General features: G+C 43.0%; 11 protein-coding genes across 11 annotated transcripts; 4 read left to right on the top strand and 7 right to left on the bottom strand.

The window, feature by feature from the left end:
* Positions 1-4,403: 4,403 nt before the first annotated feature.
* lmbr1l (limb development membrane protein 1-like) lies at positions 4,404-14,917 on the bottom strand. The gene is made up of 17 exons (XM_068745720.1): positions 14,855-14,917; positions 11,176-11,260; positions 9,870-9,903; positions 9,377-9,516; positions 8,754-8,857; positions 8,507-8,630; positions 7,547-7,615; positions 7,398-7,462; positions 7,215-7,287; positions 7,030-7,116; positions 6,836-6,912; positions 6,640-6,717; positions 6,484-6,557; positions 6,245-6,335; positions 6,083-6,149; positions 5,033-5,194; positions 4,404-4,507 (listed from the first exon to the last, which is right to left on the bottom strand). Exons 1-17 carry the CDS (start codon positions 14,915-14,917, stop codon positions 4,422-4,424), a joined length of 1,479 nt encoding a protein of 492 aa, XP_068601821.1. The 3' UTR covers positions 4,404-4,421.
* Positions 14,918-16,756: 1,839 nt separating this feature from the next.
* On the top strand, positions 16,757-17,964 carry dnajc22 (DnaJ (Hsp40) homolog, subfamily C, member 22). Its single transcript, XM_068753540.1, has 3 exons — positions 16,757-17,306; positions 17,400-17,692; positions 17,788-17,964. Exons 1-3 carry the CDS (start codon positions 16,757-16,759, stop codon positions 17,962-17,964), a joined length of 1,020 nt encoding a protein of 339 aa, XP_068609641.1.
* A 2,765-nt stretch (positions 17,965-20,729) lies between these two features.
* Positions 20,730-24,468, top strand: ikzf4 (IKAROS family zinc finger 4). The gene is made up of 7 exons (XM_068752528.1): positions 20,730-20,769; positions 20,845-20,952; positions 21,733-22,035; positions 22,117-22,284; positions 22,963-23,115; positions 23,230-23,361; positions 23,636-24,468. Exons 1-7 carry the CDS (start codon positions 20,730-20,732, stop codon positions 24,466-24,468), a joined length of 1,737 nt encoding a protein of 578 aa, XP_068608629.1.
* A 3,632-nt stretch (positions 24,469-28,100) lies between these two features.
* tardbpa (TAR DNA binding protein a) lies at positions 28,101-30,482 on the top strand. Its single transcript, XM_068745480.1, has 6 exons — positions 28,101-28,374; positions 28,601-28,845; positions 29,202-29,365; positions 29,464-29,604; positions 29,753-29,923; positions 30,009-30,482. The coding sequence occupies exons 2-6, from the start codon at positions 28,605-28,607 to the stop codon at positions 30,480-30,482; spliced, it is 1,191 nt and encodes a 396-aa protein (XP_068601581.1). The 5' UTR covers positions 28,101-28,374; positions 28,601-28,604.
* A 2,345-nt stretch (positions 30,483-32,827) lies between these two features.
* On the bottom strand, positions 32,828-38,210 carry pgd (phosphogluconate dehydrogenase). The gene is made up of 13 exons (XM_068753996.1): positions 38,143-38,210; positions 37,687-37,762; positions 37,401-37,580; positions 37,245-37,310; positions 37,036-37,154; positions 36,784-36,853; positions 36,097-36,231; positions 35,806-35,995; positions 34,446-34,576; positions 34,134-34,267; positions 33,525-33,624; positions 33,162-33,284; positions 32,828-32,963 (listed from the first exon to the last, which is right to left on the bottom strand). Exons 1-13 carry the CDS (start codon positions 38,148-38,150, stop codon positions 32,844-32,846), a joined length of 1,452 nt encoding a protein of 483 aa, XP_068610097.1. The 5' UTR covers positions 38,151-38,210; the 3' UTR covers positions 32,828-32,843.
* Positions 38,211-41,749: 3,539 nt separating this feature from the next.
* kif1b (kinesin family member 1B) lies at positions 41,750-82,715 on the bottom strand. The gene is made up of 46 exons (XM_068746481.1): positions 82,610-82,715; positions 72,443-72,519; positions 72,123-72,302; positions 71,540-71,608; positions 70,828-71,006; positions 70,291-70,402; positions 69,720-69,797; positions 69,563-69,628; positions 69,064-69,139; positions 68,556-68,634; positions 68,296-68,438; positions 66,347-66,480; positions 65,544-65,623; positions 65,050-65,125; positions 63,915-63,994; positions 63,420-63,526; positions 63,192-63,275; positions 62,728-62,908; positions 62,564-62,636; positions 55,648-55,753; positions 54,813-54,961; positions 53,782-53,960; positions 53,495-53,632; positions 52,218-52,469; positions 50,452-50,570; positions 50,050-50,135; positions 49,648-49,777; positions 48,867-49,020; positions 48,651-48,741; positions 48,448-48,566; positions 48,310-48,365; positions 47,067-47,175; positions 46,843-46,909; positions 46,661-46,745; positions 46,179-46,284; positions 44,543-44,657; positions 44,288-44,421; positions 44,112-44,173; positions 43,874-44,019; positions 43,513-43,776; positions 43,312-43,383; positions 43,065-43,186; positions 42,836-42,988; positions 42,090-42,282; positions 41,872-41,990; positions 41,750-41,792 (listed from the first exon to the last, which is right to left on the bottom strand). The coding sequence occupies exons 1-46, from the start codon at positions 82,713-82,715 to the stop codon at positions 41,750-41,752; spliced, it is 5,349 nt and encodes a 1,782-aa protein (XP_068602582.1).
* Positions 82,716-84,611: 1,896 nt separating this feature from the next.
* Positions 84,612-99,847, bottom strand: ube4b (ubiquitination factor E4B, UFD2 homolog (S. cerevisiae)). The gene is made up of 27 exons (XM_068743858.1): positions 99,612-99,847; positions 98,307-98,526; positions 97,661-97,796; positions 97,184-97,271; positions 96,548-96,692; positions 96,195-96,420; positions 93,724-93,865; positions 93,255-93,355; positions 92,987-93,101; positions 92,599-92,682; positions 92,424-92,480; positions 92,152-92,268; positions 91,879-91,977; positions 91,678-91,791; positions 90,917-91,115; positions 90,587-90,725; positions 90,414-90,513; positions 90,113-90,240; positions 89,930-90,028; positions 89,455-89,690; positions 89,164-89,290; positions 88,920-89,064; positions 88,658-88,792; positions 88,212-88,403; positions 87,440-87,614; positions 85,884-86,030; positions 84,612-85,710 (listed from the first exon to the last, which is right to left on the bottom strand). The coding sequence occupies exons 1-27, from the start codon at positions 99,633-99,635 to the stop codon at positions 85,646-85,648; spliced, it is 3,555 nt and encodes a 1,184-aa protein (XP_068599959.1). The 5' UTR covers positions 99,636-99,847; the 3' UTR covers positions 84,612-85,645.
* Positions 99,848-102,035: 2,188 nt separating this feature from the next.
* On the bottom strand, positions 102,036-103,563 carry rbp7a (retinol binding protein 7a, cellular). The gene is made up of 4 exons (XM_068744348.1): positions 103,491-103,563; positions 103,116-103,303; positions 102,583-102,684; positions 102,036-102,092 (listed from the first exon to the last, which is right to left on the bottom strand). The coding sequence occupies exons 1-4, from the start codon at positions 103,561-103,563 to the stop codon at positions 102,036-102,038; spliced, it is 420 nt and encodes a 139-aa protein (XP_068600449.1).
* Positions 103,564-104,460: 897 nt separating this feature from the next.
* Positions 104,461-107,976, bottom strand: nmnat1 (nicotinamide nucleotide adenylyltransferase 1). The gene is made up of 5 exons (XM_068744338.1): positions 107,906-107,976; positions 107,393-107,531; positions 106,544-106,727; positions 105,760-105,881; positions 104,461-104,955 (listed from the first exon to the last, which is right to left on the bottom strand). The coding sequence occupies exons 2-5, from the start codon at positions 107,505-107,507 to the stop codon at positions 104,561-104,563; spliced, it is 816 nt and encodes a 271-aa protein (XP_068600439.1). The 5' UTR covers positions 107,508-107,531; positions 107,906-107,976; the 3' UTR covers positions 104,461-104,560.
* Positions 107,977-108,074: 98 nt separating this feature from the next.
* Positions 108,075-110,892, top strand: lzic (leucine zipper and CTNNBIP1 domain containing). The gene is made up of 7 exons (XM_068743396.1): positions 108,075-108,238; positions 108,594-108,721; positions 108,868-109,003; positions 109,108-109,206; positions 109,329-109,424; positions 109,704-109,785; positions 109,874-110,892. Exons 2-7 carry the CDS (start codon positions 108,621-108,623, stop codon positions 109,927-109,929), a joined length of 570 nt encoding a protein of 189 aa, XP_068599497.1. The 5' UTR covers positions 108,075-108,238; positions 108,594-108,620; the 3' UTR covers positions 109,930-110,892.
* Positions 110,893-114,242: 3,350 nt separating this feature from the next.
* clstn1 (calsyntenin 1) lies at positions 114,243-137,215 on the bottom strand. The gene is made up of 17 exons (XM_068743385.1): positions 137,134-137,215; positions 127,704-127,826; positions 124,127-124,322; positions 122,926-123,134; positions 122,326-122,475; positions 121,910-122,095; positions 121,569-121,817; positions 120,826-120,947; positions 120,573-120,735; positions 118,928-119,085; positions 118,298-118,446; positions 117,635-117,879; positions 116,707-116,877; positions 116,364-116,509; positions 116,077-116,212; positions 115,117-115,301; positions 114,243-114,459 (listed from the first exon to the last, which is right to left on the bottom strand). The coding sequence occupies exons 1-17, from the start codon at positions 137,213-137,215 to the stop codon at positions 114,265-114,267; spliced, it is 2,865 nt and encodes a 954-aa protein (XP_068599486.1). The 3' UTR covers positions 114,243-114,264.
* Positions 137,216-137,995: the final 780 nt, after the last annotated feature.

The raw sequence follows: 137,995 nt of genomic DNA, 5'->3' as shown, positions 1-137,995 counted from the left end.
TTGTTGCTTCAATTCCACTCATAACAGAGCTGCTCAGTAACTTTAGGATGTTCCTGTACATAGTTATGTCTTTCTTTTTTTTGTTAAAAGAGGACACTACTAATGCTCTCAGTCTCTTAACATCAAAGTGGAAAATGTCAATTTTTAATGCTGTGCCTTGAACAGAGCACAAACTCCATCATTTCCTTTTGCACAGTCATGAGAAATTTGTCACTGAGCTCCACACTGACCATGGAAAGGCATCCTTGTTTGGGAAGTTTCTCGAAGATCCCAGGATGTTGTGGGGAGGGGTGGCAAGGCGCAGCCGCATCTTCCTGCTCTTATGATAAACATGGACAAAGGCTCATACGTCTGGCCCGAGCGACACAGATGAGAGATATCAGCCTTCATGACAAATGCAAAGGAATGACTCAATCAAAAAAAAGCAACAAACACTTTCATATCTACGACGACCCGCGCCAGTGTTTCTCTTCAAAGTCTCACACGAGTAGCGATTTACATCCGACATCAAAGGGAAAGGAAGGAAGCAAACATCTAGCGGGATGGAGATGGAAATAAGGTCATTATTATTAGTACGTTTTTTTTATTTTGGTGCCCCCATCCTCTTGCCTCCCCCACTTCAGGATGGGAGTACATTACTGGGTGAATGGTTGGGTTTCCTGCAAAGCCACAGCACCAAAAAATGAGATCTTTCCTGCTTGGACTCATCTACCATTCTTTGATCTTTCCAAATGGACTCGTGTTGGCGCCTGGTGCCACAGTCAAACACAAGAGCATGCACTTCTATGTGGTTTTTACTTCCATTGTGGAATCACCATCATTGAGCATATTGTGGCTCTTACATCTCAAGTGCTTCTTGTTTCTTGGACACTCTGCAGGATCCACTTCCTCAGATGGAGGCCACTAGAGAGGGTCAAGGAACTGACACCTAACAACCCCCCCCCCCCCTCTCCCTCCCTCTCCTGAAATCACACTCAGACTTCTCTCTGGACGCCACCGTCTCACTCCTTGTTATCAGTGCAGGAAGAGGCAGGGCTGTGTATTCTGATGCAACCACACACACACACACACACACACACACAGGAGGATTCTTGGCTTATGTATTAAAAGGTGCACAACTCACAATTGTCTTTTAAGAATTCACCTCCGCATGTTTGACGGGATGACTTCAGGTGAGTTCACCCCCCCCTGCCCAAATAGAACATGATCACCAGGGGGCTGAGGTTTAGGCGATGCTGCTCTAATGTGGACAATAGCCCAAGGAGGGTGGGATTTCCTGGAACCTGGAACCATTCAAGCAGGTCAAAGGTCACATGTGATGCATGTTCTTGTTACATGAACCAGACCCAGATTTGCACATTTATGTTTACACGCTGTATTCCTAAAGCATTAGAATTTAATTAAGTCGGAATATTACAGGCCTCTCCCTAAGAATCCTGGCCGCTCCAATCACCCAATAAAAGAAAGGCCTGCACCAGTCGACTGGGCGAGGCAAGTGTGCCGTGAGCGTGCATGCAGGACGGCGGGCGGCTACGGCAAGCGGACGGTGTGTGACCCATTATCAGTTGATTAGCAAGTCAGTCTCGCCTTTTCCTGAGCGGTCCTGTATTTGAAAGGCTACAAAACGAAGGAATAACACGGCTAATGCTCTTTGGCATGAACTTCAAACAGGCGACGTCAGGAAAGCTAATCTGTCGCCGCCCCCCCCCCCCCCCTTCATTCTTGTGTTTTGACAATAAAGATAGCCTATCTCATCCCATTACAAGTCGGCCGTCTCCCGCCTCGTCCCCGATGTGCCCGACAGCTAATAGTGTGTTACTCAACGAGGCTGCTGGGACACACCGACTGCACTATCAACCTTTACTTTTACTGCAAGGAGAGGTGATACCGTGTTTCTCCAACTAAACTGAAGGTTAAATGACACAGAGCTGATTTATGCTCCCTCTGTATGAAACTTGATAAGTAAAATAAAGAAATCCAGTTTACAGTAGTAAAAAGTCAAAACACACCGTGTAATAGTCCAGTGTTCAGACAGACTTCAATTTAAGTTTTGGCATTTCTTTAAACTACCGGTCAAACTGTGAAAGTCATGTGATGAGGAATACATTTAAATAATAACAAACAAACAAACAGCCTATTTTCAAACATTAATCACACTGAATATCGGCTCCATTCTTTTAAAAGACAACCTCTCCCTCACGGACCTTCTATGTGGCGCTTATGTCACTTCCTCAGAGGGTAACCGGTTTCCAGATGTGCAAATAATATTACAGAAACATTTCCTTTTAGCAAAAGGAACCGTAGTGCAAAACAAAGCCTACATCAAATAAGCTTAACTAAAACATCCAACAAAACAAAACAAGAAATGCAATCAAAAATCAAGGAGAAATTAATCAGGGCTGGGGGGGGGGGTTTCTTAAACCGAGAAACTGATGGAAAAGGGATGGAAGAGGTGGGTGGGTAGTGGGGACGCCAAGGAGCGAATGCAAGTGAACGTTGCCTGTTGATTTGCAGGGTTTTTATCTGGCAGTTGCATCAAAGCGGGGAAAGCGTGGGCTCGGGCTGTAATGGCGTCGTGGCTGGGCACTGCTGACAGACGGGACAAACTTTGGCTTTCTTCTGCTGCTGATTAAAGAAGTGCAACGGGAGTGTGGGGGGAAACAGAGGACAGACGCCTCCGCCACTCGCACACGTCCGCCACAGGCGAGATCTGAACAGTCACAAGTGGTTGCATTTCATCAAATGTAACAAGCATCAAATAAGTTTAGAATAAAAGTTGCATTGAAATGTACCAAAAGGAGACAGTTAAAAAAAAAACAGGATGATTTTTATTGCTTTCTTCTCATGAAACAATGGTTAAAAATTCAGTTCAGAATATCTGAACATAAAGAGATTTCAAAGGTAAACCATAACCACAAGTTTTTCCAACCTTTGAGAATGACTCTAAAGATTATTTTTCCTCAATAGGTTCACATTCAACATTTTTAACAACTTAAAATCCTAAGAATGACATGTGAAGCATAGACACTAATGTGTCCTTAAATAAAACTAAAAATGCGACATCATACAAAAAAAGGTGGTCCCCAAAAAAACTAAATAAAAGTGGAAGAAGTAAACCTCAGAGTGCACAGATTTATAGGGAAATATAATAACTAACTGTCCCAGCTTGAAAGGAAGAACAGCCTCAAGACAGAGGGTGTTAGCTCGACGCTGCCCCCTGCTGGTCACCCCAACAGAGAATTAGAACCCGCTGACAGCAGCAAAGTCAAACGGTGCAATAGGATCACCAACATGTTGATGAGATAGTGGATTACATTTGAGTGGATTTTAAGTACAAAAAAATAGGAATGCATGGATTGATGGTCACATTTGGTTTCTGAAAACATTCAAGCTATATTCAGCATCCACTCAATGTCTAACAGAGTAATGAGAAGAAGAAAAAGACTTCACAGAAAGAATACAGTTAATTTGGAAAGTACTTTTGGCATCGTTTAAAGTGTCTCTTTGCTTTGCTTGTATTGCACTTCCCCTCAAAAACTCCTAATAATTCAATGTGATTTCTCAAAAAGCAGAAATTCCTCAGAGTGATTGTCATGCTGCGATTAAAGTCTAAAGTTTCATTTTTACACCTGATAGTCACTTTCGGATTCAATAAGGTTACCGTCAGATACTATATGAAGTATAAACCCTGCTCAGTGACACATCGCCACGGAAAATGATCTTGATTCTAGTAGACCGATTTGGTAAAGGAACTCACAGTCTTGTACTCGACTCAGATATTCCCTGTGTATTCTGCGGATCTACAGATTGCATCTTGTGTCCTTGTTGTGCACAAGACAGTCTTCCTCTAGTGCGTCAACACTGGTATGGACTGAACCGTCAAACATAAGATTCTCAGCTTTAAAATGATGATAAAACCTTGGAGAGTAAAATGTGAGGAATAAATAGTGAGCATTCAATCGGCCTGCAGCAGGAAGAGGAAGTTATGTCACAGTTGCAATGTGATATTTGTAAATAACTGCTGAATGTCACATGTGACGAAACAGTAATGGTTCCACTTGATCCTCTCTAATTTGGCTCCGTCACCATCCACGATGGCAGCACAGCCCGTCTGGTTTTAATTCTCTTTTTTCCTTGATCCCGTTGAAACCATGACTCGGCTATCCACCTGCGGCAGTGCTTGTCCCTGCAGTCGAATAACGTAATAAAACTGGACCCTGTCTCAAAGTTCACTCAATAGTTTTACGCAGAGTTCTCCGGGACGTCAGACAGATTGTCACCTTTTCCCTTCATTGTGCATGCTGCAACCCAACCCATGTACCGACTGGCAAATGGAATACATTGCAGATGCCTTCAATTCAAGGCGCTCCACTTGAAGTGGCTAAGATACTAAAATAGGTAAGGCAGTGCCAAGGGGAAAGTCACTGGATTTTAGACAGTCCACTGGCCAGCAGGAGTCTGAATGGGACCGTGGAGCGTGACACAGTTAAAGGCAGCCTGTGGAGACCTGCAAAAAAAGAAGGAAAGAAAGCGAAAGGATCATCACATCATGCATAATCACAAGGTGGAGCACGAAACTTGCAAAGCTAAGTAAAATAATGATTTACATCAAATCCATGTCTATTTATAACAGAACAAAAGTGAATTGGGAGGCAATGGGAAAGTGCAGGAGAGCTGCCATGGTGCAGAGATGCTATCTGTACTGCAAGGAAGGGAACTGTGTGTGTGTGTGTGTGCGTGTGTGTCCAGGCTCTTGTTTGTGTTGGGTGGAGGGCTGAGTGCTGTGAGGGGTCCAGGGCGGTGTGCATGAAGATCCCCAAGGGGACTGAATCTCCTCTTGTCCCAATACACTTTCCTGAAAGAATTGTGTTCTTTCTATCTGAGGAAGAGAGACCAGCCCAGAAGGGAAACGGGGCCAAATGTGGGAAACGGCAAGACACAGCCGACCAGAATGTAATACATTTCAGTACTACCGTACGCTGCGTGCGTACAGTAAGCTTCACAATAAAACACAAATGAAGGACTGACTGACCAAAGGCACGAATGAGCTCTCTCTGCACTGCCCAGGTGACTGTCTGGATCAGGGAGGCAGAGGTGAGGCCAGCAAACAGCATGTTGTACAGGAAGACGATGTAAAAATTCCCAAGCCAGTTATGCCGTCCGAAGTCTCCCAGCAGATCAAAGCGGGTGATCCCTGGAAGAGAAGAGTTCCTTTAACTCTCCACGCATGCCTCATCGGTTAATGACATACAATCGCCCCCTTGTGGAGTTTACTCAAACCGCATGTAAAATGTTTATCATAAATTAGACAGAGATTTGCTAGCTATTGATTAAGAGTTCCAATTTAATTGTAATGGGGCACATTATAAATTCAAATGTCAAAATATACTCTTTTTGACATTACTATATAATGAGATCTATCTGGCTTCAGAGAGAAAAGCAAGTCTGTCGTTTCAGAGATTTAGCGCATTACAGGATAGCAGAGTGAATAATCTCAAAAGGTTAAAAGATCATCACCTGGATCCATAAATCTTTTCAAGGAATTCTTTACCATTGTTATGGAACGACAAGAATTTTGCTTCTGACATTACGCCTACGATGCCTGGATAATAATTAAAAAAAGTAACAATGGAACCACATTTCCAAGTGTGATCCACATCCAGCTAGGATTCTGTGGATCCAGAATATTTAGATTTATATGGCTCATTGAAAATTAATAATCAATAACAACAAATATTAGCCGAAACCAACCTGACAGACGTCAAATTTGAAAGATCAAAAAAGTTAAACTATATCCCGAAGAAAACCAACATCAGTGACGTTTCTGTTTCTGTCATAACAATCAAATTATTCCAAAAGTGATTCCACATCCTAAAAGGTACGTTTCCCCTGCCATAAAGCAGGGTTGTCCTTTTTGAAGCGGAGTCAGACGCAATCGACAAGATGGAACTTAAACAGGACAAGCTGCGTGGAATTACAACAGATGGGCTTCCGGCTATTACAGGAGAACGCATGAGAATGGATTCAATGATGAGCACCAAACTGGGATCAGGAAATGGCGCTAGTATTGTCACGTCCTTACCAAGCGTGCGTGAAAACACAGGCAGTGCTGAGCTCAGGATAAGCAGTGACATGCAGTTCGCAATGATCTGTAAAATAACAAAATAAAAGAAGGGTTACTACGAGGATGAGCACAGAACACTAATAAAGGGCGTAATAAATGTAAAGGTTAGCCGCCAGATACCTGTGTGACGTTGGTGTCCTTTGCACGAGGAAGGAGACCAGTGAAAAGGGGAGAACTGTAAAAACCCACTAACGAGGACACCATCAGGTAGCTAAACGTCACATTAAGGACAACACAGAAATCAGTCAACAACAACATCACACCCACACAACAAGCAGCCAGTAAGTGGCTGCGTTAGGCTTGAGAGATGACAACCTGCAGGTGAACACACCTACAGGTAAATGGGATCAAAAGGATACAGGATGAGGACTACTTGAACAGCAGCCCCCAGTGAACCAAACATGGAGAAGGAGGCCATCCCCAGGTGGGGGTCCTCAAGTGAAAGAAAAATAGGCATCATCAGTAGAGACAAATGATTGATGGGGGGGGGGGGGCAGCAGGCATGCAATGCTCACCTCCATTCCTCTGGGCAAAGCCGTCTCATCCAGGAGCAGCTCCAACACATTGAAGCAGACCATCAGTACACACATCACCTGCAAAGGTAATCAAAATTATTACACAACAATGCTAGTCAACGAGGGATTTTATTTTATTTTTAATATGCACAGACACACACACACACACACACACACTGCAGAACACAGCGAGTACCGTCAACGCAAGGAGCACAAGCATGGCCAGCGGATAGCCCAAGTTTCTCTGCCATGGAGAGGCTTTCCGACGCGATTCTGGAAGGAAATCCCGGGGGGAAAAAAATCGAAAGTAGCAGCTACAATAAATAAATAAAAAGGAACATGGCAACACAAAGAAGGCCAGCATTAAACCGCGTGTTTCGTCAGTCTTACCCAGAGCGATGCGCTTGCTCTGAACCGTTTGGTAATCTTTTTTCATTGCATCCACATTCAGCTTGACCCAGCACGATGTCCTGCCAGCTGCAACCAGATGACGCAGGATAGAGATAAAAGGTCATTCACTTCAAAGCGAATCATCAGAAAATGGTAACGGAGGGCGTTTACGGGGGCACGCTCACAGTTCAGTTTCCTGCAGAGCGAGTCTTCCTCAAATGAGGTGCAGCTTAAAATATCTTCCACATCTTCCAACAGCTGGGGGGTGGGGGGGCACAAATCAGTTTGCAAACCGCATTTTGCAGCCAGACCTATTCATGTAGAGTCTGGTCTGTGTGTTATTCCAGCCCCCTGGGTCCGCTACTCACCCGTGGTTTGACCAATAAGCTGCCGGTTACACTGAACATTCGGGACAACCCGAAGGGAGTGCACACTGGGAGAAACACACGAATGTGATGTGCAAGTCATACGCCACACTTCAGAGCCGCTCAAGTGAATGTGGTTGCTTTAAACTTACATAAAAGCAGCACAGTTCCAAACAGAGAGATGCCAGAGTACAAGTACGGAAGGTAATACTCCCACAAGTCTGAAATCCAGAAGAGGGGAGTGTAAGCAACAATGTGAAGACGACATTTCAACCAGCCCAAACACAAAAAATATACAACAAATGCATCAGTTATGACACATCCTCCCTTCCTTGGGGGGTCCAGACTGCTGTATATTGCTTCAGATGTTACATCTAAAGACCACCCTTTAGAGAACCCTTAAAAACACTCATATTCTAACATTTGCACAAAAATCAAAATATTTAATGGAGGAATTACTTGTGTTTGATTTACGAGTCGGGAAAGCAAATACAATTTGCTCCAGACAAAATACAACCCTCAGAGAAGGACTGCCTGATCATTATTGTCACAATCATTTAATCTTTTATCTGAATAACGATCAATGAATTATTTATATTTACACTGCCTGCATAAATATGTACTGCAAACATAACAAAGTGGTGACAGCTGAGATTTAAACACCTATACAATACTTCCTTACTTTTTGATGTCATGTGTTGCACATGTTGGGCACCACAGGCTATAGTTAAAGGGAATTTTCTTTTGTCATCTATTTTAATTAGCTGTTTGTACCTGATGTGTACTACTATTAAAAAAAAAAATAAAAAAAAAACTGCAACGAGCTAGAGTACAGTTAGGCCTGGGGATTATTTTCAAATATTTTAATCTATATACTTCAGTCAGCTAAAATGACATATTTTGAAATAACTAAAAATTAAATTAGTGTAATTCCACAAAACTCAGAAGGCCCAACTACGCATGATGATTAATATATCTGTGAAGTTTGGTGCAGTTAGTGTGTATAGTTTGTGAAACGCTCCGGACAAAGCACCATTATGGATAAACAGACTTCTGATGACTAAAAATTAAAACCAGGCATCACCGAGGGCGCTATAATTCAAGTGGCTCACCGTAGAGGCTCTTCCTGGCTATATTGTCATGGAGGATAGCCGACGCCACCCACACAATGCCCAGAACAAGCAGCGCCAGCAGTAACAGGAGTACTACCGCTTCATATACTCGTGCCATAACCCCCTTCAGGAAACAAAACAGCTCTCATTCACCCACTGATATTATGAATTTGTATGCATGTTTTTATTAAGCGAGCATCTCGAGCCACCATTCGTGAGGGGATGAGAAGAAAAAAAACCCTGCTACCTTTTTTGACCCTGCAAATCCCTCCGACTCAGTGAAGAAGTAGGCGAACGGCATCAGGAAGACCAGGGACAGATTGGAGAAAAGGAAAACGAGATTCCACAAGCCTAATGAGAGAGAGAGAGCGAAAGAGACGTGTCAAAAGCAAGTTGTCAATGAAAAGACGCACACAATACACAAGACATGCAGAGAGGGATTTGGGCAGTACCACTGTACGCCACTAGGAGGCACAGTTATGCCAAGCTATGTAGAATAAAGTGACGCCCAACAAATCACACAGACAACACTAATAAACACAAGCGTGCAGCAACTAGAGTGGATTCAAACATTTGGTTTACTTTGGGGGTTCAAAACTATTGACTTTACCTTTTACCAAGTTTTTAATTAAATACCAAGAAGCAACAGCTAGAAAACAGAAGAACATCTAGGAACCCCCCAGAAACACACAAAAAACCTATGAATACACACAGCAGCACTGTCCACAATAATGATCACTTTGGACACAGGCCTGCACCATATTGATTAGGAGGTTATTATCAGTGACCCAAAAGCACATTTAGATTGTTGTTCGACAGGTTTTCCACAGTTGTTAGCGGTTTATTGTTGAGAGCTAATTAAAGATGTACCATGGATAAGAGATCCATTGAGCCACTGCATGTAGTAGCTCTGTGGGAAGGTGAGCAACACCTCATTGGACAAAATAGAGATGGGGAGAAGGAGCACAGCGCACACTGCAACAGACAGAGTGAACGTACACAGCCACAGCCTGGAGGAAGAGAGAGAGAAGCAGTCAGTGATGTCCTTTTCGTTTGTTTCTAATCAAACAACACATCTGGGTGAAAGGCTAGGATAAGGTAATGCAGTGCCAGCACGTGGGGGGGGGGGGGGCAAAGGGCACAGTGACACCGACGTGCCTCCATCCTGGCCAACCGCTACATAACAACATACTTGCACAAAAAAAAGAGCCATAAAACTACAGCTTCTGGCGTTCTGACGCTACAAGGCACGTTGAATTTAAGGTACATGCTCAACTAGTCACAAGAGTACTAATCAGATACCGGGAGAGAGGAAGAACGCTGTGGGTCAGTCGATCATTGAATTTTAAATTCGATCACTCACGCTATTTTATTGACTGTGGCATCTTCAACGTCATCTGAAAAAGAGAAGAGAAAAATGCAGGATTATAAATTATGTTGTGGTGAGCAAGGACGGTTCTGTTAGGAGGACAGTTTAATAATAAATTTAAAAAAAGAGCAAAGTCTGTCAGTCATTATAATAAGGTGAACCGTGACGAGTACAAACCAGTTCTGGACTTCAACGACAAAAGTAGCTCCTGTGAACGTCATTGCACAATTATCTTTGTGCTAAAGGGCACAAGCGTTCCTTTGCTGTTGCTACAGACAGTTTATGACAGTATACTAATGCTTAGTGTCATGCCAAAAAACCATGCATGTGGTTTCAATAGTGACCGGTTATTGGATGGATTATGTAACTGCCGGACCAGCCCACTGCTGCAGAGGGATCTGCAGCACAAACGTAATTCCATAGTTCAGTTTTGTTGTTGTTCTGTCTGCATGGGGATATTAATCTGAAAAGATAATAGTCATGAGCAAAGGAGGCCGGTTTCCTCACAGTTCTCACAAGAATTACGTTTATCCAGCGTATGTGGCAATCGTAAAATAATAAAATAAGAGTTATCACGTAAATGGTCTTTGTGATCGCGTTGATCATGCATATTTTATTTACATCGTTCCTAGTTTCGAAAACAAAAGCCATTAAACGCAGTAAGAGTTCACCCCAAATGAAGCCACTTTCATCACACTGGCTGTATTTGAGCGTGGAAAAATCTGATCAGATCAAAATGAAATGTTTATTGAGCAAGCTGCAACTCAAAAGCACAAGTCTGTTTTTACAGCAGCAACATTCCACAAGTCTCCTCCACCCCGATCCACATGGACACTGCAGGAAGAGGTGGGTAACGTCACGTAACACATTACCCATCCATGGATTGGTTCGCCTTAACGTTGCACCATAGGGTGAACATATGCATGTACGTAACCTTAGTTAATATATGCATTTACTAATGGTATATACATATATATGCAAAAAAAAAAAAAAAATGAATGGGACGTTGGGAAAAGTATGTGATAACATTTCCTATTAAGACCTGATTGTCCCCATTGGGGATCCATCTACCACTTTCTGACTCCAAATCAAATGATAATTTTAAAATAAACCGTGTTAGAAATGTGTCTGACGTAACGTGTGGGAAGAAGAGCAAATTCTGATGTGATCACTGCCTGTTGGCAGTTAAAAATTCCCCTCTCCGCATTTCTCCATGAACCTTTAATAGGAAACTTTCTCTCAGAGCAGTCTTTGTTTTTGTGCTTATTAAAATCTAGGAAGGGGATATTATGAAACTCACCTGTGACAAACTCTGCTGCTTTCTTGAAATGGGTAAGTATGAGGTAGGACACGATGTAAAGGCATGTAAACAGGAGCACGCAAATCTGCAGGGGACACAGAACAGTTATTTGGCTATTTTTTTTAACTTGCATCACTTAAGCATGTATCCAGAATAGACATGTCATCTCTTTAACGTTTTTAGCAGCTAATCAGAAATAGATAATACCACCTTGTAAGCAAGACGTTCTGTCCACTCTAACCAATAAGCAATCCATTGATCCTTATGGAACATTGCAATTTTTCAAGCAGATAATTTTGGAGAGAAGTCAAATTTGGCACATAAATGAATAAGCAGATTTTCAACTAAAATATGATCAGAACAGCAAATCAATAGTATTGTTTTTAATTATCACAAAGTAGTTAAGTTTTAAAACCCCTATAAATTTAAACAGTCTGGATTCCTTGGATCCAGATAAAGCTATAATGTCTGCTAGCTGTAAAGGCAATATCAATTAGTTTTTATTCACACATATAATCTAAGAAGTTATCCCAATATGAATACAATGAAATAAACAAGTATCTGGATGATGATGTCAAATCCAATGGATTCATCTGTGGGCCATGTCTTATTTTTTTTAAAATACATTTTAAAGTAATCCTATGAAAAGAGGAAGACAGATGGCCAAACAAACCAATGAATGTTAGCATAATGATTGAGTACTTGATTCAAACACACAACAAACACAATGGGTTTTTGTTTTTTTTGCTACAACGCGATGATGCAAAACCATTCACAATTTTTCCAGGAGTAAGAGCGACAGATTGATCTTGAAGATGATTTCTTATTCAAACAAAAGAGTGAACTCGGGGACAGTGATGACCTTGGACGGATTAGGGTCGCGCGAAAGAAAGAAGGGTTAATACCAGCGACCGACACCCCCCATACGGCTTGTAAAGATTACCGTCAGACACTAACCCAAATCTAGCAACAGAATTAAGGTCAACGTATTCATCAAGAAATACATAGTCCTCGAAGCTTTAGACATTTCACCCAAAGTAAATACATGCAAGATGATTCTATACAACAGGAGAGAACAGTCACTTGCATGAGATTAAAAAAAAAAACACATCTTAATGTAATGAAAATGTATGGACCCCCGTCCAGAATGAACAGCCTGCAAAAAGCTCATCACTTATTAGAAACGCACCGGAATGTCTCATCTTAAGAAGGAAACTGGTGGACACATCGGTTTACAATGACAATTTTAAGTTTGAAGAATGAAAAAAGTTTGAAAGAAGGGAAAGTATGAATGAACGTCTGCAAGTCACATTGGGAGTTACGAATAGGAGCTTTCCTCCACCAAGTGGAAATGAAGACACTAAAATTATTTGGACAGAGAACTGGACATAAATAAAAAGCCTTCACAGCAGAAAACACACCTTTCTGGAATCAGCCAACAACTGTGTGTGTTGGTGCATTCGGTTGTGGCTGCTTGAAAGGCATATCAATCGATGGGCGTTACGAAACCAGCATCTAGTGACAACAGAACAATGCCGCTGGAAATTTAAAAAGAATCTCTTTGGCAACAGAGGAGTGTAATGCCTGAGTGAGAGATGAAAGGAAAGTCAACAGGAGCGCAACTCTGTTGGAAATATTTGCATGGCAGCTCAGAGATACGTGGACGAGGAAGGTAGCTATGATGCAGGTAGAAGTTACGCCCCGAGCTAACAACAACTGCAATAGTGACAACATACTAGAGCGATACAATGCCAAACAAATAAGAACTGTTAAAATAACAAACTTGGTGTTTCTAGCTTTGTTATCCGTTTGATAGTAATTGTTGCTCGGCCAAGAAATCGGAAAGAAACTGGACACATTCCAGCATAACTTGCAGTAATGATTTGCTTAGACCTTCCTAACAGAGCGACATTATGGCTATCGATATACAGAATAAAATAATATTGCAGTTAATATTTGAGAAACAAGGATTTACTGTCAAAGTGTGAATGATCATTAATAAGAACACCATCGCAAACGAGAATGGACTATACAGACAAACCAATCAGCGCAGCCTGCATATAATCAATAATGCTGAGCGATTTAGTAACACTATGAAAAGCAGGCGGCAAAGGTGGGTGTGGGTTGAGACAATGCTGCATGAGAAGAATACAAACGCAGTCACGGCATGAGGGGCTGCATTTGTATGACTGAACACAGGCGAGGGTTTAAAATAATTTAGAATCCAGGGGATATTTGTCTGCTCAATTTCTGGAGCATCATCAAACAATGCATGTCTGCCATCATTTAGATGCAAGAGAACAGGCTGGACGCAACCCATTCAAGATTTAATCCACAGCTGGAATTAACTTCAAACGCCATCTTTATCTAAAGAAAAGTGGACAGCTTTGTATTTTAGGTCAAGAGGCATCATTCAATATTTGATCATTTAGTGAGACAACTAGCAACAGCTGCAAATCCAGTTTGTTGGTTGAGTCATGAGGACAAAACAATGAATGAAAAATGGATGATTAAAAAAAAATACAAATCAAGTGAGAAGAATTTGTGTTTCGCTGTCGCTCTGTAACAAGTCCAGCCGGCAGAGCACACAATATTAAACAAGGCAAATTAACAGTAACACAACAAGCTGACATTTTGTGATGCTCGATACAAATGGGAAAACTGCCCAGTCCTCATTTTCCAAGGCTGATTTTCAATGAAGGTTTATTAATCATCAATACTTGTTGATCTTCCACCACACTGAATACACACTTTTAAGAGCTCTACAAATTGAATGCAAAAACCTAACAAAAATATGTTTTAATTGTGACCTGCATGTTAGCCTGGTATAATTTCTGCCAAATTATCGCTATTATCTATTCCTAAATTTTAAATAAAAACACTTGCGTGGATCTGACACCAGCTAATACTGCAGTTTCTTGTAATATGATGGATGCGCTTACACGTGCCAAAAATAGTTCCTTTGTTTGACGAGGATGTCAGGTAGATCGGTATCTCGATATGTTGACTTGGCAAGAGATCTTTCCAACCTACACAAACTTTGTTTGTGTAGCAGTTTGACCTCGATAAAGTGAATGCTCCATTTATTTATTTTTCCAGACATTATGTCCTTTCTAAATCACTCCAAAACAGAATCCCACACAACAAGTTGTGGGAATTTATTCAATCTTGGGAAATGAGCTTCCCATGTGACATTTGATTGTAACTTTTTAGGGTTAAAGGTCAGTATAATGTGACTTGCTGTACCTAATCTGCACTTTATGGCAAGTCTGAAGTTCAACAGATTGTTGGAGTTGGATAAAAGAGTAAATTAACGCGTCATTAAAAGTATAACGTTAGTCGCAGTGAAACTGTCCTCATAAAATGTCCAAATCATTGCAGAGAGAAAATAAAGCTCGCTCTGACATCCAGGTCAAAGGTCATCACAACCGGCCCAAGGCATTGACTGCGAAATAAAGTCAATGTAATAAAGTATAGTTTTATTTAAACACATACTGGCGGTCCAACCCTGGTGACTTTACGCACGAGTGTTAAACTATCCCCAAGTCACGCAAGAAACCAAAAAAACCCAAACTTTACTCGCTAAACTAGCACATGCAAATTAGGTGCCGTAACGAAAGGACGCATTTGTTAAATCGATCTGCATATTTGCGCATTGTGGCGGCCCGGCGTTACTCACGATGGTCTCCCGGACACGGTTGTGGAAAAGTTGCTCTCTAACCGACACGTCGTCCGTTTCCATCCTCCGAAAGCATAGCAGTATCCTCAGGCGTAAACGCGCGGAGGGGCGGGGGGGGGGGGAATTAAATGGTTTAAACACGTTTCATCCTCTTGTGGCTCCGGTCGCTCCCCCGCTGCTAACCGGAGTACCGGACCGGACTGCGCTCAGACAGCCGAGCTAACGTTTAGCTTCACCCAGCGCTGATAAACCAATAGGGGCGTGGTCCGGCAGGGGGCGGGGCCAGCCGCTCAGGGAGGGGCGCGAGGTATACAGATAAACAATAAAAATAATACATCGAGTACTCATCAGCAACGTTCCCTCTAAGGTGCGCTTGTGCGTAATTACGCACAGCTGATACGGTCTTCGCGCAGCTTAAATCCTACGTTGCGCCTTTGTAATCGTAGTTCCAGGACTCTCGCGGTCCCACAGTACTTGTTGTTGATTTTATCTGTTTTATTTGTTGATTTTATCGCTTGTTTTTATGTTATTTATTTTTATACTATTGTGCACTTTGAGATTTGCTTTCAAATGTAAAGTTCGTTTAAAATAAAATGTATTATTATGATGTTGCTCAAAGTTGTCCAAGGGACTGTTCAGGGAGTTTGTGTGTTTGCTCAGATGCATGAACAATTAGAGGGAACATTGTTCATCAGCCCAATCGACCACGAACAGCTTCCATATCTCAGTGCAACAGATGTGTTTTTACCAATAATAAGATTGGTAATAATAATAATAATAATAATGCCAATAACAATAATAATTTTATTTGAATGGCAACTTTACAAAATGAAGCTTTACAAGTGCTTTAAATTAAGAAATCTGCACAAAGTGATAAAAAAAAAAGTTAGAAAACATAAAAACGGAAAAAGCACAATAATTCTTGGATCTTCAGAATAAAATAGTCAAAAAAAATATGCAGAACAAATGAAGGCACTTTTTGAAGCATTTGTGTCAATTCAAAGCAGATCATTTCCTCACTGTCTCGGTTGATCAGGGGGACTGAAGGTTGCTCTGCAGCCACAGCGAGAGTTCACTGAAATGATCCAAAGTCCAACTGTTGCAATGATATGCAGCAACTTCGTGAACGGAAAGGACAGGATTGAAATTGTGTAAGTAAGTTATTATTTGACAAAATCAAGTAGACCAAGGTTTAAAATGAAGTTAAAAAAGTAAACCGGTTGAAGTGTCAGTCTCATACAGACTTTATATTACGTATGGATTTGCCTATTTTATAAAGAAAGGTTAGTGATTACCATTTCAATGTTTGACGTTCCGTAACATGACATGTTTTCACACAAGAACATGGAGACGCAGCTCACTGTAATCCCCGTAATGATTTAAGTGACAATGTCCATTATGAGCTAAGAATAATTTCATTGTATATAATTTATTTTAAAAGTCACGGATTGGGTGACAGAGATTAAATATCCCTTTGACTGTGCTGAACAAGAAACCAGCTGCACATGGATCATAGTGTCAGCTAGTGGAATGACACAGGTCTGCAATCAAATAGAAAAACTGATATAAGTGGACAGGAGCATGATGCAAAGTTAGTAAAATAGCTGTAATAAATCAATATGGCATTGTACAAAGTCGATTTGAAGATATATTAGCTTAATTCATTACAAACAGCAAAAATAGGTATGACAACGAGTATATCCTGAAATGTTAACAGAATAAACTCTTTGAAAAGTAATAAATTAAGGTAATGTATTTAAGAAAAACCTTTGCCAAGAACTCATAACGTCTCATAATGTTGACTTGGATTTAATTCTAGAGTTTTCTGTTTCTTCCGTTGCAGGCACTCATCACAATAGAGAAATACTCACCTGTCCCAGGAATGATCTACTGACACCGAAAATGGTTAAAAGCAAAAGGGTAGCCTATGCCCTTTGGGCACTAGGCGGGCCTTTGGGCCTTCACCATTTGTATTTAGGGAGAGACAGTCATGCTCTGTTATGGATGTTCACCTTGGGAGGATTTGGGTTTGGCTGGGTCAGAGAGGCCTTTCGTATTCCTACGTATGTTCATGAGGCAAATCAAGATACAGAGAAAAAGAGAAGACGACCCCCCTCAGTGGTCCCACCACCTGTAAGCCCTGTCAGATTTGCTGGGCAGGTGTGTGTTGGAATCTACTTTGGCACCATTGCTCTGATTGGACTGAACTCCCTTCAGTTCTTCTACTTGATTGTTCTGCCTTTATCTGTGGGTGCAGGGGTACATCTGGTATCTATTGCTGGCCACCAGACCTCAAATCTCCAAAAAACATTGACTACTTGTCTCTTAATTTCTGCATTATTTTACGGCAGTACCTTGTCCCCTCTGCCTATAAGCCTGGGTGCTAGCGTCACTGCTGCGCAGTACCGTGGTTTTAAACCTCCAGAAACATCTGGACACACACAGGAACTAGGTGAGATTAGCTACACAAATATGACATTAACCTTCCCAGATAGCACGATTTCAAGGTTAATTTCAGTGACATTTATTTCTGTCTTTTGTCCAGGTCCACGGCTTTACAGGCTCGGTCTAGCCTGGCTGGCTTTCTCTGCTCCAGTGGGTTATTGTGTTTTCCACAACACAACAGCCACACTCTACTACCTGTCTGACTGTGTAGCCGCACTGCTGGATGTTTTGTGGTTCCTGCCTTGGCTCAGAAATGTGTTGGAGTACATTCTTCTGATGCCATATCGGCTGTTCTGTTTCATTACTGGAGGGGGCTATTACGAAGAGACTTGGAGGAGGGTGCTTCAAATATTGCTCCACGAGTACACTGAGAGAGAAATTGAGGCACTGCAGGTAAGCAGACATTAATTAAAGACCTCATTAAAGGCCATATTAATATGGCTCATATATGTATGTAGTCATAATTTATCATATGGATTGTCTTGCAGTTATTGTCATTGGAAGCAGAGGCCTCTCCTGAAGATATAACGCGCAGCTACAGGGAGCTGGCTAAGACATGGCATCCAGACCACAACCCCAGCAAGGATGCTGAGGCAATGTTCATGAAGATCCACGAGGCGTATGAGGTCCTTCTCCAACGGCACAGGCCACGTAGATTCAAATAGTTGCCCTTCGCATCACAACATTGCTTTATAGTCAGTATTTTCTATTGTTGTTGGCACATAAAACAAGACCATGCCCTGTACTTGCATTGTGTAGTTATTATCATTGGTGTGTTAGCTCCTCGTCTCAAATAGCAGAGTGCCGCCACCTTGTGGTGTTTCAGGTGTAATAGGCTATTACCATACCATAAAATTAACATCTATTTTTACATGCTTGGTCGTCATTCAACCCTATAATAATAAAAGAAATGTTTAGAAAGTAGACGTGGGCTCAGTTTACGCATTAATGTACAAGCACCAATCCCGCCATAATATGACCCATACCAAAGAAAACCTACCCAAACGATTTGAAATCACAAATAACTATCATTAATCATTTGAAAATGAATAAAGTAAAAGGCACTTTATTCATCTAACTCACACTGTATGTGCAGCCTAGACGATAAACAGATATATTGTACAAAGAAAATACATTAAAATAATAATTATAATCGGAAGATATCTTGGCTATTAACACTTCCTGAATTAAAACACTGTAATAAAAACAACCTGACTCATCCTCTTGTCACCAGCATCTCTCATAAAAGCTATTTTGGCCATCTGAAGTCTTCCTTTTGGGCCAGGTGTGCTCCTTTGAAGTCGGATCTGTCACATGAATGCCACCTGTCCCTCGGAGCGAGGGCATCGATGCATTCGACAATCACCGAATCAGGAGCTCTGTAGTACAATTATTGGGTCTGTATCCCAGCATGGGCCCGGAAGTTGTTTGGGAATCCCAGGTAAAAAAAAAAAAAAGCAAAGCAAAAAAAAAAAAATTCCCGGAGATGCTGTCGTCGCTCGGGAAAACAAACAGCTAATAGGGAGGGGAACGTCAACCGGCCGCTGGGCAGGGGGGGAGAGGCGCGTCACCGCGGCGTTCGGTAAGACCTTCGATCGATTGAGATTCTGGAAGTACGGCATGTTTTTGAATAGTTGGTGGGGTTGAATGCCATTTGTCGTGTGGTCGGGTGCCATAGCAACGGCGCATGAGAGACAATTGTATGGCTCGGGCACGATGTTCGGTGACAGCCGCGTTACGCGGACACTTTGGACTCCGCCGTGTTGTCTCGCCGCTGCCGCGACCGTCTTACGAGCTCCTTGGAGCCGGAATGAGACCAAAATCCACCGCGCAGCTAAAACAAATAGACACACGCACGGATGGAGGCGCGTGACAGTCATTTGTAAATGTGTTTTCGACCATATCGGACAAGAAAGCAGAGCCAGACAAGGAATCTGCGCCTTTGCGCGTCCCTTTTTTTAGTGTCATCGCCCTGGTGCGTCTGGCGCGTCTGGCGCGTCTCGCCGCTACATCACAGCCTGTTGCTCCCAACGCGCGTCCAATCCTCGATTCATTTTGCCCTGCTATGCGTTTCTCCGCCCCCTCGCTTACGTCACAGTCTCGCGATTGAAGAACATCCATTTGAACAAAAGGTGCGACATCTGGATGGAATCATTCATTTCTCTCGCATCTTTTTCCACAGCGTGAAATTCAATATAAGCGATACCTGAACTGTGGCCATTTAATTTAAAATCGATACGTTGCATGGAACTGATCAGCACCAGCGTTGGAGTCCACATGGCTACTATCTATTCTATAGCCTAGTATGCATGAATAGTGAATGTGCAACAATAATATGATGGAAAAGAATGTCAAGAAAACACACATCTAATAAAAATCAAATAAAAATAAAAAATTCAACATAATTTGTTGTTGTTTGATGTTTTGAAGAAAAAAACAACAAACGATTGGTGATGCTATTGTGCCGATATTCAGTTCAGTAATATTCAGACTATGGCTTGTATAGTAGAGTGCATACATCCACCAAGAATCCCCTTTATTTCATCCAAACCTCATCAAAAAATAATCATTATCTTAATTTTAATCTGGTGAATCCAGATTAGACAGGATCAGAGATACTGAGTCCCTAGATTTTAAAAAAATTCCATGCATTATATTTGTTAATATTATTAAGAAACACTCCTTATTTCACAATATTATATTATTATTATTTTTACAACATTAAAGACTGATTGATAAGAATTGTTGAGAGAACTTTTCGAGCCTCGATGTAGGAGCATTGCTTTTTCAGCATTGCTGAAAAAGTTTGCAAACCGCTGATTTGATAACATATGAAATGGAGATGTAGAATTATTATTATTTTTACTCACTTAATATTATTTCCATCTCTACCTCTCTTCATCTTCTCCAGACTTTGCATTTTCCTCCTGATTAGTTTTTATCTTGATGTTGAATTTTGTTGATATTATGTCAGATATTCCAATCAAGGGCAGCGTGTGGGAGTGTAGCACTCGATTGCAGCATAGTGCAAAGTCTTCGAGCTATTTTGTCCACCCACGGTAATTTCAACTCCTCCTCCACACCCCATTAGCGTTCTATAAATGTGGAGCTGTTCGTATTCATTTTCTGGCAACAGTACAGAAGAATCCTTGTGATACAGAAATAGCAGAACGAAAATTTACCAGATAAGTTCATGACACCGAACTTATCAGAAAGAACTTGGAAGTGAAACCATAAAACTATTGATTACCTCACATTATTATTGTACCAACGAACCGCTGGTAAGTATGTTTTGTATAATTAGTGTCAGAGGGTTATATTTAAACTTTCTGGGTGCCTAATTTGTTACATTCGGTCTGATTGGATTAATATGAGTGGGAGTGGAAAACAATAATATTTGCAATTTCTTTTTTAAGGAATCTGTGAGAGAATGAATTCTCATGACTGCAATGGTTCCTTGTGTGCGCAAGGTAAGCTTGAAGGAAGAACTAGTATACAAGTCTGTACAGTGTGTTTACTGAACAAGGAGGGGGTATTTGTTTCAGGCAATGGCGGAGAGTTATCAACAGAACAGGAGTTTTATGGTGGGATGCAGGGCCCTTCAGTGCGATCACCAAACAGTCAGCCATCTTCACCACATCGCTCCCTTAGCGGTCAGTTTTCATGCTGCAATTTGTAGTTCATTGTGGCCATATGGCCTATATTGAAGTATTCATTACAGTTATGCTATACAGTAATTATAATAATATAGAATTATTATCATTATCTTTAGCTTGTATCGGCAGGGTGTTCCACAGTCTTGGAATGTGTATAAGTTTGTGTATTAAAGCAGGAGCTGAATAAGATTTTTTGATTTGACTGCTTTTGGAGATTGGTTCAATTTGACTTGAAAGCAGAAAGATATTCATCATCTTAATGGAATAGGATTGGCCTATTTTGGAATTATTTTTTTTGGTAATACAAATCTGCTTTTATTCACCTGCTTGATTTGTGGATTGAAGTCAAATTCAGAGTCTACTGTAACTTCTTTTTTTAGTCCAGTTTTTTTAATTTCTGCCTTGCATGTTGTCAGCATAGGTATGAAACTGGAGTTTTTTTTCTTTCACATTTCCAACTTGAACAGAAGTCGCAACAAATTTTCTTCCCACTAGCAACCATTCTAAATCAGTCTCGGAGAGCCTGACCCTATTTTCAAGGCAACCTAGGCAGGAACGTTATGGTTCAGCTGCGTCAAATGCAGACCTTGCATCCAAAGTAATCAGAGCAGAGCCCCTCTTAGATTCTGTGTTAACGCCGAGATCACTCAGACTTTACAAGGGCCATTTCTGTGCAAAGGTCCTGAAAGGTAATTGAAACATTTCCAAAATGTAGTTTTCATTAATTAGGTTAAAATAGTTTGTATATGAACGTTTCCACTCATTCTCTCTATACAGCAAACTCCATTAAGGTTGAGCTTTGCAGCGACGATGAGTCACCAGTTCCTCCGCAGACAGACAACAGAGCGGCTGTCACGGACAAAAGCAGGAAGGATGACGGAGGGGAACCCATGGAAGAAATCAGCACAGAGTATGCCGCCGCTGGAACAGACGGAACGAGCGTTTACAATGAGGTGGCGAGTTCGAAATCTGCTTCACCGGGACCTATCCGACTGCCCAATGGGAAGCTCCAGTGTGAAGTGTGTGGGATGATCTGCATTGGACCCAACGTGCTGATGGTGCACAAGCGTAGCCACACGGGTAAAAAAATAAATAAAAGTTACAAAATGTATTCAAATACTAATATATAGAGGTAATATAATACTGTCCGTGTATTCACAGGTGAAAGGCCATTCCAGTGTAACCAGTGTGGGGCTTCCTTTACCCAGAAGGGGAACTTATTGCGCCATATCAAGCTGCACTCAGGAGAGAAGCCTTTCAAATGTCCCGTTTGTAATTACGCCTGTCGCCGGAGAGATGCCCTCGCTGGACATCTACGGACACATGCAGGTACATTCGTAAGCTTATGTGCATTTCAGCAGTGTCTCACACATCGGACACATGCCATGAGGACATTTTTGTTGTTAAATGTATTTCCCCCAAACAATATCAATCCGTACTGTGATGAGAAATAATGCATAAAACTATAGCAATCGTTAAGAAGTGGTGCTTCATTAGAACCGTCCCCTTTTGAGGAGCTTAGTGGAAATATAGGCCTGAAAACAAAATATGACATTTAACAGTTTTTGAAAACAGGAAATCCTGTCAGTGCTTTCAATTCAACTGTTTCACATGCATGCTTTTTACAGTAAGCATGGTCGATCTCAATGGGTCTCGTAGGCTCTTTTTTTTTGCGAAGAAACAATTCTTGCAAAATGGATTTCAGCATTTTGACGTCAGTGTTTCCGATGAACTCCTCAAATGAAATGTTGCGGTGAAGGGTTTAGGCGTTCTGTCGAGATCTGCAAGCTACATAGAGTAATTACCGATAAATGGGGGGATCCACGCTTTTAAACCTGCCTAACAAGCAATAAATATTTTATTTAAAAAAATCCCCTCGCATAAACAAAACCACATTATGTGCCAATTTTTGGTTCATTCAACAATATCTATTGTCTTGGGTGAAATGTTTCAATTTTGTCTGCGTCTGAATAAAGCAAACAGTTGTTTCTCTTAATTTATTTACAGTTTCTTCCCCAACCGTTGGAAAACCTTTCAAGTGCAGCTACTGCAGTCGCAGCTTCAAACAACAGAACACACTGGAAGAACATCTGGATCGCTGCCATAGTTGTCTGAAGAGTCTGGACCGCCAGGCCGCAGTCAGCACACAGACAGCAAAAAGTAATACGCCACACAAACTTCCTGTTGAACACAGTTGGAAATACAGATTGCATGAATGAAATTGAACATCTTTAAAAAGGCAATGACTTAGCCACTCTCTATCTCTCTTTGCAGATGAAGAATCAGTAAATATGGAGGTGATTATTAAACCTGTGCTCCAGTCATCCAGTAAAAAAATCCAGTTTGTGGATAGACTGACAAACAGCATCACCAAACGCAAGAGGTCTACACCACAGAAGTTTTTGGGTGAGTTCTCATTAATCTAGAAGACAATCCCTATTAAACTATTTTCTAGTTTATTTTATATAATATTTATGATTCATCTTTAACTCGATAAGTGACTGATAAAGAATAAAGCAACACGATCTTCATCTGGCATCATAAAGACAAGCCAGATTTCTGTTGTCAATCTGGGGACAACTGGTCCGTGTTTCTTTAAGAAAATGGACCAGATGGAGCAAATTAAATCAGAAACCTGACATTCTAATTGTTATTTATTACTGCTATGTCCATTACATAGGTGAAAAGCACATGCATTTTGACCTGCCTGAAGCACCTTATGAATTGTCCTCTGGCTCTGAGAAGGAGGGGGACCTCATGATGTCTCAGCCTGCCGGGGACGCCGTTGGCCTGCTGGGATCAAATCTCCAAAGTGACCAAGGAAAAACCGAGAACCACAAGCGACCTGCATTGTCTCAGCTTCATCCTGCCTTCCTGTCGGAGCTACGCATAGTTATGGGCTCCATCAACAGCCGCCTGACTCCTCAGGGTGCCCAAGCCCGTGGTGGAGGTTGGCCAAAAGCAAAGCCGCTCGGCTTGGCAGGACGGGAGGCAGGTGAAAGCCACGGCAACCAGCCTTCTGCTCATAGCCACACCACCTCGCCCAACGGCTGCCCTGACTCTACAGACACAGAAAGCACAGCAGAAGAGCAGAGCACAAGGGTTACAGCCCTGACAAGTACCTCCAACAACCACCACCTCCACTTCCAAACCCTAGCACTGCCCCGCAGCCACCCCACCTCCAGCCCCAGCCCCAGCCCCAGCCAGGCCAAAGACTCGGACTCAGAGTGGGGTAGAGCATTTCCTGCGCCCCCTGTCATAGTGAAGAGGAGCCACGGCTCACTCCTCTCCGCCAGGGAGCCTATGCAGGTGTTAGACAGGGAAGGTCGGCCTGTGGATTCCTTCCACTGCCGGCACTGTCGCATTCTCTTCCTGGACCATGTTATGTTCACCATCCATATGGGTTGTCACGGCTTCCACCAACCCTTTGAGTGCAACATCTGCGGCCACCACAGCCACGACCGTTACGAGTTCCTGTCTCACCTCAGCCGTGGAGAGCATCAGGTGGGCTGAAGATATAGCGGACAGTGGATCGATAAGGAAAGGGGTCTGCTGCTTTCTTCATTTGTGGGCTCATGTTTGTTCTGCACCAGACGAGTTACTTTAAATCCCAAGCGTCCGTAAAAAGATTTGTGGTTTTATTGTGAGATTATTTATTATTTAAGTGTAGTGGAGGCAAATTACATTCTATGATTGACTTCACTCCCATATCAGTTCATCTGGCAAAACGAATGGTTTTGCTTCAAAAGTGCCTTCTGTGGGGATTTCCTCTTAACTTAAAAAAAATAAAAAATAGAAGGGAACTGGTGCTCAAAATCTTGACTAGCCATCTTTTGCTAAGTGATTTAGCTAGCACTTTGGAGATGTTGTATACACAGGCTGCTTAGAAAAGCACGAGCATTTCAAATAATGTATCGTATGATTAGTGCGTGCTGAGAGCTTTGTTTCTGTGGTTGCAGAGGATGTTTTAAGTAGTGTGTCAGGTCAGTTTAATATGCATTGAGAGCTTTGTGCCTCTGAGTTTGGGAGGTTTCATCACAGACGAAGCACAGAAAAGGATTGCCTTAACTCAGGGGTGGGCAAACTTTTTGACTCGCGGGCCACAATGGGTTTTAAAATTTGACAGAGGGGCCGGGCCAGGAACAGATGGATGGAGTGTTTGTGTGAACTAATCTAAATGAGATATAAAAGCCATTACATGAATGGATTTGGCATTTTACAGGTAACAAAGTATGAATATACACGGCTCATTGTACAAATTATAGGGAAAAGGTAAAATGAATGAGGTTTAATTATATTAAATTAAATTTAATGATATAATTTGGACAAGTTCGGCGGGCCGGATTAAAAAGCCCAACGGGCCGTAGTTTGCCTATGCCTGCCTTAACTCCTGCAGTAGTGCTCTGCTGTAGGAATACATTGTTTACAGCACGGTTCAACAGTGTGTGAGGTCGCCTCAGAAGAGAGACTGTTTGCAGCTACACGGCGAGACTATCAGGGCAAAGCAAAATCATGAAGGAAGTGAACCTGAGGTTTCAAATTATCGTATGGATTTTAAAGTGAACCTTAGAGTAAGCCTGGTGCAGATCAGACCATGAGCCGTGTGTGTACAGCAAGAACCTGACTGACTCGGCCCGGCGTGCTACGCCTATACAGGAGTGCACTTTTGGGTTTCCTGCTTATATATTAACATCTTTGCCTAAGTAACCAATGGCTGTACACATTTATTTCTGCAATTGTATGACTGCACTGATAAATTGCATCATGTTAACAGTAACTGATCACCTCAGTTGCGACGCCGACACATTTTGAACAGAGCTGGCCTTCTATCGAATTCCACAGCTTTGCACTGGTTCTATGGTCCACACGCAAGTGTGCTGCAATTCTTTTGTGGTTTTACATTCAGCAGTTGAGATTTTACACAATTTGCATAATGTAAGTAAAATTAAAAAAAGATTTATTTAAAAATATATTGACAAATCAGATTGGATCTGCACAGTTATTGATTGTGATTATCTATTTAGTGTTGTTTGTTTCAGCCTTGGTGTATTTAATCAGCTATATCCCAAATCTTATCCAGCATACTCCTCAAGTCTATGAAATGTTACCTCCTGCTTATTTATAGCACCCAAAAACCTTATTGCTACAGTATGGTGTTATCTGATAATGTCAATGTTGGGAACACGAATGAGACCAAACTCAGTATTCTATTTTTGTTCTTGTGGGTTTGCTGCTTTGTAGTTTAATTGAATTTTCTGTTCAAAAATATACTTGAAACTGCTGGAAAAATGTACATCTAAAAATGCACTTGGTTTGATAAGTAGAAAGATATGTGTGTGAATGGAATATAGCATGTATGCTTGTCATTTTCTGCTTTTCCCTGAATTGTGAATTATTTTGGAAATGTGAAGTAATTTCAAGAAGTGAAAACGAGCCTTGGGTTTTGTCTCCTGTGTGGACTTTTCAATGTTATACGATATTTTGTGATTGACATAACATGACAAACACTTTACCTCAAAGTTCAAGATGTACAACTGCCTCATCACCGTATATAAAAAAAAGTCACATCGCTTTCCGAGCTGTTCTTGCATTTACAAATGCCTGCCCCTCAATATTCTCAAAATTTGTACCGTCAATAAAGTTACGTTTATCGTAAAAATTATTTTCGCTAGTTTGAATATAATGGCATCTGCATTCTTGTGCTTATTTTTATGTACTATACTTTTACATTGTATAGACACATTAATACGTTCTCATTGAGTGTCTCACTCTAAAAGATATGCCCAACAGATATTCTGCATTTAGCCACAGTCTTTGGACATTATTGTTCAAAATGAAGGATTCTTTATAAAAAAAAAAAGATAAATCTCATAATATAACATGTATTTGGATTGTAAAATAAGAATGTGTTGATTAAATAATGGGAACATAGACCTCAGGTCCTGTTCACATTTTACAACAGATTACAAATTACACCACCACAGCGTGGCGCAGTGGAGCTGGGCGGGGTGGAGTGGACCGGACGGTTACCGTCTGTAACATGTCTGTTCCATCGTGCATTTAACCTGTCCGGTAGCTGGAGTAACAGTTTTTGATTTTCTTCGCATCAAGTATTTGTAATCCTTTAACATGTGGCATTATCTCTGACTTTAAAATGAAAAAGCATTTCCGCAGTGCATTTTAATTTTCTAATTTGACACTACAAATGTAATTTTGGTACCTATTTGCTTGGGCATCTTTTGAAAATTAAATCTTAAATGTCCTTTTATCTATCATTTTAATTAAGTTACAGAATGAGCAGTGTTGAAGAAGAAAATGAAAATGCAATGTATGATGATGATGAATATATTTAGAATGTTAGAGTACAAGTACAGTCAAACAGTGGCATGTATTACAGTACAAATACAGTCGAACATCCTGTCTAAGAGGAGAATTTCAAAAAAGCCCTTGCGGTCTTGGTACATAAATCATCGACATTTAACAATACCAATAAAACTAATATTAAATTACTGGCATTGGCATGTAAAATATAGCAAATTTGTATGTAATAAGATTCAGAGTTAAAATGTTTATATGCGATTTTGTTAACCGAAGTGTTCAATCATATGAAATAACACTAAAAATGGATTCATTCACACATTTCCGAGAACGATCCATGAACGGGAGCAAAGCGGAACTCCAGTAGGGACAGCAAACAACGTGATCTCCATCAACGAACCCGCAACAAGTCGATACATTTTGTTTCCTTTTTGGCGCGGAACATCCGAACGACACAAACCCTGTATCCGGTCACGTGGGTTTTTGTTAAAGCGATACGCGCACCAATACGGGGTTTCACGCTTGCGCACTCGACACGGTGCCGACGCGCCAGCGTTGTTCGTCCCATCCCGAGGTGAATCCAGAATTCTCGACTTTGTTTGTTTCAGGTCGTAAAAAATTACATGATTAATTAATCTCACTACATAACGTTGTACAGGGACGTTGACAAGTTAAACGATAGTCTGTCACCTTCAGTGAAACTACTGACAAAATAATTTTAATTAAAATGTTCGACATCCCTACAAAAATGAACATTGTGCCCGCCCAACTAGATGATGTCATCTCGTCAAGCCGCGCAGCCATTTTGTTAGCTAGCATGAGGTTGGAGAGGTTAGCAGTGTAGCTTTGCAAATATTCACTTTTGTCCGACTATTTCGTCCTGTAAATTTACCGGGAAAGATTACGTATCGGTTTTGTCTTTTAAGTGGAGTTATTTTTGACACGTGATCGGATACAAGAGGACGACCAGCATATCGGTTGTCACTAAAAACAAAACTAGGTAGTTATTTTTTTTCCAGCTGTCTTGAGTTTGCTAGCCTCTTAGCTAGGTAGCTAACTTGTTTACGCGTGCTGTCTGCAGAGAAGAACGCCTAATCTAAGGTATTTATGCCTGGAAGCTATTAACCGTGGGAAAGTGGCTGATTCTGTCTGAGCCGTTAATTTGTCTGCCTTTGACTGCCATTGCATTGAAGTTGCGTCGCTCGGCTAACGAAAATAAACTTGTAGAAGGAGCAACGCTTACAGACTCGTGTTCATCACAAGAGTGTCCATTAGGAACGTGAGCTCTTTCAGCTGATTCTCATTCGATCATCGTTGGACCTTTCAGAGCCATGTCAGAATTGTACATTCGTGTGGCTGAGGATGAAAGCGAGGAGCCCATGGAGATCCCCTCGGAAGACGACGGCACGGTGTTGTTGTCGTCGGTGGCGGCACAGTTTCCAGGGGCGTGCGGGCTGCGGTACAGGAACCCCGAGTCCCAGTGCATGAGGGGGGTCCGGCTGCTGGAGGGTATCCTGCATGCACCGGAGAACGACTGGGGCAATTTGGTGTATGTCGTCAATTACCCCAAAGGTATGGAAGGTGTGGATTCACAGTTACTGATGTAAACTATATTCGCTGTGATTGAAAGCATCCTTGTTCAACATACAGGCATTGTTTTTCTTGTCTATATGTTCATTAGGATCTGCTGTCCTTAACTTTGAGATCTGATCTCATTATTCTAAATGTACAGCGAAATTATTGCGAACGCAACTGCATCACAAACAGACGCAGGAAACAAAACGTACAAACAAAGTGAGGAAAGGCTGAATCTGGCCTCTTGTTTCCATTCCAGAGAGATGTTGGGTCACCATCACCAATAAGTAGCAGCAGTACAGGATTTGTGTTTACATATGATTGAGTCCTTGTCATCTCTTTATTCTTCACAGATAACAAGAGAAAGATGGAAGAAATAGATGCCTCCTCGGCTGTGAAGGTAAAAAGGGGATTTCAGAAGACGTCGGATCTCATTGTCCTCGGACTGCCTTGGAAAACGACAGAACAAGATCTGAAAGACTATTTCGCTACATTTGGAGAAGTCATCATGGTGCAGGTAGTGACTAATCTAGCTGCAGATTTGATCACATTTTAGGATTACTTGTTTACTTTAAAATGGTAGCTGAAGTTAGATTCTGTCTGCGTTCCCTCCAGGTGAAGAGAGACGCAAAGACTGGCAACTCCAAGGGGTTCGGTTTCGTCCGGTTCACTGAGTACGAGACGCAGGCCAAAGTGGTGACTCAGAGACACATGATCGACGGTCGCTGGTGCGACTGCAAACTACCAAACTCAAAGGTACGCGGGCGTCGATGCTTGTGGAGAGTAACCAAAGACCTTTGCTGTGTCCGTTCAGCTCATCTCTCTCTTTCAAGGATGAGTCTGTAAGATGGATTCCCCTACAGTAGAAACGTAACTTTAAAAACTTTGTGCTTCGTCCCGTCAGGCGTTTCCCGATGAGCCCATGCGGAGCCGTAAAATCTTTGTTGGCCGCTGTACAGAGGACATGACGACCGATGAGCTGAGGCAGTACTTCATGCAGTACGGTGAAGTCACCGATGTCTTCATCCCCAAACCCTTCCGGGCATTTGCATTTGTCACATTTGCCGACGACCAGGTGGAGATTCTTTCATAAATTAGTTTAAGATTTGATGACGTTTAAAATCGCTGCAGTGATTCCATCCCCCCCCCCCCCCCCCCAGGTTGCCCAAGCGCTGTGTGGAGAGGACTTGATCATCAAGGGTGTCAGTGTGCACATCTCCAATGCCGAGCCCAAACACAATATTAGTAGGCAGATGATGGATCGGGGGCGCTTTGGGGCAGGGGGGTTCAGTCAGGGCTACGGCAGTAACCGCGGTGGGCTAGGCAGTGGTAGCGGGGGGGTTAATTTTGGAGCTCTCGGCCTTAACCCGGCAATGGTAGCTGCTGCTCAGGCGGCGCTGCAGAGCAGTTGGGGAATGATGGGCATGCTGGCGAACCAGCAGGGTCTGACCACCACAGCAGGCACGACGACCACGACCCGGGACCAGACCTTTAGCTCGGCTGGCACCAGCTACAGCAGCCCCAGCTCCGCTAGCCTCGGCTGGGCCGCAGGCACGAACGCCGCCTCCAGCAGCGGCTTCAGCTCCGGCTTTGGCAACGCTATGGAGTCCAAGTCTTCTAGTTGGGGAATGTAGACAGCTTCTAGGGGACCGTTTCCGTCGCTGTTAGGTTAATCTGGTAAGTATACCTACAGGGGGAACTCCTTATTTTATTATTTAAAGATAATCTGCCTTTTATTTTGTTAAGAAACTTTATACTCGCGTGTGACTGGTAGTCATGCTTTGAATGGGTGGAGAGTTCGTTAGTGGGGACTGCCACGCTCCCTCCTTTGTTTTTGAGAAGATTGTGCATGCTAGATAAATATTTATGAACGTGCACAAATATCCTGGCGCCACTCGTAAAATGGCCTTTATATTATTAAGTGTGTCTGCAGTAAATTGAATCTACCTTTTTTCCCTTCGACATCTTTTGGAAACGCCTTCATGAAAATCTCTTCTACAGTTCACCAAGTCTTTCCCAATTTCCCGGGAGGAAGCGCCTCACTGGCAGCAATGTTCGCCAGATCTTGGTATCAATTCCCCTCGTCCCATGTGTAAATGCTTTGCCATCAAAGAACACGGCTTCACTCTGCATTTACTGTGTTAGACGGTGGGTGTTGTTTTTTTGTTTTTTCTCCTTCCTCTCCCCTCTTTTTACGGATTAAGAAATCCTGTCTGCTCGTGTCGGTTTCCAAGCTCAGTGAGTGGGATAGATGTTGGACCGAGTGAGAGTGAGCGAACGGGAGTGCTAGGAAGCACGAGTGAGAAGGACTGTCTGGGAATCTCATTTGAAGGGACACATGCCTGCAAGAGTTGAAGAACTTGTGGCTCTGTGAGTGTGAGAGGAAGAAGGAAGTACGAGTGTGTCCCTAACGGCCATCACGAGGACACTGTTGCATCCTTAGATCCCTGTGGTCTCTGCTTTCTCTCATCGTACCTATCGAGTTTAATTCTTCAAAAACACAGAAATGTCGAGTGTTCCGAGTATTTGTATTCCTTCGTAGCTTCTTCCTGCCATCTGTTTTGATGTGGATGCTGTGTCTAGTTCTGTGCTTTTATTTTCTCCCTGTTACCACCCTCCGTGTGAAAATGTGACTTTGTGCTGCAGTCTGTGTGGGGAGGGGTCGGGGGGGGGGGGGCACTGAAAGTGTGAGGTTTGCAAGTGAGCCCAGAGATTGATGTGGTGAAAGTTTGTGTTTGAAGTGGTTATGAATGTCTTTTTTATGTTTTGTGAATTAAAGGGAAGCCTGAAATAAAACTGAATTGAGTCGGTACGGTTCAGTCTTGACGGTGATTTCTTTTTGTCTTTTACATTCATTGAACTGCCAACACTTTGATTCACACGTTTAGGGACCTTGGACACGGACAGCCCAGGTTTTCATCTGAATCCAGGTTGGGAGACACCGAAGACAGATTTGGGCGCCGGCAATAACCAACAATGGGATTGATTGCTGTGTGAATGCCCCTAGTCCTGAAACAGGTTCTCTGCATCTCTTAAAGCTCCGACCGTCCTGCGAGGAAGTTCTCAGCGGATCCCGTTCTGGCGGTTTGTGGTTCTGTTCGTATTCACGGATGGGATCATGTCTGAAGCTCTGAGCATGATTCTCTGCTGGTGTTTTCTTTATTCCGTGTAACTCAACGATCACTGATAACTGGCCTCAAAATAATTTAACCCTTTGTTTTGACCGTCGTGGCATTCAGTGGAACTTCATGTGGACGGGCCAGCAGTTCACTTTATGTATGGGCGTACTTTAGTACTGCATTTTTAAATAAAATATCTGAACTTTTAATCACCTGTTGTCTCAATGTAAATAAAATGCATTGTGATTAGCGCCTCCTGCTGGACAATCATTGAAACAATGGGCGTATGGGAAAACCTCAGTTTTAATAGAAATGGACAAATGTGGCAATTTCCCACTTTTTTCTGAATGCCCTCGACTTCGATGCTTTGGTAATGTTTTAACCGTGTATTTATCTGCGCATTAGAAACATTCACGCACACCGATTAGCTCCGTGCTTTCTAGCATGCAGGCCTTTTGATCTGATACATCTATACAAGCTGCTCTCGTCCCATGCTGCCAACTTTAGCGCTACACACAAACGCAGGGGAACCTTGTCTTCAACACTCGGAGACTAAGACACACACAAGCTAATTATAGAGGGATTGCCATCTTTATTTGTCCTAGTACAGTGCAGTGCAACAGGTCACCCTAATCCAGCGTTCGTACGGTGAACCCTGGGTGCAACGTGACACGAGACTGTTAGCCAGGAAAATGTTAAGATCCAGATGGAATCGACACTTCATTTCTCTTGCACAGAAAATCTTTGAGGGGTAAAAGCTATGTTTTTATTTTAGGAGTGGCCGTGTTATACCGGTATATTCTCTGAAATTCTATAAACATGGAATGTGTAACATGTCTTCTGTGTGTTTTTGAGTGAAGAAGAAGAAGAAGGTATTTAAGCGTTGTAGGATGAGGAGGAAACGTTTCCACCGTGGCCTGTCCAGTTGGTGTGGATGAAATGACCCGGGTTTGACAGCAGCTCATACGTGTGGGCACCAAAGTAGTCCCTCTGGGCCTAGTATAAAAGCGAATAGAAAAACAATCAGCAACCTCCGACTCCCACACGGAGAAACATTTCACTTCTGCTGGAACGCAACTAAAGAATAACCGAACGTTCACCCACATAAAACTGAGTCACATCTCATATTTAAATACTATACGCCGTGGGAGTCGTGATCCCACGGAAGATTTTCATCTTCGACCATTATCTGACCTGGAGGAGGTTGGCTGGAAGCTTTTCGTGCCTGTAGCCATCATAGAAGGACAGCGCTGTGGTGAAACAGGGCATCGGGATGCCATGCTGGACGCCAGTGCTGACTGTTCTGCGCCATGACGCCTGAACAAAGACGACTAGATTAACAAACGTACGTGTACTGTAGCAAGAACAAAAACCAGCGCTCATAGCCTGGGAAGGCATTCAGAGCGATGGAGAACTCTGCTGTCCTTTCTAAGGCAAGAGGAAGTGAGCAGACTTCAGTTTGAACACTACCTGCCGTCTTTCGTAAAAGAGGAAGCAATCTTTGTCAATGCTGGCATTGCAGACAGGTTTTTTTGGAAACTTCCTCCTTCCTCATACCTGACAGTCTTGCACAGCTTTACTGAAGAAAGAGTCCAGCAACAAGTTCTGCAGCTCAGAGTCCCTGCCGAAAGCTTCTTTAATTTTACCCAGGAAGACACTGGCGAGGAAGAAGAGAGCAGCATTAGCGAATAAGATGATGCATTTAGTCAAAGGGCATCATTGCATTAATGTGAAATAAAGAATCACCACAAATGCCTTTGCTCAGGTTGTACTCAGGTTTAACGGTGGCTACACACAGTGCCGTATTTAATTTAGGATCGTGCAACATCAGATTACACAAAGACAATATGTCACAAGCATGTTTCCTCATTTCTTCTTTCTCACTGGCAGTAGAAATAGAGCAAAGCAAAGCTGGAACCTCTTCATGGCACTGCATCAAGACTTCTGGATGATTCATCCTCAATGAATCCTTAACGTTGTACAATTTTACAAAGTAAAATATGCAAGAACTACTCATTTTGTGTTTTATGTGGAGGTTTCCGCAATGCTTAAACAGTTTTCACCAATGGTGTAAAAAACTAATAAAAATGGGTGCATTTTTCGACTTGCACAACAAGACAAGGCAATCTTGCGGTACACGGACGCCTGCGGGGGTTAAATGTATACCTTCGGATGATGCAGCCTCCTCGCCACATCAGAGCAATGGCGCCGTAGTTGAGGGACCAGTCAAACTCTATGGCCGCCTGACGCAGCAGCATGAAGCCCTGCGCGTAGGAAATAATCTTGGAGGCGTAGAGCGCCTGCACAGAGAGGAATAAAAACACTAGTTGTTTTTTTCTATCCAATTATTTTAAAATAAATCTGAGTCACTGAAAACAGCATTTATTCATTAAACAATTTTATATTTACAAAGCAGCTAAAACCTTGCTATTCAGTGTTTTAAATTGTTAAGCAAGTCGTGCAGAATGTGCTCTCTACCTTTCTGATGTCCTCCAGGAAGGCACTTTTGTCACCGCTGAATTTGGCACCCTGTGGCCCTGAAAGGCTCTCGCTGGCCTTCACTCTCTCAGCCTTCAGGGCAGAGAGACATCTGGCAAAGACAGCCTCCCCTGAAACAGAGAGACGTTACTGATGCACCTTATTGTACGTGCACTGAAACCACGCATAAAAACTACCAATGGTGGCGCTCGTCAATATCATGCCCCAGAAACTACACGCCGTCACGGCCCGAGCATGACTCAGCAGTTATAGCCACTCTCACATCATAATTAATGCTTCAACAAAATGCATTTACTTTGCCGCTGTATCAAGATAGTGTTTGTGGAGCAATGCGGAGTAACTATGAAAAACAGAACAGCTAGGGGGCGAGATAGAGAGGAATTAAATGAAATGCGTCCATTGAGGAAACCATCATGACGAGGAATGTTATCTCTGTTGGGCGCAGTAATCCGAGCGTTCACGCTGCATGGGCACCGTCCGCTTCATCGCTCACAATGAGGCCTTTTGTACCGCCTCCATTTCTTCCCATCACAACATCTATTGCGCTGACGGCGACTGAGCAATCACACACAAAGAAATCTAACCTGAAAAAGGCCGCCGGCGTTAGGCAACAATTTACATCGAGTCAAATTAGTAATTATGAATCTCAGAAAAGAAAAATAGTAGCGGTCAATTCTGCACCCATCACTGTTCCGTATCTGCACGCCACTGCAGCCGGCTACCCAATTATTAATGTGGAAAGAATTATTTCACAAGTAATTTAATGCAAGTATTGATGCAGAAGATGTGTTCACGCATCCATTTTCAAGAGACTAAATCACCGTGATGGAGTCTTAACGGGTTAATCAGCACTGCTGGCACAAACACTGATAAAGAAGAGCACACAGCACTTTGAATGTCTGAATAGCGCTATTTAAATAACCTTAAAGTTGTCACAATTTATGTGGGAACACATTTTACGTAGTTGTTAATAAAGCAGAGCGTCATAAAGGCGGAATACAGTCCAAAGTCTCAGAATATAACAAATCCCCTTAGAGGTGATCAGACGACGTGGAAATCCTCCAATCGTTTTAGAGGCAGCCACATTTCAACCAGAGTCCCCAAAAAGAAGCTCGCAGGGCACGCTGCTTTTCAACATTCGCATCCCACAGCTCGAATCTGCTCTTAAATTCCTTTAAGCCATGTTGAAACCTTAACATATGTGATGCAATGCTGTTTTTTTTTTTGCCACGTCATCCTGATAAACACTGTTTACTCAAATGTGCAAGAACTGGGAAGAAGGAAAAAAAAAAAAACAGAAAGCGGATACTTCCTTGTGTGAATCCTTTCTTTCTCTTACCAATGAGAGTAACAGGCGTGCCGTACTCCAGGGCTGAAATGGCCGTCCACTTCCCTGTGCCTTTCTGCCCGGCACTGTCCTGGATCTTTGGTAGCAGGTGGGCACCGTCGGTGTCCCGGAACTTAAGGATGTTGGCCGTGATCTCAATCAGGAAGGAATCCAACTCGGTTTTATTCCAGTTTTCAAAAGCCTGTGTTCCAGTGGGATGAAACATAAATCAGATTACTTTTTGTTCTGTCCTCTTTTAAAAAAAAGACTAGATCACACAAAAATGTAATCATACAAGCTCACCTGTGCCATCTCATCATGCTCCATACCCAGAACGTCCTTCATCAAGTGGTAGGCCTCACAAATGAGCTGCATGTCCCCATACTCAATGCCATTATGGACCATTTTCACAAAATGCCCCGCACCCTCATCGCCAACCTGCAACAAGCAGGCCGGTCAGATTACTGTGCGGCGACATGACGAGTCATCATTGCGACTACAAAGAACTCAGAGTGCATCCTTCCACCAATGCCGTTAACACTAAAATCATATAACACACACATTTGATTTTGAACTCGGCCTGCCTCATGCTGAACTCAGATCTACGACTTCCTCGACCCCAATAATCTACTCCGGGTTTTTGGAATCCGGCGTTTGACTTCTTTTGTCGAGTCATAAACAAAAGAAAGGTTTCCCCCACGGGGCCAATCTTTGTCTAGATACGACTGCTCACATCAACACGCGGCTGTGCATTAACACAGCCACATGTTAGGTGCATTTCTCTACCCCTTCTAGTTAACATACTGCAGACAAATATCGCCCACCTCCAGATATTCAGTATATATACACAATCTCACAGATCTGGAAAATGATCTAGAGCCAAATGCAGTTAATTTGCATAATGGAAAAAAACACCACCACAACACACACATCCTCCAACTTCCTCTGGCAGAAGTTTTATATACACAAAACAAATGATATAATGCTCACCCAATCACAGCAAGGTTCTCCTGTTCCAACCTTGGCAGCAATACCCTGGAAGATGTCTTTAATGTGTGGCCTTAAAACAAACCAGGTGTTGAAATATTAAACAATCCTCTAAAACTGAGACTTCTGAAACCCAACATGTGAAAATTCCCAATTGTCCATCTTTATTAGTACTGTACCAGCAAATACTACCAGCATCTGGTATGCAGCTGGATGCGTGAGGAGATACAAGCATTATTATGTCTGAAGACTCACCAGGCATCTTTATGTCCTCCTGGCATGAGTGAGGGTCCGTAACGGGCCCCTTCCTCTCCGCCACTGACTCCACTGCCAACAAACAGCAAGCCCTTTGCTTTCAGACTCTTACACCGACGCTGAAGAAAGAAAGAAACCCCCCCAGCCCCGTGAGAGTACTCTCAATTGTAAAATACAGATTTTTCTGCCATTTTGATTTGACGTCTCACTGTCGTGTCTCGGTATTCAGAGTTTCCACCATCAACGATGATATCCCCGGCCTCGAGGAGGGGAACCTGGAAGAGCAAACGCAGCACACAAAGACATTCGATTTAACTAGTTAGGGCTCCGGTTGATTTTCTTTTGGTTCAGCATCGACTACAGACCAGTTTATCGATGAAGTCATCCACAGCTTGTCCAGCCTTAACAAGAAGAATGATCCTCCTGGGCTTCTTCAGCTTGGACACCATGTCCTGCAGGGACTCGGCCCCGATCACCTCGGAGCCCTTCGCTTCGTTCTGAAGAAAGTCGTGCACCTTCGACACGGTTCGGTTGTAGGCACAGACCTGTTGGAAGAGTTCGGGGATTACTGTACTTGGAAAGTAAACCGCTTTATTTCTCTAAACAAAAAGACCTGAGTCATCATCATCATCATCATCATCATCATCTTACCACAAAGCCGTGGTCGTTCATGTTCATTATGAGGTTCTGGCCCATAACAGCCAGACCAATCAGTGCAATGTCTGCTCTGTGAGGAGAAAGTCATGCTCGTTTACATATGGGTTCTGATCAAAGGCTGGATACACACAGAGGAAACTGATTTTACAGCATAACCATCTTTTTTAAAGCTAGATTTCAAGATAAATCAGTTAAGCAGACATAACTCCACTTGTGATTTCAAATCCATCCGCAAACCTCCAGCGCCCAAAAACAACAACAACTTTATGTCATTGTGAAATTTACCTCTACCTCACAGTACAATACATATAGTTAGCCATCAAAGCTAACAGTGGCGTTTACTGAACGATCAACAAAACAAGCAACATTTTTTTAGTCTATAATTAATTGATCACACGAAGCAGCCGGAAGCGACTACTTCAATAAGAAGAAACCCATTTCGGATCTTACTCGGCCATGATCCGCAGCGTGTAATGGCTCCGTGAAGTAGCAGCGCTCAAATGACACTTGGGTTAATACGCCGGACCTGCTTCCTGCTCGTTTGTGCTCCACTTCCTTATTCCCTAAATAAGCGTGGCCTGGGGTTGGGCAAGGTCACGCACGCGCGGAGTACCTAACCAATCAGAATGTGCCTCGCAACTCGAATGTGTTCTACACGACTTCTCATTGGCTCAGATAGCTGGGGGAGAGGGATCCGTTCTCTTATTGGTTTAACAGATCGACACGCACTGCGCATGCCCACGAATGGTAATAATTATCAAAGTAGCGAAAGTATTTTTCGATTACCTACTGTATTTAAGTACATCTTGAGGAGTATCTTCATGTGCTGCTCATCTGTACAACGTGTGAAAGGCTACCATCACATGAACACTTTAATATAAAGTAGGAGCAAATGGGACTTGTGGAGAATTGTTTTATTGTTATGAACTAATTACTTTTAATTGTAATGACGAAGGGACAGAATGCTTCTTCGATTTCATAAAAATTAATTCCTGGAAATCTGTGGCAGATCACACAAATATGACAATGGCAGGGGATCTGATTCAAGTCGTTTCTAAAAATACAGCCACGAGGATAAACCTAGTTAGGAATATAATTTACAATCTGGTCCTTTTTTATTTAAGTATTGACTTACTATGGGCGTGAACATGCTTCGGTTACAAACACGTATTAGGAAGTGGTAAGAAAAAAGTGTAAGGAACAAATGGCAAAAACCAAACAGGTATGACTTGTTCTGCTGCTAATGCACAGTTTGCACTTTTATTGTAGCCTCATTCACTAAACAGTTCAACGGTGCAAGATTACCATACACAGAATTAGGATACCTGCAGGACACATCTATGCTATACAGCGAATGGATTATAATTATTACAAATACAGTGAACATATTTACATTTTAATGCAAGCCCCATACAACACAGATATTTACAAAATAACTATGCAAATGAAACCAGTCTGACAAAGAATATACAGCGTTAATTTCATGGTTTATCTTTCTTTCCTTGAACAAATCCAAAGGGAACACAGTTAACTGATATTGTCAGAGGGGAAGAAGAAAAATTTAGCAATGGCTAGTTTTGCTCGTTTGTTTTTTTTTTGAAAGGCATCAACGGAAAAATGAAAGTGTTGAGATGAGGAGAAACACCAGCACAGCATACTGTCATTTCCAATACCACAAGCCACTCTTTGTTATATTCCCTGATATTAGAAACTAAAAAATGAGTTCAAACCACCCTTAATTTGTTAGAATTCAAGTAGCTGACTATCTTAAACGGTGAATAAATATTTTTCACATCAAGAACAGACCTTTACTCGCACCGCTTTCTTCTAAATGCGACTCATCTCGTCCAACAAGATGAAGCCGGCTGCATTTCTCTTTTTAATCCTCTATAAACGATGGAAAACACATATCTTCATAAGGCATTCAAAGCTCACCTCTCATGCCATCATTTGGTTGATTCTGGGTACAAAAACTAAACAGCACAGACTCTATTTGATCAGTTATTTGAACCCTTTATTGATATGTGCAAAGAGCAAACTAATATGTACATTGCAAACAATAAATACACAATTCAAAATATACCTCTGCAAATGAGTCACTGGAGTGAAAGCGTTTGCTCCGACAGGTATTCTTACCGATACGCTGAGGTTAATGTGAGGTATGCAGCACTGTGAGCCTTGATCAGTGCATACATCTGTTTTTAACTAGTATTATTGATCTATTGACAGACAAAATATTTTCTCAGAAAGGTTTAACCAGGTTTCTGTTTTTCTGTCACCGTCAGATTGGCTGACCTGAGGATAGTGATGGTCTGTGACTTACATCCGAGATGTCGCCAATAAAGTCACTGTTGCTTGTAACAGGCAGTGGCTACTCACGTGTCAACATATCACACACTAATCCCCCCCTTCATATGATGCGATGGGCAAACTGCTGGTTGATTGGCCAGAGCTTTTAATGCCCATCTCCACTTAACAAAAATGTAACATTTGTGGTAGCCACCAAAAGGACTCGTTAATTTATGCAGGAGGGGAATGAAGCGGCGGTGGAATGCTGCACAGAGCAAATTGTTTCCTAAATATCAGAAATAAAACCTTTACCTATATGCCATCCCTTTTACATCACACCTTTCAGCGATCCAGTGCAGCCTTGATATGACTCAGCCTGCGTGACCTGTCCTCGTCTTGCTATAGATACGTTAATGTGCAAAGTAAGGTTTAACACCAATGATGTTGGTTAGAAATAAAGACCCATACGCCCTCTGTTAGATTTCACATAAAGCCTCCTTATGTAACAATTAAAAGCATATAAGAAAAAAAAAGTCAGCCCAATAAGAATTAGATGAGCGTCTGTCCTGCAGGCTACGTGCTAGCAGCTCCATCAAATAAATACTAGCACCAAGTCTGAAGAATAACAATTTCATTTGTCTTCCTATTTCTTCTTCCCGTTTTACCACATTCTGTCTTGAATTCATACGTACCCAATGGTTATAAAAAAAAAAATAGCAAATGTTGGAACATGTCGCATGAGAGGAATATCTTAAGAGCTCATTACACATTAATGCCAGAACAGATATTATGCACTAATCGTGTCTGTCCTTCCTCCTTTTCACCTCATTCAAACCCTGTTTTTTTCATTTCAAGAGTATAAGGTCAGTTTATTCGCCCTTTCAGAAACAACCCATCGTCAAGTTTTCACAGCAGAGACAGGAAATAATCCTGATATATTTCCCCACGTTTCCTCAGATCAGAGTACTTTTGACATAAGAGCGTGATGAGAAATCATTCACCGCCGGTTTCTATCAGGATTCGGAGTCGATTATTTACAGGGATTGAGGAGTCGGATCTAAATGTCACGCCAGTGCTGCCGTCACGTCTGGCTGAGGTTGGACAGATTCAGGAAGTGTTGGACTAGCAACCCGAGGCTTTTTCTCAGTACACGTCATATAGATCTTGAAGCAACCTTCCAAAGCGTAGTCCGACACATCACCTGGAGATATTTATCTATTTTCCTTTCATTTCAACTCTCGTGGTATAGTAAGCAAATCCGGTCTTCTCCCGAGGACTGCTGCAGTTACCGTGTGGGCATATTGATAAGAAAAAAAAAACAGTAAAATAAAAAATTTCTCTGGATATAAATAACACTGATGGAGACAATTTTATACAGATGACTGTAAAACTGAGAATAAGTGGCCTGAAAGAACAGTTTCTGAAGAATCGTGCACACACAAGTAGACTATCACAACATGCTACTAGTTAGGGAGTCGGGGAATGAGGACAAAGCGGAACAAAATCTGACCACAAACATCGTCATAAAAAGGAAATCACAAAGAGCTGAGGAGGAGGAGAAGGGAGGGAAGAAAACAAGGAAGCTAAGTCGCTGGATGGACAGGGAAGAGGAAAACTCCTCTGAAACTGAAACCTTTTGTCAAATGAAATGAGATTTAAGCCACAAATCAAGAAACACACAATGATTAATAAGTGTTAACACTTGGTAAGTTCAAAGGCGTTCCAGAAAGCGTGGTAGCCGCGGCGTCCCGTGTGCTGCTCAACTCACTCAGTTCTTTGTTAGGCCAGTGCGCCTCCTCGCCAGCTTCGATCTGTGGGAACGGGATGGCTATTAGTTTCTGCGGAATAGAGACCCACACTTGGTGCAAAAGAAGCATCGTGCTCGCGCACCTGATCGTTCCTGCTAGCAGAGGGTTAAACGCATAGAGCCAGTCATTCATGTCTTTCTCGTTGTTCGCCTGCAGGAGGATTCCTCGATGTTTTGTGCAAACAGCAAACGTGTTGGGAGTCTAACAGGAAGGAGAACAGCTGTTTATTTAAAGTGGATGGTTTACTGGGTGAATGCTGTTAGCCAGATATCAGTGAGCGTAAGCTTGCTGAAACTCTACCTTGAGCATGGCCTGCTGGTCTTCACTATACTCCACCTGCGCTGTGGAGAGGTTGAGGACACCTCGCTCCACCGGGTCCTTGTCGCCGTTGTAGATAAAGACGTAGGGCCGACGCACGACCACAAAGTGCTTCACCCATGAGTTGGAGCGTGGCTCCATGAAGCTTAGGAAACCCTTCTTGGACACCACCGATCTGACAAGAGCAAATAAAAAAAGATCATTTAATAATCTTGTTTTTTTTTTTTTTGCTGAAGTAAATCGGGTTCGCTTCCTGTTGGAATCACCAACTCAGACCTTTTCAAATACATTTTGTTTGAATTAGAAAACAGGACTATCCATTCTGATTGAGGCTGCGAGAAGCAACCAGTAGACAGTAATACCTCGGACATACAATTGCTTTGACATACCAGCGTTCCGAGATACAACCGGGCCTGCAAGCAACATTTTGCTTTGAGATGCGAGTATAAATTCGAGATACGAGCACGCTTCCAGATTCTGAAGCTAAAAGGACAAGCGTTCACTCGTTCAGTGATTTCCGCTGTATCTGTGAATATTCTTTATAAGTGACGGGTCCAAAGAAAGAGAGCGGTAGGTAAGGATGGCAGTGAGAAAAAAAGACGCATGATGACATTGGAGATGAACCATGAAATGATCAATAAATGTGACCGTATTACTGTATTGATTTTTGCAACTGCGTCACTGCAGAGAGCGCCTGGCGGATCGTAACAACATGCCAGCGCACTCACCCCGGCCTCATTTCCTCAATGTCAGGCACCAAGTTAAGGAACTCGTTCTTTCCGGCCCGTGCAAGGTAAGAAGTCTCCAGAGTGGGAACCATTGGGAAGTTCTCGTAGTCTGAGCAGGAGGGACTGGAGGCACGAGAGCTGTTCTCTGGGGTCCTTAGGAACAAAGTGCCACTACGTTAGCTCGGCTCACAGACACCAATACAAATGTCAGTAGTATATTAAGCTTTACTTTTGCTCCATGGAGCCACAGCGGGAGTCAGCCAGCGACGGGCAGGTGGAAGAGGGGGTGAGAGTAGCGCTGCTGAAGCTGGTTACCGATGGGTCACGTCCCATTGGCGACATGTCAGACAGCTGGAAAGAAAGCGGCATCAGTAAAAAGAGAAACGCTGTAAGAACAAAACCGCAGTCGACACAAAACACAACGCCTATTGTTGTAAGATGAACTGTTTACAGTGGCCTTTTGTTTCGGGGCTCACCTTGCAGTCACTGACACTGTTGACCAACTGGTTATACTCGCTGTTGAAGGTGTGTGTCAGGAGGCGCAGGCACTGCAGCGGAACAAGCATGACACGGATTGGTGAGCGGCACAGAAGGAGATAACTGCTGTTCCCAGACGATTCAGCCGCGCAGCAAAGAGTTAACGATCATTGCCGCCATCGCGTAATACTACTGTCAACCTTGGTAGCCAGCTCCTTCTCACGATCCACCAGGCTCTCGATGTCAGCCGAGTCGTAGCCGCTGCTCTCGCTGGGTGTGATGGCGCTTTCAAACGTGGTGCTGGAGATCTGAGAGGAGATGGAGGTGGAGGTGGACATGCTGCCGGAGCTCATGCTGGGGGACAGCAGCAGCTCACTCAGGGACTTGGTGGTGGGAGCTGTTCCGACTAACGCTGCATCTCCAAGCTTCTCCCTCAGCAGCAGGAGGTGACGGGTCTTCTCCACCTGCACGAATGACGCACGCCGAGTCAGAAACAGTTCCCAACCAGAGAAGCAATGGAAGGAATGACATCGCTGGTGAATGTGGGTTTTAAACACCTACCTCATGCAGCTGCTCCATTTTTTCCAGCTCCCATTGGTGCTCCACAATGAGACTGTCTCCTCTGGGCCTCCAGCCGGCCAGGTTCTCCTCTCCACGTACATAAGCCACTGATGTGTCCAGAACCTTCCTCCTCCTCCGCTGCATTCCTGCACAAGACAGAGGATCTCGTTACGACTGCTCCCTCGGGATGAAGATCGACTCGGCAGCTTGAGTTTCAACAGATTTCCGGGTTGCTCACCTGGGCTCCCGGTGTCTGACATTTTGCACAAGCTCAGCTCATAGATGCCAGTGACTCGATTGCTGTTACAAAGACAAGGAGATTGCGTTTCTACAATTGGTGTGCACAATCGATGAGCCAATCCTCGTTGATTTTGGTGACAGAAATGGCTCCAACACGGCAGTGTGAAGTCTTACCAGTCGGGCGTTTTGGAGTATCCACTTCCAAAGAGGTTCCTGAGCGAACGAGGAGGGGAGATCTTTGCATCTCGAGAGTAGAAGACCATGCAGATGTCTTTGGTTATAATGGCGGGTTGGATGCAGTGGTCCAGCTGTGAAGGCCACACACACACACACACACACACACACACAGAGCGCTTGTTTGCTGCTGACACGTGGAGAGGTGAGGTAAGCTGAACCAAGCAGCGCAACAAAGAGAGGCAGATGTCTGACCTCCAGATATGCAGACAGAGTCATGTAGATCTTCTCTCCATACGGGGTGACTCGGTTGAGGAGGAGTGAGTTATGCAGGGAGCTGTCCCACACTGCCTCGAAGCGGTAGAAAGTCCTGAAGAAGAAAACGAACAAAAGGTTCAGTCGACCGATCATCAACCATCATCTGTGATTTATATCCCAGAAAACAAAAGAGAAACGTTACTTTTTATTACCAACCTAAAGTCGTTTTTATATGAGGGCCAAACTCCCGTGAGATTCCTGCTTCTAGCTGCAGTGACATAATGGTGGAACGGAGCTAACTAGGTGGAGGTCTGTGGTCTCTGAGAGCGGTCCCTTTAAAAAACAATCTGTGACTACGGCCGGCACGGTGGCCCAGTGTGCAGTGCTGTTGCCGCACAGCAAGGTGGCCACAGGTTCAAATCCGACTTGCAGCCTTTCTGTGAGGAGTTTGCATGTTCTCCCCGTCTCTGCGTGGGTTCTCTCCGGGTTCTCCGGCTTCCTCCCACCACCAAAAACATGCAAATTAGGCACACAAATGTGTCTTTGTGTGGCCCTGTGATGAACTGGCGGCTTGTCCAGGGTGTACCCCGCCTCTCACCCGTTGACTGCCGGGATAGGCTCCAGCACAGCCCACGACCCGGTAACGGACAAAGCGCTCAGGAAAATGAATGAATGAATGAATGAATGAATGAATGCCTGCTTTATAAAATCTACTCGGTGAGATTGTTGAGTGTTACACACTTCCTGGCTCTGGCAGCAGGGGGCGGTCTTAACCTCGGCCTGAGAGCCAGATCTGCCATGTTGGTGGCTTAATGGCCTTTTTTGTTGTTGCTATTATTCACTCACAAAAAAAACATTACAAATCTTGGTGACACACAAAATCAACATACCATGACACAAACTAACACAAATAAGGAGCTGCAGTTTCATATATACCCAGGAATCATCTGGAATTCGGTAATTTACAAATAAAGATTGATGGGAATGGAGGCAGACTAATTGCAACATGCTAATGAAAACAACAGTGGGGATAACTTATTCCTATAAATCTATGGGACTAAAGAGAGACATAAAGCTTTTTCAGTGAAAGAGCCTTATGTTCTCTGGTCACAGGTACCTATCAATATCCTTATCAATAGAAAGCCTGAGCCAATCAAGAGTCCAGCAGCAGCAGGAGGAAAAAGGGAGTGCATAGACAAAAAGAGAGAAGCACAAAGAGTCAGGAAACAGAAACAATGGAGCAAAGTAACAGTCATGAAAATGGAAATGTTCATGTAATGGTTACCCTGGCGACAGCAAAAAAAACGAGAAGAGCACTCGGAGAGCGCAGACCTCCGCCGAGCAGCTCATTCCCCTCATATTTAGATTCACACCGTCCACATGTTGATCTGGATCATCACCAAAAGGTTCTAAATAATTATTGGTATCTTTATACACCAACCATGAAAAGTAAAAGTGAATCTGAGTTGATGTGTATTTTTAACTGATGTCGAATCCCGACTGACTCCATTCTGGATCCGATCTGGATGAAATTCCGTGGCAAAATAGAGGATGCCACCCTACACGACTGTTCATCAAACACAACTCTATTCAAGATGGCGAGACACTCGATGCATCCGAGCATGTTAGGTACCTGTTGGCGTTGTGGGTCGACTTAATGTTCTTTGCAGATATGATGTTCAGGGACAGCACAGATTCAGCAGCACAACTGTCCACTTCAGCCTTGTTCCTGATGCGACCTGGTGGGTCGTACAACAAATTGACATACCGTCACCTCAGAAGCTAAGGTGACTTCTCCTGGTGGAGCAGAAATACCTAATGCAGCAAGTCAATCAGCAGATTTGAGTTCAACAGAATTACGGTCACATTGTCCAGAGATAAAACTGAACAAATGCCTCCGTACGATGCACGGCTGCAGGAGAAACCGCTTCAAGAAGTAGGAGAAAGAAAACTCTACGTTTCATTGCTTCCAAACAAAAATACATTTGCTTTGTGAGAATGGAAACCGTCGTCTCATTTTATCAGGGTGTCCACCGACTGCTCTGTGAGTAGCAATCAGTGACCAACACGCTGCACGTATTGTCTTTGCTTACAGTAGAAAGGCAGGCAACTCACCCACAACCAGCTCACGAACGTCCTTCCAGTGGAGCTCGCTTCCCTTCTCATGGATGAGCGTCACGGTGATCCTCCGCTGGATGCCCTGCAGCACAGACCACAGACTGAAGCCTCTGAACGTTCATTATAAAGATAAACAGATTTTCTACTGATAATCAAAGAAAATGCAATGACTTCTGTACCTGGTGCAGGAGGTAGGTGCCATGACAGGGGAGCCCCCCGCTGTGATCCACTACAGCTGGGATATACCTGTGGAAGCAAGGGAGGGGGAGGGGCTACTTTGTGGGTATAGCTCAAATACAACAGCACTGAAATGTTGACATCTAGAGAGCCGTTTTACTGCCGTTATTGCACTAAATGTATATTCTGTGGTCGTCTGTGTAAAATGCATGCGTGATCCACTCACTCTCCGGTGGGCTCCAGCTCGCTGATCTCAAACCAGACCAGCAGGTCGTATTTGCTGACGCACTGACCCAGGTTGGACTTGGTGATCGTGTTCAGCTTTGTGGCCGGAACTGATGCAGACACACACACACACACACACACACACGCAAATAGGATAGATATTTAAAATTCAGAATAAGCTGATATAAAATGTATAAATTGGATTAATAAAGGAAGGTGGAACATGTGACATGAACTCACTGCTGATGCTGGTTAAGTAATCTAATTTACAATATCAATAATGTGGTTTAAACATCCATTATTAATGAAATGAGATGACACAGAAAACTCTTATTCACCGTTGTACGAATAGGTACTATGGAGAGCTAAATCGCAGATTACACTAGCTCTGACGGCACCCTACTGCGCCACACATCAGGATTACATTCCTATTGAAACAGGCTAATCTCCGAGTCACATTCGCATGTGGTGAAATGGAACGTTATTCCACAGGAAAGCCACACAGCAGCTAAACCCATAAAGACTCCAGGCTTTGGATTCTGATTTAATTGTGTCAATGTGATGTCAAAGCTTTTCAACGATCACCACAATAATGTTTATGTGCATCATATTTACCTGATGGCAGCTCAGGCCGGTTATCAAGTGACATGGAGAGGATTGAAACGATCTAACCAGCAGCACAAACACCACAGCGGCGCACTATCGTGCTACTGCCACAGCACCGCACTAGGCTAAATCCTACAGCACAGGTTCATCTAATGTCTGGCTCGCTAGCTACCATAACGTAAACTGTACCAACCGTGGTGTTTGGGCACAGTTAGCACAAGGTCGCTGGGCACCGGGAGGAAAGGAAAGTGAGAGAGCTGCTCGGCCTCGTCCTCCAGACTGGCCACGGCAGAAGCGGCCAGAGCGTTGGCGTGCTCAGACAGCGTGTCCAGCACTTTGCCGTTCACGTAGCCGCTCATCAGATAGCGGACCAACTCTATCTTTCGCGTGTGGTCTACAGTTTTAGAGTATATATTGTTTAAATGATGATGGAGATAGGAGGAGCGATGTGGAAAATGGAGGACGGAGGATTTGGAACGCAGGGAGAATGATTACAACAGAGACCAAACAAAACAAAAAAAATCCAGAGGAAGAAAGAAATGAGAGAAAAAGATGAGCCACGTTGATAAAGAAACAGGGGAAACACGGTGAAATGAAATTGACAGATTGAGAGCGTCTCATCAGGGTACAATCCTCACCTGGTTTAGACAGAGGCATGGGAATGGGATAGTATTTCCTGGACGGCGTTGGGGGACTGTTGACATACATGCAGAATTATTTTTAAAGCAGTAAGAACATCCATGTGGTTCAACACGTTCCATAGTAACCACACCAACCTGATCAGTTCTTGGCCATGCAGATGCAGAGGGTGCTGCTGGTAGTGGCCGAACACTTCAAACACAATTGGCTTATTTTTGATGTACTCGATGAAAGATTCTGTGACCTCAACTGAAATCTATTCCAACAGCGAAAAAGAGAGGGAGGTCAAAACTGCTGAAGGCTACAGTTGGTAAAGGGCGGCGTGTGTGTCTGTACTCACATTCTGAACATGGTAAAAGCCAAGGGGAGCTCCTTTGCCGGTGTTCTTCAGTGGCTCCGTGGAAAAAGCTTCGTCGTGACGATGCAGGAAACTAAGGAAAGAAACATAAATGTGCATCCGGATGTTATATTTATTTGATCAGGATTGATCGCATTAATTCCAAACCAACACAAATAACCAAACTGATACAGAAATGTTTGAAGATTGTCGACTCACTTGAATTGACAGAAGATATCCGCGTACTCAGGCGGGACGCCGTTAGCCTGCAGCACAGTAACACGGAAGGTAAAGATGCTGCCGACCTCCAGCTGACCTGCCAGGCTGTCATCATGACTCAGTTTGCTCTCTGAGGCGTTGCCCAGTTTGAGGTCTGCGGAAAGCCAGAGTGGAGATTAAGAGGAGAGTAGGGATGAAGAAGTCCTGTGTGTTTATGAGCAAGCTAACCCAAATAGTTTTGAACAGGTTTCCATGTGGAAAGGTGAACCCTGAGAAGTGGAAGAGGTGATTAGATTTTCCACCTCATCTGGAAAACGGTCTGGATCCAGGTGGTCATTTCATGGATCCTGCCATGGTGACGCGTGACCCGGTCTACTCAGCTTCTGAGTGCATGACAATGGCATTCCTCACATAGCTCCTCAATGTACTTTGACTTCATGTGCAGCATGATCATCATGCCAAGCATGTCTTTAGTTCATTTGGGTCATATGGTGCCGCCAGGGTAGGATTGGTACATTTGCCGTGCAGAGGTCTGTATAATTTGCATCTGAATTCTGAGCTCCGAGCTTTAGGCTGCTTCCACATATACTTCTCATTTAAAAGGAAAAATTCAACCATAAAATAAACTTTATACGAGTTCTTTCACGACGTAACGAAAAGCGTACCGTTCTCATTTCCATTAAAATACATCTGAAGTGCCTTCAATAGGACCATCTGCGTTTCGCTTTAGGAGGACAGGTCGAAATTTATGAGCAGAGAAGTGAAGGTCTGGCAAGCGTACCCATGTCATTGACTCTGTTGAGCTCCTCTGAGGGTGTGAGGACCTCTGAACTCTGACCCTGACCCTCCACAATGCGCAGCTCTTCCAGGGACAAGCCAGAGCGGGTCATGACAGTGGCGGGAAAGTCATTCTGATTGGACCAACAGGGTAGAGAAGAGAATATTAGAATACAGCTGGTGGAACGAATGAGAATATAAACCCTCCACCTGTATGGAGGTGTTCCTTCATCGTGGATGGACAGGGATTAGGACTTTAAATTATATTTGCTATTTCTTATAAACAATAGTTTGAAAAAAGATTCTGCTGACTTTATGATCGAAATGAAACTTTATAAGCCGCTCTCTCAGGAAGAAAGAAAAATCACGTTTGAAGCTTGAAACCTTCATCTGACTCTGGGTTTACCTTTTTGAAGTACTCGTCATCAAAGGAGATCTTGGCAGTTCCCGACTGTCTAATTCCTGACCCGTAATCCGGAGCCTCCTCGTCAGCTACAAAGAGATAGATCCCAATAAGACGACGGTTTATCACGACTCAAACAGATAAAACAGCTCAAATATAAACACAGAGATTCTACGGAGATTTCCCTTTAGAGTGGAGTATATCTCAGGTGTGAAACAAACTAAACAAACATTTAAATGATACACAGTAAGCAGAAATAAATACATTTTAATTGCTCCACTACAAATAATTACCACAGTCAGGACAATTCAACAATCAAGACACTAACAGTCCATTTCATGCAGGCGAGCTATCAGCGGGACAGAGCCTGTGTTATTCTAACAGCATTGCTCATTAATTACTCACCAGCTATCGCCTGAACCCCCACACGGAGGAAACCACGCACCTCGCCCTTCTCTGTTACTATGGCAACACGGTGCACCAGTGGTACAGGGTACAGAAGGTTGCTCAGGTACACGAAAGCTCTGAGTCAAAAAAAGAGAGAATGCGAGATGTGAAAAGATGATTTTGGTGCAGTGTGGAATGACTGCTGCGGTCTTCAGACCCAGAAATCATGTACGTATGGTATTTTTCTTTATTGTTATATAACTTCAATGCTCCATTTAATCTACCCTACTGAAAGCAGCTGCGATAAATGAAGTGAAAAGTGTAGTCGTTATACAGAGAACATTTTCTCTCGGTATTATATAATATTTTCACAAGCATTTCCTTATTTATTACACGTTAACAACTACAAACAGTATAAATATTATTAACCATCAAGTTACAGAAAATGCAAAAACAAAACAAAGAACAAAACCATGCATGAACACAAAATCACATGTGCTGCAGCGCACTGATATCAGCAGCCGTGTGAGCCGTGACCTGACGGACAGGGCGATGACGGGGAGTCTGGAAAGGCAGCGGCGACGGCTGCATCGTTCAGCGTGTTGTGTTATGGCGATGCTAGATAGAGCATCACGTGTGCACACACACACACACACACACAAACACACACGCTGACATTTTGCTTTGTAAGACTTAATTTGTTTTGCTGCATCCTGGTGATACCAATTTTTTCCACCCTCCTCTCTCTCTCTCTCTCCCTTTCCCTCCTTTCACAGACGCAAGGCTGATGCAGAATGGATGGAACAACCTGTCTCTGAGGTCATAATGACGAAGGCAGCTGAGCTACAGCGTCGTCTGGCTGCCTCGGAGACTGCATCGACGTGACGCTTCTTACTGAGATTAGCACCGGTTATATTTATGAGCGAGCGACGAGGCTTCCAGCTCTGACGGTGCATCCTTGAGAGGCGTGCTCTGACTTCAAATGTTGCTGCAGCTTCTTATTTTATCCCGACAGTGAATGGCCAAACACAAGCACACACACGATTACGTTATGTCTCAACCACCACTGTTCTAATTTTGCCGACAATAGATTACAGCAATGATGATAAAAGAAACAAGTTGCAAAATAAATGAATACAGAAGATGCAATGAAATAAAAAGGTTTAAAAGTAAATCCAAACTGACACACAGCTAACCACCTTAGGCACATCTATTACATGCGCAAAGACATGGGCGTTAATACAGTCAGAGCGGTGACGGAGGAGGGAATAAAGACATCACGCTGAGAGGATGTGGAGAGGAAAGGATGGTGGGGTTTCAATTTTTGGGACGACTTATAAGAGTCTAGAGTGAAAGTAGCTCATATAAAGCAGAGCTGAGAGCACAGAAGCTAAACTAATCACATTAAATCCAAAATTGCTCTATTTATCCCCGTACCGTTGCTGTGATTACACAACCCGATCTGAAATTACTCCCGAGGAGGGCTGCCTCATGTATCAGCTAAAAGAATTAGCATTTCGTTATGACTTAATATGCTATTAGATGGTAAATAGTAAAATAAGACTTCCTACATTCTGCTGCTTTTATACACTGACCATTGTTGCTGGGTGCAACATCAGTCTGTCATGTTTTCTCCTCTACAATCCATGATCTTAGATTCTTCCAACTCTTTGTTAGTCTGATTTATTACACGTTAATTACACGACACCGAGCCGGAATCCACCCCAAACTCCTGTCCCAGCCTGTGTGCAGAGGACGTGGGAACACCAGTCCCAGTCACCAACCTTCCCACCAGGATGAACCAGGGGGAGCGGTCGTAGAAGGGGTCCTGGCCGTCGCTGAAGATGTCGGAGCCCTCCTCGGTGCCGGCGTCCGAACTGGCGTCGTCCACAAACGCCTCGTCATCGATCAAATCGGACATCTCGCTCTGGCGCTCGTCTGCCAGCTCAGTGATCTCAGAGTCGGTGGTGGAGAAGGTAGGCGAGGGCGTACGCTCAGCCAAGCGCTCATTGACACAACCGTGGAAGATGGGTGAACTGAGAAGGTTGGTAGTTTGGGAGCAGTAGCAAGAACCAAGGAAAGGTAACAGCGGAGTGACACAAGAGTTAAACAGGCCACTGCAGTTCAGGTCTAGTTTCCTATAATAAATAACGCATCATCATGTCCTGACAGAAAGCAGATCAACATATTTTTGAGTAATTACAGATGCAAAATACTCGAACATAAACAGTAGCCGTACATTTATTTGAACATGCTTGCTTTTTTCCGGCCTGTGGACAAAGTTAATTACAATAATCTTTAGTAATAATTCTACTTTATAGCTGTTAGAAATGAAGCAGCAGGATTAATTTCACGAAAGCAGGTATTAGAGAACAGGAAGTTGTTAATTGTCACAGCTGTTCACAGAAACACGATTATTTTACACTAAAATGAAACTGCACTTTAAAAGGATTAACTTACGAATCTCCTAATGTATGCTGGCTGAAAGAGGATAAAATACAAAGTGCTGCAATATTCTACTGAATCGAGAGCCACTATGTTGTTGTTTTTTTTACAAGCATGAAATGAATGTCAGAGCAGCAGCAAAAGGACACGACAGACCCGTGAAAATGACTTCAATTATGGAGAAGAAAAAAATGTGGTAGAATACAATGAAAAAAATCACAAAATAATATTTATCAGCGAAATGAAATGTGAAATCTAGTGCACAAAATAAAAGGCACAAATAAAACATCACATGCTGACAACAACAAAAAAGCTAAAAAAACAATGAGCAACAAAATAACACTGCATGAATGATAAATGATAACAATGCATGATTCCAACACAGGTTACAGCGCTCATACATATATTGAATCTGCAACAAAATTTTGGTCACAAAAATGAAATAAATATGGAAATAAAAACAGCATAGACATGAAAACAAAATCACAAATCAATGGCCAACCAGCAGCCAGAATGTACTTTCACTGGTTCAGTTAACCACAAACAATCTAGCACTTACACTCGATCAGGCTACAACCAAAACAACAAGGTATTTTTCTGCAGTCATGATACATACCTCCCCACCAGTTTAAACCAATGGAAGCGGTCATAGAAGGGATCATTTCCTGTCAGAGCACCTTCCTCCTCCTCCTGGTTGGTGGAGGCCATTTCTCCGGCGCGGTCATACATCTCTCGCATCTGGTCCAACCTCTGTCTGCAAAGGACAGCGGAGCGGGCAAATATTAATGAGCAAGAAAGAAGCAGAGAGAGAACATACGGCTGGAGACAGAGATGCAGATGCAGAGGTGTGAACAGGCTAATGGAGATCTTAAAAACAAAGCAGGATTAGTCTGAGGTTGTTACTTGAGTTTATCCAGGGACCAGTAATGAGTGGCTCCATTCTTCAGGTCTTGAACTTCTACAGCCACCACGGTGCGGGGGAAAGGCCTGGACTCACGGGACTTCTCAGGCTCCGGCGACGAGAGCTCAGGGGGAAGTGGCGAGTATAGCGTGTCCGTCAGCAAGACAAACTGGAACTGAACCTGGAAGAGAAGAGAAGCGTTTATGAGGTGAGGAACAATAGGAGACTTGAAATGATATTCAACAAACAAGTCGGTACAAAAAGAAGTGCAGTAAACCATTGTGACTTTGAGAGATCAGCACTTAAGCCCTTGACCTTAACGGGAGACTTGTTGTCTTACTATCTTTTCGAGGTGGATTGTAAATTACTGCAATGAAGGGACAAACAAATCTCCAATTTGTGGCCTTTCTCTTCCCAGCATCCTCTGAGGGAGAAAAAAATACTGAAGCTATTAGCATCATTGGACATAAATTAAAGACTGAACCAGAAAATAAATAGAGTGCACCATGGGAAAATGACCCATTTCCTGTATCAGTCCTGTAGGAATATAATTTGTACTAGTGCTATGATGGGGCGGTTGGGACACCTGGCTCTGTTTGATTTAATAGATTGCAAAGTGCATCATCTAAAAACAGGAGTGGTCAGTTAAAATAATTTACATCACAGGCCAAATGGAATATAAAACTCGAGGGTCCTTTCATGACATCATCATACTGTCACGCCATAATCCAGCTTCCCCGACGAACAGAACCTGAGTGACCCACCTCTGTAAAAGCAGTTATGAAGCAAGCCCAGCATCAACAATATAGTGTTCAGCTATATTTAGAAACGCCGATTCTTCTTCAACATTCCCTCATATTTCTCTCATTTAAAGGCTCTCCAAATGTTTCTCGTTCACAGAGCAGGCACTAAACCAGACAGTTGTGTCACTGGACGGTCGACGGTCCTTCTTTTTGGTGTGGCACAAATTTTAAAGTGTAATATCTGTCACATATAGCCGAAAACAGCAGCAGAAATAGACTTGTTCACTTACTTTCTTCTTAAGCTCAACACTAATGGCGTTCGCCTCCTTCAGGTAAACAGCGCTCCCCCACAGCTGATCACGGAGTGAGGTGAACTGGTGGTACCTCCACTTCCTGAAGGCCCACTGAGCCAACTCAAACTCATGCTGGCTCCATGGAACTGAAGGGAGAAAGAACACGAGAGATGGCAACACGCAAAAGTCAAAACTGAATGTACCGGTACTTTTAAGTTTAACTCCCGAGGTACATGTTGTTAATCAAGCAGGATATGAATGGATTCATTACAGTTGTTCTTCGTCTACACTGATATTGTGCTGTTGTTAAAGACATAGTTCAATTATGCTTGCTAACACGGAGGTAAATTAAAACTGGATTATTGCTCAAGTAAGACTCAGAAAAAAATATTTGTTTTAAAGCGCGAGGATGTAGAATTTTGTCTGCAGTGGATTTCACAAGCTAAAACATTTTAAAAATCAGTGGAAACTAGCAAAAGTTGTCATTTATGCGAAATACTGCTTGCTTTGGAACATTATTGCCAGTAATTGGTTTTATTGGCTAAAACGCATAATAAATTCTGATCCGTCATGATTAAAATAAAATTGTCGCCATTTTTACTGGCATGTTTTATTTCAACTGCATTTGATTATACATTATGGAATAGTTAGGAACCTAAACGAGAAATAGACAATTTAATTCATGATTGTTCTGTGAATTACTCGTGCATATCCCTGTAGCTTGGGCTCTTGAAAACAGCGTGGAAATACTATTACACTTTTATCCTTATTGTGGGCTTAAATATAGAGAGACAAATAAGGGAAGAAATGATTTAATAGTCACAATACACACCTTCCTCTTCCTCCTCCTCTTCCAAATCTTCTTCATCTGGTGTCTCGGCTACCAGAGAAATAGTCTCCACCTGTTTCTGAAGTTCCTGTAATTTGCTCTCGTACACCTGGACACCAACACACAGGAAGTGAACATATATGACTGTCCACCAGCTGGGAGATCAGGTCAACGTCTTCATCACATTTCAACACAACATATTGTGTTGAGCCACAGGTGTCGAGCATTCTCCACTTTGAATTCAATCCATCAAAGTTAAGTACTGGAGATGCTGGTGACTAGTTTAAATGATGCATTAATAAACACCCCTGGAAGTGTAACATGTACTAAGTACTTTTTCCTTGTATATCTCCAGATTCATGCTAAACACAACATAAAGTAAGGGATTCCATTGTCATAATGGAATATAAATCTTTAAAAGTAAAGTTATGATTACTGGATGATGAAATATCAATAATCACATATTTACTACTCAAAAACACTGAAATAAAGGATTAATTCTCTTTACATCAAAAAGACAATTCTTCAAATCACAGCAATGGATGAAAAACTTTTAACCAAAGTCCTTTTGTCTCCTCGCACAGAGTTCTAGAAACCAAACAATGAAGCATCTTAGCGGGAGGGAATAGTGGTTGGCGTGGAACACGAGAAGCGCTGGTAGAAGCCGAGTCAAATGTAATCCAATGAGGGGGCGCCATAATCGTCAAAGCAGGTCAGGCCGTGGTCCCGATGACCTCATCCTGTCTGTTCAGCGTCTTCCGGGAAGACAATACAGCCTTTTCATTTGGCATTAACCTCCTCCCATCTGAATTCCTACCAACAAGCCAAATGCTGAATTCTTCCCCTTCAAACGATCTTTGGAAATCTAATTCCTAAGTTTTACTGATAATAATCATCTACACAGCGCTGATATTCCAAGACAAGTACCATAAGGCAACATGTGATATCCGGAGCAGTTTTAAAACATACATTTCTAAAGTTGAAGATGAAGTAAATTCTAACATAAATAAATCCACTGTGTATGGGGTACAAAGTCACAGTAGTACAGTGTACAAAATATCTAGTAAGGATAACTTTATTGCTACTGATAAAGCGCTGCACTATGTATCTTAAAATATACTAATTTAGAAGTATGTAATAGAATGCACAGTACTTTACGCTGGCCTGAGGCACAGTGCAGTGTAAAGCATTCAGGGATTCTGAGTCTCTCTTTAAACTGGTATATTGGCAGTGGAAAAAACGAACACCACCCATTAACAACTGCACTTGGAGCAGTTCATTTTATTGCAGTCATTCTTTGAAAATAAACCTCTGGCAACACAGGGACTCGGTATATATGTTTTCTTCTTCTTCAAAACATATCAAGTGTACGTTTGCACAAAGTACTCAACGAAGGCACAACATTTTGTTGACACCACAATGAGGCACTTCATATCGTAAATTCAAAAAACAGTCTGGAAACACTCAATGGACACTTCGAATAAAGACAAAACACTAACGTGTACAGTGTGTATATTTTTAAAGGCAAGTACATTATAACATTGACCACTTGATTTTGTATATTGTACTTTCAAGAATACCCGTTTGGCCATCAGCACCCCCCCCCCCCCCCCCAATACATTTAAACCATGTGCTAATAGGGCATTATTAGGCATGAAGAAACGTGAGCCCTTACATGCAGACGTAGTCAAATACTCGACCCGCAGGGCGGAGACTTTCACAATTTCTCTCAATTTCAAGGCCTGGTTTGAAATGTAATAATTAATGGGTTCTTTAAAAAAAAATCTATGAATGATGCAAGAAGAGATGGAGTGGCAGGCAGACTCGCTGACATTATAAATAAGTATCAGCTAAAGCACAAATGTAAAAACTGAAAATAAACAAGTGACTTTATCAACAATTACTCCGATAGTCCGAGCCAGGTTATATGAATGTAAGGCATCTGATGCAGAATCAAACTCTCATTCGACATGGAGAGTTCTCCAGAATAACATGATGCAAACACTTTGTCCTCCCCAACACATTTTTTAAGGCGAGTCTTTGGGAACCATGACAACACTCCGTGGGACACCCAGTCGAGCAGGGCGAACTTCGTGCTCACGTCGTCATCCTCAAACCCAAAGTGTAATTTTAACACTGAGACACACCTCAGCCTATGAAGTGTGGGTTCTTCAAAAAGAGAATTATTTTGAACATGTTGTACTGTTTCAAGTGAAACTTGGCTAAAATGTTGCGTAGGTCAGTTTTTATAGTCTTCAACTCCAAGCAGAATGATTTATAATCAAGTTGGAAAGCCAAGTCAATGTATAAAATAAGGGTAGTGTGTTTAGTAGTGCGTTAAAATAGATTTAAAGTAGAGCGCAAATCATTGCTTAACATAAAAATGTGTTCCTTAATTAATTACACAACATTACTGTGACTTGAGGACCTGCACAATACTGAAATACAAGAATGTGGCAGGTAGATACATTTAAGAAGTTAAAAGATTGGAATCAAGCATAGAAAGAAACAATTTAGTTATTAAAATGTTAGTTGGTTAGGCAAGTTATGAAGACTTCATTACAAAAGTAAGATGAAGCCTTGTACATGAGCAATGAAGTAAAAAAGGGAAAATAAAATGTTCAAATCAAGAGCAATATTAACAGAAACGGCGCATAAAAAAAGGCACCTTCAAATTACTCCTTTTTTAACAACTATTCTGTCGATTTAAACGACAGTCACACGGTCGTCTAGTACATAAAGTAATTCCGTAATTAACGACACTGCTCTTTTGATTACAAATCCTGGCCAAAGGTGACTTGAGACAAGAGATGCTATGAGATACAACACACAAAATAAAACTGCAAAAAAGAAATGATTTTTCAATTCTAACATTCAGTTAAATTGGTTCATTGAAATTAAAATATTGGGCTGTTTTTCCAGTTCCTAATCTGGCCTAATACAGCAAAGGCTTTAATGAAGATTAGACACTTTAATGCATTTATACTGTAGTGGTTAAAACATTCAAGATAAATCAACACTAAAATGGTAAAGATGTAAACTCAGAAATTCAGCCACGTAGATAATCTTTCAGATCAAAGCATGATTGATGACGTGTCACATGCTACAAAAGGAACAGGGAAGGCATTCCGCGTCTCTTCCGAGAATCTTTTGTTGTTGTTGTTGGCTTCAGTTCCTTGTGACAGCTCTCCCAATGCTAGTAATGTGTACACACACAATGCAGCAAAAACTGCCGACAGCATATTTTATGATGATAGAATACCTTTAGAATACATGCAATACTTTGGGTCAACCAATGTCACACTGATCGAGTGCAAATATCAGTCAGCGTTAGCCGTGTGGTTCACAGGATTGAGAGTTGTTGTGATCTGTAATGCGTTTGACTACCAGAGCTACCAGAACCCGTCCCTCGTTTCACCGGTCCACTCAGACAGTCGTCTCTCTACTGGCTTTCAGATTGGGGTCAGACATTTGTCTGCGCATTCTTGGAGGTGCCTGAAAGTTGATTGGATGAGTCGCATGATCAATGTGATGGTACTGCTGGTAGCCATTGAACCTGCCATCTGTGTGCGTTGCGCTATGGTATGGGTAAGGCTGCTGTTGATGGTGTAGCTGGGGTTGTGCTGGCTGGTGCTGATGGTGACGGGGCAGGTAGAACGCCTGCGTGTGCCTCCTGTTGCTTTCAGCCTGCTGCAGTGACTCTACTGAACCAGGGGGTCGCTGGCGGGTATTAAAAGAGTTGCTGCGGCCTCGTTCTTGGGGCGACTGTTGCTGGCTGTTCCTAGAGTTATGCATCTGAGCTTGTAAACCTTGCTCCAAGTTGTTACACTTGTGTTGGGGTGATGGGGGACTGATGTGGACAACTGAAGCAGCCATTTGTTCTCTAGAGTGGACTCCCTCTTCAGGCTGACAGCTTTCACTCTCTTCTTCTACAGCTTCTTTGGGCACCTTCACCTCAATGACTTGCTTATCAGTAATGATTATGTGAGTACCTGGGCTCCAAGAGTTGCGGTGCTTAGGGTTACTTCTGAAGGGGAAACGTAGCTTACGGTCCTCTGGAGGTATAAAGCGATGTGGGCCGGTATTCCGGCGAAGCTGCCTGGAGATCTCCTGTTGTTGCAGGTTTTTGAGGCGTAACTGCTCCTGACGCATCAAGCGCATATGTCCTGTCCTTTTCAAAGTGGCGTCATCGATTTCATTTTGATAGGTTTGCAAATCTACATCTTCTCCATTAGGTTTTGTGGGAACAGGAGGCTTTCCCTCCTGTGGGCTTGGAGTTATGGCAGCACTGGTAGAAGTCTCCGTACTGGTAGACATTTCTTGGCCCTCTGGGGTGATAAGCGGAAGAACCTTTTCCATTTTAACCATTTTGTTCCTGAGGGCACGGATCTCCTCATCCTTTACGTTATTCTGTTTCTTCACCTCCTGCAAGATGTCCTCAAGTTTATCAATGTGCACTTTTAGGTCATCCATAACAACTCCTCCTGGCCGAGACCCATTGGTAATAACATCCTCAATGCGCTCATCACCAACCCCTACAGTGTCCCAAACGTCCCGAGCGACTGCCCTCCACGAGTCCCGCTCGTTGGGGTCCTTCTTGCAGTAGCTTGCACAAAGCTCCTTCATCTTAACAATGGCCAGTGCCTCGATTTCCTGCCGTGTGTGGCGGAAGTCATTGAGCGCCACTTCGTAACAGATTTCTTTGACGGCTTGGATCTTCAGGTCAGAGATGGTCACCCACTTGGAGTCCTTGGTAATGCGACGCTTCTGGGGGATCTGGTACATTTTAACTGGCTCTCTTCTTTTCCCACTGCTGGGTAGTCCACACTTTTTCACAATGGTTTGTAGTTTGCTGGGGGGCAGCTTTTCCCTCAAGGAAGTGATCAGCCTCCAGCTCTCTTCACAAGACCTCTTATCAGAGTCATCCCCACTATCAGAGTCTCCGTCCTTAAGAAAACAACACAGAAAACAAACCAAATGGTTCCCAAAAAAAGGGAGAAATTAAAATGGGAAATGAACAAAGGAATAAATATGCAACATGGGAACTTCTACTATGGATTAGGTCCAATCTAAATACAACACTTCACACTCGAATGTTGCAGTTTAGAATCTGAGATTTAGGATATTTAGCCAAGATGTCTATTACGTGGTATTAATGTATTTACCAGTAAATATTTAGCATACATCTTTAATATACAGATGTAAAGCAACATGCAGTTCCAAGGTTTATGCTTAAATGATAGAAGAAAAGCATAAAAATCCAACAAAGAGTGGCCTTCTTTGACTTTCTCCACAGTTTTTCCTTTACATTTCCTGTAGTGAAATGGTAATATGGATATGAATGAAGTTCTATTTATTTAAATGTCTCCTAAATGTACATTGCTGTTCCCAATGCTGCACATTTATATCAAAAGTAAAGGTAAAGCATGTACATTATGATTAGAAAAGAAATGTAAGTGGAAAATTGGAGCACGTCTGTATTGCTTTGTGATATTCGTCTGCTTAATTGACATTTTTGTGATGTGAAAGATGGATCGGAAAACATGCTAAATTGTACATACATTCATGTACATGGATTTTGAAGCTTTCCCCCTTTAGTCCAGACGGTTTGAGTGGCTTTAGTATTAGCAGTGAGTTGCAGTCGATCAGAAAGCCAGTAGAGTGCAGAGGCAGACATGAAGGTTAATCCACTACAAGAAAGATGTTAGTTGGAAAAATGCAGTTTCTCATTTTTGTGTAGACAAATGACATTACAGATCACAACCATTTGGTACAGGTAATCCAGGTCTTGTGTATGAGGAAGTATCTATGGCTAGAAGTGCACCTGTTGGGAGCGTCAACCCTGTGCCGAAAGATCTACGCATAAAACCCCCCAGCAGATTATGAAAAGTTCTGCAATTCACCGATTCATCTTAAAGCTGTGATGACTGTTGTTGAGTCTCAGTGTGCTACACAGAATTGGGTCAGGCTAGCAAACAGAGATAGCCAAAGAAGTCAATGAGAAACCACATTGTCACTATCCGTCAAAAACCTACAGCAGAAATGATTTTTTTTTGGTTTGTTATCACAATGCATTGTACAAGTCAGCAACTGCATTGAAGAGATGAAACTCAAGACAAAACAGTAAGAAAACTAGAGTAGAAATATGATCCAAGCAAATCAACATCCACGTCACAGCCGACCGGCTCAACAGCAAACACCGCAACTTAGTTTGGAACCAGTACTGAAGGAGTTAAACACATGCTATTAACAAGAACCATGCAAAAGCTGCACTGTTTTTCTTCAAGAAGGCAGTGTTTTAATATAGACAAACAGAAACAAAATCATTTTGGTCCTAATATCAAATCAACTTTAGCTTTAAATTGCCATTTTGCCCGATTCAGATCAACTATAGAAGACACAAGAAAAATTAAAAAGGGATTTTAAAAAAGTGGGAAGTTTACAATCTACGTCGCACTCAAACTTCTGCAAGAAAATCTGTTACAACTGGAGAGGAAGGCGAGAAAAGATTCATCTGTTTCAAACCCAAAAATCCATGCAAGAAAAAGAGCCATGCGCTCAGAGTAAAAAGGTGTGATCCTCAGAAAAACACAGACACACACTCCTAAAGTGTAGCAGTTCAGAGCATGAATTAGTACTAGCCAGATGTGAATTTAATTTAAGATAGACTTCCAAATCTTTAACTAGAACATCCATAGAAGAGAAGAAAATTCAAGTCAATATCGCACATGAAATATTAAAAAGTAGCTGGATTTAATCAAAGCATCAAATAAGCTATATGTTAATATCTATAAACCCACTCAGCAGTTTCTACTAACTTCCTATGTTTCCAGTAACCTCTAAGACAATTTAAGACAACAGACTGAGCCCATACATTTCATGTAGTGGGTTTATTTAATTCCAGTTTATTTAAACTCACCAGTCGCTGCTGCTCCAGGAGTTGGTCTGCTTCTTCCTTCTCCTTTTTGTACAATATTTCCATCTCAGTGAGCCTATATCAATGACAAACAACACAAACAGCCCAATCATAAATAAGTCAGATTCTTTCAGACTATTGCAACGAGAACGAGACACAATGCATACCGTTTCTCCATCTCCTGCTTCATGTCAATTCCCTGTTTCTCCAGAAGTTCTCTCTGAGCGAAGGTCCAGTCCACTGGTTCCATGGGGGTTTCTGCAGATGGAGTCTTTTCCCTTTCAGCTCTGGCCTGTTCCGGGTGGTTGAACCGGAAGACGTGGTTCTTTCCCATAATGATGCGGTTACCTGAAAGAAGTGGCCGTTATGTAGCAGAACCATTATACGGATTTAATTATCTTTAATTATTAGGAAACAATTCATCTTAAGGTAAAGATACACACACAAGCAACACATTCATGTGAGGTTATGTTTTCAATCAAAACAAGATCAAACAAAAACATACTCAACAGATTTGACAAAGGTTGATGGACTGGCCAGGGGTTAGCCAAGAAATGTCCCGATCATTTTCTTCATGTACGAGCTGAACAGAGCATCATTGTAGTTTATACTATATTTATGAGATGTGTACCTGAGCGAAGCTGGATGGCGTCCTGAACACGTTTGCCGTTGACATAGGTTTCCGATCTCTCACAGGGAACCAGCAGGACGATAACTTTGGGGAAAAAAATAATCATCAGTGATTCACCTTAAAGGCCCTTTGTAATTTGCATACACACACAGACCAGAAAAATAGTCTCCTTTACTGCTACCAGTTGCTTCACTCAAAATAAATACAGACACCAATATAATGTCTCACCATCTCCATTGGCATTCCTCTCACTGCGGAAGATGCAGTGCTCCTCCCTGATGTGAGCGCCACTTAAAACGATATCCTGTCTTCTTTCAGCATCAGCCTGGCCGACTCTGAAACAGCCACATTTTGCATCTTGATAGGGTGAACATTGCTCTCTCATTGTGTTGGTAGCTTTCTGAAAAAGGTCAACAGTTGAAGTTACATGGAACCTTCAGAGCTGTTTGAAAGCTGCAACTTTCTTTCATCTGTGATTCCATCATCTCTTATTGGCCCCGTGGTGAATGATTTGAATAAAACACTCAAGAACAGTTTATTCAGGGGGATTAGAAAGGCAAAGTGAAGCAGACGGTAACTTGAGACAACAAAACATTTCAAGCCAGTTCCCTCTGCTCTAAAAGTTCCTTTCGGTTCACATCAATATAAATGGATATAAATGGAATAATTTTCAGAGATCCTGCCAGGAAGACATTTTTCTACATCCAGCATTTCAGTGGTTACCTTGTAATTCCATCTTTGATGTAGTAGAGCAAGCACTCTGACATGAGAGGATCCTCATTCAGGTTTACCAGATGTGGAGTCTGAAAATGAAAAATTCAAAGTTGAAAGTCTATCTGGGCCTAGTTTGATGTGCTCACGGACCATCAGCGATGCATGACACACAGTACATGACCACTGACACGGCGCTGACATCTTTAGCATCAATGCTTCACACGAATGCTACAAACAATGCTAGATGCTACGCTGCCAAGCAACCAACCTTTTTAGGGGAAAAGACTCCGTTAAAATTTGTAAGAAAATCACAAGTCTTCTCAGCCGAATTCTAACCCATGGAGCAGCAGTAAATGGAAGGAGAGAAAAGATGAGTGCAAAAAAATTTGATTTGAATGGAAAGAAAAAAATGCAGATTTTATCAGCAGAGGAGGGGGGTGGATTAATTTAAAGAGAAGATCTGAAACCAACACTGATAAAGTAAAGGCTGGGACTGAGCAGATTAAATGATAACAAAGCTCTTTCTAAGTCACAATCAATATGCTGGTCTTCATGTTGCTGTCATGTAACAATCACTCTCTAAAGTCTAAAAAGTCATGAAAAAGGTTGCCGACCCCTGGTTTAGATTATCTACTCAAAGCTAAACATTATATGCAAACCTCACTAAAAAGTAAAGGGAGCTTAAATTCAGAATCACAGAGCCCCCATCATTTTAAAGCTGATCATGTATATTAGACTATCAATCAGACATGGAGGGGGAGGGGATTTCACCGTAGGCGTAAAAGACAAATGTAAAACTGAAAGGACAAGAACATTTCTAACATATACAGTACATCTACTAAAGAATTAATTAAACTAATAATTTGGGCTAAATCTAGTAAGGACTTTCACTTCAAATCAACAAACCTGGCTGGTGGTAAACTGATCAAACTGCTCATCAAACGGTATGTCATGACTGAGCTGAGTATGAGGAAGAAGCAAATAGCAGACCAACAAAGTGAGAAGATGAGGGGAAACAGCAGCAGTACAGGGAGGCAGCAATACAACGCGGAAGAGAGGACGTGATAGTGGAAGTGTGTGTGTCACCATTCATAGGAACTCTGACACTCTCAATGCCTGAGGTTGTGTTTCATGTCTGCTCTACCTTTTTAGGAGAAAAGACCCCCAAAGTGCCTCCATCTTCACGGATCGCCACACCCATCTCTGCAAGCAAAGCCTCCCTGTGACGGAGAATATAAAAAGGTATTTGTAGTAAGTCGCACAAATTCTGACACAGGAAAATGCTTATTTTGCGTATTTATCTTAGCAAACGGTCTGTACATTAATATGAAACAGTGAATGAGAAGAGGATGGAAACACTTCAGAAAATGATTCGTGCCGTGACAACAGGAAGAAACTGGCAGCAGTGAGACCGAGTGGACAGAAGGCAACGTGGTCGATGTCTGCATGGATGAGCAGATAAAGGGGAGGAAGGGTGTGAACGCAGCAGAGCGTGACAAGACAAAAACGGCAAGAAACAGACACACTGATTGCAAACAGGTGAGGTAAGACAGACAGCGCCGAGGACTGAAAAGATGCTCAGACGTCTCACACCGACAGGATACGATCGTCTGAAAGATACTATCCCTCGATACTGACCTCTCCATGCGGATTGCCTCAGTCTTCCGAAGTTTCTCCTCCCACGTTTCATTGAGTTCGGCAATGATCTTTTCGGATTCCTGATCAAAAGCAGCAAAGTATAAGGAATACACGACCAGGGTAATGTCACCGTGACTATTAGCAATGCAGTGGTGAGAGAACGTTTACCAAGGCTGGGTGCATTAGATATAATTTGTTATCACAGTGATATTTTAATAAAAACCAAATGCAAAAGGCAACCCTGCACTGCACTCTTTGTTTCTGGATCACTGGCATAAATATGACACCATGACGGAACAATTCGTGTGGCTGTTCCGTGGCTCCACTACCAAAGCTAGAAGGCACAAAACACAATCTATTTCGGTCCAATTTCCTCCGTGTCTGCGTTGGTGCTTGACGTCATTGGATGACAGAGTAGGCACCACAGTTACCATGGAAACTGTAGCTCCTCATGGCCGGCTGTTACCATTCCCTCGTAAGAAAGAGAGCGCTATTGCAAGTGTGAGAGATAAAAGTCAGAGACCAGGAGGATCCAAAATGCGTTTAGATTAAAGGCTGTGTGGCTAAAATGACCACAGCCCCAACGGCAATACATTTAGTGAATACATATTAGACTGTCTCATATACATATACATTAAAATTAATGAACTTTAAACACTAATTTATCATTTGGAATGGGAAATAGAACTAGCCTCTTATGCCTTCTCATCTCCAATAAAGTATAACATGTAAAATAAAGTACCCAGACTTGAAGGTCGAGTGGAGAGAGCAGACAGCAGGAGATTTTACAGGTTTAATTCTACCTTGAGTCTTTCGATAGCCTCCTCCCCTCCGGGGGTGGACATGATGCGCTCCTGGATGCTGGTGACAGACTGAAGGCCCAACTGGCTGCACAGGGAGCCAGAGGACGGAGAGGCTGTCAGGGAACCAATAGGGGCTGTGGAGAAATGGCCAGGCCGTTGGTTCTCTGAGGCTATCAAGTATCTATTCTTATTGTTGTGAATGTCTTTAAGGTCTGAGCCAACAGCGGAAGAGAAGGGAAAGAGAAAAGGAATACAGGTGGGACATAAGAGGGGGAAATAAGTCACATAAAATGAGGAAACCAAATATGAAATATGGAGAGAGAGAGAGGGAAAAAGAGAAAGGACAAAGGGGAGGGAAGACCAATGTAAGACACGTTGTACGTCAAACGGTTAAGACAAACACCCACATAATGGTCAGCTACAGAGCAGTTTTCACTCCAGGTAGTTTGGCACGACCTCTTTCACCCAGAGAAAATACTTTAAATTGACTTTAAATATGAGCTTGACAATTATTGGATGGATTCCAGAGGGTTGTGTTCATGTTGGATTGAATTTCTATGAAGGCAATTAAGGTCTTAATTTATATGCACAATTCTAAGGAACAGGGAGCTGAGGTTTCGTTACTTTAGTCTACAGCTGTACAGGTGAATCAGAGAACACAGAGTGAAAGCTTCCATGAGCTCATTAACTACAGGATGGGTGCAAGAAAGCCCAGAGTGAGGACAGGCGCACACACACACACACACACCAGTCTCAACAAAGGTCAGGAAGCTCATCAATGTAATGACCTCAAGAACCTCTGAGGTAACAAACACTTTGACCAACCAAAAACATACACTAAATGATTTTTCAATATTTTGAATATAAAAAATAATATATGTGGAGTTGCCACTGACGACAAAGGCCTTAACCAGAAAAATAGGAAACTTATCAGCTCAGGAATAAAACCAGAAATAAGTTTAACCATCATTTACACTGATTAAGAGCGCTTAAGGGCAAAAAGGCCAAGCCATTAGGAATTTGTGGGAATACAGCTGGGGGCACACTAGCTACACAATGCTAGCTATAATAACACATCTACCTAGCCAACTCTCCTCAACATACACATGCTAAATAGCCGCTATTCTAAGTAGACGCTACTTAGTAGCGTTAAATCATGCACCTTTCCGTTTGAAGCTCATTCTAAAGCTTTGAGCACTTTCATCTGCAGTGGATGGTTGGTAAAAGAAAATGCAGAAAATAAAAAGATCACCGTCAGGAAGTGAAGCTTGTGTACAAGCCTTAAATTATATATTTGATAAAACTAAAATTAAGCCTACACCCCATCATTTTGAAAATTAAAAGAAACACAAGCACAAACCATGCTAACCTAGAGACATGCTAAACCTTGCCAAATCAGCACCTCTGCTGAAGCCTTGCATTTTTAAATCATCCTTCTATATAGCGTCAACATTTTCAGCCTTTACATGCACAGCTGAGAGCAGATTTAATGTAAAAGGTAATGCGGTTAAAAGCAATGTTAGCCATTACTAATTGACAACTCATGACTACCGCACATATACACACATTTGACTCCACTTCCTGGGCAATCATCCCCCATAGGATCAACTGAGAGGAAGCAGGAAGAGACAAGGGTCAAAGGTCAGCACCAGTAGAAGAGGAAGAAAAAACATTACAAACATTTCTCAGCGAGTGGATGACAAAGCAGTAGAAATGCCAGGGAATGACTTGTTATGTCCCATTTCATTAGGAAAGGAAGCATTAATGACATGAATTATTAGTGGGTATATTATGTGTCTAACTGGCTTGGCTATGAGCCATTACCCAAAAGGTTTCAACGTGACATTAGTTTTATACAAAGAAGAAGACAGTTATGTGGAGAAATGTTGCCAGGAAGTGATGCTGTGTGCCTCGCAGCGATGACCTGCTGTGATATCAGGATTTCTTACTATCAAGGATGTCTCCCAGGCCCTGGGCGCGGAGCAGCTCCTTCAGTCGAGCGACTTCATCCTTCAGGTCACGCACCAGCTTATTGTTGGGATCCTCATTGATGACAGCATTGCATTTGATGTTCTTAGCTCGGTCAGCATAGCTAAAACAAACAAAAAAAAAAGTAATGTCCGTTCAAAAACATTGCAGTTAAGGGTCAAAAGAAAACATTTAGCTGGAATTATTAGGTCATTATATAAGCTTTGGGTGTGAAACCGACCGGAGCGTGCTCAGAGTTTCCTCATAGTTGATATCTGCAGGACTGAGTGCAGCTACCATGGCTGTTCTTGAGTTTCCACCTGATTCCAAAAGAGAGGCACAGAAGCCGGTTATGTGGCGATGTGGGTGAAAGGCTATCTTTCTAATACACTCTCTGTAGTTCTGATCAGTGTAAATTAGCCTTTGATGCGTTTTAAATAACATGAGAAAAGACAAAATAAAAAATGAGTGATAATAATAATTTCATTAATATAATACTTCATTCACACTGCACATGCTATCCCCCATACACGTCTAAACTAAGTAGATGGATGTGCTTGTCTCGTTGGGGTGAAATACACTCTGCTGACGGTGTGCTTCATCTCCTTTCACCCACTTCATATTACTGCATTAAGACGCTTCAGCTTTCATCCGGTCCAGGAATAAATATTTTGCTACACAGTTTACATATAAATTTGACCGGAGTCGACCAGCAAATGATGAGCATCTGGGAAAATCAATGTTCATACCAAGGTTCTCCCTCAGCAGCCATGTCAGGACAGAGTCTCTGTATGGGATGAAGTCTGTCTTCTTCTTTTTCTTGCTCTGCAGCAAACAAATATTAATTTGGTAGGCAGAAAGAAGAAGCGCTGACAAGTGATGTATGGCCTCCTGTTACAATACTTAAACTTATGGATGCTATGAAAACAGAAAAATATATTTCAAATGTAACAAACGAGTGGAGGTCAGATTAACTTCTGCTTCGAGGGCACGGGGTGTGAAACCTAGCTCATAAGGGAACCAGAGGTTAGCGGTTCGGTTTACCTTGCTGGTACAGTTATCCTGTGTGAGCAGGCATTACAAGGACAAGAGAGAAGAGAAATCAGAAGGGCAGACATCACAGAACAACCAGGCTACGAACGTTAGTTCCTTGACAGACGGGGTCAAGTTGCAAAGGGTAAGAGAAAAGGCTGAATGTGACGAGGAGGAGAGAAAATAAAGACACAGAGGCAGATGTTAAACACTCACCACTTCAGCCAAGGCAGAAATCACTTTTCCTAATGTGGTGAGAGATTTATTGATGTTTGCTCCCTCCTGCAAACGTGAATCAAAGGAAACTCATTTTAGAGAGATCAAGGGAATACTGGTGGAACATGTTAGGGTGTTAAGATGATGGAAGTCTCACCTTTAGCCGAGTGCCCTTGGCACCAGTGGAATCTGCTCGCTCACTCCCCGCCAAGTCTACCAGACTGATTTTACTGACCTGAAGAGGAGATAAATACAGATTTTAATAGGGATAAGGAAAGTGGCCATGATGATATTGCTGACATAAGTACAGCTCTGACTACTGAGCTCTAGGTGCAATACTTGAAATACTTGAATTGTTAATAAACGTTTTAATTTTTCTAAATGTGTTTGTTTACCCACTTTAACCATTTGGACATTACAGTCAAGTGAGACATGGCTACAGAGCACGAGCTGATACAGTGGTTAAACAGTATAGTCATTGTTTTTACAGTAACAATGCAGCTTTTGCTACTCCATATTCAGTGGAACACTTAAATTTAAAGGTCACATATTATGCTCTTTTTCCATGAGTTAACGCAGTTCCCAGACGGTTATATGAAATCTTTCGTCAATATAGTAAACAGATGCTGCAGGACAGCGTCCCTCTTTTCTGTCTCAAACAGCTCCGTCAGAAACGCCTCTGAAAATGAAACAGAAACTAAATTCATAGCGGGCTAGTCTCCGCTGACCTTTTCTGTGGACAGGTCCGTTTCGTTGTCATGTTTCTTCTGTGTGAAGACGATGGTGAAAACTGCATGCGACCTGCTGCTGGTCTCATTCATATTTGTGGCAGCCACAGTTCTGTTGGTTAGCACATAAGAGAATGGTTAGGTAATACTAAACAATGTGCATATAACACATCCCTCTGAGCAATTTAATCATGTATGTCTGTATTATTAATGCTAAATTACAAATAGCTAAAAAAAAAAAAAAGGGGGTTTATGTCTATTAAAATGAATTCAGCTGAACAGATTTCTTTGTGTGGAAGAGGTGGATAATAATGTGAGTGCTGCAAATACAAATACACAAGGCGCGCTCAGAGGGACGGTCACACGGGAGATACGGGCTGTTTATGCCATGTTCTACAAATAAGCCCTCTTGAGTCAGCAAAGGAAGATTAAGGCACGGTTCACTCCTCCTCACAGGAGCTCCTGTGATCCACACATAGACGCAGTAAAACCAAAATACACATGCATCACATGCACTCATCTCTGGGCCTGGCTCACCTGGCCTTGTTGCCTGCATCCATCAGGTCAGCAATGTCTGTGTAGGACGTGACGGCTAACTTGGACAGGTCCTCCACGTAGGGGCCCATTAGCGGGTGTTCTCGCACTCGTAGGTTGCCTTTGTTCTTAGGGTTGAGCAAATCTCTCACCCGCTCACAGTATATCTCCATGTAACTGACCTGGATGACATTAAAAAAGTTAAATATTTAAATCAGTTGTTGTGACGCAACATCGCAAATTAGAAAGATGAAGATGTTTAACGGTAGATTTTTAAAATTTTTAAACCACACATTATTCATTCATTCATTCATTCATTCATCTTCCGGACCGCTTTGTCCGTTACCGGGTCGCAGGTCGTGCTGGAGCCTATCCCAGCAGTCAACGGGCGAGAGGCGGGGTACACCCTGGACAAACTGCCAGTCCATTGCAGGGCCACACAAAGACAGACAATTATTTACACACACACACACACACACACACACACCTATGGGCAATTTAGCTAAACCAATTCACCTAATTTGCATGTTTTTGGTAATGGATGGAAGCTGGAGAGCCCAGAGAGAACCCACGTAGACACAGAGACAGCAACTTTGAAGGTTCAGCCAATACGTTACCGATACCAGATGTACTCTTGAAAAAAAAATGCTAGGAATGTTTCCTAGCCAGGGGCTGAAGATAAGAACTACAGATGCTCAAGCAGTCTGAGACTTACCTCCACTGAATAGGAGAGCTCCTCTTTATTGGTATCATCATTGATTTTCTCAAAAAGATCTTCACAGAGCTGAAAGGCAGAGGAAGGATTTGTTAAGTGCAATTTATCTACATGTTGAGAGGCGAACCGGAGGTGAAGAGCAGCGAGATCTGAGGAACAGACGTAAGCAAAATACCAAAGTCTTTGCATATCGGCATACAGCTAGAACCCTCAGACCAGCTGTCAAGAGGATCAGCCGAAGGGCTGCGACACAATATCATGTATAATTCTATCAAATAGCAGGTTTTCATTTATACATGATCTTAGCTGACATGATTGATGAAGACTCAAGGAATAAGAATAAGTTTCTCATTGCTGGACTTAATGCTGCAATCAACATTTGAGTCGGAATTATCTGGCTTCGAATCATGAAAGATAGAACTGACAGAATAACTGCTCTTGCATAACAGAAAGAAACCAAGACTGTTATATATAAACAATGAATGACCTGAGAGAACAGGATTGCACTGGACAGGAGTTCGAGTTTGTCTTACTATCAACCATACAATTCAGTAACATCCGAATCACGTCTTTCGGAACGAACCATAGGAATGATTCCTTCTTGGCCCTCCTCCTGCTTTCCCATCATGGTGTAGGATTTGCCAGATCCCGTCTGGCCATAAGCAAAGATGCATACATTGTAGCCCTCAAAAGCATGCGCCAGCATCTCCTTGCCGATGTCATTGTACACGAGGTTCTGCGATGCGAAACTAGCATCGTCAGGCTGTGGAAAATGATCAAATTCATAAATGCACAGAAAAATAAATCAAGAAATGTATACTGGTTCTGATTGAAAATGTTGAACATGTCCATTCATGTTATTCATCAAGTGGACTATGGAACTGAGACAATGTGCAAACTCACTGAAGTGTGTGACCAGTAGGAGTAATCAAAACTGAAGGTTTTTGCAGGCTCTTTTGGTGCTTTGGGATTGGAAATAGCTGTGGGGGGGAAAGAGCACAATTAGAATGTCATTAATAACAGTTAGCGTTAGCTCATGCTTGCACTAGTTCAGATTTTTTTTTTATTCAAACAAACACTGACATCACCCAGTGAGTAAACTGTTTATGCCGGGACGTCTCCAAAGACGTCGCTCATCAATCAAAGCAGTAATGGTGATATGTTTGGATCTAAAAGTCACATGATGACTTTTAACTGCTTATTGATTACTATAACTGCAGTGTCTTTATCCTAATGCATAGCATTTATAGAAATAGAAATGAAAAGCACATTTTAAATGACAGAATGCCATCTAGCCCCTCTGCTTCTCCAGCTGTTGTATCTGTAGGGAGCTTTATGACACTGTTTCCACACTACCTAACCCTTCCCTGTGGCTGCATAGGCCTTTACTAATGAACAAAGGTATGTCATCCCTCGCAGCCATGTTTCCTGGCACTAGTAATTATTTCCACACTGGACATTGGACAAATAACAAAAGGAAGAAAACGACTCGGATATCACGGCAGGATATTTGTAGACAGCTGTATCTCCAGCCATTCCTTAACTCACACTCAGAGGCAAACTGCACCTTCAGCAGCAGAATGGAGGGGGGGTGAAGAGGAGGGAGGATAGACACCGAACAAAAAAAAACTGGGCATCTTAGCGAGCAAAAAGAGCATTTTAGCAAGCATTTCCACGGCAAACAACAAAGCAGTAATTAGTATTGCTTCACACAAACCCTGCTTGTTGGCAAATGAAAGCCTTGACATGAGGGTGCTTAAGAGGCATCCAGAGGACCCCGGCAGAGTGCCTTCACTTATCAATTATGCAGGAGATGTGGAGAGGCAGGGATTGCATATCGCCTTCCACAGGGTCACTCACTGACAGGAAAGAACAGCGTGTCCTTATAAACCAGAGCGCCAACGTCCTCATGCTAAATATATGATGATTGCACTGAAACTCATGGAATTTGGCTTGATTATTTTAAGTATCAAACAACAACAACAACAACAGAAGTCACTTTGAAATTGTTATTTACAGTAGCCTGTATTTTATTGCAAGGATCCAGTTAAGTCAACCAGCAGGCGCTGAATGCTGAGTGTGTCTGGGCCATTGAGAGATCACTCCTAAAACGAATTAGCCAATGAGAACACAGTCGTGGAAAAACACAACCTTTGTGAGGGGTTCAAAAAGCACTGCACTTTTTGGTTCCTTTGACGGTAAATTGCCCGTGTTTATTCATTGAGTGTTTTTAGTTTACTCATTAAGGTCTTGTTTTACGGTCTTCGTTCTCGTGTTTTTCTTGTATTGGAGCTTCCGAGCACAGGGCTTTCACATGTATGTACTAAAACAGTGCATCCAAGTGACAAACTGAATCTGAATCTATCAGAGCAACATTAAAATATAATGCAGCACAAATGACAGCTGGACGTATAAATGCAGAGCTGACAGTGAGAGGAAAGTGATGAGGAGGAAAGAGTAACTGTAAACACAGGGACACACTAGAGTTTACTCATTTTTATTTTTGATTGCTTCTCTCTCTCTCTCAATTTTCTGATATTGACTATTTGCACAGCCCCGATTTCATTCAACCAAACACAAGATAAAAAGAATGTAATTCTGGTAGCGCTACAGCTCGTCTGCCCGTTGAGGTGCACAGGCAGACGAGCTGCTTCCCATGTTGGGTGCTGGAAGTAGATACAGCAGGACAGGGTGGCTGAATAAAGCCACATTTCACCTTTGACCTGCCTCCAAATGGAAACTGGAGCCAGGTCATGAAGAAATGAAGGGGATTTACGTTACCAGCCCTGCTATTCAACTTTCCAGGAACAATCATCATGGGCCTTGTGTAAAGGGCAGCCAATTCAGAGTCATTCGCTGGTGGGGTAAAAACAGGCGGAGGGTGAGACAGTGTCATGTGTGGGGGAGTCAGGCCGTGGGACAGACAAGCACACTGACAGTTCTCCCTGGATTTCAGAGCTGTGCACAAGTAGGTGAAGAAAAAAAAGATATGAATGTTCAATAATTTCTGCATTCCCCATGCACGCAAATTATTATTTTTTTGAGATTCAGAAAAGTATTATCATTTTTGACTCAAAGTCCCAGGTGATAGTTATGTTCAGTAGCTCTTACAAGTTTTAGTTTGCGATGTGGTTCCTGCTGTATATAAAAACATCATGCATAACGATTACAGCTACTCATGGGAGATTAGATAGCAGGGTGTCCATATGTGTGGTGTGAAATGAGAATTACTGTATATACTTGTACTATGCATACTGTATATCCATGCCTGTTGGTTAACCAGCTAAACTTAGGCCTCATCCAGTGACCGCCACCTCAAGAGACAAATCAAAGCCTTCACGGTTCTAATTCTGTGCATCTCCATGCAACATTATAAATAAACACCTGTGCCACAGTTTGTGCATAAATGGTGAAGCAAAGCAGCCGCTGGCGTGAACCAACGCTTGGAGAACTGCCACAGAAACGCTGAAATGCTAATATGGTTCTTCCAATCTTAAATAGCAAGCATAATGACTGGATGGGGCTTGCTGTGAAGTGGCCACAGAAATGTTTGGCATGTTGTATCCATGTCTTTGGAATTGAGTGTTTGATGGGCTCAGTTGCCACGGCAGCGGCACAGGTGACAAGAGCTGTCACTGGAAGCAGCTCAAAGCTGAGGGCTAAAAGTGGCACCTGGATACGGCCGTCCACATATGACAGACAGCTGAGCTCGTCTCTGCCACAACACAGGACATGCAAACAGAAACCCAATTCAGGCGTGGCATCTTGATTACCCATTTGGATAGAATTGCCATGGAGATAACCTGGAGGCTGTAATTATACAAATATACTAACAGCAAAAAAAAAAAAAAAACTTGTCTAGCCAGGATATGTGATCCTCCCCACCAGAATCCACATCAGTTATTGACACTGAAACGACAGCAAACTTTCAGTTTGTGAGCACACGAGCTTGTATAACATTAACATAAATTTTAAAAAGGCACTTTTATTTATTTATCTTTATAAAAAAGAGCAAAACAAAACATAACAAAAACTTCTGTGTCTACGGAGAGGACTAATCACGTAGACGTTATCCCACTGGGAGAGAGAAGAGTGGAAAAAAAACCCCCACAGGAAGACACCAGAACAATACACTGAATGTAGGGTACTGCAAGTGACAACAAAGCCTGCAAAATGCATTAGGTAATCTGTTATGACAAGGCTTTGTGTGCCCAGCCTTTCTATCACAATAGCCCTTTTCATACCGTCATACCCTTCCTCTCCTTTTTGAAAACATTCACCACTTTTAGAAAAAAAAAAAATCAATATTGTGGTTGGAAAGCAAATGAAGTGAGCTATGCCCGTTTAAAGAAACTGGACAGCACTGAAAAATGTTGTTTCTGTTTTTTTACTAATAACAAAGAAGAAAAAGTAGAAAATGTGTCTTGCAATGTAAATGTGAAAACTAAGCAAAAAAACAACAACAACCAATCAGAAGATGCACACATTTAGCGTTCCTAATACTGATGGATTCTGTCCAGTGGGTTTTTGAAAAGATATGAATAGACAATTTATGCTACAAACAGAAGTATAGATGTGCAGATGTTTGAGGGTAACCAACCTTATATGGCCTTGTTGGCAAGGGCATTCAAAAAAAAACTAATAAATTAAAATGGCTTTAGGAGATATTGCCTGTCCAGCTACAAATCAGAGGGGAAGAGTGCAGGCCTGGCCTTTGTGCCAGCTGTTCCAGCTCTGTCTATTTATACAGCAGCAGATGGCAGCTAGTGCTTCACATGCCGACAGACTGTCAGTGACAAGGAAGGATTGGAGAGATTTCAGTCGCCCCATGCTTTCCACCAAATCGGGCCACGCCATACACCGAATCAAGCCCACAGACACTGATAGCCGACTGGATTTTATGAGTAACTTTTGATACTGGCAGCTCATTGAGGAAAAAAAAAAAAACAGACTCAATGTTACAAAGCCTAAATGCAGGCTCAACTCAGAAGCAAACCCCAGAACTTCAACAGAGACTAATATCAGGCGGCCTCGCAGGTGTTGACACGAGTGCTTGAAAACAACAGCAAGCATGAAATTAGAGCTGAGAAATGACAGCAAATATTCAGACAACATGCCGGTGGCTGAACTTGTAAAGCCAAGTTCATCTCATCAATGTCTAGACAAGTTGACCTCACATACAGTATATGATGAGCATATTTGTGGTTTTTGGCCACCAAATGCTAACAATAAAATGATACAGGGTCCTCCTTGAGGGAATTCAGCCGTTTCCACAGACAGGAAAGACCACCCCTCTCTCATGGATCGCGCCCGAGCAGGATATTCTAGCCGCTGCTGCAGGTGCAGCCTCGGAAGGCCGGAGGTCTCACGTCCCGCGTCGTGGAAAGCTATGGAAATGCGTCCACAGCTTAAGACGAGTCTGGCATTTTCCAGGTTAAAAATAGCCATTAATGGACTGACAACTCAGTGTTGCATGCGTCAACGTTTAAGCAGAGAACTTCTGAGGAAGCGTTTCTCCATGTACCGCATTAAGAATCAAAAACGTCTACGCATAAAAATAAAGCTTCTCTTCCACAATTTGTACCTTGGAAATGTGTGAACATAAGGTTTCCCAACGCGGATAGCAGGGCTGTGCAAAACTATAAGTTCCCATATTTGTATTTATATATTATTCATCTTTGTTGAAAATAAATCACAATTTGATTTGTGATAAAATCGTTTCATAAATTTGAGACAGAATAAAGTACAGCTAACTTATGTGATCCTAAGCAGTGTGGTTCAAAGCGGACAAAATCCAACATCCAGAGCTCACAACATGAACGCTTTATGAGACCCGGTTGTTTGGTATGTTCTGTGAAAGCAGAAAGGAAAAGTACTGGCAGGCGCCTCAGTCCAATATCAGATGATCAACATGTTTTAACCAGAAATTTATCTGTAGGATGAAAATCAAGCAGGAAAACGTGTTTTTGTGGTGCGCACACATTTGATCTCAGTTAGCGGCACCGTTTTTAAACAGTGGCATGAGACTACGATTCCAGGAACCAACCATTTCTTCCATCTACGGAGGTTTCAAACATAATATATTGCCAAGTCTTATTTAATAGAAAATAAGCAGCACATGAACCACCAAGCTTTTCATGCCTGGACTAACAAAGATCTCCAGTTTGCCTCTGAATTCAGCCCAAGACTGTGGGAGGAAAGCAAACAATACAGTCTGGGAGAAAAAAAAATCTGAAATCTGAAAAACACATTCCCTTCCTGATAGTGGGAAAGTCCAATCGATCCACCCGACAGAGAGTAGGTAAGAGGAGCAAACCATATATATGCCAGAACCTTAAAACAATTATACACTATAGAAATAAGTAAAGTCGCTGTGTCAACGTGATTCAACACGTTTGTGCCATTGTGTCACACGGCCAATCATCACAACCCTCGGACTCGTTCGACCGCGTGTCACCAGACCAACACACTAACGTGTAGTGCTATCGTTGATAGCATCACTGATTCAATGGGTTTGTGCAACATAGACAGCTGAAAGCATGCTGAATAACAATCATCTTTTCAAAAACAACTCCCAAAAAGCATCGATAAATGAAGTACCAGGGCCAGCATCCCCGTATGGACGAAGCCGTCTCGCGCCGCTGGATGCTTGTTTTAAGAGATCGGTTGCAGAGACCAGACCTTTTCTGCAGTAAAAGCATACAAACAATACAAGAAACAGAACAACCGCCTTTTCATTTGATTGAAGATGACTGAACTCTCCTCATCCTCAGCTGGGTGACTGTGCGAGATGCTGCCTCACGCTGTTCTACACGTGAATAGCGCTCGTGCGTGACTCTCCCGGTCTCTGCTGCTGCCGCTGTGTGTTCCTTGCCCCTCCCCTTTTGCAGGCCGCGCTGGTGCCATCGTCTCCTTGAATATCCCAAATAAAAGGGCTCTCCGTTTCCGCTCCATCCCAGTTTGGAATGAAAAGGGAGCCAAAACACAATGCGATCGATGCGATCACAATTGATGCGAACACAAAAGTGAGCCTATCTGGTATGAGAAACGTTCTAAAAGTCATTGCTGTAGTTCATTCAATGTTAGAGGCTTTTGAAGAAGACGGGTTCAACAGATCTGTTAGGAGACACTGCTTTTTGCTACGGTTAACATTTCATTTACAATGCATATTACAAAGTATATTGCTAGAGCAAACCAGCATAGCACAAAAAGCAAACAGCAGCTATCTCTGCCTGTCCCGCCCCCTTCTTGTGACATCAGTCCGGAATGTCCGAGTTTGATCTGGGAGCATGTGAGCAAAATGCTCGCCTCTCCAAACAATCACAGCATGAGGCCATAGGGAAAGTAACGCCCCTGGGTGGGCTTTTGTACACCTACAAGCTTGACGGGGGGGATTAATGCAGAGAGGCGTGGTGACCCGAGGAGAGCCTGTGGATTACTGGTCCGATTCAGGTCAACCGGCGCTGCCTGCAGAATGACAATCCCTCATCCAAACGCCATGCTCCCCATCTTACCTCCCACTTGTCCTGCCAGCGCTTTATTCAGTCACCGGCATTCATTGCCATCAGATGGGTTCGCTGCCCTTTCCTCTCGGGCGTGACTGCCCCGAGCTGAGCCACCCTCTCCCTGTGGTGCTTGTCTAAGGTCACCACCATCCAATTAGCTCAGACTGAGAAGACACTCTGAGAAATTGCACCTGAACAGTGAAGGTTTAATTGGCATTTCAATCAACCGTTTGTTCTATGAATCGGTCAATTAGTTTACCCTCATCTTAGAGGAAGGCTTTACGCAAACCATCACACAGTTCTTTACATGCAAATGACTACATTAGGTTTGAACCTCATTATGATATATTATGCAGGACAGTCAGACAGAGTGATCAGCAATACTGGGGCACCACAGGGAACTGTTCTCTCCCCCCTTCCTCTTCACCCTTTACACCACAGACTTCAGCTATCGGTCAGAGTCCTGCCATCTTCAGAAGTTCTCTGACGACTCAGCAAGGGGGAGGAGTCTGAAAACAGAGCTGTGGTAAATGGCTGAACCAGACAAAGGAACTGGTGGAGGACCTCAGGAGGACAAAGTTTCCAATGACCCCTGACTCCTTGGAGACAGTGAAGCATCCTGGACATCACCATCGACCCCCCCTCCAGCAGCTCCTGGTACAACAAAGGACCACTCAGACAATGAGACTGACCACCCCCCCCCCCCCTCAGAAACTGAACGTCATAGAAGGTCTTTTCTTCCGTGTCAATTAAATTATACAACGCATCATTCAATTGCTTTTTTTAAATATTACTGTTTTCTTTATCTATTCATGCACTATGTGCGTACTGTTAATTTAGTCATTCTGACTTTGTTGATTGGAGCATATTTTGCTGATATAATTTCCCTCTGGGATTATTAAAGTATTCTGATTACAAAAACTCATTCCTGTTGCTCCACATCTGCAATGGATAAGATGAAAGCAGGTTTGTTTCAAGTCAATGTAATGCTCCAAAAAATAAAATAAAATGTGTGCAACCATCTCTGGCTATACATCCATGTATGGCTGCATGCCGGCTGAGACGAAGCGCAGCACACAGGTTACATAAGGCAGAACGCTTCAGGGAGCAAATGAAGACAAGCTTTAGAGAGCCGCTAGTCAACATTTGGAGCGCCACCACAAACCAATGCAAAAGCCCACCGCATCACAAGTAACTGCTTCTGCTGAAAGAGGCCTTTACTTATGTGCTGCCTGCCAGTGCAGGCCTTGGACTCGTTTCCTGGATATCGGATAATCAATTTGCCGCCCCTGTGCTTGCTCCATATCCATGACAACCCTTCGCGTATGCAAAGAGCGACAATGTCAGACAGCATATCCTGCCCTTGCAACCAAGCCATCTCCTTCTCTGAATTACTGACACACGCACACGCACATGCACACGCGCGCGCACACACACACACACACACACGCCCTTGAGTGAATCACAACAATAAGGGGAATGTCGTGGCCTCATCCACCTACAAGCTGACCAAGCAACTCCATGAACCCAAGCGTTTCTGTGAGGCAGCATTCAGAGCCACCTAAATCATACGGATCATATGGCCATCAGCAAAGACATCAGCAAAAAAACAGAAAAAGAAATATAACAACTAGCAGTACAGAGCAAAATGTAAAATAAAAACTGCATTAACAGATAACTTAGAAACAAAACATTAAGTGGAACCTAAAGCTTTTAAAAGATGGAAACTACACATGCCTGAGAGATATGAATGCCAATCAGTGTGCCCTTTACTAAAATCAATTAATCATTTTTTTGTAAAATAGTGATATTAAAAAAGCCAAATAAAGGGTAACGTTTCAAAAACATACCACGCAAAAGCAATGCCACAGTTTTTGTGGCCACGTAATAACAAGGAAATCTTAAACATATTTTGCCCTCCTAAATTAACATTTACAAAACTTGTTTAAACTCACATTTGCTATAAAGTGATTTAATCATCCGCATGCATGAACCTGTGCACATTCCAGCAGCAACACACCGTTCAAACGCTCTGCATCCAACAATGATGGCATTCTCAGCATTCCACTTGCAACGAAGTTCTGATCAGTGAATATGGGCTGACTGCCAGCCTCCCTTTCTGCTCTGCAATCTGACCGTGTGATTGATAAGAGGGAAGGTAGGAAGCGCCGCAGACTCCTTCTCTCCCTCGCTTATACGCTCCCACAGCAAAGCCCAAAAACACGGCATATCCCACTGCACTTCACCCTCCGCCGCTTCGGAATGACACTGGCATAATGAAAACTCCACGAAATCCAGTCAAGGAAATGGAGATTTGATACCAAGCCTCTCTTTGGTGGGATGTGAGAGATAACAGCCAAGTGAGCCATAACAGACTGGAGCTCTTGATCTTATGGAAGATTCATAAAGGTTTAGTCTAATGAGCGTGATAAGACTGACAGACAGAGCTCCAGGCAGATAAGAGAGCCTGCTGGTAGAGCAGGTTTCTGTCGTCACATGCCGAGTCGGTACTGGGCCATCAGATGCTTTCATAAGAACGTCAGGGAGATTGTGTTTGCCTGCCAGCTGAAATGGGACATCCTGCAAGGCCAGAAGGAAGGAGGCCGATAGCACGACACAGCGTCACATGACTCACTGTCACAAGTAAGCAAGTTGAAACACAAGACTAAAACACACGTTCAGGTCCTCTCCTCCTGCTCTCCTTTCATACTTTCAAACTGAGGACTAAAGCAGTAAAGAATGGCATCAGCACTGACTTCTGCACATCAATATGTTCCTGAGAAGCACTTTATTCTATGACCATAGTTATTGAATTACTACATTTCCAATACAGTTTTGCAGGTACATATATTTTGACCAATTAAATCTGATTATTCATTCATTCATGAATGAATGAATAATCACCCCCCCAGTGCATCTATCTTTACCAGGGTCAAACCATGGTGGTGATTAAACCATGAATCTACTGACAAAATCTAAAATCTGAGTCACATCGACTCAACATCCATCTTATGTTATGTTCAGACAAACCTGCCGACACATCAGAAACTAAATGTGCTTTTATAGCCCTGGATCATTTTAACTCACTTCCCTTTTTCACTGAAATGTACAGCAAAATAAAAAAAAAGCACAGCATCTGGTACATTATTAACTTTTGGCCATAGAATTATATGCATCTCTTAGATTTTTATTACACGGACTGAGTACATAAACAGCACAACTATCAGCTAACAGAATATAATTAGGAGTTAAAGCAGTGCAGACTAAGAGCCAACATGACCAGAGACTCCACAGTAATGCACCCATTGATTCTAAAAACACCAACTGTGTGCTAAAGCCTGGCTGAATTGGGGGCATTAGCAGGCCAGGCTCTGTGGCGACCCCTGGGTCTCTCAGTATTTCAGTCCGTTCACCATTTAGTTTGTTCACTCGACTGATCTCTGACAAACCCCCCCCCCCCCCCGAAGGAAAACCACATGGAAGCATATGTGGTACCCCAAGCCAGCACGAACTCAAATGAATTGCCACGTCAGTGTTCTTGTGTACATGCCAGTGTGTGACTTACTTGTAGTGTTGCCTTGCATCTGAATAATGCATTTTGATTCCTTGCCTATTTCCCTGCTATTGAAGGGCCGAACTCGAACAGCAACTTTTACAGATGCCCCGGACATGTTTGCGGCGTAGATCCAAAGGATTCCGTGTGTATCACCCCTCCCTGGGGGAAACAGGAAAAGAGATGCTCGAACAATCCTTGGAGCTCCACTGATGAACAAAGACTGTGATCATGCAGAAGTGCAAGTGCAGCACGAAATAAAATGTCATCACAGAACTACAACAAATATGGCCGACCAAAACCACTGAATCACTTATTAGTTCGCCAACAGCACTCACCCCACACGGGATGCACTCAAATAAACATCAAGAACAAGCTTTTAGCAAACGCAAGTATATCCGGTATAATAAATATGGGACTACAATAATGGTATTATTACTTCTTCTTTTTTTTTTTATAAGGAACACCATTTCCCAGTGTAATTTAAGTCTTATTCTGCCATGCATCCTGCATCTGGTGATTACCTATATAAGAATCTGATGTCTCCCCCATGCACGTCCTGCAGTCAGCCATACTTGTTAAAGCAAACGCCCATGAAATCCTATCTACCCTAAATCGATGCGTCTGCTCCATCTAACAATGATCTCTCTGAGCAGCCAACGAGCTTAAATCATCATTAAAAAATACAAATAAAAAAAGTATTATATCCAATGTGGGGGGGAGTAGGGTACCCCCCCCACCCCGAAACATCATCTGTGATTTCAGACTAAAAGCACGGTGTTTATCTGAATTTGACGCTAAACAACCAAAGACAAATATTATTCTGCAATAAATGGTATAGAAGTTACCCCCCAAAGAAAGAAGATAAATATCGTGACCAGACCTGTTCGTGTCTCAAGGCACGGCCAGACGCTGCGTCCAGCTAAACCAGACATGCTCACCAACGAGCCTGCGATTTACCGGTAACATTAGCCATGTGTAATAACGAAACACGGATTAAAGGAGACTTTTCAATCGTCTCTACTCACGTTTGAAGACTCAATCCAAGGCGGCAGCACCGGGAGCACCGGGAGCACCGGGGAGCAGAGGCGAGTGTTGTTGTTTTTAATCTGAATCCGCGAGAACTGTTTCTAAATCCACTTCCGTCCAATAACGCCCATTATAGCAGATCCCTCCGCTGCGTGTATCTACAGTCGCGACCGGTCGAGTCCTTTGACGAGTTTATTTTCCGGTAAAGGACACGCCGGAAAATGCACCGGGACCACGAGCGAGAAGAAGAATTGATGGGTCGTCTTGATTTGCGAAGAGATTACGTCAACTCCCTCTCGGTGGCGCCGATTGACAGCCTGGCCGTCCAATGAACAAAGACCAGTTTTCCGAGAGCCAATAGCGATCCTCGGAGCCGGAAGTGGGTGGGGTTTATCCTTTTCTTTCCCAAACTGTGACGCTGCAATGCAGGATTTCTACCCACCGCTCCCCGCACGGCTCCCCGCACGGCTGTCACCGCAACGCACAGGGTCACCCCCGCAAAGTGCGCCTTCTAGCGAGTCAAACGGCACGCCGCGTTCCGGTCCCTCAAAAACATGTCAAACGTAAAATGTCTAAAACAAAAATATAGATGCCATAGCCCACCTATTAAAAAGCTGTACAAAAATCTCAATTATGTAATAATAATTTGTATTCGTGATGTGCAAACGAATACAAGCAGCTTCAATATCACAATTTAATCAGGATAAACCGTTCCAGTCCACCCTAAAGTTATATTGCATTTCTTTATTTGAATCTTGTCGGGACTGTTGCCAAATTTAGTCCATTAATTTCAATAAACAAATTACGGGTACAATAATGACTAAGCCTGCGTGATTGGGAAACCAAAAGAAATGTCTTGTATGTTGCAACATAGAGGATTATTTGAGAATTGTTTTTAAGACTTCAAATAATCTATATTTTACTACGACCAATAAAGTATTACAGTATCAACCGGAGGGGGAAAAAAGAGTGACGAGTTGAGAAATAATGTGCATCATCATTTATTCCGGTTCAAAAACCTAGCTTCCAAAACATGAATATGGTTATAGGAAATCATTTCCTGTACAGTTAAGGTCAGCAAGGTCAAGTTAGGTACAGTGCCATTTCAGAGAGACCATCTTGAGGTGAGACATCACTGGGTCTGAAGAGCAGACGTTTTATGGTGAGCTCTTACAGCAGTGTTTCTGGAGCTCATGTTACATTCTCTCATGTTCCTTCCATTTTGTACTAAAATAGGGTTATTTGTCCAAGAGGCGCTCAAAAGGTTCTGGACTCGAGGCCATGCACACACGTTAATTCAGTCTATTGAATTCAGCAGGGGAAATGTTACCAAAAAGAAACGTACTGTAATTTAGTAAACCACTAATTCTCTTCCTATGGTCGTGAAAGGAAGCTGGCATTCACAATTATTTACATTAAACTTATCCTTAGTTCTAAATTTTGTTTACAAGTACATGTGTCTGTTAGGTCTGGGAACTAAGAATACATTGTGGTCTTACTTTCCTCAGTCACAGTAAAATTGAAAACTCGGACTAATAATTATATTAGAACCCATCAACACGTCTCCACTCTTCCTAAATGTGTTGCCCCTTGCATCTCCCTTAAGTTATAATTCTTTATTAAAGCCAACATACAAGAATTACAAAACAAAACTAAGGACCATAAAGGAACATGATCAATGAATTGACCGAATGCACATTGCTGGTAAACCTGTTTGTAACTTATCCTTTCAGATGCTTGTTATTTTTTCATTTTTTCTAGATGCACACAAAAACTCATGAGCAAAAACTTAAAATGTTTAACTTTATTATATTTTTTAGATCCATAATAATAGCTTGAAACAAAGAAGTCTAAATGTAAAAAAAAAAGACAAATCAAATCAAATCAGGTACCCCCCCCCCCCTCCCCCCATTCAAAATATTTTTTGTCGGCATCGGGAATAATGACATTGAATTCATCTGGTGATTTGGAAAAATCCCTTAATGATGTTCAGGAGGCCTGATGATGTTGAGTTGATCCTTAGGTGGGTCGCCCGCCCTGCTTTTCTTTCATCCAGGCATGAATCCTCTCCTTCAGTTCAGGGACTACAAAATTATCAAAATGTGAAGAGCAATCAAATCAAAGGTCACACATTTAATCTGACACTTTGACACCTAAACCTAAATAATGTGATATTTTAGCAAGATGCACTTTTTCAGTTTCCTTTGGACAAGAGCTTTACATAATAACTGGTCAACAGGCATCATGGTGCCGTTACCTGACTCCAGCATGCTCTCGGTGAGCGGCTGCCTGTTGAACGGATCAGTAGGGGAGTTGAGCAGGTGGCGCAGGATGATAGATCGGTCCATGATATTCCCAGAGGGTAGAATCACAGGGTCAGTCATGAGCGTGTCCATCAGAGGGTCTGTTATAACATGGTAATATGTAGCGTTAGAACTCAGATGCAAATACTCTTGAAAGAGCAACAAACTAACTTCAAAGCGGAAAAAAGATATTACTGGTTGCTCAATGGGCTGCTGTGTGTGTTTGGGGAAGGATTTGGGTCAAGTACATTTTGCATTCATCTTAATACAAGGTATGCTAGTAGCTAATCTCCCCTCTGGATCAAATGTTAGCACCCTAAAAATCATCAATCCATCCAGTTTCTCATAGATGAGACGATGGCAATCCATCCCGAGTCGCTTATCCACTTTGTGGGTCTGCTGGAGCCTATCCCAGCTGATTACGAGCAAGAGGCGGGGTACACCCCGGAGGAGTCGCCAGCTCAGAGAGAACATACAAACTCTGAACAGAAAAGAACCGAACCCGGAATCATCTTGCTGAGGCAACAGCGCTACCCGCTGTGCCGCCCTGCCTTAAAACCATAACCTTTATAAATCAATAAGAGAGGAAATAAAATGTCTAGACAAAAGAGGTCCTTTGAGAACAAGAACTCATTTCAATATTATATTTAAACATTTGTGAAATTTCAAGCGACATAATATGCTGGGGAAAAGAAAAGTGTCTCGTATAACAATTACATTTGTACTATCAAAACAGCAGTAAAGAAAATATCCAAGAAATGAGAACTTTAATTAATGTGCGTCTCATATTGAAATGTCTCGTGGCTGTGACAGTACAAAAATAAATCCTGACGTGGGAGACGTTCAACACATAGAAAGTTGATACTCCAACCTTCTGTATGGCACACTTCCATCATCTGTGGTGGGCTGGCTGGCATAACTGGGAATCAGAGACGGTATGTGGGCCACGTTCCCCCTGCTAGATTATATTCGGTCCGTGGTCATGGATAGCCTTGCTGTAAGTGGTCAATATGACCTCCATAAACTGCTAAATCCCCTGCAAATGTCTGGAATTCAACCAGCAACTGCTGGTCGTACAAGAACCGACACATTTACAGACATGAATGCAAACCAGTTTTCTAAAAACGTATATTTTTTTTGTTTCTGCTTGGACCAAAGAATTCTGAATTTCATTCCAAGACTCGATTTTAAATATCTTGGTTGATGTTCGGTTTGTAGCCGATAAAACACTTTTTTTTTTTTTGATACTGATGATTAGAACATGATTAGAACATGATTAGAACATGATGACTGGAAACGATAGTGGGTCTCTATAGCTGTCAAACAGGCCCGGGTCTCTAACACCGCTGACTGCACAAGAAATTAGGACTTCATATAGCAGTCGACAGGATTAAGGAACGTCAACAACATGAGATTCAAAGCAAGCTTGTAGAGAATTGGTCTGCTAGAAATAAGATGGAGAGCCATGTTACTGAAACACCGAGGGGCAAACAGACATTGTGACGCATACCTTTGAACTCGTCAGGTGCGTCACTGTAGTCCATTTCCGACTGGGAGTTCCTGGCAACGATTTGCTCCACCTTCTCCAACAGCAGCTTGAATTTCTCAATGGCAATGGAGGACTTGATGCCAGCCTTCCTCATCTTTGAGATTACCTCTTCGAAAAGCTCTCGGCTGTACGACCGCTGCACAGACAAATGATTAATTAGCGTGCCGCGAGACAAATGCATATTTGTGGTTATTTGTGTACTCTGTATCTGAACATGTGCTGCTGTCATGTTGCATCGATTGCAAAAAAGGAGGAGCTGGGATCTCTGGTGTACAACTCCTGATATACCAACATTGCAACATCATCATCATCATCACTACTGGCAGATTAGAAGATCAATTTGTAATTCAATGGATCTTTAGCATCTCATGCATTCTGCCTAAACAATTAACATCATACAGACAATTTCTAGGTGTTATTTTGTCTAAACTGTGAGATCAAAAGTTGATTTCTGTGGTGTCCAGTTATCAGTTTTACAAACACAGGATATGATGTTATTACCCAAAGTGCACTGGACTCTGCACGGCAGGGGCATCCTCATCCCTGAGCCAAACTTGTCTGACTGCATACTAATACAGAATAGATAACTTTTCTTTTTGTGCAGTTCAGGCGCAGGCGATACAATCGTGACTCGGATGCTTTACCAGAATTGCCTGAAGTTTTTCTCATGCGTTTTATCACCACAAGTATCATCTTTGAGTAACAAGCTGCACTTGGAGTAAACTGTGCCAACCTGGTCATCCGCGATCGCTTTCGCAAAGCGGGCACAGTCCAGCTGCAAGTAGATGTCAGTCAGTTGATCTAAGAGCTTCTTGGGCTCAAAGCCGTATTTCTCCGGGTTTTCCACCTTCAAGTCGCGACACTTGGGCCCACAGAGCTGCTGGAGGTTAAAGTTCAGCATGGCAGCTAGGCGAGGGCCCAACTCCTGGAGAATGAGAAGGCACCGCTCAGAATGGCTTGCTGGTTTTAGGCAGATTTTTAAAAAAAAAAATCTATTTATTAGTTTCTTATGAACACATAAAACAATGAAGTACAGTATGTACAAATACTCATACACATCAGATTTTATTTTAACAGCAACTGTTGCTGAAATTTTGAGAATGCATTTCCACTCAGAGCCTAGAATGTATCGAGCTTGAGCAATAGCCGCTTTTCAAAAGAGGAAGCGGCGACACTTACAGGCCTGAGGAAAGGCTTCTGGACCTGCTTGGTGAGGATGTGGAACATCTCAACCGTCTCTGTGGCCAGGGCCAGGTAAGAGCGGGACACCCGCTCATCCTGGGTCAGCTGAGACTGGCGGCTCTGCTGCTGCTCCTAAAGGTTTGCAGCAAATCACAAACATTTCCAGAATATTCCCAAAGTTATCTTCAAACATCAGTTACATTCCTGGTCAATGGTCCCAAATACCAAATTTAAAAGCACCATCAGCTTTCCCACTGACCCTAGGTAATTGTTCCCATTGCTCCTTATTCTTCATCTCTTCTTGAACTTCATGTATACGTTTCAGAGATTCCAGGCTCTCGTCTAACAGGAAGGTGGTGTCATTAATCAGCATGTTGATGTAGCGCACAAACTGCTTACCAGAGCTAAGGAAGAGAGAACGAAAGATAGAAGAGCGGGTAATGTAGGAACTGATCAAAATCAGATCGAAGTAGGACAACCAATGAGTACGGTCACAAACTCACTTGAACTCCTCCATGAAGGTGCCATGGTGGGCAAGGTTCTGCCAGAGACTCTTAAAGATGGTGCTGATATGGTACCGTATCGTGAACTTATCATAGAACTCGCTGGTGGCGCCAGTATGCTCGACATCTGACAACGACGACAGTGTTTTTCATTAGAAAAGAAAAGGGATAAAGTCCTTACAGCTAAGAAAGACTTCTGATTCTGATGGTCAATGGTTACTTGGGACCTATATCTATTAATCCTTTTTACAACTGCAACCACTCGAGCATCCATTTACCACCTGAACCCACCTGTGTAGAATTTCATGAGGGCAGGGACCAGCTGTTTGATCGACAATGGGTGGTTCTCCATCATTTCAGAGAACCGCTGCGTACGAGGTTGTACGGCTGGGTTGGTGACAAAAAGCACCTCCACTAATTTAGCGATAAGATAGGGGTTCCGGATGTAGTTTTGGCTGCAGATGAACACTACCAAAAAGGCGACAATGTCCTGGACACATGGTTCGTATAAAACCAAGGGCGAATACCTGGAAGGAAGGAGGATGGCATGTGAGATGTGATGACTCATGACTCTCAGCTTTAGTTTCTGTATGCAATTCAGGATTCTTATATATTGATCGATGCATTACACATTACAGTCCAATTTTGCTGGACATATATCTTTATATGCCTTTTTCTTTTAAAATAATGTTTTAATGTAAAGTAAAAAAAAAAAAAAACTTAAACAATCCAGAGGAGAATAATATAATTAAGACCGTAAACTCACTGCACAACGAAAAGCAGAAACTCTGCAACATCTTCAATGTAGAATTCTGGAAGAGCAGCAAAGCTTTTGGGAATCTCAGGGTTGAGAGGCAGGGTTATGCTGAGAAAGCAAATTGGATATTGATCACCAACACTCTTTAATGACCAAAAAATAACACGAGACGTCAGTGCAATGAGGTTTTACTTGGGGTAGGCGGGGTCCACCATGCGCAGAATGAGCTGAATGACTGTGCTGTAGAACTGCAGACATCTGCGGAGCAGATTCTCATCCAGTAGGCCCACATCAGCACAAGCTTTGGCTCGCAACAATTTCTGATAGGATGAAGTCACACAGGGTAAGGATCTCTTCGCTGTAAGTACGGTAAGCTCTGTAGCAGAGCCCTAGATGTTTCAGTAGCTTAAAAAAATCTAACTAAGCTATTTGCAGGTCTGTAGCTTTAAATGCGTAATATTCAAATCAGTCTATTGTCGGAAGCCAAACAGACCTTGAGCTGGGTTTTGCATCGCTTTAGCATTTCTCTGTGTCGACTAGCGAGGGGAGAATCTTTCCATTGGCTTTCACTGTTCTTCAGCTCCTCTACAGTCCTGGTGTGGGGAAATACACTGTCAGACCGAGGACGCTGTGAATACCTGTATGTGTGTGTGTGTGCGTGTGTACCTGTTTAGTTCACGGATGGCTCGCAACCTACGAATGTAACGCCTGCAGCTCGGCAGGATGGATAAATGGTGGGTGTGCAACGTCAGGAAGAAACATTCTGTAGGAAACTTGGGTTCTGAGAACTTGGTGGGGTCTTCATCTGTTCACGTGGAAAAAACATTTCATTTCATTTTACATTACATTACAACATTTAAACACAAACCATCAGCCATTACAAGCTCATTGTTATTAATGCACAGAAATATTATTTAGGTGAATTATATATATATATATATACACATATACACCATTACAATCATTAAATCTGCATGCTTTTATTTGTCAACTTACGCAGTTCAGTCAGCCAGCTTTTGAGCTCTTCCATGGTGGATTTGAGACGCGTCTCCTCGAAATTGACAGTGAGGCGACACCGTGGATGAAAAATGTAGTAGGGATCCACCGTCTCCAGCTTAATCTTCATGCTCAGCTGTTGCAGCACCCATAAGAAATTGAGCATGAAACCGTCTGCACAGACCAGCTTGTCATCTGTCTAGAAGAGAAAAAAAGCGGGTGAAATCAAGAACACTTTAAAGCTAAAAGGTCAAAAGCTGTCCCGTCATTCTAAATGAAAGGACACATCAAGACAAAAATAATGTCTATTTATAGCTCAGCACATTTAACTGGCAACAGTTTAAAAATTATAGGCGTGCTGATTATGGACAAATAAGAAGAAAGATTTGCTTTATGCACGGAACAGAAGTCTTCCTAAGCCTTTGGTCAGTCAGGAGCTTTATTATTATCAGTTCACTTTTAATGGTTCAGTCATACCTACAGAATAATACCCGTGTTTAGATTAGTTCCCTATAAACCTTGCCTCTACTGTACAATTTTATCTGCAACTATGAACAAAATCACAGAGCCAAACAAAGGCTAACTGGGCTCGAGCCAAGCTGATTTTCTAGTTCATTCCTATTTGCTTTCATAACTTTTTCATTTATTCTAAAATAAGCCTGTTTTGCAATACTAATATATTCCTCAACCATGCCAGTCTAATAAATCATTACGACATAAATCTGAATAATTCTGCGGAACAAATCACTTTTGAAACTTACCTGCATCTGAGCCTTCTTCACATTGTAGTTTACCAGAGCTGCCATGTAATTAAGAGCAGATTCGCGTGTTTCTCCATTCAGCAGGATATTATGGAGAATTTTAAAGAGGTCACCCTTCAAGAGATAATAAATCATTTTAAAATGCTATTCAACGTGCGAAGAACATCTGTAGAACGCATGCATCACGAAGCTAACAATCACCCTTGCTGTCTCCAAGTAGTGCTGCATTGATTGGCTGAAGACTCGTGTGCTCTCCATGGTGATAGCGGGCCCGGAGAAATACCTGTCTCCAACTTTGTTCTGGAAAAAATGGAAAGAGTCGAGTTTAGAATTCATTCAAGAGTGTGAATCCTGCAAACAACCCACTGCAGCACCTTTAAGGTATCCATTCTGTTCAGCTTTTTACGGGAACTTGAAGTTTTAGAATAAATGGGTGCTATTGAATCAGAACTGTTGGACTATCAGACAACTCACATCGTCCTCAGCAAACACAGAAAGGCTGAAGAAGGCTCCGAGGTAGGACAGTCTCTGGATCTCTCTGCCACAACCAGGGCTCAGAGGTTTAGGGCACCATAAGGGCAGAGATGTTACCTAGGTAGCCAGGACAGTGTGGTGTATTGAACAACAACAACAACAACCAGACTTTTGATTAAACTCAAACATCTTTGGGAAATAAACAGTGTACATAATCTGTCATGAGGACATGATGACAAATAAAAACAATCACCCTCCAGCTGTATACTCACCAAATTGCACACTGGGTGAGTCTTTCCAAACTTGATTTCACAAAGCTCCGCTAATGCCTGTAGAGACAACAGAAATCTTCAGTGGACATTTTACTTGAATTACTTCCTGAATTACTTCCTGCAATCTAACGACAGCAAGTCTGATTTCCACAAAATAGGAACACAGCTCCCTCACCATGAGAGGAAATTTAAAGTTGTCACTGTCAAAAGAACATTCCTTCACTGCGAGAGCCAATCCGTGGAGGATGGGGATAAAAATCTGTAAAGCAAGGCAGAAAACATGCATCGATGCCTTGATGACTGTTTTATTGATCACCGTGATAGAGCTTAAATGCTGCATCATTCCCATTACATTCATGCACAGAGACAGGGTGAACAGGTACCTCATAGGTTCTAGTGCATGGACAAACTTCCTTTTTAAATCAGAATTCAAGTAAGTACAGTATAAAGCATTGGCCCACCGGACTTCCTATGAGTATCTGTGGTGGGAACTACGCCCTCACTGCATTTTGGAATGCGACACTATACATAAACATGCGGTATAAGTTGACCGCGCTTCCCACCTGTCTGAACACGCCCTCCTCCAGGTGGGTAATGCGCACCAGCTCCTGAATGAAGCCATACGGAAGGTTCCGACACAGCATATAAGGTACCAGCAAGGACTGCCGGAGGGGACTCCTGCATGAAATGAAATAAATATGTTATCTGTCTGGAGTCGAACAGAAAGAGCAGTTGCTATGGAGACTTGAATAATAGAACAGAACGCAAATATCAGGGTACCGGTAAGTAAGAAAATGACGCGGTTTGCCATCGTGTGGCTGCCTCGCTTACCGAGGCTGAGTCAGGGTGCCTTGCAGGACCAGGGCAACATTGGAGATACACTGAGAGCGAATGTTGCTGAGAAGTTGGCTGACGTTCGGTTGGCTGCACATCTGAGAGAGAAACAGACAGGAGAATGGAGGAGGGGAAAACCAAGCGATGGGATCAAAATGTACGCTGTCGATTTCACAGAAACTCCCACAATGTTCTTTGATGAGCTAAACTGTCACACATTTCCAGATTTTCTGTCCTGCAGCAAGTCTCTGAATCTCAGGCCGTTTCTTCTGACATCAAGACACTTGTAAGAAATTTAGACATTGAATAAGATCAGAGAAGATTTCAGCTGCCATTACAAAGATCATTACAATCTTGAAGCTCTGTTTCATCTCTAATTAAGTATAGCTGTAGAGATTAACTTGAAAACATTCTTTCAACACCGATCAAATAAAACCTCGATGAAATATTTCATCCAGCCAGCTACCTTGGGAGCTTTCCTCTCCTCCATACCAACACTGTCAAATCGCTCAATGAGGTAGTTCAGCATCTCGGTCTCCTTGCAGGCTTCAATGGTGAAGCGATCACTGGCTGAATCACAGGACATTCTCTCTCCACATGTTCCAAGACTAAAAACAAGCACACGGAAAAAGAGGGGATCTTTAAATTTAAAAATCTCATCAACACTAACCAACTCCAAGCCACGCTCGGTCCTGAAAGAAACAAAGTATTAGACGTTAGTGACGGCATTTCAGAATCTCTTGGGGGGTGAAAACACGAAAGACCAAATTTAATATTCAAGAGCAGCTCGTGAGTTGTTAAAGATGATAAGTAGGATTTAGCTTGCTACAGTTAATTGAAACATATGGTGAGAAAAGTTGAAATTGCAGTTAGTGGTCAGCTGCACCAAAAAAACCTGGTGACCGATTCAAAGCACTGCAAACTGAAGGAGGTTACGAACTTGTGTTATTGTCCAACGGAAACAGGCAATGGAGGACTACAGCCTCTGCCCTGGGTTACCTTTGCTCTTAAAATGAAAAGTTAAAGAAAAGACAGTTTGTATTTGACAGCAATGTCACTTTTTTCATGCCTATTTCCAGCAACAAAAAAAGAAAGAAAAAAACTCAGCTGTAGGTTGAACAGAGCATTTAGTCACAGCATTAGTTTTTATTATTGTGGATTCAGTCGACTCCACCTTAACATAATAGTTCAAGTATAACATACAGTATATATATATATAAAACAGACTGAAACTACACAACAAGAGTTCAGTGATGTTCAAAAAAAAACATTAATAGATCTTTCGGGGATGAGGAGTTTCAAATATCTCAGAAGTCGAACAGATTTTCAGAGTTCGAACACACGAGTGGAGTCGAGACAAACCGAAGACACGCAAACGAAGGCGGAGTCGACCCGAGTCGGTTGAGTTTCAGTCGACCTGCCGTAGGAGAGAGACTGTGCAGATGTTTCTCTTCGTGTGTTTTCGCTTTCGTTTCCATTATTTCTTATGGGAAATATAGTTTGGGTTTTTGAACAGAGAAACTAATTATGTTCGATAACCGAGGTTCCACTCTGTTACGTACTTGTCACCACTCGTCCCTGGTGTGCTTGTGTGCAGTTAGAGGAAAGCTTCCCGAGTGCACTGTAACATGCAGTGAAAACGTCACTGAGCAAGCACACATTAGCACACACGATGCTGCAGTGTACCTGGAACCAAACTGAACCCTTGAATAATCCTCCTCATCGGAATCTTCATCGCTGCTGTCCTGAGACATGTCAGAAAGGGCATAGAAAAGGACAGACATGGGGCTAGCGTGATAGGGAAAGGACAGTTGGAGTGAGGGAGTGGTTCGAAGAGAGGATGATGTGCAAGCAGGAGAAAAAAGGGATAAAGATAAACGTGAAACGGTTAAGGAGTCACAAGAAAAGAGGATAACTAAAAAAGAAGAATGGGGAAATGAGGAGGGCTGCATGTTTCCTTAACAGCGATATTTTGCAAAGCATTTGCATCATTTAGCTTTTTAGAATGAGCTCTTTCTAGAATTCCACACGTAAGCTACACTGAGCTGACCGCTTTAAATCTTGGTGTGAAGGAGAACGGACAGAGTGAAGTACAGAATAATGATACATGCATACAGCTAAAGGGATAGTCCGAAGACTAATGGCAGACACGCCGTTCACACCACAGCACAAATCTGGCTGTTGACAAAAACTGCATTTGTGCCACAAGCTAACATTCAAATGGCAGGAGATACCTAGATGGCGGGATTCTTGCAGCAAAGGCAGCCTGTCGGGCATTCAATGCAGGAGAAGGAGGCACCACGGACGGGGGGGTGGAGGAGAGCTGGGTGCGAGCTCTAGGTGAGCCCATGGAGAGGTACTGGGGGCTAGGTGGTGACACAGGAACTGGGGTGTTGGGAGGAACAGAAGGACCTGCAGGGCTAGGAGAGGGTCCAAAAAAACTAAATCCTCTGTGACCCTGGCTAGATGGGGAAGTTACCCCCCAGGGGGAAGCAACAGAATAAGGCCGATACCGCTGGGAGATTGGCATTGGGGAAGAAGGAGAGGTGACAGTGTGTCTCGGTGTAGCAGTGGGGGCACTCGGGGGGGCAATGAATTGAGGGGTAGAAGGTGCATGTGTAGGAGGTGAAGAGGGTGCAGCGGAGGAAGGGAGAGAGGGTGAGGTCCTCATGGCTGCATCCAAAGCCATCGGGTGAGGACTAACACACCCGTACAGGCTGTAGAAAACATCGATGAGAAAATCATTGGAAAAGATCCACCACTTTTTAATTTCTGGAAAACGTATGAAAGCAAAATCTGGGGAAAAGGATGAAAGTGTCCCATCACAATATCAATAAGGCACACATTAGAAGATGGCTTTCAATGACAAATTCAGAGCATTCTGGCCATCGCACCTTCATCTTCATCTTCATCTTCACACTGATCGGAGGTACTTGCCTGGACAGAGAGCTGGTGCCAAATGACCCTACGTCGGGTGCCATTGGACTGCCACCTTGGCTCGAGGGCTGCACCAGAGTCAGACGGTGGTCTGAGGATTTGGCTGCTGCAATTGGCTGAGAGGTGGCGGTTAAGCTGGCGAAAGGGTTGTGGACACGAGACTGGGTGGACATCATTAAGACTTCCATCAGGATCTGGCTGATCAAGTCTTTGAAGTCAGAGTATACTACGGGAGAAAAGAATAGATTGTCAAGTTATCAAACACAGGAATCAGTCAGTCCTGATGAACACTCCGTCTTCACAAAGAACACAAAGTAGTAGTAGGCAGTAGTAGGCAGTAGGCAGTTACGTACCGTGTCTAGGGTTCTGGTGGAACTCTGCAGCCAGTGAAGGAAGAAAGATGACATCTCTGTCCTGCTCCTTCCACGAGACACGGAGAATCTTACAGATGAGCTGCAGAGCCTGTTCTTCTGAGACGTCTGAGTTTGCAGAAGTTTCCTAAGGTGCAGAAAGAGAGAAGCCGTTTATAGCACAAACGGACAAGAAGACAAACAGATACACATCACTCCGACTCTACAGAGGGGATTACACCATTGCGCATATTTGATTTTCTGGTATTTATATCTCAAAAGGTTGTCAATGGATTTTGATAACACTTTGTGTACACCTAGATTTTGATTTTAAGGCAGATTTAAGTATAAATACAGATTTCGAATAACTGTGTTGCTCTTTGATTGTTCAGTTTCTGTGACAATCATGTTGGCAGAGGTCTGAGTGTTTTCTTGTTATGACATGATCATTCTTGTCCATCAGCTCATGTTGATATCAATAAGCAGAAATGAATGGCAGTGAGGCTCTATTAAAAGCCCTCTATCACATTCTTGCAAATACCTAAAGACTTTTTTCATGTTTGTTTTAAGAGTAACTTTACTTTAAGATGGGTGTGATGAATGGCTGTGACGCGAGTAATATTTACTGCTGTTGTTCACCTTTTCAGTCAAGTTTCTCTTCTCCCTGCGATCGCTGTCCTCCACCTCCATGTTCTCTATCCCTGAGTCCACATCCACCTGGGACATGCTGGAAAAGAACCGAGAGGTGCGGTGATGAGCTCTTCTCCTCCCTAAGCAGAGCATGCTGCCACTCAACCGGAGTGTCACAAAAATGTTCATATCCATGTTGTATCATTCTAATTTATATTTACTACAAGCAAAATAAAAAGTCAAATGGAACATGTCACTCCTGAATATTGTTATATCTTTATATACATTTTAATTACAACTGCACATGTGTGGGAGTGAAACATGTCAACGGTGGAATCATTTTATTTTTAGTATTGTCTCTGACACAGAAAACTACTTTTTGTGACAGCCACCTTTCAACTTTGATCATATTTGCAACACTGGACATTACTAAAAGAATATTTTAATACTATTAGCTGGGTGGTACAATATACAGTTCAAACTGACCTCTTTTCACAGGAGGCAGTGTCAATGTCCATGCTCTGCGATCGGGACAGACTCTGGCACTGAGTCTCAAGGCTGTTGGAAGGGGAACTGGACAGGGAGCTCACGCCCTCGCTGCTCTGACTGCCATATGCCACCCCTGCAAACGCAAAACACCATAACCTTCCATTCAGCTCTCACAAACACAAGGAAAACAACCTAGATTAGAGATCATGAGCTCGCATTTTAAATTTATGTTTTACCTCAATACTTTCTTTAAAATAAAATAACAAATCTTTTAGTAACACTACATTAACAAAGTCTCGTATTCGTCTGCATACGATTAACAGCACAGACTACCGCAATGAGCAGGAAGGAAATGTTTGATGACAGGACCTCACTAAGAATGAAGGAATTCATTTCGGCATAACTGCAAAACAGTCGATCAATTCGATGACTATCGCCATCCGAATATCAAACTAATGAATTTGTTTTGATCCTGCGCTAAAAGCTGAGCTTTTTCAACATGTCAAGCATCAGCATCACATGAGTCAGAAATCAGAAGGGCAGTATCATGCTTGGGAAATTCTCTTGTAATATCTGATGTATTACATTATTTGATTATTATTACTCAATATCCCCAAACCTGTAGACTTCGTTTGGTTCTTACCAGATGTACCCATAGGGGATGTGGCAGGAGTAACACTGTGCACATTGAGCCCCAATGAATGAGAGGCAGCAGGTGGCAGGGCCTGGGGTGCTGCACCTGAAGTACCAGGGAGGGGTCCAGGGGCAGTCTCTCTCTGTGGGGATGTCAGGGGTGTGCTGAGGGGGGTACTTGGCTGTGACGTCTGTCCACCTGCCAGTCGGGCAAGTCGCCTTCTGCGAATCTTAATTAATATAACAACAAATTCAAAGATTCACACAAAGAAGCATGAAAAATCTTATTGTACAGCTCTAATTAAAAGCTGTAACCAAGCTGATCAAATACACAAAGACAATTTAATAGGCCTTCACTTAAAGCTCTAAATAAGTTATTGGCATAACCAACATGGACTCTGTAAAACATTTCAAAGAGACAATTTTGGTTTTACTAATTTCCTCAGACAGTATTTACATACTAATTAATTAATGGTCGTTTTTTGACTAATCGGTTTTAGAATGTAATCTATATGAAAAATAAAGGTCATATGAGAGCACTAATCGTGCAACTCATTTGAAAATCTCTAGTATAGCAAAGCTACACACTCGACTGGCAGTTGATGGGGTATTAAATGCGGAAAAATACGTGTGTGACTATTTATTAAGGGGATCAGATCAGTGGGCGCAGAGGCCCGCGGTTGATTGCACAATGGTGGCCCGGCGTTTTTATGCTGAGTCGTCTCGCAGGCTAAATTTTGTCAGTTAGCAAAACAGCGTTAGCAAATGACAGCTAGCTCAGCGTATCGCAAGAAAGTATGCCTGATCATCTCTGTACAGAAACTGTCAACATATCCGTTAATATGTTCTATGTAATACAATTAATTCATTGTATTTATATAGATGTCGTCATTTTTAAATAACAATATTTTCCACAGGATATCTAGTTCTTAGCATCCAGCTTTATGCTAGCGAGTTAGCATTGTGCCCGGCTAAATTAAATTATCGTACAGGTAACATACAAATGAATCGTAGAATACACATCCAGCTTTTAGCACGTATACGGGGCTAGAACTCTCCCATATAAACAGGTGACGGAAACAACTGCGTGATAAGATAGTATGTTTTGTGTTTCTGGGAAAATAATGGGATTTTATAGCAGATGCATTTCTTCAATTTATGCTAGCATCTGAGCTAGGCTACCTATAATAACAAGTCGGCTAGGAACAAGACCGTATGAAGTCCGAACGGAGCGAATACATGTGTAAGTACAAGTATGAATTATTATGTTAATTATCAGCACTTATATTGAAACACATTTTTATTGTCGCCTTACCTCGTCTGCGCTCAACTCCTCCATCGTAGCTAATTCAACTAGCGAGTTCACTTTTCACCAGCCAGAGCCAGCTAGCTAGCTAGGCTGTATTAGAGATAAATATGCATAGTATAACTCGTTCAACGAATATCTGTCAACCTTGACTGTCTTTGAGATAAAAACGACAACACCAGTTTACAGATGGGGTGGCGGGTATGTTACAGTCCCCTCCAGTTCCCCAAAGCCCTATCGTTCGCTAGTTTTCTACCAAGAAACAAAAAGAAAAGTAGCTGGCTATCATACGTCAATATACAACAACGGCCATTTTGGTTCCACAAAATGTCACGTGACTTAGGAGGAGAGCCGTAAGCTCCACAGTTCTGCTGATAAATGTTTAACTTCACCTTCGAGGCACATCATTTCTGTCAGTGGCGGGTTCACCGTGAATAATTTGTTAATTGTTAGAATTAATTCATCTTGATAAAGATAAAAACTGATGATTTAGAAGTCTCAAAATCCTGAAAAATCAAATATGATGCACTCGGGTTTAAATTGTATAATTTAGCTACTGACTTTATAAACTGGCATCTACTAAATAACTGAACACAGATGGATGCCAACGAAGCTGGGACTGCCTCATGATGGACCTACAAAGCCTGCCTGCCTTCAGGAGCAGATGTTCCATTTAGGATCTAAAGATGGAGACGCGCTGGTCTGGAAGAGAGGGAGATCCATCCTTATGATTGAAGCAGGAAGTAAAGGAACAACGAGAGGAAACAGTGTTGCAGGAGAATCACGGAGCCCTTTGGACAGTTTGATCTTCACTACGGTGGAAACACAGTAACTAAATTAACGGAGCTACTGCAGAACATTCTAGAAACTGTCATAGTGATTCCATCTATTCACTTTATACTGGACTACATCCTACAGGCTGCTTTTAACTAAAACACTAGATAATAACTTTGTCAGAATAAGAACAACCTGCAACAGCAAAGCACAGAGGCTCGCATGTGAATGTAAAACATCACACGGAGTCTTTTGACACCAAAGGTCAATTATATGAACTTTGAATTTAGCACTTTCATAGCAGTGTTTTTATTTGCTATTTATTAAACCAGAGAGAGAGAGAGATCAGATTGCAGTATACACAGAGCACAACGAGGAATGATGTGGATAAAGGGCATTCATTCCTTGTAGGAATACGCCACCGTCCACAACACGGGAAATATCGGTTCTACTTCTGCAGATGTGAGTTGCAGGTCCCACACACACACACACAAAGCTTTACACAGTTAAAACGGCTTGGGGTCAAACTGACCACAGAGGAACACCATTGCGTGCAATATGCGTTCAGCACATTGAAAAAATATCATCATGATAATTTTATGCTTAATCAATTTTATTCATAAAATTAGGAAAAGTCATGAAATATGAAGTAAAAAAAAAAGAAAGCAAACTAATTTTTTTTATTATTAATGATGAACATTGAATGGGGTCAAATTGACGGCAAGAATAACAGCAGGTTTAAAAAGGTTTTATTGGACCACATGCAATCAGAATCGGAATCGGTTTATTGCCATCGTTAATGAGGGTTCACAGACTAGAATTTTTTTTCGGTGCAATTGTGCAACATATAACACAAGGTAATGACAATAATAAAATGCAAACTACAGCGATATGCTGTAGGTCGGGTATACCGTAAAATAGTAAAATAGTAAAAAAAAACATGAACACAGAACCCACCACAAAAACAGCAGTGTCAAGAGTGGATCCACAGATGTCTTATCAGCAGCAGTAAAAACTAACACAATCACGCAGTGCAAACAGATAAAATATAAGAAAATAATTTAACATTAAAATACAGCAAATATATAAATAATATAAACAATTAAAAACAAGTAACATAAGCTAAGTAAAGGCCATCGCACAAAAGTGAGTTTGGTCTGAGTCGTTAAAGGGAAGCTGAGAGATCTTGATGGTTGTTTTTAAGAATGCGCCAGACCATACAATGCATGAAAAACAAGTCGCAAAATCTTATTTTTATCATTTTCACTAATTAGATGATAAAATTCTGGCAGCAGCATTTTTAGATCAGCTGCTGTCTGAATAATTTCCCTGCTACCAGGCTAGTTCATTGTAATGTACTTTCGACATTACTGTACAATGAACTAGCCTGATAGAAATTAAAATGTGGACAATGACCTTTTGTAAATCGCCAAACAAGAAAGACTGCATTTGGTAAACCCTATCAGCTGAGGATAACAGGACTGCACTGTGGGTCAAAGGACAATGAAAGCTGAAAACTAACTCTCTGGAGCCATCTAGGTGGCGTTAATAAACCCACACATCAAGGTCACCTGAAAGGAAATGAAAAATATCACAAGCTTTGTGTTTTTCTTGTTCATAACGGTGTAGCTTCTCAGAAATAGTCTTCATTCTACTTCACTAATTCACATTCTTCTTAAAAATCTGCCTGCAGACTTCTCCTTCACAAAACAGCTCCTGGGGGGGGCACACACACTTCAAATGTCAGAAATGTCTGATGATTCTCAGTCATCTGGGTCATGGTATACCTTTGTGTTGAATAAAGTCAGCTGGACTGAAGCTGTTTCACTTCTCATCCCCTACAGGCTGCTTCAGTTCTGACCGGCTGGTGGGAGTTCCGGATATTTAACCCCCCCGTGGGAGTAATTAAGGTGGATAAGTCAGAATAAGAGTTGGTAAAAACCCAGTCATATGGGTTTCAACTATGTAGGCACCCAGTTCTGGGAGGTTGGAGTCACATGACAAGAAAGCCTTTTTGGATGAGAGGCTCAACGTCTTTGAACATTTCCTACAAGTCCAGTTGAATTCATTCAACACAAAGATCTAAACAAAGATTTACAACACACAAAGATTAAAATGATGTTCAATGACAACAGTGAGAAAAATACGGCAGTTCAATAATTAATTATTTTTACTGTCTCATATGTATGATTTAAATTGTCTTTACCAGATATAGCTTATCATCTTCAATCCAGTGAGTCCAGCCCCGGTTCTTCTTTTCTCCAATCTGTTCACACACCAGTTTATTCCCGTCCCACGTCACCACTGTCTGTAGAAAGAGAAGAGTAGACCACAGAAAAAAAAAAAAAAAAATGTTTTAGTGTTCCAAAAAGCAAACTGGGGGGGGGGGGGGGGTCTGCTTCAAAAATGCTCATCCATTATGCCAATTTTCATGAAAATGTGTCATGTGACATAAAAAAACTAATGTGGAACAAGCTCCAAAGAATGCAGCCTCAGAGGTTAGTAGTGTCTCCCTCGAGCCACGGCCGGATAAATGCAGATGGTTGCTGCAGGAATGTCATCCGGCGTAAAACTTTGCCAAAATTATGCATGCAATCGACTAGAAGGTAGGTTTTCTGTGGTGACCCCTGACGGGACAAGCCGAAACAGGAAGAAGAAGAAAAAGAAGCTCCAAAGCTATCATTACGCTCTTTACCACTTTGAAGACACAAGTTTTGGCCATCAGACTTTCATCTTCACCTTCAGATGTTTGTTGTCCAGCCCCTGGGTAAACTCTTTAAACCACTGGCCCACTCTGAAGGACACGGTGTAGTTCCGGAAGATGCTGCAGCTTTTGATGATGCACTGGTCCCCCTGCTGCTCGATCACCTTCATCACCTTCATCATCTTCAGCCTCACAACAATCTTTTGGATATAAGCGCTGATACCTGGGAAGGTGAGTTTATACAACAAATATACCGACAGGATGCAAATACTTTCCCCTCATGCAGCCACATGCTTTTCCACTACTTTTACTTTTTGCATTGCTACAAAATTCAAGTCAAAGAAACAGACAACAGAGCTCAGAATAGATATAATGTGAGAACATTTTAAAAAAGGAATTTGGAGACTTACCGATTGCAATCATGTAGCCTTCCATGTTGACACTGCTGATCATATCCCACGTACCACAAAAACTGGCTGGCATTTTGTTGCGCTCCATTTTTGCTTCTCCTGGGAAATCTGTGAGGAGATACAACCCCTCGCGCCACAGGGCCGATGCTGGGCGGCTGCTTCTCTGTGACAAACTGCAAGGAAGGCGTGCGTGTGCCTGTGCCATCTAATGATACCTGAGCTGCCTGAAAGGTTTGGGAAGTGCTCATGTCAAAGCCAGTACGTCACAAGGACAGGTCAGACTGGTTTCAGCTCATTAACCAGCAATTCAAAAATCCCCTGCTGTGCTACACATTACGCACATAAGCAAGGGAACAATAAGTCAGTTTTGGAGGAGGATTTTTTACATTTCCCTGACATTATGTGTGAATATTTACGCTTGAATTTCCCTTCATCGTCCCAATACGTTACCTGACACAAGGTGATGATTTCACGCAGCGTTCATTTTGAACCTTGAAAGATTTCTGCAATAAAATGATCCATTAGAAAGAGATAAATCAGTAAATTCCTGTTCAGGCTGTTTACCTCTTTGACATAAGTGGATTAACTGCATACTAGCCATCTGCGTTTACATGAACTGTTACATAACGCAAGTGGAGCCACATCTTGATCACACGAGGTCATTTAGGGTCGACGGTGCCATTCAGCTTTTCGGCTGGAACTGCATCACATATTTTAAATGAACATTTATCAAGCAGCAACTCTGAAACCAATGTTCTCAATCTGCCCTTTCATTCACACTGAAATGACTGATGTTCTTCATTAATTCACAAGGCCATGGTTTCACTGCAGACATTAGCACATATCATGCATGTCTATTTTACAAAGTTATGAATGCAATATGAAAAATATACTTAAGAAATAGTAACCGTCTCTCAGACAACTTTATGCTGCTTCCACTTCTTACAAAAAAAACTCAAAACCATTTTCCAAAAGATGATTTATTATAGCAGTTGAATTTTATCCAATTGACTGGAGACACACGGCACACAGCATACAGCTAGATTCTGTTTCCATAGGTACGACCATCTTCAGGAGGCACCGCTGTATCTCTGAAGGGGGGCCAGAACCACGTCCTCATTTTTCTGTTCACTTTCGTCACTGTAGAGGTTGTGCTCTCGTATGTAATGAATCACAACATCCGGCACCAGGTACTTAACGCTACGACCTCGACGCAGAGCCCGGCGCACGTGGGTTGCTGAGATGTCATTAGTCACCCACTCATTGACCACGTGGATATTCCTGCGATATTTCCACATCGTGTCTGATTTGTTGATGAACTTGTGGGAGTCGCTGCCGTCGCGGGTGATGCAGACCATGCCGTAGGACCCCACAATCTCAGCGATATCTTCCTGCTTCCACAAATTGGGAATCGCAAAGGACTCCAGGACGTCCGCCCCACACAGCATCATCACCCGAAGGCTGCCTGAGGAATGGAGAGGAAAAGGTTTATGGCAAGAGCAGGAAAGAGAATGACAGAGCGAACCCTAAAAGCTAAATGTAAAGAGGACAAACAAGAGTTAATTAAACAAAATGAGACAAACTAAAAAAAGGAGAGGATATATAATAATAAGTTAAATTAAAATGTAAAACACAGGAAATAGATTTAATATTTGCACATGGGGTTCTCAAAGAATAACGTAGAATGAAGTGCAATGCAAATGTGTCCTGTTTAAACTTAATATTTACTTGTGTTCTGCTGAAAAAGCAACGCTTGGAATCTGCTGCAGGGAGATTCAGATCATTATTGTTACTACAGGTTTCAACCAGCCGATGCTTTGTTTGTTTTAGTGGCACATTGTAGAATGCTGCGCAGCTGCAATTCTGCGAATAATTTTATTGCCAGTGACTCTATGTGGCTGTGCACATGACCAAAATTCCTTGATTGATTGATTGTTGTCAATAAATGTTTTGATATATTGCTGCACTCTGAGTGCATGAATACATAATCTCCACTTCTCCTGTTTGTGTATACCGTGTGGAGTGCAGCTACATGTTAAAGATTCAAACATGCATTTCTACAAGTGAGCAGAATGATGAAAAACCAAGTTGGAAACTCTTTGAAGCTGTGATCCACACCGAGGTGCATCCCTTGCTTGCTGTTCTGCATTAAACTCGACACAGTGAATCATGAACACAATGAAAGCAGGCAGCATGCCGCCTGTTTGGAATGGGGTTTGGCGAAATACTCACCAACCCATCCGTTGCTATAGATTCGGACATGTCCTACCTCTCTTGTGATGAGATAAACGCTCATTAGCTTGGTCCTCAATGCGTCTCTTCTTTGCACACAAGACAGTGTCGACGTCGTCACTGTTGCACTCGGCTGCAACAAGTTCATCATAGTGATGCCTAAGTGGACAAAGACAAGACCAATAGAACCTCGTGAAACTTCCTATATTAAAAAAAACATTAAACATGTTGAGAACATATCAGTCAGTATCCAGTTCCGTATGTCTTTATTTGATGCTGAGGATTTGTTGAGGAGGAAAATGAAGAGAAATAATTTATGGAGAACTGTTTTTTTGAATTAACACCCATGCTCGCACTATACACATTCAAATGGGGAGAGAATGAAGGACTGATGAGTGGCGGTGCCTTGGAGCAGTTTGGTGCTCAAAAGATCCTCAGCAGTTGCCAGGAGGTACATCAGAAACTTTGAGTTGACGTGATACAGGGGTCACTACAATGTCCAGGGAGTCCAGCTGATACCACGAAGACCGTGTCATCAGTTATAACAGCGGAACGGCACTTAATAACAATGTCAAATCTTAAACTGCTGCTTGAATATCATTTTGTAATCAACGATGACTGCCTGCTGTAATCAAAAGATTTAATGAATGACATTCTGAGAATTAGTTAATCAAAATTAAGGAGCTGACCGAAAGAAATGAAGCTTCGTGAAAGATGTTCCTGGAATTGTTTACCATTGTAAAAACAACTCAAGGCAAAACTCAATACTAGCCTCGCCCCAGCTGGCATAGACACAAACCAGGTCTGTAATCTCTATTTACCGTAAAACTTTAACTGTCTCCACCCACTCCGGCTGCAAAGTCTCCCAGGAATCTACAGTGACCCAGTCGGAGTTCTCCGAGGCCAGTCGGGCCATCTCCAGGCGGTGGCTGGCCTCAATCAAACCCTTCTTCTTGTAGCCATCACCCACCGGAGAGATGATGCCTTTCACTACCGTGTACTGACCTTAGACATACAAGAAAATCTGGTGAATTGTTTGCAGTAACAGCCAATGTAAAACTTTCATGATGAATAAGCTTAGCCATTTCCAATTATTTAGGTCAACTATGTTTAAGACAGAAATATTTTCTGCACCATTTGTCTGACAGCCATATTTATAGGAATAAAAAACAAACAAAAAAACAGTGTTTTGATATGTAGTTATTGTTAAATACCCAAATATGTTTAGTGGTTTCAAAAACATGACTACCTTCAATGCACAGAATATCTTATAAACACATGCATAAACAATAAGATAATATGTAGTAAATACGCAGTGGGGTATGGCGGTCTCACATTTACACCTATGGCCAATTTAGAGTCACCAAACCAGCTGTACTGTATACAGATGAGGTGGGAGGAAGTCAGAGTCCCAGGAAGCAGGTCCTTCTTCACACCGCTGCGTTGACATGTTGCCATACTGGTTAAATACCATTTCATTTATCCGTTCCCAGCATTAAATGCTTCAGACACAGTGGCAGCATTTTTAGAAATAAAATGATTGCTTTTACAGCTAGACATAAGTAGAGGTGAGTGAACAAACGATTTTCTTTTGGTATTTAGATGCAACCAAATACTATTTAAAGCAGGGGGGAAGCATCACTGTGAAATGTCTGATTGTATCTCTCAACCTGTATCCTCCAGGTGATCTCGAGCCAGTTCAAACATCCTCAGGTGCACGTTGGTGATGGGGTTGAAGGACCCGCAGGCCAGCAGCACCACTTTGACGGCATTGTGACACTCCATGCCTCATAATGTCGCTCATACAGCCTACAGAGGAGAATGGTGACGATCAGGGACACTTGCGTCAACTGTTATAGGAGCCTTAGAACAATACGTCAAAATCGTTGCCGACGTACTAATACTTTGCAATTAAACGTTTTCTTCTTTTGATTAATCTCTGACTGGCTCGTTTTAGACCCGTGACTGGCCAAAGGCATATTATTAATAGCGGAGAACAGTGACGCACATTTCCAGGATGTAAGATTAGCGTAGCTAATATTAGCCTTGCCCGACTACGCGAGTTAATTACCGAAAACAAAAGTTAAACAAAGAAAGTTTGCTCAAACAAAACATGCAAAGGGAATTAAATCAACACTTGATGCATTTTCTCAATGGTTAAATAGAATAAATGTCAATCATACTTGAGCGGACAGCGACTAACAGGCTGTTAGTAACAGCTGCTATTGAATGTGTCCCCTTCTTCCTGAACGTCATACTATCGAGAGATCTGATTGGACAGATTCGACAGGAAGCACAGTGCCGCGCCCACAATTGGGAGTTATGTTCACACTCGCAAATCCGCAACACAACGACAGACAGATAGCGTTAGCTGTTTTAACTGCACTAAAGAGTAGGTATGTTACACGGGATTAGAATTCCTTGATTCAGTCAATTTTAATGTAACATTTTCAACTTTATGTAAGCATTTAACTAATCGACGACTGAATTACCACTCTTTTATAAAGAGACTCCAGGTGAGTTGGTTTCTTTAGTATCTTAACATCATTAGCCTTTAGCAAATACGCTCCACCGCAGTTTAATAATACAATTGTCAATAAAGTTGTCGTCTCGTTTGTTTCATACTGAGTTGTGATGCTAGCTCTGTGTAGACGCTATTCTAGCTCAGTCTAAATAGCATGCTAGGCCGACGTAGTATTTTAGATTCTGAATCTTCTTTTTGAGCATATGTACGAATGTTTTTTTACACTTTCAATGCTGGTAGGTTACACAAGGATAGAGAATCAGCTAAAAACAAGGACTGCAAAGAGTGGACGGACAATAAAGAATGCGTCTGTTGACCCTTGGAATCTGTTCTGGCGCTTTCCATAGGTTGGAAACACAATTTTTTAAATAAGGATGGCTTCTCGTGGGAAATCTGAAACTGTAAAATTGAGGCGAAATATGGAAGAGCAACTTGACAGACTGATGCAACAGCTGCAGGATCTGGAGGAATGCAGGTGCACCATTTGAAACCATTAAATCCACGTGTGTCGATGCGCCTGGCTTTTCATGGGCAGATTTGAGTGCTCTCTAGTCTATCTATAGATGGACATCTCGTGTGTCGCTAGTACTTCCTCATGCTTCCTTTCTTTATTTACCGCAGAGATGATCTGGATGAAGAGGAGTACGAGGAGACAAAAAATGAAACCTTAGAACAACTGAAAGAATTCAGTGACTCCCTGAACAAGATCATGACAGGAGACATGACACTTGTGGATGAACTCGGTGGAATGCAGCTGGTATGGCAAATTGATGGATGATGTGCATCTACTGCGTGTTAATGGTGACGTGAACGCGTTGATTGAAATGATTTGTGAAACTGTCTTACAACTGTCTTCGTCAGGCGATCCAGGCTGCCATCTCTCAAGCTTTCAAAACCCCAGAGGTCATCCGACTTTTTGCTAAGAAGCAGCCGGGACAACTGAGAACCAGACTAGCAGAGGTACGCACTGCGACACGAAGAATGTGACTGTGTAAAAGTACAGTTGGAGAACACGTGTTTAATCCAATCTGCTGTTGCACCCTGAGCTGAACACCGTCCAACCTGTGTGACACTCTGTGCAGATGGACAGAGACGTCATGGTGGGGAAACTGTCACGGGATGTGCATGTGCAGCAGAAAATGGAAATCCTCACAGCGCTGCGAAAACTCGGAGAGAATGTGAGGAGCGCTCACTGAAGTGCAATCCAATATTTCTTTTTTTTTTTCTTTTCAAAAATTCAGGGATGATTCAAAGGCTTGTGCTCGTGACTCCACATGAACTCGTAAAGCTGCACCAACTTATTTTAGTCATGTGACTGACGTGTGACTGACGTGTGACTGACAGAACAGCAGACCTAAAGCGCTCTCCACATACATTTCAAACGTGTTGCATAGCTGTCTAATCAAAGTCGGAATTAACCTTGACAACATGCACCATTTTCATGCCTGGTTTTTCAGCTCACTCTGGAGGATGAGACTTTTCTCTCTGAAAACGCTACAGCTACGCTCAGTCAGTTTGAGAAGGTGACGGCAAATTTAGGTGAGAACGAAGACAAACTGTCGCTGTGATAACTGCACAGGTTTTTGGATCATCATCCACATTTATCTGATTCCGCCTTCTCTTTCAGGCTCTGAAGACAAGATCATGGCTTTAGCTAGCTCCGGTGTGAAACCCACAACATAGTAAGCCTGTGGTTTGATGAAAAGTTTGACTCCTTGTGTTTTGCCGTAACGAATGTGCCAGTCGATCACTGATTTCGTAAGTAATCTGTGCCCTTCTGGGTTGTAGATGCTAACACTTTTTAACAGTCCTGTTTTATAGCCCGTAACTTTTGTAAATGTCTTTTATTTGTTCAGATAAATGTAAAATTGTATTATAGGTCCGAGCGTGTGATGTGAAAGACGGTTCTTGAGGAATCTTGTCTTTTAAAGTTTTTAAGATGTTGATTTCTGGTGTCAATACTGCAAATATTAAAGATGTAATTAAATATTATGTTAACTAAACTCTGTGACTTGAATGGGGTTGGACACAGTAACTGAAATACCACAAGAAAGAGAGTACTTACTGTTCTAGTAAGTGAGGAACACCATTGGAGAGCATCGTTCACTTGTTGAAAGGGTAGCGGTTCAAGCCCCAGTCCCTCCAATCTACATGCTGATGTGTCCTTGAGCAAGATACTCAAACCCAAATGGCTCCTGGGATGCTGTAAGGGCTCCTCAGGGACGGGATCGAATGCAGAGAAGAATTATCCTGATGAAACATCCCTGATGGGATCAATAAAGTGTGCAAAAAAACCCTGAGCACTCGAAGGCAACAACTCACTGTTCTCCGACAGGAATAAATGAAAATTTGGCAGAATAGTTGATTAAACTATGGCTTCTTCAGAATTTCAATCCGTTGTCTCAACATCCACGTCATGGGGTTATCTATACACATTTTGAAGTAATTCACAAACGAATACTAAGATGTATCATAGGTGAAATGGGCAATCTGGACTGAGGAATGTGAAGTAGTGAATCTTATTTTCCACAGAACGATTGGATTCCCTGTTAATCACTGCAGAGTCTTCTGAATCTGCAGCAGATAATCGATTGTTTAGTGGTCCGTGAATGTTCAAAAGCCATTTCGTCCTCTGAATTCTTACTAATAAACACTTTTTTAAAAATATGTACATACCGTTAACTATCCTGTTTCTTTGAGTGGAGCAATGATGCTGATGTAGTTTCCCTATGGGATTACTAAAGTATTCTGATTTAAACTACATAAAGTGACAATTGTGTTTATGGTTTTGCGGTATTGTAACTTATTTAATTTAAGGTTATGATGGGTTCAAACTGATGCCTCATTTACATTTTCAGTCAAATAGTTTTCCTGCAAATGTTTGAGTAAAATCAGTAATGCATCCCTTACTTTTATAGCCATTGGGTTTGTTTGCTTGCCACCACTAGATGGCACTAGAGCTCAAGCTTTGAAACTGCTGCGCAAGCACACAATGATAATTGAAGAAAAAATGAGCAGACATAGTTACAGCTCATCTCTTCGTCCTTTATTTGTTTACGAGCATCAACTTCACTACAATTTGCCTTTCACTTTGTCAAAAAGTGAGAGCAGCTCCAACAAGCACAAAGGAAGCATCCGGCCATTCTTTGATCGCCCACCTTCCTCTTTGATCAAACTTTGAAAAGAAAAAAAAATATCTGGACATATCTTGAAATGTGAAACAGGCAATCAAAGATTCAGTAGTGTAGCATGTCTCTTCTGTCACTCCTAGTATCGCAATTCTCCGTGAAATGTACAAACTTGTGGCTCATGCAAAGTAAATTCTCCTTACATCTCCGTGTTATTTCAGTATGGCTGAATTTTGGTTGCTTAGGCAGTGACATTCATTTTCAACCCACTTGAACTTCACTCAGGAGCTGATCAGATAGCATTACATCCAAAAAACGGAGATGGCGTAGTCCTGACGAAGAGTCAGTGTCCACCTATCAGTGACTCGTGGGATGGACGTCAAGTGTTTGACATACTGAGACAGAATTTCAGAGTTGACAGGCTTATAACTGGCTCTTAGGAATTTCATGCTGCCCTCAAAATCATTTCTCACCTTCTCGGGCAATGGGACAGTAAATGACTTTCCCCTATACACAAATAAACAAATCAACTGTATACCCTTGTATGTAGTAGCCAAAGCAACTTCATAATGTACTGTACACCTTTATAATGATTTAGTACAATATAGAAGATACAATATGAGCCTACTTCCTCTACACAATCAACAAGAACACATGAACAACGATGTAAAAACGTTTTTCCACTTTGAATAAAACTAGAGTTGGACTGTTAATGCAACAAATTTAAAGAAAATATCATCCCAAACTTGGGATGTAATCTAGCATTAAAGAAACAAATAAAAGCAAAATTGCCACAAATGAAAGAGCAGGGACGATTATGTTTCTGTTAGACCTGCTAAATTGCGCTAGTTGGGGGAAAAAAAGGCACTCCCACCTCAGCCGGCTCAGACCTGGCTCTTGTTTTAAGAAGTCCAGATCGTCATGGAGGGGAGACTAGTCACTACATTTCCACTAGGCCTTTCCAAAATCATACATTAATGGAACCTAAAGACACAGAAATAAGCAACTAAACCTAAAAAGAAACCCGTCTCCAAAACAGCCCGTGTGTTTTCAAACTCAATTTTGGCCTCTGTTAACACACTTGCATATAAACTATGAGAATCATAACCTCAGGTTCTTTTGTATTCCTCAAACATTCTGCTCAACCGCTCCCACGGATCTGCTCCAATTAACTAAGGTTTGGTGGGAAATGTTAGCATTTTAGTCGGTACCTGAAAACACAAGACGGACACAGCGTAGTTAAAGTGAAGGAACATTTCTGCCTGGTTTCGTGAACGTTATATACAAACAGTGTCTGAGAGGAGACTGCGGTCGGACACATTCTCCCATCCCATTGTATCACCGGGGAAATAAGTTTACCAAATGTCAACAAAATATCTCAGAACAACTCTACAGTACAGTTTCATGTACAATAAAATCTAGTGGTCTACTGCTAAAAAAAAAAGGAAGAAAAATACTTTTAAGATCAAAGGTTTGTTTTTAAAGTGTTTTCTCATCGGTAACCAAGCAGTCGTGCCCTCGGTTACAATTCTGTGAACTGTGATAATTCAGGTTAAGTAGCCACTGTAAATCAACCTGACAAAGCAACCCTGAAAAGTACTTTCATTTCCTCGCCCCCCCACCCAAAAAACACCGGCAACTGCACTATTCATCCAGGCTGAAGCTCTCCGTCATAAATCCGCTCCTTCAGTCGTTTGTAAGGTTTATTCCCTCCTGCTTCTGTTAGTGCAGCAGGACTGAAGGCTATTAAAAGCGGACGAGGAAATCGCTGCACGCTTTCCAAATACACCAGCAGAAATGTTAGCGCTCACATTTTCAGACCAGCCACTCTGGTGTTCGCATCGTTCCGCAGGAAAGCCGGATTCAGTGTCTAGCGTTTCTGGGAACGTGATCTCACCCCGAATAAAACTAAAAATCCCATCTGTGCAAACAGGGAGAGGCCTTTTGGGAAACGGACACACTGGTGCCTGGAGTAGAGCGTCGCCATCTGTGCAAGCAAAGCAAAGCATGTATGAAGCTGAAACCATCGACCCAGTCCTGCCAACAAGAAAGTAAAAGAAAAAATGATTTTTTTTCCCTCCCTCTCTGCAGAAGACAAAATGGACACCAATTTGTCACGCCTTCTCAGTCCTGGGTTTCACAATAGGAAGCAGATACTTTTTGTACAAGCACGATGGAACAAGTTTTGAGGAAGATTAGCGACATGCTGCAGCATCTGTGACACAAATATTCGACGTTACGTACTGCGTCATTTTAGATATCGGACCCTGCTGAGTAGTCCTTCGCTAACACATCGACTAATTACATGGGTTCTTTATATTTACAAAATCTTTCCAAAGCAATGTATTCCTCTACACGCGACTTCTCAAATATCCTCATGCACTAAAAAAAAGAAGGGGCGGGGGGGACAGAAAACGAGGTCTACATGATAAAAGCAACGTTTTGTTTCGCTGCAGATTCACAAGTCAAGAAAACTCAAGTCAAAGCTATTTATGTAAGTTTAGCGGCAAAGAAATCTAACCGCGTTATGCGAAAAATATACATCAGAGGACATGAAAAGAACTCCATTTGAAAGCCTTACGTCTGAGAGAAATCAGAAAGTGCAGGGTCGGCTTCCTCGCAGTTCAAGACGAAATATAGGCCAAGGTTTCCCGGGAATTAAAATATAATAAATAAAAAAATTAACAGTAAAAATCAGCAATACGGCGATGACTACACTACACTCAGCACCACCGCTAGGAGAACAACAGGAAACTTGACCATATATAGACAGAAGGGAAGCGTTCTTTTTTTACATCATGGCTCCTTGGGCATGAGACTGTCGGGGTGGGAGTGGGAGTGGAGCAGTGTGTGTGAGAGCGTGGGTTGAGTGTGACGTGTGTGTGTTCTTCTAGTAGGTGAGGGTGGAGTCGTCCCACTCCAGCTGCTGCTGTCTGCTGGCCCCCTGCTGATCCTCCGGCTCCCGGCCCTCCTCGTCTTCACTGCTCTCTGACTCAGCGCTTGTGATGTCATCTTCCTCCTCTCCGTCGTCGCTCTCCTCCTCCTCTTCCTCCTCCTCTTCGCTGCTGTGCTGGTCCTCGTACGTCTGGAATTGAGACACAACGAGGGGCCGTTTCTGACACTGAACTGCTCCCTCCATACGCTTTTGGCTTCGCCGCTTTTGAAACGGACTACAGGCGACGCGGTGAGTTTGAATGCGGAGACACACAACTCCTAACGCTCTGCTTTGCTGAGATGCTAATGGGGGGGGGGGGGGGGGGTTGAGAGGATTATAACAGAAAGAACATTGTTATGAATCCTGGGTAGACGTCCAGATCCAGTCACCTTTGCTTCAGGAGTGTGCAACCCTTTGACTGGTATGTGCACGTATGCCTTCCTACAAAGCTGACTCACTAATCACTAAAGTGTGTAGCCCTCTATTACGTTCTTAAGAATTATTTTCTTAACCCATTCCCCACCAGAATTTTTGCTGAATTCCGCTGATTAGTCTTTTGTAGGAGGCTCCTACCCAGCAAACGCAAGCATGAACACACAAAGAGCTTACTTACATCCTGGACAGAGGTAAAAAATACAAAAAAAAGACTCATCCCTATCTCCACGGGGCCGTCACTCATCGACGCCCCCCAGAGAGCATTAGCAGGTGGAAATCTGTCTCGGCTGAAACCCTTTCCAGCGGCCAGTCTTCAGAAACGTTCATTCGTTCTGCCTCCCATCAAATGCTCGGTGTGTTTTTTTTTTTTACCTCCATGGGGTTGACGGTGATGGTGAGGGCCGAGTCGTCCCAGTCCATCTCGTTTTCCTTGCCGGTCTCCTGGTCTCTCATGGTGCGCTGGTGTGCAGCCCGGATGCGGAACACGCCCAGGATGATCATGAACACCAAGAAGCTGACGCACACCACGATGACAATGGTGGCAGCGCTCGGGACCACTGCGAGGAATCAAACACCGACAATCAGATAGAACATCGCAGGCTGGAAGCAACGTCTCTTAAAGTTGCGCATAGCTTTGCTGACCTACGCGAGACACCGCTCCTACTGCCCGCTGGGTATTTGAAGTTCAATCGAAGTTGAGGAGGAAAGCTTCGGGCAGTTCTGCTGTACAGGAGGTGCGTCTTACTTTAAATAAATTAGCCTCTGCTGCTAACCTGCCCCATTTTACCCCATATTAGTAAGTCCAACAGCCTGGTGGATTACTGATACCACCAAATCAAAGCCCAGTACAACCGGGGGTCTGGCCGCCTGTACAGCCGGGGGTCTGACCGCCTGTACAGATGTCAGAGACAGCATTCGAGTGTAATCCCTAAACATGTGCCATTTATATAAATGGGCAAACAACCCGTGTGTCCCACTTCTTGTTAATAGACTGTAATCCATCCCTCGCCGTGCTTAACAAATCAGAGGCCAGACATTTTTTTTAGGCAGCAACAAATAAGCAGATCGCTGGTTTGATTATGGTGTTACCTATCAATTCTAATGTGCTGCAGCCGGGGGGAGGGGGAGGATCAGTAGACCATTATTGATCAGGTAAATGCCAAATACACATTATAATGATTATGAGTTATAAAGGTCCAGTGGTTTTACACCAAAATTGGTCGGAGCAGAAATCAGATTTTGTATTTGTATTTTGCCGTCCACAAAAATGCGAAGGACAAGGAGAAAAAAAGAAATCACCGTTGTAGATGTCAGACAGTCGTGTTTCAGTACCTGAAGCCTGATGAGCGTTGACCAAGTTGTGACCAGATAAATCCACAGAGGCATGATGGACAGGATTAATGAAGTTGGGCTGCACCATGGCGTTGTTGGCATGCTCCACTGGATTGGCTGTGTGAATTACATTCACCTAAAGAGAATAAAAACAATGATTACGGTCAAACATGCAGTCGGCAGATCTCCATCTTTGACATGGTACAACAGCTGAGCTCCAAGGTTGCTTCCGTTACATCACGATGTGACTTGCCCTCCTCGGGTCGTGAAAAAAAGCTCCGTCGTACCTCGACCTTGAAGTCGTTGCTGATGTAGCGGCCGTTCAGTTCAGAGCAGACCAGCTTGAACTTCCTGTCGAAGAGAGCCTCTGTGTGCCAGTTCTTGTAACGGATGAGCTGCAGGACCTGCTCATAGTTGGACATGGTGTTCACACCTGGAACACAGAGAGGAGCGTGCATGTCAGAAAGAAATCCGGTCGGCTGTCGTCACCAAAGTGTGAGAATGACTTAGAGCAAGACATTTATTTGATGGAATAATGCATTTAAAACATCACAGCTTTTATGAATGTATCCTGAAATCATTATATTATTATATTTGTCCAACAAGAGGCTTCTGCTCTGCCGTTCGTACCTGTGATGGCGAAGCCCAGGTTGGACGAGCTCATCTCCAGACCGCGCTGCTGCAGCTGTGACATGTCCACCTCCAGGCTCTCGTGCTCCCCGTTCAGCTCGTCTCCCACCACGGTCACTTCGCACGTGTCCAGGTTGTGCATGATCTCCTCCGACACCACTGCCTCCTGGACTGAACGAACAAAGGAGTGGAAAAAAGATTTACAAAAAGAAGTTCTCTCAAACGTAGGCTCGTCTGTTGAGCCTGTAATCCGGGACTTTGCTGTCACCTTGTAACTTTTAAAGGCAGACGCCGCTGATCTAACAGTGTATACTGACCATATTCACAATGCTGCACGACCATCAACGTGTGTTGACGCGAGCAACAGCAGCTGCAGCCTGAAGCTGCAAGCCTCGAATGTGAGGGTTGAAAACATGGAAAGTGGCTGATGAACTCACAAAAAAAGCTGAACCGTAATTACATTTATTTTAAGTTGATAAGTCAGCCGGCACTCGACCATCTGCCTTTTACTCAGGAAGCTGCACGCAGTTTCCAGGGACGTGTCGGGCGGCGCTTATGGGAGTTGGGGCAGTGCCGTGCAGCTCGGAGCAACAGATCCTGTAAGCCCTCTTGTCCCATTTAGGCCTGCTGCTCACCACAGGACACTGAATATTCCTGTATCCGTGTCAGTGAGCATCTATTGTCTCTCCTCGTCTTAGCTTGTGCACGTGCCCAACAGATGGCGCGGCTGATGGCTGGCCCCGCCCATTAAGTAGTAAACAACTTATCGCTCTCCATCTCTGCCCAATCCCACTGGCCTCAGAGCATAATCCTTTCCATCAGCAGCTACTGTACATCCACGCAGCCACCGACTGCACGCTCGCTGCACCTGCAGAACCACGAGGCAACCCTTGTGTAAACGATCTGCTGTGTGTGTGTGCTTCCTCACCCGTGGGGTCATCGTCGGCTCCCTCCACCGTTTCGGACTCGGCGTCGGCCTCCACTTCTCGGGTGATGGTGCTCACGATGCGTAGCTCGGGGAGCAGCGTCACGCCTTCCTGGCTCTCGAATTCGGCCGCGCTGCGAGCGAAGTGGTCGATGCCGCTCAGGCTGATCTTGGGTTCTTCGGGCTGCAGCACCATCACGTAGCCTTCAGCGTCCGGCACCGTGACGCAGGACTCCTTGTTGAAGCATCTGGGGGGGGGGGTATATTTAAATACTAAGGAATATGCAATATTTGAATAAAGTGTATGACTGGAACTCCCAAATTAACCGACACAGACAACAGATGAAACGCTTCATGTGCTGGAAAAGTAAGGCAGTATGAAGAAAAGTCACGATTTCGGTTTGATTGTTCAGCCCACGCCCTACGATGAACTGGCGGCTTGTCAGCATCTGTGTTGATGTTGTGTTGTTAGAATGACCTTCGCGTTACCTCGATAAAGCCACATTTTATATTCCATGTAGAAAGAGAAGCCTTCTCTGAATATCTGTTCGGTAAAACCAGCCCGTCCCGCCAACGTCGGGGCGCTGCCGCCAGACGGAACAGTCGACACACGGTGGCCCGGACAGAAATAAAAGGCTGAAGAATCGTCGGGCTTCTGCTACTTACTTGACGGTGGTGGAGATACGAAGGTGCCTGATGCCAGGGGTCGGGAACTGGCGGGAGTTCAAGTAGGAAATGTGCTGCAGGACCTTATCAAAGGCATCGATGTCATCACCCTCCACGGTAAGAGAGGACTGGTTGGGGTTGAACGCCACCTGAGAGGGTTACAGACAGTCTGACCGGAGGCCGGATTTCTTCTGATGCAGCCAGAAATATATTCGTGTTTATTGTCAGGCAAACATTCTTTGTGACGGTCATGCGTTTTTGCCGTTGCTAGTTTTTGCGATGCCAGCCCGTCCGCACATTGTATTCTATTACAGTTTACAGAGTTTTGTGTTCGGCTGTGATTTTGTTTGTTTGTTTATTTGTTGTAGTTGGACTCCAGCCGCTCCGTTTGGCATTTTCACTTCCTTTCAACTTCAGTAAAGAAGTGATCTCCCTGTGTCTCCGTCTCTGCCTTCTGGGGTTCCACATCCAAGTGTTCGGTCCTGACAATCATTATTCATATTAAAACTGTGACATCCGCAGGACCTGTATTCAGGCCTGGAACACTGAAACATGCTTTTGAAGCACAGATGAAGTTCAAGCTGACGGTGCTGTAGGGTGAGTGTGATTGGTGTTTGGTGTTCTGCTCACCTTGACAGCTGAAGCTACTTCCTCAGGCAGCTGCACATCCAGGCCTTCTTTGCATGTGTACAAACAGTCAATCACCTTCTTGTTCTCCAACTTGCCAGAGCGGATCATGAGCCCTGCTAGGTTACCCCGGAAAAACTGAGCCATCCGAGCATTCCCACCTGAGAAGGTCAGGTGAGGAGAACACAAGGACAAGAAGAAGAGTTACTCAAATGTACAGTCCGCAGATTTCACCTTTTCTGTACTGGAGGTTCAAGCATGCTGCCTTAAGCTGGCATAAACTGCATTCATGCGAGTTAGTATGTGCGTCCTGAAAACGCCTGAGGCCCAGTGAGTGAGAACGATGGATGAGTTTAGAATGCATGCGATATTTACATTCACAGAGCAAACCAGTCTTAACGTGATCCAAAAGAAAGACAATCAGCAGAAAAGAAAAGAAACGCGATGAGATAAAGGCGAAATAAAAACCTCACAAAATAATAGAAGCAGCTAAATGAAAAATGATCTAAATATATGTACAGAAAGAAACACCTGAAGCCTTAACCCTTTCAGTGCCATCCACATCTAAAGGCGTTGTTTTGAAACCCAAACATTCACGGCCAACCCTGACATTGAAATTTACCTCTCTTCAACGGGTCAATAACTTCATCTTTTCTGATGAAAGAAGAGACTTTAATCTTTCATTTGGTCTGTGTTTGCATAGTGATAGAAAATAATATTCTGTGGGACTTGGAAAATCGGGGAGATGCACGAAAACTGGGACAATCAGCGTATAGCTGGGTTGAAAACGGCTGGCACTGAATGAGTTAAACTTTCAGTATCGTTGTGAAAGGCAGACGTGCTTCCTGAGCTAATGGCGCTGTGTCTACCAGCTAAACCGTAACGAGTGTAAGACTGCACCTCAACAAAGTCAAACAAACCTCAAGGTCATAAAAAGGTGTGTGTGTGTGTTATCTTATGTGGAAAAATGACTTCTGACTCAAAGGTCAAACGCTGAAAGCTGCTTGGCTTAAGAGCCGCAGCCAGCAGTCTGTTGCTCATTCTATTTATTTATGTTCCACTTGTGCTAAAACATGTTTAGTGCTCATAAATAGAAAGTAAAATGAGAAAGAAAACACATTTTTTTTTTTACAGTCTCCAAACTGATATCAATCTAGAATGTGTCAGAATCATTCTAGTTAAATGGCATGAGGATGCGATTAGCGTGGCGGGACACTGTGGAGACACGGACACATCTGAGAAATGAGGGAAAGACTAGAGCAACCTGAGGTGGGCTCAGAGACTGACTCAGTGTCATTGTCATGTCCCGAGTTGTCTGCAAAGGACAGAAAAAAGAGAGCAGGGAGAGAAACGGTAGAAGATTTGAGGACCGGCAGCAGATTCAGATGCGACATACGAGGTCACGGCGCATCATTTGAGACCGAGGGAGGAGTTAATAAAATGACGTGCACACTACATTATAGCTCAAGCCCTACTCGACTCTGATCATTATCAGGTGCTATTAGAGTATTAGAGTCACCAAAAATAGTTAAATATTACAGGAACACTTTAACCATATGGAAGCTAATTGACATACTTCTGCTTCATAGTTCACACAAAGAATTCCGGCTCCTTTAATTAGCATTTCGCAATAAGTCTTCGAGGTTACCTTGCCAGCAGGCGCCAATGGTGAGCTGAGTTTCGATCTTAGAGGCGTGCAGCGGGTAGTCCTCCGTAACCAGGAAGGGCTCGAACGTAGTTCCATCCACAAACAGAGACACGGTGGGGAGCTCGACATTCAGCACGTAGTGATGCCACTCTTTGTCGCACGCCTGTGAAGAACACGGGGGGACACGACAGGTTGGCGTTTGGAACAAAGGGGAGGTGTAGCCCGGTGGGGTCTGGCAGAAGAGGCGGCTGACCTGGTCGAGTTTCCAGTGGAACTCGGCCGGTTTGTAGTTCTCTGCCTCTGATGGATCCTGGCGGAGCAGAAGGATCAGCCTGCAGTTGTGCACGTAGAGCGAGTAGTGGTGTCTGTTCATCTCTGCAGCAGAGAAGGTGGAAATCAGGATACGCTCGAAAATGCTGGAGGATTCTTGTCGTCATTGTGCTAAAACCGCAAACGGACGATAAATACTTGACCTCCGGTACTTTTCTCACCAGCCAGTTTATTTACAATACCGAACAAAGCTCAGCCCAATTTTGTGGCATTCAGTAAGTAAACGGACTCTGGTGATGTCTGACCGTTTACATCATCCATTGTGTGTTTCTGTGCGAGCGGGCTGAGTGGGACTGAGGTCATGCATATAGGAGCGTCCCGCTGAGGACGTTCTGATGTAATCCTTATATAAGCAGCCAGACACACGCTGATGACTCGTCCGTGGCCACGAGACTTTACAGTCAATAAGATCAAGCAGCTTCTGACCGCACACAAAACGCAATAAGTCAGCGAGCAGAGAATTAAACATACTTTCAGATGCTATACGTGCAGAAATAATGGATATTCACATAAAATATTGACTTCCACAGATATTTAACGTTAGAAGAATGTTATGTTATGTTTCCCTGAATTAAATAAAGCAGATCATGCATAAGAAGAAATATTAATAAGGAGCTTTGAAATGGCCCAGATGCAAATAATTCTGCTCTTTTATGGAGATGTTACCGGTCTTGTCGGAGTTGCAGAGGATGGTTTCCTTCTCAGGGGCCCCGGGGCCATGTCTCATCCACACAGAGATGGTGAAGGGTTCCTTCAGGCTCGTGCTCACCAGGCCATCGGGAACCTTGATGGCCTGGGTGCCATTGAACTCAAACACCTGGTCGCTATCGTGCCCGTTGTCCGTGGGCAGACCCACAGTCCAGTTGAGAGAGCTGCTGGGTGAAGGCAGAAGCTCCACGGTACCAGAGCTGGCTCCTAAATGAAAGAGTGAAAGTGGACAACGGCCATCGCTTTAGATGAAATACTCCTGAAGACTCTGTACCATATCCAGTACAGGGGTTACTCACCACACAGCTTGTGCAGGGACTTCTCAGAGTAGGTGTCGCGGTCACAACCCTTCCCAATGTGGTTGGTTTCCAGTTCAACATTGGCTCGGATGGATGTGATTGGTTCATCGCAGGTTTCTAAGTGCATGCTGGGGAAAAGGGCCAGGCTGCCTGTGCCGGGCTCGTATTCAATCCTCTTATTGAAGCCTGAACGACAAAGCAAAAGACAGAAAAGAATTAAAAGATGCTCTCCAGCACAACGGGGATCAAACATGAGCAGTCAGTCTAAGGGCTGTCGATAGGAACCAATAGAAAGTACTACATGACAAAGGGCCTTGTCATAAAGGTAGCCTGTGTGGCTTCTTTCTTTTTTTCAGCCCAGAGACACACCTAAAAAGTGACTGCTGGCAGCTACAGCGGGTAGAGAGCTTTGATACCTTGCCAGCTGGGTTTGCAGGTGGGCTTGACGCTGATCTTGACCAGAACGTCCTCCGAGGCCCGGTTCTTTCCGCAGTCAAAGGCAGACACAGTCAGCTTATACATGCGCTCTTTACCATAGCTCAGTTTCTCTGTGTTCTTGATGAAACCTGAGGGAGGAAGGGGAAAAAAGCGAGTACCAGAGTACCTATTTTTATTTCAGTTCACCAGATGTGCTAGGACGTGTTAAAAAAAAAAACATCTGGAGAGGATAATGATCAAAATAAAGCATTCTGAAATATCAAAACCAAAACAGTTCTTGGCCCTCATGTCATTATCACAACTGATTGAAATTTAATCGATCTTGTTTTGCATCTTTTGAATTGGATGCAATACTAAGTGTTCAGGTCATTAAAAAAAATAAATCACATTCACACATTACCCACTTGTAATTCCTCTTTATCAGAGAATTCAGATCCTCTGAATTAATATTTAAACTCTTGAATTCTGTGCTATAAACAAGAAGAATACTCCCACAGTCTGGACTGCATTATTTATCATGCTGCACCATTGTTTACACAGATCAACAGACAATGTGGCAGACAGACGCGGGTCCATACCGTCTTTGTCGATGGTGAACGGCACATCCGGAGTGACGATCTCATAGTTGCAGATTTGGCTAAACTGGAAAGAGCAGTCCGCGTCCACTGCCTCCACTTTCAGGATGCTGTCATACTTCTTTCCCTCGATGACGGTGGCTTTGTAGGACTTCTCTTTAAACACTGGTGAATACTCATTGATATCATTCACCTGGATGTGCACAGTGGCCCTGACAGAGAAAAAAACATTGCCGGTTGAGTTGCCAGCAATTATATTAGTCTACCGATTACAGTATCAATTACTTTGTTTCCACAACAGTGATCTCGTCAGATGTGTTTTAACGAGGAGAATTTAGAGAAGTGGAGGTCTGCTCTAGAAAAGAGAGGAATGAAGGTGAGCAGGAGTAAAACAGAGTACATGTTTAAATGAGAAGGTCCCAGGGAGAAGAGTGAGGGTACAAGGAAGAGACGTAAAGAAGGGAGAGGACTTCAGGTACCTCGGGTCAACAGTGCAGAGTGATGGAGAGAATGTGGAAAGGAAGTGAAGAATTGTGTGCAGGCAGGCTGGAACGGGTGGAGGAAAGTATCAGGTGTGCTCTGTGATAGGAGAATCAGCGAGGATGAAGGGAAAGGTCTACAAGACGGTGGTGAGGACAGCCATGATGGATGGCTTAGAGACAGTGGTGAGGACAGCCATGATGGACGGCTTAGAGACAGTGGTTCTGAGGAAAAGACAGGAGACGGAGCTAGAAGTGGAGGAGATGAAGATGCTGAGGTTCTCCTTGGGAGTGGCCAGGTTGGGTAGGATTAGAAATGAGACAGTAGGAGGGACAGTGAAGGTTAGACGTTTTAGAGACAAGGTCAGAGACCAGACTTTGGTTTGGACATGTCCAGAGGAGAGACAGGGACTATATCAGTAGAAGGATGCTGAGGGAGGAACTGCCAGGGAACAGGGCTAGAGGTCAACCCAGGAGAAGATACATGGACGTAGTGAGGGAGGACATGAGAGTGGCTGGTGTTGGGGAGGACGATGCAAAGGACAGGGTGAAGTGGTGAAACGTTGATTTGCTGCAACGACCCCTCACGGGACAAGCCGAACTTCCAGTAGTAGTCGACCCTTTACGTTTGCTTTGTTACCAAGCAGTCTTGGACAATGATATATGGATTGTTTGTTAAATCCTTCCCTTGACAGATTAATTCAAACGAGCCGAGGCTGACTCACTTGTGGGATTTCTTCATGTTGGCGCCATCGGGACCCTCTCCACAGTCGTACGCTTGAATGGTGAAGGTGTGTTCCTTCTGCAGTTCACAGTCCAGCTTGTCCCTCGCCCGGATGACACCCTCGCCGGTGGACTTGTCCAGGACCACAGCTTCAAAGGGAACATTCTGACCGTGGATCCTGAAGCCGCAAATCTCACCTGAACAACACGCCAAGAGCCATAAGACAGTTTGCTTAGTACAACCAAAGGCAGGTGTGAAGCTTTGATGCTCAAAAATAATAAATCATAAATAAAATGTCTTAATTAAAATCAGAAATTCACGCAAAAATAAATCAAGAAATAAAATGTAGCCATGGGTTTTAGGTGCCGGGGAGTTGTAGTAGATAGGGGTGGGTGGGGGCTGTGGAGGAAGGCCAAAAGCACTGTCATACGGGTGAGTACTTTGGGGGTGGGAATGGGGGAGTTGGGAGAGGGCGGGACATTTTAGTATCGCTGAAGACAGAGTGTCTTATCCAAGCCACTTGAAAAACTTACATCCAGTCATGCAAGCAGAAACCAAAAAAAGATGTGGACAGGCATTTCACGGGAGCACTTAAAGGGATCAGAAATAAAAGGCATGACTTCCAGCCCATGAAGTAACTACATTCAGAGCAGTAGTCAAAGCGACGATCTTTATCCCCGTACCAAATAAAATGTATATACTACCTCATATAGAAACAATAGTTAACGCAAAAGAAAAATGGAAATGTTTATAGCGTGTATAATCCAGCCACCAATTCAGTCGCCAGAACTGAACGGAAACGTCCGTGAAAGAACAAAAAAATCGCTCAAACAAAAAAGAAAGTCTTCCCGCGTAATTTTGCATCTTACTCCAAATTACAGTGAAACGAAATCATGGAGAATTTAACCTCTGCGATGCCAGTTTTCAAACCAAAAACAGTACTGGATGAGAACTGGGGTTAGAAATATCAACTTGCTTGGCATCCACGTTAAATGACAACTGCAGCCATGCTAATGGTGGAGATTAGTGGTGGAGAAATTAACTTACAGATCCACGGAGGAAAAATGGACAACAGAAACGTTGCAGCAGCGAGCGTTTGCATTAGTTAACAATCTCAGCAGCTTTCAGATGAAGACTTAAACGTCAGAATGCACAGATCTGAGCGGCACCGTGAACATGGAGGATGCCTTTACATTAACTTTCTGCTCCAATTTCCATAATGTGGTTGTGAAATCAATCACGTCATTTTCGGATAGGATAATTAATTGGCCATTCTTTCTTTAATTTTAATTAGAATGATAAGATTGAGAGAGAAAAACTTCTTTTAAAAGCAGCTTCCTGTTTCCTGGTGATTGCTGAAAAACTGTTAGGGTCTGCAAACTGCAATGGATGTCTCATGCACAGATATTTCTAAGAACGCAGCCCCGCATCACACTTTTCATCCAGCTTGACCCCAAAAAGAAATTCAGGGTGAGAAAAACATAAAGTCGAGAAAATCAAACGGGGGAGAGATTACAGAGCGTGGCGAGAGCCGCGGTGTGAACGGGTGGATGCGGTTTTGCGTTAGTGGGTTAATATTAACAAACTAAGCACAAGGCAGAAGAAAGAGCCCAAGATCACCTTCTTCAGTGAGGGTCACCTCAAAACTCTCTATAGGAAGGGAGAAAAGATAAATCCAGATCAGTTAAAAGAAGAGTTAGAGTCCCAGAGAAAGCACAGAGATCACAGGAAGGACACACACTCTCCCGATGCGCTCATAAAGACACCATCAAGAAAGCGCACATTTATTTCCTCACGAGAAAAAACCTCTTCTGCACAGTTGAAAGAAAAGCAGCCAGTAAATTTAGAATAAATAACTAGTGAGAAAATCATCAAGCATCAAATTGCAACCAACATAAATGTCACTTTTGAATACAAGCATGCTGTTGTGGCTGTATAAAGAGAGCGTATATATAAATCTCCTTTGATGACGCTTTTCACTGATACACTGATGAATGAACGAAGTCTTTTTCTGTGTGGATGTTTGTTTTACTGCCCTGAGTGGGCCCCCCCGGCGGGTCAGATCTGGCCCTTGTGTTTTTACCAACCAAACAATTAAAACAGGTTTCACATTAGGGGGCTGCTGTTCGGGCCCAGTGATGCTCAGAACTGTGGGGCCCCCCGAGTTTACAACACTAATGAGCAGCTCAGAGCAGGACTGAACCAGTTCTTCAGCTCCCTCTGCTCGGCTGAAGTCCGCCATGACCGCTGCATGTCTAGATGTTCAGGGGCCATTTATCTGCTACTACTAAATGAATACAGTGAATTGTATACAAAACTAAGCAATACTTAGTTAATGCACGGTTTATTCTGTCTCAGACATTCAGCCCTTTTGCAGAAACTGTGTTGCGTAAACAAGAACATATTCTTAGTCTGGTTCAAAAACAGAATTGAGAAGAAACAGATTTTGTTTCTTTTTAATTGCATATTTTCTGTCTCCAATGTATCTTCATGAATCCAATAAATTGGTTTCAGAGGCCTAATGCGCTCCTGCTTCGTGCGCCTCATTCAGGTCCACTTTGCACACAGTCACGCAAGGATACAGGAAAACATACGAGCCAGTCTGATGTACAGTGGCGCCTCATTCACGCCGATTAATCTTTACGTAATCGCACTGATCTGGCTCGACAGCCTGCGATTGGGCCTCTTCGGTCTGTGGGTCGGTTTTAGAGAGTAACCTGAACGTTGGCACAGATGGACCAGCTGGAAGGAGATGGGCACAACAGCACGGGTCACACCTGCTGCCGCGTGACGCCAGCCTGCCTCTAAAGAGCCGATCACAGTTACACGTCTTCAGGAAGGAAGCCACAATCAAACTACAATTTATTTTACAAAAAAAAAGAAAAAAGGGAAACATCCTTGCATGTTTTTCAGTTCCCTCTGAAATTATAAGACTTCCTCTGAAGCTTTAAACTTTAAAAACTGTGATTATATCTCAATCTCAAACAATCAAATTTTATTTCATTTTATGGAAACTATTTAATTTGGCATCTCCTCTGAAAGACACACGGAGCAATCAGGAGAGGTAAATCAAATGAAATAAAAAAATCCTTTCCAAAGCAGTGGCGTTCTGAGAGTCAACCCTGAGCAAGGAGCTCATGCTTCCCTGTAGCCACAGGACGCTAACCCAACCTCCCCTCAGGGAGAAATGAGATGAAACCACAAAGGAGACCATTTTGATTTGAATATTAGAAAGGCTAAAACGACGGCTATGACATCTAGTCGGGATGCAGGACTTCAACATATTCCACCCGAGTCACCCAATATGTCTTCATTGTGAGCATGCATGCTGTCTTAATAATAATAATAATAATAATTATACATTTTATTTATATAGCGCTTTTCTAAACACTCAAAGTCGCTTTACAAGAAGTACATACCGGTAATACAGCAAAGCAATAGACAATTTAAATCTCCCCTTTATGACAAATAAAAGCATAACCAGGACGTGAAGGTTACAGCTTGTAATTGAAACGCTCTTTGGCTCGCATCTTTCATGCGTTTTCTGGTAAGCATTAACGGCCACGCTCGTCTCTCACCTGCGTAGCGTAGAGGAGCATCTTTGTCGAGAGCGATGAGAGGCGGGTCCAGAAGCACTTTGTCGTTGTTTTCCGTTACGATCCCGTGGTACGTCGTTTCAATCCATGGTTTGTGCTTATTGACTGGGGGGGAAATTACAGAGAGGAAACATTAGTGACTATAAAATATAATAACAGTGTGTGCGCTGTGTCTCCTGACATCGGATTTACTCTCACAGCTAGTTTGACATTTCTTTATCCTCCCACTGCAGATTACATAAATGTTTAATGTGTTTTTGGATGACGTCAATGTTATTTTTGGAAGCACCACAGATAATGACACCCCCCCCCCCCCCCCCCCCCCACACACACACACACACACACACAGCGAAAATCATGACTGAGAGGGTTTCAGATGGAATAGAATCAGGTAGGGGTGACATTTGAGCCTCTTGACCCTCCATCCTAAAAACACCGCGCCCAAAGTTTACATCTTCAATTCATCCAAACAAAGTTATTTATTCCAAGTCGGTGTTTTGATAGTGATAGCCAGAACGCGGATCAGTAAATGAGAATCATGGCTGCTGCAGAGAGGCCGGCGCTGTAGCTGGATACTGCAGAAAAAGCTGCACTGACGGTTTTGGGCTCGCTTACGAAACGGCACGGACGCAGCGCCCTGTTCTGCTTATATAACAATCAACGTTCAATAATAGATATTACAGCCTAAAAAGAAATGTTACACCTAAAAACCAAAAAGCAATGAAGTAAATAAACCAACAAAAATATATAAAATGACTGAAAATAAATTTAATGTCAACAACAAACATCCTGAAGAATAATCTTTCATCTTATTGATGACATCAAACAGTTCCTGAAATAAAAGATGCTTTGTGTGCATACAGATATTTACAGATATGACACAATAAAACCTTAACTGATTTGTTTTCAAATCTAAAATTAAGATTTTTACGAATGGAAATATTCATTACTGACTGAAGCACATTCCCCGGCCCGCTTTCTTCAATTAGCGGTGCACGGCGACACATTCTGGTGCAGCGCTCATGTTAACAGCAGCTACAGTGGAGTCGCTTGTTTATGGTACAAAATGATGGCGCCATTGAATCATTTCTTCAGGCACTGCAACAACATCCTCCCGTAAGTCTCTACAGTTACATTCTAATTATAACCAATCCTAAATCCGAAGCAGCGTCACGCTGCAGAAATCCTCAACGCTGTTCATCCTCTAATTGGATGATGCTTGATGTTCAGTCATGAAGGCTGTAATTGTGCATTAAGGGTTGTAACAGTAACCATATAATAAGCCAATAAATGAATGAGGAGGACGTCGTCTTCACTTTACATGTCATTCTGCCAAATCCAATTTCAGCCATGTCTTGGTTTCGTCATTGATTTGGTTTCATTCTAAAGCGATTACACAAACAATGACGATTAATCGCTAATTACTGGCAGGCCTGTTATCATGGGCCGTAATAAAAAATACTCATCTAGCTGTTTTCCATGTGCCAACACAGCTATGATCTGAAAGTACAAGTGTCTTCATTGGGTTTCCTGATAAATTGCTTGATTCTCATCTGCGCTGGCGCTACTGGTTGGGGGCGTGGCTTAAACATGCTCACCCAAGAGGATGGGCTGAGCGACATGGATTTATCCAACAGCAAAACACAAACAGGATTACAAAGGTTCTGAAACAAATGCAAATCAAACTGCCATCCCTCTTAGCCTCTAGGCATCCAAAGACATTTCATATTATGAAGTGCTTTTTATCATGTCGTGTACAACAGTCCCGCCATCTGATTTGCCTTTCACGGTGTACGATGTGCCCGATGTTATTCATCGGTCCTGTTCTGCAGAGGACAGAGGAGATCCATGGTGCTGTTACTGCTAGCTGTGACAATATATCACGTTTTCGTATTACACATTGTTAAATTTACTGGATGTAGAATCCCTAGTTTTTCTTTCCTGCTACATTTAGTAGTCTATCAAGTAAATCAAGTGTTTTTTGGCATTTTAAAACCGGGTCACATGTGGGTCTCCCATTCCCCATTAATGTCTTGCAGCACTGAGGTACTCTGAACCAGGACCAACCATGAAGCAGCATCCTGAAACCTGCTCCTGCAGGTTTATGCTAAACAAACTGACTTTATTCTGATCAGTGTCAGAAGAACAGACCAACTATTATTAAAATCATTGCAGACCGAGCGTCAGATTGCATGAAACAGCCTCTTTGTGAGTAAACTGACTTAATGATGCGGTATATAAGTGGCATTTCTCTAAGACGCAAGTGATCTGTGCAAATCTGCTGGGCTCAGAGTCTAGACTCAGAGGATTAGATCAAGACGATAAAGATAGCGACATGGAAAGCCAAAGCAGCAGCACAAAGCAAAGCTCGATTTTAGATAATGTTCACTGTATTGCCTTTCATAAAAACACATAACAAAACTATAATAGGGTTATAACAGTGTGAGATTCCCCACTGTATAACAGTCTAAGCAAACACCAACACGACTGCGGAAAGCAAAAGCTTTATAACTACGACAGAGTTTCTGTTACCTAATGCATTATTACAATGTAATCTTGAATTGCTTTTGGTGAAAGTACGATTTAATATTCTCCCCTCTGAAAATACACTAAATAAAACTCATTCAGGTTGAAAAAAAAAACGAGAGGGGAAAAGAAAACCTGCATTTAACTTGAGTTGGAGCTCAATGATGATTGGAGAACATGAATTTGATAGCACATTTTATGAATGAAGTTCAGATGGAATCACTGGGATTTATTTTTACCAGCCATCAATATAATCCGATGTGGAAGTAATGCCCATAAACGTGAGCCACTTGTCATCACTGCTTGCAGACTCCTCACGTTTGACAACTTTATACACGTCTGTGTTTGTTCCATCTACATTCTGACAGAAGAAACGCAACAATGGCCTGTGAGCGACAGCACAGATCTATCGTCATGACAGATGTGGCAACAAAAATATGCTGGCAGCCGTTAGCCGTGAAGCAGAAAACCCCGACGGAGGAAGCCGGAGGTCTGTAGACAAACCAGTCGGCCTCTACGATTGGAGCGAAAGCAAATACGGCAGCAGGTCGCCATTTATATCGAAGCCCTCTCCACTAATGTGCTCCGTAAATTATGTCTGAAGCAAAACTTAAATAAAAATAAAAGCACGAATTTTATGATTGGAAACGACATTTTTCTTTTGAAATACTTTATATACCGGTACTTCCTATAAGATAACTGGCTTCCAGTCTCATTGTAAGGGCCTGGCTGGTTTGATTAGTCAGTTACGATGGAGTCAAAGTAAAAAAGAAGCTTTGAATGTTCCAACCAAACTGACAATGGCTTGCAGTACCAGGGATGTTTTCCTACTTTAACGTAACAAGGGAACCAATTTATCTAATGTACTGCATACGCACTGCTGGCCTCATTAAAACCCGGAGGCGGAGTATTTCGCATAAAAACCGCTAAATGAAGAGGAAATTCTTGGCTTCTTTGTAAGACTGATCAGCGTTAAACTGATTCCTGTGCAGAGGATGCACGAGGGTCCGAGGGTTCTGCGTCTGATCATTAATAAGAAGTTAGTACGTCAGGCTCACATGACATGAGTCACATGCTGCTCAATCCCTGGCGTGGCTGGGACGACTAAATTATCCCTTAGCTTTACTTTATTTTAAAAAGGGTAATAAAATGCTCCATTCTGAAGATCTGCATTTTCCTTCGATCAATCTTCTAAATCTTAAAAGCATGAAATCAGCAGAATGCAGTCCAGCCTCATTATATGAGGAAGCTCAACTATGTGAGGCGATGTGAGATTGGTAAGCCTTTTAATGGTCTATGGAAAATAGCACTTTTCCTGTGTACACTTCAAACTAAAGACTTGGAAGAGGATCAGAATTAATTCTGCTCACACACCTTCATAATGATTATAGTCAATAAGATGCGAACGATACGGACGGTAGAATACTCCTGTTTCACGGGTCTTCTCATGCGACTGGATGAGATGAAAGCAAACAAATTGAAATCAAGTAGGAACTGAGGAACGAGGGCTGCAGTCATGGCGCCCGCTTGAAATACTGCGAGACGACGGAAAAATGGACTGCATTTCCTCTCCTGGACTCCCATTCTATTTCTAGCAGAGAGCAATCGCTGGCCTCGATATAAATATTAGATGGAAGGCTGGACTATAAATACGGATATAAAGGGTGGATATTTGCCTCTTAATAAATAATGAATACAACCGGGCGGTGTCACTTAACGCTAACTTGAACTGAACTACAGAAGAAATGTAGAAGAAACAGAATCGAGCTACAAAAATCTAGCAGATAATAAATGCTGCTGTCGTCGCCATGCAGGAGACGATCAAAGACACATAGTGCCGTGAAAATACACGCACATATGGTAGGCTGTTGGACACACTTACAGCACGACAACACGGTACCTGGGATACAATCCTGTTACACAGCAAATAAAGCCAATGACATTTAATCCCTTAAGGGTAACGCTTCTGTTTAACTCACGAAGTCACCCAACAAGAGAAGCCAGCTGCCATAAAAACAGGCCACTGCTCGGCGTGTATGGAGCCGCTACAAAGATCAGACAGTGTTTGCTGAATTGACTTGTCCCCACCAGAACACTGGAATCCAGATTTAAGATGTCCAAATCAGAAAGAGGAGGAAACCTACAGTGACCAAGAACCTTTTCTTGAAAGAAAAAGGCAGGTTGAAACGTGACTGACTTTTTGGCACAGGTGTGCAAGGATTAAGAACATGGAGTCTTCAAATCTACAATCTCTGATCAGACCGCGATACACTGGCGACACTTCCGAGGTGCACCGTGCCTCTCGCCCATAGCAAGCCGGGATAGGCTCCAGGAGACCTGCGGACCGCAAAGCGAAAAAGTAGCTGTAGATGAGACGATCGTTTCACCTACAAAAAAAATGGATGGATGGATGGAAGGATGGACGTTTCATTGATTGAGACTGTGTGGTAATAACTGTGGTTTAATTTTCGGCATCCAATACACAATTCGATTAATCCTGACGCAATAACTTTGCAATAATTGTGGTGAGACATAGTCAGCCATTAGTTCCTCCACTTTTGTTCATTAGGTTCACCATTAAATAATCAATGGTCTGATACGACACAAGTTGGATATTCCTCACCTCTCTTTCTCTGACTTTCGAACGCAACACTGCAAGACAATCAACAAAGCGTAAAAAATAAAAGAAACGTCAACCTTCAGCAGAAGTGGACTTCCTGCAGAGACCCATCCAACTGTGTGATGACTTCGGCGTGGCTTTTTTTTGCCATGGCGCTAAAGAATGGGGTAACGAACTGACCATTCACACGGACACAAAGACAAAGCCCTTTCACGGTCGCCTTGCTCTTTTTTGACTGAGGCCGGCCTTTTACAGTTTGGCCTATTTACCATGATGAAATGCTTCCTGTGAAAACGCCAGGAACACAATAGGTCCTGCTCATCCTGCGATTCATGAGGACATGAGAACAAAGTCGCTTCCACTATAGCACTCCTGCAACCCCCCCCCCCCCCCCCCCCCTGCTCTGCTTGTCAGAAATGCCCCTACTGCCCCAGACTACACCCAACATGACGGGACCAGACTATTCACAGGCTACTGGACAGCCTGGGAGAACCAGAGGAATCCATCCACAGCTGTCCAGCATCGCTGCTGCAGATGATCGGTCTGTAATTATCAGATGAAGCCTGGTAATGCCCGGGAACCTCCGAGGGCATGTTGTGTAATGGTGACGATGCAGCCAACTGTTAGCACGGTGATGCATTGTGGAGCTCTGGCCCATCAATCTAGCTCATATTAGGCATTTGAAGGCCGACAGCCTCCAACTCATTATGTGCGAATTCCACTAAACTCTGCTGTAAGGCAGGCGTCTAACAAAATACTCTATAGGCCGGTCTTTTGTAATTAATTCACAATTTGCATCACTTAATAAGCAGAAGACATTGCAGCATGGTCGACGAAACACGAGGAGGCGTTCCTGTGCTCAGGTGAGACCTTGTGTCAAGACGTTGGGGGTGTTTCCAGGCAGAAAAATCTGAACGGTCCTCCTAGTAAGCCACTGACTGTGGGCAAGAGGCAGCGCCAGCCCTTCAGGGGCAGATCCTAAGGCAGCTTTTGGAGACGGTATGACCCGGGCACAAATTTTAATTAAGCATGTTGAGTAACTCTCTTAATTCCATAGCCCCGGACTAGTCTGAGAACAACGTGCTCACATCTTTAAAACAGTGGACACACGTCTCTGTTTGTCCTCCTTCAGCGGCTCCTTAACTTGTTGACGTGAGCCGCCCCCTTTACAGACTGAGGACTGTTCTCAGAAGACTTGAAGACCCTTAAATGAAGCCCAGACCTCAGGGCCCCTCTTTCTCCAAACACCCCGCTCACACAGGAGAGTCTCTCAGTTGCCCTGCCAGGCAACAACCTGCGTTTCTCCTCGACACAGCCTCAGCCGCGCCGCTGCAGGAACACACCCTTGATGACTGTAGTGTTCCTCCGAGAGGGGGGGGGGGGGGAGCCACCGGGGCTGTGAATGAAACTCAATCACATCTCTGTCTGAACGGCACAAAAGGGCCAGTGAGAGTGGAAAAGTGGGAGGGAGACTGTTGTGAGCAGGCAGTCAGGTGTAACTGACCTGCAGTGGTTGATACTCTGGCTGCCCCCCCCCCCCCCAGGAGCCTAAATCTTCATGTGGACACACCCAAATGCAATCAGTTAAAATTCTGGATTTTCTGACACTTACTGTGTTTTTATTTCTATTTATTAGATTGTTTAAGTCCTTCACTGGCGCGGCACATCAATATTCATTTATTCTGACCACCTCTGTGGACAAATGTCTGATCCCATTCAGCCTGCAAAGACAGCAATGGTGAGAAAGTCACCACTGACCCAGAGTCCAGTATTCACGTGGTCAAATCTTTCCAACACAAAGTGGCAAATTACCAAATCGAAATGATTCAACAACTTTCGGCGCTTATCTCACATAACACATTCTTGACTGCATGCAACAGTGACTGCATTGTGACATGTTCGGGAGCCCAACCCTGACGTCTGGTCCTCTGAGAAATGTTCTGAATAATGAATACCAAAACCTTTGTCAGAGTTAATCCGAACAGGGCCTCAGTGTAGGGCAAGTAAACATGATGTTTGGCAAAGATTCTCAAAGTAATCCACGGAAGCGCTAATTAATTTTAATTAGAAAATTAATATCAGAGCAGGCGCCCTTTATTATCTCAGTCCTGACTGCCGAACATAAAAGATTCCAATAATGTCTGAGTGCAAACATTGGTCACGACTCAGGTGCGGCCACAAAATGTTTCCACAGATTTTCATTTTTTCCTCCGATTTATTTATTTTTTTTGGGGGGGGGGGGGGATAATGTCAATATCATGAAAGAATCTCATATTTGAAATTGACTACTAAAACGACACACATTGCGAAGCCACAATTAAATTTGGATGACATGCAAGTGTGAAAATATGTAGATGGTACAACAGTCCAAAAATCATTGATGATGCCCACCGATCAGAACTAAGCGTTTCTGACTGAAGGGGCCAAACAAGCCTGGAAAAAAACGGCGCTTAACGATGGCACAGCTGTCGGAGAGCTGCAGGTGAGCCACATCCCGATACACTTATCTTGATGTGAATTATTTAGTGGCTCAATGGGAGGGAGGGTTCGAACGACTTCAAGATTAGGGTGATTGAGCTCAAACCTACAAAAGTACCGCTTTACACGCATGACGCATATATCAAATCAGCACCACACAAAAGCATGGCCTCCACTTCCTCCAGATACGATTACTTAATTCATTGACGAATGAGAAAATAAGTTCCCCAGCCGCCAGCATGCCCTTTGTCTGCCTGCGTGCGAACAGGGGAATCAGCGAGAGCGTTTGAGTGTTTGACTCTATAGCATGAGGACACCAGCAGCTGCTCGCGGCCGCAGAGAAACTAGATTCAGACGCGGAAGGCGAGCAAACATGACGAACAAGACGAGAAAACTCCAGAAGCATGTGCTGAATCGCTGCCTGAGATCCTGCAGCTAGCATTTCACACACGCTTCCATTTTCTTTACTTGGACAACCCAAGTGGGTTTTTTTATTTCATTTTATTTTATGTGCATCAAAAGCAAAACATTTTAACGAGGTTTTTTTGTACCCATGATGTCATGATAATAACGATTAAGCAGGAGAAAAAGCGAGGACCACAAAAATCTACTGCAAAATTCACCTGAGGTTGACTAAAATCCATTTGAGTCACGCAGATCGTTTTAGGACAACCAAGTATAGAAGATTTCCTTTTTCATCCCCTTAAAGGCGGCTAGAAAGAAAAATAATAATAAAGCAATAAAGCAAACACAAAGCTGGCCTCCAAGAGAGAGGTGGAACCCAAGAATAAAGTGACCTTTAGTAAAAGATAAGAGCTGGCAAGGTGCTGCTTTCACAGGCTCCTCTCCTGATAAGGGCAGGAGAGCCAGCAAGGTGGACTCTACAACATTAAAATCCTCATTCACGCGCTCTTTGCCTTGCACGCTGACAAAGAGCACATCTGCCTCCACACACACACACACACACACACACACACACGCACACACACGCACACACACCCTGAAACGTGAAGCTCACGCTGCGGGGAGTCCGTGGATTTATTGAGTTTAACGTGAAAACGCAGAGTCCATAAATTCACGTGTTTGTGCGCTGAGCTGCTGCAGGGAGGGAGCCGCCGCCGCCCCCCCCCCCCCCCCCAGTGAGCGGTGTCCATTGGAGACGTCCGACAACAAGAGCCCTTTTCGTGTAGCTTTACGCACAGGACCTGCTGAGATTTATATTTCAATGTGTGGCCGGAGCGCATAAATATTACAATCCGTGGACAAAGCGAGGGGGGGGGGGGGGGGGTGTTGTGCGGAGGATCTGCAATGCGCAGCCGACCCGCACTTCATACCGCCGCGATCAAAGCGTTTTCAAACCGATTATTAGGCCTATCGATGGCGGAAAAAAACAAACCCGAACCGATGGATGGAGGTCCAGATGGAACAGATGAGACTAAACAGAACACAAGACGACATTTCACGGCCTTGAGATTTGTCCTCTACAGTTTCACGCTTATTACGCATCACTGTTAACTATTACGCATTACATTTTGAGTTTAGTTGCGTGACATAACGAGTGAACTCGGTTCGGGTTCGGGTAAACACATGAATGTCTCGCTGAATGCACTTGCTCCGGACGCCCCCCCCTCTCCTCCATCCGCAGCGGCTCCGGGTCTGGGACCCATCCCTCGGCAGGTTCCGGGACGCGCATCCCTCAGGAGCTGCCCGTCGTCGCCGTCAACAGTCTGCAATTAGCTGGAGGCTGCTGAACCTGCCTGATAAACCGCATGAAGCCATTTGAGTTACCTTTAGCCGACTCCGCCACGCAGAACAGTCCGAGGAGCAGCCCGGCGGCGGATGCGAATTGCGTCTTCCCTCGGAACCGCATCCCGACTTGGAGTTAAACTGAATTCGGGGGTGGGAGGGGAAACGACCTTCTTCCTTCGCCAGTCGAGGCGTAACTGGTCTCGAACATGAACGATAAAAATCCAGAAGATTAGTGTCGGTTGCTCAGGCAGCTCTAAGATGGCCGTCGTCGCTCCGCCGCTCTGCGCTCTGCGCTCTCCTCTTCTCTCCTCTCGCCGCTTCTCTCGCAGTTTTGCAGCTTGATGAGTTCAGGGACTGTCGGATATTCGGGAGACACGTGAAGCAGAAGGGACAATCAGTCCATTACGCACTGCTGATGCGGTCTTCGCGCAACGAAAATCTCCGCTGCGCACAAAAACAAAATCCAACCTGAATTGAAAATAAAAGAAACACGTAAAAATTCATGCTGTGCTACTTTTCAATGTGAGCCAGTGAGTGACCGGTGACCGGTGACCGGTGACCGGCGGCTGCAGCCAACGATGAGCGTCACGTGCGTCTTTACGCAGCTAATCGACGTCCGCCGCCACAGGTGTTTGGAGAGAACGAAGCGGCGCGGCCGGTGTGGAGGGAAGACGCGCTGATGATGTCAAGCCTTTATAATGACGACAAGGCGAACGGGCGGTGACGTCATCTCAGCACGCCAGAGTGAAAAGGAGACGCGATTCTTTAAAGATGGAGCGCAAACAGAAGAAGAAACGGCGAGGCTGGGGGAGACGTTTTCCTTTTGCTGCTCTGGCAGAGAAGTGTGAGGCTGTTCTGCAGGACCCACATTCTGGAGGTCATTACTAGTGAATGTGTTGAA

This window comes from Brachionichthys hirsutus, chromosome 2, assembly GCF_040956055.1.
Source record: "Brachionichthys hirsutus isolate HB-005 chromosome 2, CSIRO-AGI_Bhir_v1, whole genome shotgun sequence".
In the NCBI taxonomy this organism is placed as follows: domain Eukaryota; kingdom Metazoa; phylum Chordata; class Actinopteri; order Lophiiformes; family Brachionichthyidae; genus Brachionichthys; species Brachionichthys hirsutus.
Note: the sequence above shows the minus strand (reverse complement) of the source record. Positions and strands in the feature narration are given on the sequence as shown.

Bases quoted from the DNA above. Each gene is read 5' to 3' on its own strand.
- nmnat1 (XM_068744338.1), bottom strand. From the start codon at position 107,507: ATGGAGTGTCACAATGCCGTCAAAGTGGTGCTGCTGGCCTGCGGGTCC. The intron at 105,882-106,543 runs GTAAATAGAGAT...TTGTCCACTTAG, and splicing joins GAGACAGTTAAAGTTTTACG to GCATCACTATGATGAACTTG. The intron at 104,956-105,759 runs GTAGGACATGTC...TCCATTCCTCAG, and splicing joins TTTATCTCATCACAAGAGAG to GCAGCCTTCGGGTGATGATG.
- rbp7a (XM_068744348.1), bottom strand. From the start codon at position 103,563: ATGCCAGCCAGTTTTTGTGGTACGTGGGATATGATCAGCAGTGTCAAC. The intron at 103,304-103,490 runs GTAAGTCTCCAA...TCACCTTCCCAG, and splicing joins AGGCTACATGATTGCAATCG to GTATCAGCGCTTATATCCAA. The intron at 102,093-102,582 runs GTAAAGACAATT...TGCCCCCCCCAG, and splicing joins AAGATGATAAGCTATATCTG to GAGCTGTTTTGTGAAGGAGA.
- kif1b (XM_068746481.1), bottom strand. From the start codon at position 82,715: ATGTCCGGGGCATCTGTAAAAGTTGCTGTTCGAGTTCGGCCCTTCAAT. The intron at 44,422-44,542 runs GTCAGACATCTG...TGGCCTTCACAG, and splicing joins CTCTGTCTGCATATCTGGAG to CTGGACCACTGCATCCAACC. The intron at 43,777-43,873 runs GTAGGTGTTTAA...TCATTCGTGCAG, and splicing joins AAATGGAGCAGCTGCATGAG to GTGGAGAAGACCCGTCACCT.
- pgd (XM_068753996.1), bottom strand. The intron at 34,577-35,805 runs GTAAGAGAAAGA...TCTCTGTTTCAG, and splicing joins CACGCCTGTTACTCTCATTG to GGGAGGCTGTCTTTGCCAGA. The intron at 33,285-33,524 runs GTATGAGGAAGG...GTCTTTGTTCAG, and splicing joins AAGCTGTGCAAGACTGTCAG to GCGTCATGGCGCAGAACAGT.
- dnajc22 (XM_068753540.1), top strand. From the start codon at position 16,757: ATGGTTAAAAGCAAAAGGGTAGCCTATGCCCTTTGGGCACTAGGCGGG. The intron at 17,307-17,399 runs GTGAGATTAGCT...TCTTTTGTCCAG, and splicing joins TGGACACACACAGGAACTAG to GTCCACGGCTTTACAGGCTC. The intron at 17,693-17,787 runs GTAAGCAGACAT...ATTGTCTTGCAG, and splicing joins GAGAAATTGAGGCACTGCAG to TTATTGTCATTGGAAGCAGA.
- lzic (XM_068743396.1), top strand. From the start codon at position 108,621: ATGGCTTCTCGTGGGAAATCTGAAACTGTAAAATTGAGGCGAAATATG. The intron at 109,207-109,328 runs GTACGCACTGCG...CACTCTGTGCAG, and splicing joins TGAGAACCAGACTAGCAGAG to ATGGACAGAGACGTCATGGT. The intron at 109,425-109,703 runs GTGAGGAGCGCT...CTGGTTTTTCAG, and splicing joins TGCGAAAACTCGGAGAGAAT to CTCACTCTGGAGGATGAGAC.
- ube4b (XM_068743858.1), bottom strand. From the start codon at position 99,635: ATGGAGGAGTTGAGCGCAGACGAG. The intron at 91,116-91,677 runs GTAAGTTTCAAA...TTTCTCTTCTAG, and splicing joins TGAAGAAGGCTCAGATGCAG to ACAGATGACAAGCTGGTCTG. The intron at 87,615-88,211 runs GTTGGCACAGTT...TTGTCTGTGCAG, and splicing joins AAGCGATCGCGGATGACCAG to CGGTCGTACAGCCGAGAGCT.
- lmbr1l (XM_068745720.1), bottom strand. From the start codon at position 14,917: ATGGAAACGGACGACGTGTCGGTTAGAGAGCAACTTTTCCACAACCGT. The intron at 8,631-8,753 runs GTAGCAGGGTTT...TGTTTCCTGAAG, and splicing joins GATTTGCAGGGTCAAAAAAG to GGGGTTATGGCACGAGTATA. The intron at 7,463-7,546 runs GTAAGTTTAAAG...TGTTTCTCCCAG, and splicing joins TGGAACTGTGCTGCTTTTAT to TGTGCACTCCCTTCGGGTTG.
- ikzf4 (XM_068752528.1), top strand. From the start codon at position 20,730: ATGAATTCTCATGACTGCAATGGTTCCTTGTGTGCGCAAG. The intron at 20,770-20,844 runs GTAAGCTTGAAG...TATTTGTTTCAG, and splicing joins TGGTTCCTTGTGTGCGCAAG to GCAATGGCGGAGAGTTATCA. The intron at 22,285-22,962 runs GTACATTCGTAA...ATTTATTTACAG, and splicing joins ACATCTACGGACACATGCAG to TTTCTTCCCCAACCGTTGGA.
- clstn1 (XM_068743385.1), bottom strand. From the start codon at position 137,215: ATGCGGTTCCGAGGGAAGACGCAATTCGCATCCGCCGCCGGGCTGCTC. The intron at 122,096-122,325 runs GTATCAAAGCTC...TTTGTCGTTCAG, and splicing joins CTGCAAACCCAGCTGGCAAG to GCTTCAATAAGAGGATTGAA. The intron at 119,086-120,572 runs GTAACCTCGAAG...TGACCTTCTCAG, and splicing joins CATTGGCGCCTGCTGGCAAG to GTGGGAATGCTCGGATGGCT.
- tardbpa (XM_068745480.1), top strand. From the start codon at position 28,605: ATGTCAGAATTGTACATTCGTGTGGCTGAGGATGAAAGCGAGGAGCCC. The intron at 29,366-29,463 runs GTAGTGACTAAT...CGTTCCCTCCAG, and splicing joins GAGAAGTCATCATGGTGCAG to GTGAAGAGAGACGCAAAGAC. The intron at 29,605-29,752 runs GTACGCGGGCGT...TCGTCCCGTCAG, and splicing joins GCAAACTACCAAACTCAAAG to GCGTTTCCCGATGAGCCCAT.